This window comes from Talpa europaea (genome assembly GCF_964194135.1).
Source record: "Talpa europaea genome assembly, chromosome: 4".
In the NCBI taxonomy this organism is placed as follows: domain Eukaryota; kingdom Metazoa; phylum Chordata; class Mammalia; order Eulipotyphla; family Talpidae; genus Talpa; species Talpa europaea.
This window is the reverse complement of record NC_140070.1, coordinates 17,309,102-17,453,280: the sequence shown is the minus strand read 5'-3', so window position 1 is coordinate 17,453,280 and position 144,179 is coordinate 17,309,102. Positions and strand designations below refer to the sequence as shown.

The 144,179-nt window shown below is 38.9% G+C and overlaps 1 protein-coding gene across 3 annotated transcripts; it reads left to right on the top strand.

The window, feature by feature from the left end:
- Positions 1-55,680: 55,680 nt before the first annotated feature.
- On the top strand, positions 55,681-139,118 carry KLHL2 (kelch like family member 2; the record flags this gene model as incomplete). Of its 3 annotated transcripts, none has more annotated exons than XM_084231598.1 (15): positions 55,681-55,706; positions 67,041-67,166; positions 77,647-77,753; positions 82,484-82,605; positions 105,185-105,347; positions 117,451-117,560; positions 121,649-121,765; positions 122,901-123,050; positions 128,361-128,478; positions 131,143-131,340; positions 131,743-131,844; positions 133,457-133,585; positions 134,308-134,448; positions 137,829-137,972; positions 139,090-139,118. In XM_084231598.1, 15 exons carry the CDS (start codon positions 55,681-55,683, stop codon positions 139,116-139,118), a joined length of 1,782 nt encoding a protein of 593 aa, XP_084087724.1. The 3 variants fall into 3 exon arrangements, with proteins under 3 accessions (XP_084087724.1, XP_084087726.1, XP_084087725.1); XM_084231600.1 differs by lacking the exon at positions 55,681-55,706 and adding an exon at positions 75,221-75,286 and having other exon boundaries at positions 67,048-67,166; positions 77,613-77,753; XM_084231599.1 differs by lacking the exons at positions 55,681-55,706; positions 67,041-67,166; positions 82,484-82,605 and having other exon boundaries at positions 77,664-77,753.
- Positions 139,119-144,179: the final 5,061 nt, after the last annotated feature.

Below are 144,179 nucleotides of genomic sequence, written 5' to 3'. Positions count from 1 at the left end.
TGCCCTCCCGCCATCAGGATAGATGATGGATCCTTGTCCTGAATGCATGCCTGGGCTCACCTGGGCTGAGACTGTGCTTTTAAGGGTGGCGTCACAGGGACGCCAAGTAGAAGCCGAAAGAGAAGCCAAAAGAGAAGCTGAGAGAAAAGCAAGAGGAGCAGAAGCTGAGAGAAGGCCAGAGAGCCCAGAGTGAAGAACTGCTGGGGGCTGGGAGGCCTGCTGGGAGGCCCCCCAGCACCCCTGCCTGCCATATGCGTGGTGAACCCCAATAAAAGACCTGCAAAACCCCTGAGGGCTCCAGAACTCCTCCTTTACCCGGTCTGCATGGGATCCTCGAAAACCTGCTCAGTGGCCATTCCTGGGCCTCACAGTAATATAAAATTGTTTTATTGCAGAGTTTGAGTTCCAGTTCATTCTGCTAAATATTCAGTAGATGCAAATGGACTCTGCAAATTTTAGGGAGCTTCACTTCTTGTTTTAGGGGGAGATTAAATGATCTTCTCAGGCTAGCATAGCAGCATAATAAAGACATAGGAATTCTTCCATTTGGTTCAGACTTTATTCAGTCTGCCAAGAGAAAGTTAAGGAGGGCATGGAAGTTGTTTCCTCACAAGAAAATGTGAGTGGTTACTTGACTGTTTTCTTTCTCCTGCAGTATTTTCATGCTACATAGGGGTGCCTAAAGGACTTGGGGGCATCTGTTTTCTATTGGAGACAGCAATTTTGGTGACTTTCAAGTTTAATGACCCATTAACTAACAGTGATGAACTCAATCAAAAGCAAAGTTGATTGGAATATACATATTATAAATGTTCTCTTTTGTCTCAGCTGGTTTATGAACAATGTTTTCTACTTTCTGTTTCTGAGAGAGCAAGGAAAAGGAAATTATTTATAAACATGGAATTTATATTCATATTTTGGGTTAATTTCATATGCCTGTGGGAATTTTTGGTCTGGGAACAATTTGGCTAATTACTATTGCTCCAGTTCACTGGGGTGTTTTCTGATGGGATTGGAAGAACATGGGATTATTTGCCTTTGTAAAATAAATATTATTGAGCTCCAATTGTTTGCAAGCATGTTTCCAGACGCTACATAGAGAAATGTATTAGTTTGCTGCCGTGACAGAATCCCACATACTGAGAGACTTCAACTGTGAGAAATTTATTTTCTCAGTTTGGAAGCTAAAAATCTGAGATCAAGGTGTTGGCTGGGTTGAATTTTTCTGAGAGCTTTCTCTTTAGTTTAAAATGTCTTTCCCTGTCCTGTCCTCATAGGATCTTTCCTTTGTATTCATACATGTCTGTGTGCAAATTTCCTTTCTACAAGGTCTTACACCACTCATACAGAATTATGATCTTAATTGAATGTAATTACCTTTGAAGACCTTATCTTCAAATATGTTCTACCTTCTGAGGCATTGAGGGTTTGGACTCCAACATGCATTTGGAGGGAATATAATTCAATCTATAACAGAAAGAGATTACATGAGCCAGAAAATATGACCCACAAACCCACAGAATTTACAGCCTAGAGACAATGCAAGAAATTAACAGTTGATGATGATTCAGTGTGATAAATACCAAAACAGAAAGAAATATAGATGTGTGCGGGGACTATTCTAGTAGGAAGTGACATGTAAAGTCAGGTCTAAAGTATGAGTGGGGCCTGGCCAGACAAAGGGTAGAGGTTGGTGGGGGAGGTCTGGGAGTGAGGAGAATATTCTAAGCAAGGGGAGCAGCTTATAGAAGACTCAGAAGAAGGAAAAAAATAGGCTGTTTGGAAAACTAAAAGCATTGATGTGACTGAAGAATAATAAAAGCTGTACTTTTTTTTAATTCTTTTTTTTTTCATTTATTTTTTATTTATACATTAGCTGGGGTACAGGCCATATGTGCGGGAGGGTGAGAGAATTCACCAGGGACAGAGCAGGGAGCAGACAGGGAGGTCTGCCGCGCCATGTGGGAATCTCCCTGGCCGGAGATTGCAGAGACTGCAGAGACTGCAGAGAGCTTCACAGCACTGTGCTCAACCGGTTGCGCCACCGGGGAGGCCCTAAAGGCTATGCTGTTAATTGAATGTTTATTCTGTGCAAGCTTGGAGCGGTTATGTCAGTTGTTCAAGGTAACATAAATAAGTAAATTGTGAAATAGGCTGGCAAGCTCTAGAAACAGCATGATCGATTTCCATGGGTGGGTGAGTGAGATTGTGTGTAATTGGGGGAGCAGTAAAGGTCTAGGCACAAGGCAGGATCTTGATAAAGAACAATTATTACAAGTAGATTGTCCTGTCTGTCCCTTCAAATATACATGAAAACTCTTTTTTTCATTTATTTATTTCTTAACTTTAATATTTGGGGTTATATTTTTGCCATTCCATATGTACATATGTCCATGAAAACTTTCAATGACTGCATAGTTAGGCATCTTTAGAAAACCCCAAAGTCAATATCTGACTTTTAATTTTTAACAAGATTCTTTTGAGCTTTAGATTTACCAATACCCTTGTTTTCCATTCCATGTGCTCTAAGAACTAAATATATACTTTTTTTTTTTTAAAGCACACATCTTAACCTTAAATCTCCTCACTCCTAAAACCTGTTTAAAGAAACCAACTAGGGAAGAAAAGACTAGAACGGAAATATTGTTAATATATGTCGCTTCCAACCAGTCAGGCTCCTAACATCGGCAGTTACTCCAGGAAATTCGAGGTGAATATACTATTCCACAATCAACAGGTTTAAAAGAAAACTAAATTGCAAGGAATATCAGTTATCATCAACCATTTCAAAGGCCAAGAAACTTGGAAAATGACTCACAGTCAAGCCATCAGCCAATTCTGTTGGCTCTAGTTGTAATATATATAATTTTTTTAAATTGTAAACTCCCAGGTCCATGCCCAGACATGTAAGAATTCAAAAACTTTTAAGGACGAGAATAGATCAGAAGCGTCTTTCTTGTCTATAAAATATAAAATTCAGGACAGGTACTGCCGTCACTATCAAACAATTCATTCAATTATGTTACCAGTCCCAGAGTTGCTTTTCTTTCTTTTTTTCTGTCTTCATTATTTTGTTTTAAACTGAGCTCTAGGTGGCAGTGAAATAGATTCTAAAAATCTATTCCCACTAATTCTCTGTCACCTCCCTAATCTAAGACCATTATTACTTCTCACCAAGACTATTTCAATAGACTCTGTTTCTCTGTTTCAACCTTTACCCTCATGCCAATCTATTTCCTACACATCAACCAGAGTGATCTGTGAAAAATAAAAGTAAAATCGTGACATAAGAAGATATGGTATATATGCACAACAGAATTCTACTCAGCCATAAAAACTCTTTTCATTGGCAACAACATGGTTGGAATGAGAGGGGATTATACTCAGTGAAATCAGAAGGAGGAAGACAAATTGCAGGATGATTTCACTCAGATGTGAATATAGAAAACCAAAATAAAGAAAGTGTCAAAGCTAATCCAAAACAAAACCTAGAATTATGAGTATAGAATTGATGTTACAAAGAGGGAGGGGACACAATGGCCTAGAGTAAAGGATTATGGGTACTTTGGTGGTGGGGGTGGGGTGGTGACATACATCAGAAGGTGTGACGCTTCCCCTAAATCATATACAGTGTTGTCAGCCAAGGTCACTGCAGTACAAGAAAAAATAAAATCACAGCACTTCTCTACTCAACTTGCTTGCCTTTCACCCTGAATGGTCAAAAGCCCTGACCATGGTTTTTGGGTAACAAACAAAAGTTTGCACCAGAGTTCACTTTAGTCTGGGAGATTCTAGATCTATACCTACAGAATTTGTGTAGAATCATGGCAGCCCTGGAGCATTTGGGCAAAGCACTGAAGGTATCATACCTTATAATTGATGTCTTGAGACAAAATCCAGAACTTCCAAGTTTTAAGATTGAAAGGAGAATTTCTAGGGACAGGGGATAATTAATCACATCCACTTGCCTCCGTGAATGTTACTTTACATTTCTTTTACTTTACATTTATTCCACTGTTGCCACTAACAAGCTGGTGGGACTTTGTGATCTCATTTTGTAAATGGAAATATTAAGTGCACCTATCTCCAAGGGTTGTGATAAATCTTTGAGTTATAAGTCAGTTTATGAGTATAATATACTTAGAACAAACCCTGGTGCACAGTAAGTGGTTAGTAAATATTAGCTATTCTGAGAACAAATCTAGCTTCGTACCTAAGCGTCGTTATTGCGTGCATCTAATATCACAGGTCTTATTTGAGATAATAGCTAACCCCATTTACTTATCATGGTTCACAAGCAGTTGTTTGTGGGCAAAATTAAAGATTAGGTATGAACAAACTTCCGCCAAAACAGCTCGATGACAAGGTAATGTGATCCAAACTCTCTCTGCACACACTGAATCATGTCATTGTAACAGGGTGGTGCCCAGGAAAAAGGGAAGATTCCAGATTCCCTGCCCCATCCAAGGAAGGGTGGAGCTGAGCAGAGAGGAGGGGAAGCTGGAGAGGTGACTGGAGAAAGAAGGAAGAAAAATAGAGATCAAGAAGGAGACCTGGAGGAGGTACATGGAGCAGAGAGAAATGTGAAGAAGCTTCTTGGTCCTGAGCTGGTTGAAGCAGACGTGGGTGAGAGACCCACGGGGAGGTTGACAATGGCAGCTTATATCTTGATTTTGCTCCTTCTGTTCCAGATGTGATGGACCCCTTCTGTCCCGTTCTTATGGGTCCCAGGAGGTGCCTTAGACTTGTGGCAGGCTTTTGGGCCTCAGTGGCCCTGTTTTGGGCCAACCCTACTTAGTTGGGCATCTACCCAGGGAATGGGTAACTTTGGGTGCTTGATTTGGAAACTTTATTCTTCCCCTTTTCTTTGTATGCTAACTGTATTAACGTTCCTTTCCATTAAAGGTTTTACACACTAGAGTATATTTTGTCTTGATGTGGCGGATGGCAGAACCTATTTAGAATGGGCAGGTTTGGGAGTTCTGATGGGCCCTTCTCTCTGCTCTGTAACATCTAACATGACACTGTCCCTTCTGTGACTATTGCCCACCTTCTCAACACCATGCCTTCCACCATCAACTAGCCACCTTGCAAAGAACCTATATTTTTTCTTCTTTTTTTGTTATTGAGGTAACAGTGGATTATAATACTGCATGATTTAGGGGGATAGTTTCATACCTCCTCAGATGTACCTCACCATACCACCCCCACTACCAAAGCACCCCTATCCCTTTACCATAGGCTATTATGGTATCCCTATCCTCTCCACCATTGTTTCCAGCCCCACTCTCCCGCCCCTGCTGAGTAACCTCAGTGCTGCAGTCATAGTACTAGGGTTTATTTTAGTGTAGTTTTGTCAATTCCTTTGTTTTGTCTTTCTCCTTCTGATATATTTCAGTTAGCATTAATTTCCTCATGTTCCATCCACATTGTTGCCAACGGCAACATTTCATCTCTTCAATAGCCGAGTATTATTCCATCATGTATAAGGACCACTCCTCAAAATATTAAAAATTGATTTACCATATGATCCAGCAATTCCACGCCTTGGTACTTATCCAAAAGATTCAAAAACACTAATTTGTGGGGCTATATGAGTTCCTTTGTCAATTGTAATCTCCAAGTTATGGAAGCAAACTAAGTGGCCAATGACAGATGAATTTGTGGGGCTATATGAGTTCCTTTGTCAATTGCAATCTCCAAGTTATGGAAGCAAACTAAGTGGCCAATGACAGATGAGTAGGTTAAGAAGAACCTGTACTTATATGTCATATTTTCTCTCCTCTAGGTCCTGATAAGTAACAACCACACACAGGATAAGTTTAACTAAAGGAGTCAATGGCCGGTATTGTTTGCTTGTTTATCTTTTGTATTTGTTTTGCCAATACTGTTTCTTTATAAAACTCTGCAAAATTTGCTTATTAATAAGGGTTTCCAGAAGAGGCAATGCCTTAAGTAAAAGATTTTTCCAATAACAGAGAGGTTTGACATGGTGGTTTGGGAGGTGTTTTGTTTTGTTTATTCTATATTTTATTACATCATGCTCTAATTTAAAAATGTACTACTTGTTATGGCCAGGTATTTTTTGTTGCTCTTTTTATTACATTTTTTTTTTTTGAGATTTAAGAGACATACCTGCAAAACCCACCATTTAAAGTATATAATTTAGTTTTCTTTAAAATTGTTTATTAGGTAGTGCAACAATCACCACTGTCTAAAAATTTTTTGTCCTTCCAAATGGAGAAATATTCGTGAACAGGAAAATCTTTTCACTTTGTGTCTTAAGACAAACTACTTTACTTTATAAAACTGTGCTAGAAAAATAATGAATTGGAATGCCCTGCAAATTTAGAATTCTCTTGAGTAAGAGCAACACCCAAGGCAATCATACAATAATATATATCTTCCTACAATTGAATTGATTACATAGACTAACTGAATCGATCACATTCACAATTAAATTGATTACATTTACAAGAACACTATGATAATAAATGATTTACAAGTATTTTGCTTTGCTGAAGAAAAGGGAGTAGGTGGGATAAGAAAAGTAGGGGAAAAATACATACTTTCCACACAGTTTAAAATAATTAACATGTTCTTTATATTCAGGCAGGGTAGTAGAGAAAGGGCTGGGGTGGTTGTATTATTTGGAATTCTCTTGTATGCAAGCAGTGTGAAGTCAGCGCTAAGAAAAGATATGGAGAGAAAGAGGAGCAAGAGACAGAGGCAGATTTTTTTATAAAGGCAAGGACACGTGTCAGGGGCTGAAACTAAACCCTATAGTGTCTTATTGAATCAAGGGAATACATTGCATTATTTCTCATCTGTCACTTTCTCTCTACCCTCTCACTAACTTTCTCTGTTTCTCAAACCACATGGCAAAAAACCTAGCCATCAAAACAGCCTAAGTTTTTATTAGCTTATAGGTCCAGCCACTTGGGGAAAGAATTTTCCAGCTCCCAGGGACTGGGATGGATCCCATTTGGAACAGGTGTCCCTAGCAGAACGAATCTGTTGGAAATGATTTAGGTAGACTTCAGGGGTAAGGAGAGCAGGAAAGAGTTTCTAGAAGAGAAACTTGGACAAATTGACTTTCTCTACAGTCACCTTTGTGGTCTTAGCCATCTCATTAAGATTGTTTCTGTTTAAATTCTTACTGTTCCCTACCCTATCACACCACTAGCCATGAGAAAAAAATATATTTACCCTCTTGTTGAAAATTAATTCCAGTCAACACACCCAATGTCTAATATCCAATTTGAAGAAAGTAGAGGAGCCTAATCATGCATGGTAGACAATGTATTGTCTATTGAAACTATTCTTTCAATGAACTGCATTGAAGACTGATGAGGAAATAGCACTCAGGAGAAGATAACAAAAGCTCTATTACTCCCATGGTCTCAGATATCTACTTATTTTCCATCCCATCATTTAAATAATGAAGAGCCATTGAGGTTTGAAGTCAGAAGCTCCTATTTCCCAGCTATAAGCTTGAAAGGACACAGAACAAAGTTCTCATAAGATTTTGCAGAAAGCGTTCTTCCTGGGTTTCATTTTAATTCTTAAAATAGGTGTCTGTGATTATCATATTTTGCCTGAAGAGGGGTTTTTCAAATATTTATGAAAAGTAAAGGGCCAATAAAAATGTATGTGTGCAACCTCATTAATAATGAAATTAATGAAAACTAAAGCAAAACCATTGGTTAGGTCAATAATTTGGTAATAAATTCGAGGAAGTGATCATTATTTCTGATTGATGCAGATATGCTGAAAGGGGCACTGGCAGGCTCTGCTGAGGGGTGAAGATCGGCACAAACTGTCTAGAGTAAATTCGGCTGCTATATTAAGTGCTTTGATTTTCTTTAGGTTTTTCTTTAAAGGGAAATTATCCACAAACACACAGATATTATGTACAAGTGTGTTCATTATGATAATGTTTTGGTAACAAATGTCAAAGAGAAAGGCAAAAAAAAACAATATCAAGTAGGAGATGATTAAAGGACTAAGTAATGGCTTAGCAATGCAATATGATACCATGCAGCTATTTTTTTTAAATATTTATTATATATACATTTTGCATCCTTGTTATTTTTGTACTATGTATGTCTGCTCTCTCCTCTCAGGTGCAGTCCCCATAAAATTCCCACCACCAAGTCACCCCTGAACCATCACCATAGCCCCTTGCCATGTGTTTTAAATGATGCAAAACATCACCGTGGTATTTACATCAAGGGAAACTGAAAACACTCAAACGCTCAACGGTAAGCTCTTTGATAAAGCACAGTACACCCAAGAGATGAGGCATGGAGAAGGTTATGGTACCTTGTGAAGTGAAAAAAGACAGATTCATTCTATTCCTCCTGGGTGTATGTTATATAGAAAACAAAATTAAAGAATCACCCCGCTGTTTTAATAGTGGTTATTTCCTGCATATCAAATTACCTACTTTTTATAGTCATTTTTATATTTTTTGTATTTTCTAATTTTATGTATAGCTCATATATATCATTTGATAACAACTATGTATAAAACTGAATTGATATCCAGCTGCTCCCAGCAATTTGCTAGCCAAATTTACACATTCACCAAAATGACCCTTATCACAAAAAATTATTTCCTGATTATCAATAATAATAATAATTAATAATAACTGCAATTTCCTAGTTTGCAAGTTCTTATTTTTTTTTCTCCCTTAGCTACATTCAACAGCACTTTTATCTTTTTGCTTTACCCTGAGATCTGGGATACTATTATTTCTCTTTCCTTTAGCTGTTCTTTTTCTCCCCGTCACTAAAATTTCTCCCGTTCTTTAACTGTGGGGCGGCTCTTAAACTTAGCCTTTGGCTTTGCTCCCTTTTATAATTGTCCCCAGACAGGAGAATAGGCCCCAGGCCCCTTCAGCCTGATTCCACGCTACCCCACAAAGCAGGCGAATGAGCTGGCAGCGCCCAACTGCTGTCCACCGCTCCACCTGCTGGGAGTCAAGGGGCTGGACAGAGAGGCCCCGCCCCAGGCCAGGCAATGGGCTCTTGAGACCCGGTGGTGAAGCCTAAAAGAGGACTCCACAGACACCGGTGAAGGTAGCGAGAAGTCAGGGTTTATTGATTGGTGACGAGCATTAAAGAAGTGCTCAAGGGAGACCGCTCTGGGCGTGAGAGAGACTGGGGAGAATGACCGGGGGCTAGGGGTCTGTGTAGGTTTTAGGAATGGGGTTTGAGAACAAAATTGAACTTTATTGCCTGAGAAAGCAAGGAGAGCGGACTTGGCTGCAATCTATTCGCCGTTGCTAATTGTGAGCACCCTCAGCTGCAGCCTGGGGTCCTGAGCACCCACAAGGTGAGCATCTCACAGAGGCGCTGAGCCCGCAGCTCCAGCTTGAACTGGCCTCGCTTCAAGGTATGTGACTCCCATTTTCTTCTGGGTCTTTTAACTTTCCTTTTATACAGCAGCCAACTTGATAAACTCTGGGCAGAAATCTCAGAAATTGTGAAAAACAAACAAACAATGAACCAAGGACATTCATAGCAGCAGGTCCTGGCCTAGAGTCATTATGTTTTTAACCTCTTGTTTACCAGCTCAGGGGTACAGCAAAATTCCTGCCAATTTTTGGCCCTTGATTCCTTTCCTGAACCTGTCCTGAGATCCTCCCTTTCTCATAATCACCTTTAAAATGAAGTACTCCCGCACAGCCTGCCTTTCCCCAATGACCTCTTGATAGCCATGATGAACACTCTTAAGTCTAGCGTTGCCTCCATTCAATAAGAAGTTGGCAAACAAAGAGGATGCCTGCTGTGAAGCTAGTTTACCACATGTGTCCTCAGGGCTGTGTTTGCAGGCGGCACATCTTGCCGGGCAGATCAATGATCCCGATTCCTCCTTTCTGCTTTGCCTGTTGCTTTGCTTGCTGGAAACTTCGCTCTTAGTGGGGTCCCTCCTGCTTGGCTGGAGTTGCCTTTCAGCTACTACTTGGTGGACCTCGCTATCATATGTATGTCCACGGACAATTCCCTTCTCCTGATTGTTATGATCACCCAATTAAAGAAATGACTTTCAGATGTAAAGTTCTAGCACACATTTCTCACTTTCTCTAGATTTATGTTATCATTTTCTTCTAAGCATTTCACTTAAGCATCGACCCCTGAGGTTGTACCTCTCAGTAATTGGCTAGGTTGTCTTTCCTCACCTTGTCAATATTTCTGCTAATTACTGACACCCCTATCATTTGATATGCTTGATCTAGTATAAATATTGGCATGTATTTTCTGAGTCATTCTTGATTATTCACCCATAGTCCACATGTTTCCTCTTTTCAGGGTCTTGAGAGTCTTCCTGTCCTTGATAATTCTGATCTCACCATCTTTAGTGAACAGCATCAGCCTCTTTGTTTCTCATTTCTTCTTATGCTAAATTCTTCAAGTAATTTTCCTTAAACACAGTTTCCATCATGACATCTCCCTTTTCAACGTTCTGTGGTGGCATTTGGTGGCCTCATCAAAACAGATTCAATAACCCTCCAGCCAACACAAGACTGCTCATTCATTTCCTCCTTTACATACCTCCCCAAGCTTATTTTATGTTATTTTCTATTCCAGTTCTTCTGCTCTATTCAAAATTATCTACATTCCTTCTCTTGCACAAATATTGTTTAAGGAAAGAGCAAACACATGAAGCATCTCTGCCTGAGTGGTCAGCGTGAGAATATAGGAATCAGCATTCACAGATTTGCTTCCAACCATACAGGTCACTGATGTGACCTTATTGAAGTTACACCTGTTAGCTGTTCTATGTGTATAAAGTGAGATTAGTGGTACCAGCTTCTCACTTCTTGTGAGAACCCCCTTATATAATGTATGAGAAAAAAAAATTTTTAAATCAAGCTCTAGGCAACTGGCAAGAGTAAAGAGCTCAGTGGCCTGGACAGGTAAATATGCAGAGAATAATAGTCTACATTTGATATGATCTGATTTTTTTTTTTTTTGCCGATTATATTTTTTGTCTTTATCTAAGGAAAATGAACATTGTACAAAGGGTGAACCTATTAATTAGAAACCTGCACAACTTTCTTTCTTGCTAGCATAATCATTAAATTGATTTTTCCAATCCATCATGTAATTGTTCCAGCGATGGAATCCTGCTTTCCACTCTCGTTCTGCTTCATCAGTATTTCCTGTTATTTCTAGCACTTTGGGAAAAAACAGTGTCCAGAATCAGCATTGTTGAGCATGTAATTTTGTGTGTACTCCTGGTGATTCTGCATTCAAGGTTAAATATTTTTGCTCACTGCTCTTGAAGACGGGACATCTTGAGTTATTGCTCTGGGTCCCATCCAAATTTCAATAAGTCACTGTAGTGCCAGGAAGGCACAGAGCAGGGTCTCCATGATTCCAGCAGACCAGACAGGTAAAGGAGAGTCCTGGAGCCCTCAGTGGCTTTCTCAGGCTTTTATTGAGCTTTTACATGTAGTGCAGCAACCAGGCACATGGCAGGCAAGTGATATGATCTGAATTTAATTGGAGAAGCATGTATCAAAATATTTTTTATTTTTTTTATTTAATTTTTTTAAGATTTATTTATGCATAGAAGAACTGGGGTGTAGGCCAGAGATGCGAGGAGTGGGTGAGAGGGTTCACTAGAGACAGAGTGGGGAGCAGAACAGGCAGATCTACTGAAATACACTACTAAGGGGAACAGCAGGCAAGACAGGAGAGGTCTGCTGTGCCACGTGGGTCAGCTCCCTGGCTGGGGATTGAATGCAGGCCACAGCAGTGATAGCCTGAGATGTAACCCCGATGCCACCAGGGAGGCCCCTAATTTAAATTTTTTAATTAAAAAAAGTCAATAGAAACATCTGACTTGCAGATGTTGTTTGCCTGGTCCTTGCCTTTGACTTGAGAATTTGTTTTCTGCTCAACATCTTGATTCATCGTGACAAGTAAATCTTGTCTTCTTAAAAGTTGGCAAGCAAAACTCTTGTCTCTGAGGATATTTAAATCTTTCTTGGCTCATGATCGTTTCCTCTTGGGTGCTGAAATGAAATGATGCCTTCAGCCTTTCTGAAATAGAGCTGTAAAAGAGACGCGTGACACTCTCCTTTTGACAAAATGATCTTCTTAAATCACAGATGTAATGGGCTGTGGTCATAGTTAACAGCAATTCAAGATTCCTAAGATCTCCTGCTTTAGTTTTAGAATGTTTTGCAACCTCTATCTCCTTTTTTTTTCTTAGTGGTAATTTACTGAGGATATTTTCCTGATATATTTTTTCTGTCATTTTCCCAATACTTGCATTTTTTTTCCTGGTAGTTCTGACAGACCATCTGTCAAAATTTTGCTGGTTTTATAGCTGTTTCATGCTGTTATTTCTCTCTCTCTCTTTTTAAAAATGGCATAAAATAGTACACAAATAAATTCTCATTACTCATGGCTCAAACAATATAGAAACTTATAGAAGAACATGTTGGTCCTATTTACCCACTCGTATTCCTAATACCTTACAAGAAGTAACCACTGCTGTTATAAATAATGAATATCTGTGTTAGTCAGTGTTCTCCTGAGAAACAGAACTGATGAGATGTATCGAGATATAGATAAATAAGAGGAGGCCTTATTACAGGAATTGGCTCACCCAGTTCTGGAGATCAAGAAATCCCAGTCTGCCATAAATAAAGGATTGTAGAACCAGGAAAACTGGGGCCCAGTGCTGGGTCAAGAGTTCATGGTGTAAGTGTCCCAGTCTGAATCCAAATAAGATCAGTTCAAGCAGAGAGAACAAATTTATCTGCCTTCCCCCTTCTGGCTCTATTCAGTCCTTCATCGGTGAGAGTAATCTCCTTTACTCAATGTGTGATTAAAACATTAATCTCATCCAGAGACAGTCTCACAGACACACCCCAAAATGGGTTTTACCATTTGGAGTCCCTTGGCTCAGTCAACTTGATATGCAAAATTAACCATCACAGCATCCTTTGCTTTTCTTTCTATCTACACATATCATAGACATAGACTTCTTTTACACTATAGTTCTATGATGCACTTGTTTAAAAATTCAATAATCATGGAGAACTTTGCATGTCAGTATACATGTGTCTACCTCAGTCTTTTAGTGTTTGCACAGTTATCTGTATATGAGTATGTCATCATTGTTTTACCTGTTGTTGGATATTCTTCAACATAGAAAACTCTTCCAGTAAGTACCCTTGAACCAATATAGCTGTAGAATAAATCCCTAGAAGCAGAAGTGCTAAGTTAGGTGCATCTAGAACAACACAAGATAAGGGCAGGGATTTAAAATATTTATATATATTGTTCACTGCTGAATGCTCAATGTCTAAGTTAGGGTGTGGCATATATCAGTTACTCAAAAACTATTTGTTGAATTGAAATATTGTCTGCATTTTTGATAAAATGAGGCCCATTATATTGTATTAAGCAATTAAAAGATAAAAAAAGTTACCTTCTGAATTGATGAAAAATTTTGCTAAAATGCAACACATATTCCCAATTCCCAGTAGATGCAATCCTTTCTCCCATTGTAAATTAATGATAATAAAAGTAAAACAAAAGTCTTCATACACAGGGAATAAAAGAAGACTTCTTAGTTTAATAAAGAGAATATATCAGAAAGCCAGTTTAAGGGATATTCTAGCCAGCTGAAAAAGACAAAAAGGGGCCTCCCCTGGTGGCGCAGCTGGTTGAGCACAGCGCTATGAAGCTGTCCGCAGCCTCTACAGCCTGGGTTTGATCCCGGCCCATAGGTGAGGGTCCCAGATGGCGCAGCAGACCTCTCCTGTCTTGCCCGCTGCTCCCCTCAGCAGTGTATTTCGTCAGTCTGCCTGTTCTGTTCCCCACTCTGGCTCTGGTGGATCCTCTCACCCTCCTGCACATCTGGTCTGTACCCCAGTTCTTGTATGAATAAATCAGTAAATCTTAAAAAAAAAAGAAAAGAAAAAGACAAAAAGAATAATTAGGTAAAATTAATGGAAAAGAAGAGTTGAAACTCTTTGCCTATAATATGGTTACTTTTCTTGACAATCCAACATAATTAGAGACAATTAGATCATTTAGTAAGGTCAACATATACCAAATACAGAAATCAATATTTTCCTGTCCACCATTAGTAAACAATTGGAAATGTAAGGCAGAAAAGGATCCAAGACATCTCATCTTTGCTTTACTTGATCCCTGGCAACCACCTCCCATTGTCACAACCAAAATATCTAACTCAAAAAATATCTTCTGAAATTTTGTTTTCAAATATCCATTATTCCAGCTACCATCTCTTATCTTTTAGGTCAACTGCTTAAGTAACCCTCTAATCGATCAAGAATCTGGGTATGTTGCACTAAAACTTTCCATGGCCATAATTTGCTGATGTAAAAAATTTTTGGACTACAAGCCTCTGTAGGATGAAGCATCTGGCAATAGCATGTAATGTTATCAGGGGGAATAACTAAAATTATTTGAATGTGGAAATATATAATTCAACTGAGCTTTTGTCTTTATAAAAATGGTGCTTAACTATTAACAAAGTTGTAGTTCAAAATAAGCATTCTAAACAGGGACTCCTCCAGCCCATTTAATGTGATCTTCCAATAATTCTAGTTCTAATTAACTTTATTTTCAGATTATATTTTGCTAGGTTTGTATCATTGGCGGTTTGCAACACTCAAAAAATAGTTATGTATGTAAGGACTTTTTTTCATGATTTTTTTTTCCAGTTTCTTGTTTGGTAAAAAGATTCTTTAACACTTTGTATAAACACCTCTCAAACTGCTTCTCCAAGATTACAAAAAGTCAAAGCCAATTTTCTTTGAGATGGAGGGGCCCTTGAATCTGACATTCAAATCACCATGATAGAAATAGATATGGTTGTACCTCTCATTCTGGAAGGTGCCTCAACAAAGACATCTCATTTTAAGATTTCTGGATCTACAACTGCACTGAAATAACTTTACTGAAATGCCTCCCTATAAAATACAGCACCATCTCCCTAGCTTCAATAGATAAATGAGATCTGTGTGCAGGAGCACCTGTTTAAAATGTCTTCACTGGGAACTGCACTTGTGGCAGAAGAATGGCTATTCTTTATTCCCTTAAGGCAAGTCCACATTCCTCCAGTCTGCACCTGTCAAATGAGATGTAAAAGAAACAGTGAAGATCCTTCTGGAGGCCATCAGCAGCCCAGATCTCCTCACCAGACACCAAGCACATCAAGGAATATTAGCTGGGATGACAGGTCTTGAAGGTGGAGTCTGGGGGAGAGTGTAGTTCTGAGCAGGTAAATATCATGGAGCCTCCAGTTTCTTGTGTAGGAGTCCCGGCCCACTGCCCCCACCATTGCTTCTTGCTCCAGCATGTGCAAGGATAGGTAGGCACACTTGTTCACATGCCCCTGTACTGCCTTATACACCTAGTGGTGGTCCTTGTGTTCTATGGCTTGACCTGTCCAGCCATGTTGGACACCTTTAGGCAATGCTCCGCATGGAGCATTTGCACAGAGGTAACTGCCAAGTCATGGAATAGGTAGGTGGCCTTGCAGCCATAACCCAGAATTTGAGCCTGCAGATCAATGGCAAAGATCTCCCCTGGAACAACAGCCATTAAACAGCAATGGTGCCATGAGAGCAAACTGTTGGGTCAAGCCATCACTGCTGGTCCCAAAGGGCTGGGCTGTCCTATCACCACCGCCGGTGGGGGCTAGCCTGTGCTGAAGCAGGTATGTGCCTGGATGGACAGGGACCATGCATAGAACAGGCTCCAGGATGTGGAAACTGCAGCGCTGCTAGACAGATCGCCTGCTGGAAGGTGATGCTGAATGTGGGAAGCCACGTGACCCAGGGAGGCCCAACAAGAGTTCATCTTACTGCTAGTGAAGTAGGGGTTGTCATGCATTTGCACCTTGAGCGAGGGAGCGCCAGGCTACCCAGGTTGATGATGCTATACTTGACATTGTCCACTGTGCAGAGCCATACTGCGGCTGTCCCCTAGTATGACATTGAATCAATTGCTTACCAAAGCAAAGGGATTGGAGTTCTGAATTAGCGTCATTTGCCTCTGCATGCAGCATACTCACAGCTGGTGAGCTGAAGGGCACTAACTTGTAAAGTTGAGGAGACCCAGCTTGCTTTTTTGTAACAAGAAAGATGCCTTCAATCCCATCCTATTTTGCTTTTTCTACTTGTCCTCTTCCTCCAGCAGCTGCAACCCGTGCTCTCCATTTCCTTCTGATAGAAGCTCTCCTTTGGAAGGAGTTTGTAATTGTTCTGTCCAGGGAAAAAGGAGAGACTTTATTTTCAGGGTTGAAATAATACTGAGCAGATCAGGCACTGAAGGAGTAACCCCAGCTTCACCGGAGGAGGTCGAGGTGGCCTATGCATGCTGTGGCCAGCGCCCCGGGGACTTGGCTGAGCCCTGTGTTATCCTGTCCTTGGAACTGTATTGTGGCACCAAGGGCTCCTCTAGTGGCACCTTCTTCCAAGTGTCCTCCTCTGGCAGGTGTTTTTCTGCATTTCTGCTCCAGATTGGAGGCCCTTTCTGATTCCTCCTCTGGTCCAGGCTTGGCCCTGAGGACTTTTGAAATTGGAATTCAGTTCTAAGACAGCCTTAAAATAAATGAATTTGTGAACAGAACAATGATACATGCTTAAGGGAAAAAAAGAAAATCAGCTCAAAAGGAAAAACTTTGAGCAGTGTTATTACCAAACATTGATTCTCCTTACTAGGTTAGGTTGGATTTGTGATTATCTCCCTGAGGTACTATGGACTTATATTTTTAAGATAGTTGGAGTTTGTAGTGATGATGGGAAGGCAGAGGTCTCTAGAGTTTCCTTTATTGGAAACAATTCCAATAAACCTGGGCTGAGGTCCTAAAAAATGATCAGAATTTGCAACGCTAGGGGACAACATAATAATTGAGCACATGATTCAGTACAGCAATCTATATATACTATAGTATGTTAAAGTTAATGTAAAATAGAATAACTCCATTAATCAAAATGGAAAAATAAGCTCTCCTAATAGAACAGAAGTGACAGGATTTAATTTAACTCGAAAACATTAACATACATCCATTGTTTGTTCTTTTTAGGAGATTACTGCTATTACCACAGTAATTTGAGGGTTGTCTTTGCTGATGTCACCCTGCCAGCAGGATGTGAAATAATCTAGCGTACACTGCAGTGTTCAATCTGTTTTCTCCAATATTGTTCTCAGTTAAAAACACAGAGTTTTACAAAATATCTGATCCTGTGTGTTGAGGCAGGAAAAATCAAGATGAGCCTGGAAGTTTTTTTTCTAGAAGCGAAGTTACTTTCAGTGGCATCTAGGTTTTAAATCAGTAAGCCTTAATGACCACTTGAGGAGCAAGGAGGGAGGCAACAATTTCATCAGTTACTCTCTTTTTTTTCTTAAGATTTATTTTATTTATTTATGCGTACAAGAGCTGGGGTGTAGGTCAGAAGAGTAATGGGTGACAGGATTTACCAGAGACAGAGTGGGGAACAGAACAGGCAGATTGACTGAAATACACTGCTGAGGGGAGCAGCAGACCACTCCTGTCTTACCCGCAGCACCCCTCAGCAATGTAGTTCAGTTGATCCGCCTATTCTGCACCCCACTCTGTCTCTGGTGAATCCCCTCACCCCCCGCATCTCTGGCCTGTATCCCAGTTTTCGTATGCATAAATAATCTTTTAAAAAATCAAAGTAACACAAAGCAGACTACAAGGTCATTATAATAAAGTTATATTTCCAATACTGGCTACAAAAACTGCTAAGGATTGAGCTATCCAAATTATGAGTTTGCTTTAACCTTCAAGTTAGAACTACAAATGTAAACTTCTTTCCTCAAGGGGATAAAATGGTATAAAGAGACATAAAAATAAGAACTATATGTTAGAAAGAGACCAATGCTAAATGGATAGAACTGAACACACTAAGACACTATGTTTTTTTAAAAAACATTTATTGATAAACCAAAGATTGAGTAACTGACCCTAGAAGCATCAAACTCAAAGTGTTTTTATTCATAAAACTAAGACATTAGTAAACTGAGAAAAACATAGTGGAGGCTGGGAAAGGAAACCTAAGTAAAAACTAAGGGGGAAATGTTAAATATAATGTAAAATCTGGGCCTCCCTGGTGGCGCAAGGAGTTAAGATGCAACCTATGAAGAAATCCACAGCCTTTGTGGCACGAGTTCAATCCCCAGCTAGGGACCTATCCACATGATGCAGCAGACCTCTCCTATATCACCTGCTTCTCCCCTCAGCAGCATATTTCAGTGAGTCTGCCTGTTCTGCTCCACACTCTGTCTCTGGTGAATCCTCTCACCCCCTGCACCTCTGGCCTATACCCCAATTTTTGTATTCATAAATTAATAAATCTTTTAAAAAAATAATGCAAAACCCAAGACAGAGAATCAGAAACATCCAAAACTTTGTTTTCTAAGTCTGGTTATGATGAATTAACATTTTCCTGCTATTTAGGAGTCAAGTGAAAATGGTGGTCAGATACCATTGAAGTGATTCTCCAAATATGAAGACTCAGTTCAATTTGAATCAGTCTTTCGAACCATTGTTTTCCTGGCTTTTTTATAACTAGTATCACAGGGAAATTAACTACTGAAGAGAAGTATACTGAGCATTTTTTTCAAAGTAAACTGGCGAATAAAATGCAACCAATAGAATTTAGTAACCATATTGTATTACAGAAAATATAGTTTTCCTCCAAATTATTTTGACCTGAACAATGGTCCTAAGCCCTCCATTCTGCCTGTTTACATGGCTGAGGCAGATTATTGAAAGCTCAGGTGAAGGGCGAATTGCACTGCAATTAGTAGGCTCTGTTCTCACTCGAAGGAATGGAAGCCAAACATAATTGCGCCTATTCAGTGGCCTCTGGCTAGATTTCTTGCATAAAAAAATATTAACAGAAGGCAATTAGATTCATGACAGGCTGGGTAAAACTGGAGTGTGTTAATTCTGAAAGAGAACACACGTAATGCATTCCCATGATTGTGCTATTTCACAACATGTCTACTTTTAGAAGGTGCTACACATGCATGTCTTGCAGAAAAACTGGTTAATTTCCAAAACATACATAAATCATACATGACCATATAAACTCCAACAATCTGTTCATGAAATTGAAGCATCTTTTCATTCTTTACCATCTCCTAATTAGGAGATTCTTTTTTCCTTTTGTAGTATTCTTGGTGGCTGTCTTCTGAGTAAACACAACAGAGATTTTACCATTTTTACTTATTACATAAAGATTTACCTGGCTTTAAAAAAATTATTTATTTATGCATACAAGAGCTAGGGTGTAGGTCAGAGGTGCGGAGTAGGGTATGAAAGGATTTACCTACTGAAATACACTGCTGAGGGGAGCAGCGGGCAAGACAGGAGAGGTCTGCTGGGTCACCTCCCTGGTGGAGGGGATGTGCTGCAGTGGCTGGAGATAGATTGATAGTGCTGTCTTTAATCTCTGCGCCTGTGCCACCAGGTTGGCCCCTGCCTGGCTTTAATTGCCAGGAAAATATGGTTGTAGATCAGAGTCCCATGATCATGCATTTTTGAAGGACAGAATACCTAAACTCTAGATTGTTGTGTAACAGTCAAGAGATTCAGGACCTTGATGGCTCAGAGGAACAGAGATTAGATATCATTGTGGCTGGAGAACTGTTGGAAGTGGCAGGGATGAGGGAAAGGTTATTCAAAGTCTATGTGAAACAATGAAAAGCCTAGAGGGGCTACACCAGAAATAATGTGCAGTCCCCATCCAACGGCATCTCATGTTTATTAGGATCAAGTACAAAGGTTGGAAAAGTAGGAGGGAGTAAGCGTGCAGGGAAGCAGTTACTGGGGATGTGAGCTAGGGTGGAGTGACCAAGGCCTTTTGCCTGGGGCGCTCCATTGTTCCCACTAGTCAAAGCATATTATCTCTATTCTAACATCTGCCCACTGTTTTCAGCAGACACTGGTTTCCCAGTATGTTCCTCATACCTGGACTTTTGCCCTTGATGAGAGGCCCCTAGTGCATGAACTTACACCTAGCTGACAAGCAGGAACTCTGGGCACCAAGACAGTATGCCCCGAGAACAGAGAACTATCCCACAGAGATCTATGCTTTCCCACACATGCACTGATTCTTCTGTGTGTCCCAGCCAAGTTAGCTTTCTGCATATGCATTTCTAGACCCACCTACTCTCTTTAAACTTGTTTCTCTTGAAAGATAAGCCCGGTAAGGACATTTCTTCCTTTTCCTGTATGTCCCTAATGTGGGACTAAAAGCAAATGGAATGAAAGGAATCTATTTCCAACCTTTTGGTTCTTATGGAGAAAACAGAATATAGTTATGAGGACACACTTATATATCAAGTGTTATAAATCAGTGAAGTCTATCATTTTATTTAGTTGATGGGTGCTTTTATGATGAAAATTTTACATTTGGAATTAGCCAGCTGGGCTCAGTTTAAATTATGGTAGTTTTGTTGGCAACATCCAAAGTATCAGTCAGCAGTCAGATGAACAGAAGCCTCCTTCTCGCCATCAGATTGGAGGGGGTGTTGACCTTGGCCACATCAATGTCATAGAGCCTGTTTGCTCAGGTATTTGTTCACCTGGACATCCACAAAGAATACAAGTGTGTTGTTTTCTATCTTCTTCACGACTGACTCGAAGATAAAGGTGAACTTGATCATGGCATAGTGGTCAAGCTTATTTCTCTTTTGGGGAAGGGGGCTCTTTTGAGACTATTCCAATTACCTTGAAGCCTCAGTGCCTGGAGCTGTGGGAAGATGGGTAAAATGGGCTATAGGCACGGGTGTGTGTGTGTGTGAGAGAGAGAGAGACAGACAGACAGACAGAACTGTGGCAGCCTTAGCACTGATTTCTTAGCCTTCAAAACTTTTACTTTAGCTTCAATCTTGGGAATGGTAGTGTAACAGGGTGGTCCCCAGGAAAGGGGGAGGTTCCAGGTTCCCTGCCCCACCCAAGGGAGGGTGGAGCTGAGCAGGGAGAGAAGAAGCTGCAGAAGAGACTGAGGAAGGAAGCAGGATGGAGCCAGAAGGAGACCTGAAGGAGGCGCATGGAGCCTAGAGACACGTAAAGAAACTGTGCTTGTCTTTTGGTCGTGGACTGGGTGACACAGATGTGGGTGAGACCCGTGGGGAGGTGACAATGGCAGCTTTTATCTTGATGTTGATTTTGCTCTTTTCCTTCCGGGCTTGTCTGGTTGTTTGTGACCCTTTTCTGTGGGTCCCCGCTGGAAGATGCTTTAGACTTGTAGCAGGCTTTGGGGCCTTGTTCTGGGCCGATCCCATATGGATGGACTTTTACCCACGAGGGGACGGGTAACTTTGGGTGCTTCATTTAGAAACTAGACTCTTTGCCTTACCTGTATTGTTTCCTAGTTTTATTAAAGTTCCTTCCCATTAAAGTCTCATGTTTTGTGTTGATGCAGCGGATGGCAGAACCCATTTAGACTAGGCAGGTTTGCGGGGTTTGGGCTGCCCCTCTCCCTGTCCTATAACAGATTTGGCGCCCAACGTGAGTTAGGACAGAGCCATCCGTGGTTAGTCAGCCCCATGGGGAAATTGGGCTTCCCTATGGCACTGGCTACCATAAGCGCAAATGTGATTTTTGGTTTCTCCGGTGTGTTTGTTTCATATGTCGATTTGCTGTTGAAAAACTGGCTTGGGCTTTGTGAAGATTCTGTGTGTTTGTGTGTAATTTGTTTGTAGTAACTTGCTAAGAGATTTTAATTTGTGAAAATTTTTTTCTGTGCCAGTTTTACTCAAAAGATTAGGCAGTACATTGAACCATGTGGCCAAATCAAAAATGGCGTCTGAGGCCACTTGGCGTGCTTTTGTAAAATTCAGAGGTTCTTGTTGCTAGGACTTTGGAACTTTTTTTTTCTTTCTTTTTGTAATCTCTGCTGTCTCATTAGCATTTCTAAAGGCAATAATGGTTCTTCAGTGGTATGTTGCTTTGTCTTTGACTACTTCCTGCTCTCTGCCTAATGCATTTTGCCAGCCAATTGTGGAGCAGTGGTGTTTAAATTAGCAAATGTATGCCTGGGTGTTAAGTACAAAGTACCCTTAAGCAATAACTGGTAGTTGCTGGTAGCCTTAATGGATTCTTGGAGATAACTTAAATTTTTACAAAGTCTGGATCAAAAAAATTAACAAAATTTTGTCTGAGTCTAAAAAAATTTGCTGCTGTGAATTTTGTCTATACAATTTGTTTTGGGCATGTTTGCCATTTTGAATACTGGATTTGTTCAATTGCTGGTGTAAGACAAGATTCTAAGTTTCTGCTTAGAAACTAAGTTCCTCCTACTGAGAAAGGTCTGTTATGGAAAGCACTCTTTAGGGTGCATCATGTAACTGTACCAGGTTTTCATACCTGTGTTGTTGTTGTCCCTCCCTAGTGTGGGGGAGGTGTAATCTATGCTTAAATGTTTAATCTGCTCTTTCAGCTTCTGTCCCAGAGTGGCTAACAAAAGTAAAAAGATAACTCCTTTTAATTAAAAGTTAATTACTAATATTTTGATTTTGCTTTTTCAGGTTCTATTCCAGGAAACTCAAGGAATGCCTGCTTGGTGGCTAACAAAAGATGACTCCTTTTGCTTAAAAGTTAACTGTTACTTTCATTCTTTCAGTTGCTGTACAGAATACCCCAGGATTGACTTCTAATAAAAAGTCTTCAACACTGAAAACCCTAAGGTGATAAACAAGGTCGTGTAACCCTTGTAATTAATAAAACTTTTCCTTCCTATTTCCAAAGTCTTAGGTTTGTAGGATGACAACTGGAAATTTTTCTGCCAGCAACACTCCACATTTTTTTTGGACTTTGACATTTTTTTTTTCTGAGCCTATGGAGTAAAACTACAGTTACATAACATATTCTACGTGGCATAACTAAAAAAAAAAAAAACTCTCTTAGTCTATATGTTGTATGTCCTTGTGTCTAACTGTCTTGACCTCCAGTGATTAACAAATTGGTATACATGGTGCCCATGAACATTAAAAAAAGAGAGTCTCCACTTATAAAAAAAACAAAAAGTTATGGTTTGATTGTCAACATTGTGCTACTGAACTAAGCCGGTGCCTTCATAGAGATTAAATATTGTTGTTTCTGCTAATTTTTCTAATATTTATGACAAAACTTCCCAAAAATCTAAATTCAAGTACAAATTTGGTAGCCTGTCATTTGGCTGATGCAAGAAAATTTTGTGGAACCTCAGTAGAGCTCCTAAAACACTCCACAAAGTTTCTCCCTTTCCTCCTGGGAAAGGCATTAAATAAATTTGTTCTATTTGGCTCACCTAGTAGAGTAAAACTAAAAGGAAAACATTGTCACTTGGGAAAATGGTAAAACTTTGGCATGTACAAAATGTTAACAGTAGTATCTGGTATGTATGTAAATTGTCAATGGTGATTGTCACCCTGTAATATTGTATAATTCAATTGTTTCACACCTACAAAAATTATTTCCGGAAATATAGGAAAAAAAGGTCTCAACAGATTCCTATTGATGGAACTGTTGAGAGTAAAAAACTTTCCTACAAAGAACTAAATAGACCTGAAAATACACCTAACATTTACTAAGGTTTCTTTGACATAATACTGGAAATTTTTTTATGCATTCTGTCCTAAATCCACGAAGTTTTTGTTTTGTTTTGTTTTGTTTTAAGTAACCAGGATCTGCAGAAAGGTTGTAATTTTTTTTCCAGCAAAACTAACTTGTCACATTTTCTCTCCCCTTAATACCAACACAGCATACAAATAGTGGTAGTAATTTTTGCTACTTATCTTAGAGTCTGTTTTTGCATAACTTCCATAGGAATTTTGTCTGTTTTAACAAAAAATTGGACGTAAGTTTAATTGTGTGGCTTTGTGTAGAGTTCTTCCAAAAAGTTAAAAAAAAGCTAAACCAAAAAGAAAAAAACCTGTTTGCCTTGTTTGTAGGGTTCCAGAGACCTCCAAAGAAGGTAAGGAAGCTTGCCTCCATTGGCAGGACTGGACAACCCGGCCAACGAAAATGCCCTGGTACCCTCGAGAAAAAAAAAGTCCAGGTGGAGTCTGATGAGACCAACTTTATACCTAAAGCATACATCGACTGAATGCCACCGGTTCGCTCTGATCCTGTATGGAATATTTCAACAAAGCCAGCTAAAAAAATTACTGTTAGTTATTTCTACCCTGTAATTTTATGCAAAAATAGAAAAAATAGTTTAAAAGTAAATTTAGTTTACAAACTTTTGCTTTGCTGTTAAAAGTTTGGGATCAAGGTTGAGAAAATTTGTGGTTTTTTTTACATCAGTTAAACCATTTTAAAATTTTTTTTCCTGTGATTTTTACATATTTGCTGTCTTGTTTTAGCTAACGCTCCAACTTTTTTTCTTTTGGCTTGAATAATGAACTATTTTTAAATAATAAAACTGTCATACTGGACATTCATGGACAATGCTGCTGACTAATTGTTGCTTCTCTTACACACATTGTAACCCTAAAAAAAAAACTGTCTCCTAAGATTACACCATAAAATCTGTGCCACCATAAATATGGTGAAATAAAAATTAAAAGGGGGGATTGTAACAGGGTGGTCCCCAGGAAAGGGGGAGGTTCCAGGTTCCCTGCCCCACCCAAGGGAGGGTGGAGCTGAGCAGGGAGAGAAGAAGCTGCAGAAGAGACTGAGGAAGGAAGCAGGATGGAGCCAGAAGGAGACCTGAAGGAGGCGCATGGAGCCTAGAGACACGTAAAGAAACTGTGCTTGTCTTTTGGTCGTGGACTGGGTGACACAGATGTGGGTGAGACCCGTGGGGAGGTGACAATGGCAGCTTTTATCTTGATGTTGATTTTGCTCTTTTCCTTCCGGGCTTGTCTGGTTGTTTGTGACCCTTTTCTGTGGGTCCCCGCTGGAAGATGCTTTAGACTTGTAGCAGGCTTTGGGGCCTTGTTCTGGGCCGATCCCATATGGATGGACTTTTACCCACGAGGGGACGGGTAACTTTGGGTGCTTCATTTAGAAACTAGACTCTTTGCCTTACCTGTATTGTTTCCTAGTTTTATTAAAGTTCCTTCCCATTAAAGTCTCATGTTTTGTGTTGATGCAGCGGATGGCAGAACCCATTTAGACTAGGCAGGTTTGCGGGGTTTGGGCTGCCCCTCTCCCTGTCCTATAACAGTAGGAGCTTTCTTTTTTGCTTCTGGTGCCATCTTTGTGAAAAAATGATTTTAATATATGATACAAACTAAAAACATATACATTTGCCCACTACTAGTCTACTGCATAATGGTTTCCTTTTATAAAGCTGTTTTGTTGAACTTGTGTATATTGTCAACACACCAGTAAAGATCTTGAAACAAGAATTTACCTTGGATCCTTGTGGAGTAACATATGCTTCTGTGTAATTATCAAGACTGAAATAACTGTATCCTCAAAAAAAAAAAAAAAAGAGGTAGAGGTAGAGGATTCTCTGTATGTCTATGATGTTTCTCTTTCCAGGCTTTTTCTGTATCCAGACAACATAGTGAGAAACAAAATAAAGAAATTAAGAGGGAAGGATAATAAGGGGCTAATGAGATATTCTATATTTGGAAACATGATTTTTCCTCTTTTAAAATAGAGGGTTTTTTTAAAGATTTATTTTTTATTTATACAATAGCTGGGGTACAGGCCAGAGGTGCGGGGGGTGACAGGATTCACCAGAGACAGAGTGGGGAGCAGAACAGGCAGATAGACTGAAAGCACTGCTGAGGGGAGCAACAGGCGAGACAGGAGAGGTCTGCCACACCATGTGGGTATCTCCCTGGGCAGTCAGGAATCGAACCCATGCTGCAGAGGCTGCGGACAGCTTCATAGTGCTGTGCTCAACCTGCTGCACCACTGGGGGAGGCCCTAAAATAGAGTTTTGAAAGAGTGTTTTGTTTCCAAGAGAAACTAAGGTCACCTGGAATTTGAAGAGCTGCAATGTATAGATTATCCAGAATTACTTTATTTGCCAAATTGATGTGATTACCTTTTCTTCTGGACTAGTTTCATTCCAATTCTCTATTTTTTCCTTTTTTTGGTAAAAGTAGATTATCTTCTTCAGTCACTAAAGGACTCAGTTCATTATTCTGAACTATCAGAGACTTGGTTTATAGCAATAATATTTCAAAGGTTCTTATCACAATTTTTTATGAGTAGGGAATATTGGTCAAATATATGCTAAGAACACAAAAAGTTTCAATGGGCAAATCATGGTATTTTATGATGTAGAAACATTTTTACTTCCCAGATTCAGTGTAAGTAAAAGCATATTGAAAATGCCCCAATTTTAGCATTTATATCCTGTGACAATTAGCATATTTATGGTAGCTACCAGTCCATTTGCAAGATCTAGGTTTTACCAACAGTTTGTGTTGTCATGTAAACCCATTGGCTTTTGTCATCCTGTCCAAGGCAAACCAAGAACTAGCAGAAAACCAAATATGGCCAAGGGCTATTCCTTCCTGTCTTCAGTGCTGAGCTTGACACTAGTTAGACATTGGCAGAAATGGGACTAGGATGGGAGGAGCAGAGAACATTATATCCAAGACTGAGAAAGAACAGCCACACTTAGTAGCTAGGAACTGGCTTGGTGTCACCAAATGGACAATGAGTTGGTTACAGCTACATCACAGTGTCCCCATGTTGAGTATAATCAATATCTCAGACCACTGAAGGGGAGAAAAACGTTTCCCTTTTTCCTTTCTAGGCCCTTTGGCTACTGTAATAGTTAAATCTACGTAAGGCAGGTTAAGGGGAGAAAAACATTAAATTTTATGCTGATAGACAAGACCCAAGGGCAAGTTGGCAATTGAAGTTTACCTGCCATCCTGAACTAAGGAATCAGGAAGTGTTCTTCTTTTTTTTTTCTTTTTTCTTTTCTTTTATATATTTTTTACATCATCCTTCATTTTAATACGATGCATGCTTTATCGTCTCAGGTGTAGTCCCCGTGAAATTCCCACCATCCATTCACCCATGCACCATCACCATAGTCCCTTGTGTTCTTCCCACCTCAGTTTTGATCCAACTCCCTCCTTTCCCCTGCAGAATGTCTCTGTTTATAGTTGCCTGTTGATTTTTATTTTTACTTTATTATAATTACATTTTTTCCAGGAAGTGTTATTCTTAACACTGCTCTTCAAACCATTAAACTTTAATAAGTAAAAATTGATTTTTGGGTACTTTGTGAAACAGTCACTCATCCCTTTTAATAAGGCTCCAACTATCTTTGCACTTCTGAGCTTCTTTGAGTTCAGTGAGGTTAGGAAATTGTGCGGGAAGAGATGATGGAGCCAACTGTGTTGGTGAGTGGACACATCCAAACCACAGGCCTGATCTTCCAATCTTCTCCATATGGGGCTGCCCTTGTGGCCCACTTTTGGCTAATGAGATATGATATTTCAACTGTCACACAAATGCTTCCCTTATGAGAAAAACCTTGGCAAGAAAATGATAATAGGTCAGTACAAGTTCATCATCATTCCAGCAAAAAACTTAAATTTTTTGCCTATTAATAGTGACTAAACAGTGACATCTTCATCCTCAAAGATTTATTTTATACCATTCCCCCCCTCTGGGATACTTACCATAATACAAACTCCAGTTACCTTTTATTGATTGATTACTAGGAATCATATTCCTTTTCAGTTGTTTAAATAATAGTTTCCAGGCATATCAAACAAGGGCATGTATTGTCCTACATAAGCACTATTATTAGTTGTATAGCATTGTACTGTCTATAAAACAGCAAATCTTTTTTTAAAAAAAAAAAAGATTTATTTATTTATGCATACAAGAGCTGGGGCGTAGGCCAGATGGTGGGGGTTGTATGTGTGAGAGGATTCACCAGAGACAGAGTGGGGAGCAGAACAGGCAGATCCACTGAAATATACTGCTGAGGGTATCAGTGGGGGAAACAGGAGAGGTCTGCTGCACCATGTGGGTCAGCTCCCTGGCCCAGGGAAGGCCTTCTGCTGCACTTGTGCTGCAGTGGCTGCCCCACAGCTTCATACTACTAATATCTAACCCCTTGTGCCACCAGGGTGGGCCCCTAAAACAAACCTTTTTCATTTGTAATTTGTTTCTCAGAGCAGACAGGTAGGTCTGAAGCCAGTTCTAACAACAATGATATAATAAAACCCCTTAAAATAGTGTTTTAAAAATTAAATCCAAGTTCCTCAAAGACATATGACTGCATCTATAGTGATTGCAGGTGAGGGTGAGCACAGAGGTAGAATTTTTCCTGTGTGAGAATTGAAATCAGTACTACTGCACCCTACAGCACTATAATTTCCAAATTAGCCAGTGTTCATTAACATACCCTACTGAATTAGAAATTAAGTATTAAACACAGACTTGATTACATTTTCCAAAAAGACCTAGACCAGAGTCTGGTTGATTGATTACATGAAGCAACATGGCCCTTTAGACAACAATGAAAGGGTAACTGGGGTCTTGACTTTTTTTTTTTTTAAAGATTTATTTATTTATGCATACAAGAGCATTGGCCAGAGGTGTGGGGGGAGGGGGTGAGAGGACTGCCAGAGACAGAGACAGAGTGGGCAACAGAACAGGCAGACTGACTGAAATACACTGCTGAAGGGAGCAGCGGGTGAGTCAGGAGACATCTGCTGCTCCATGTGGGCTGCTCCCCGGCAGGACTAGGGATCAAACTCATGCTGCAGAGGCTGCGGACAGCTTCATAGGCTGTGTCTTAACTCCTTGCGCCACTAGGGAGGCCCAGTGGGGGTCTTGAGTTTTGACTCAGATGAGTTTTTGGAGATTTCAGTGAGGACCAGGAACCTCAGGATGGTTCTGGGGTCTGACAACAGAACCTTCTCTGTCCTTCCCAAGAAGGGGATGAAGCGTGGAGGAAATGATGATGGATTGGAGCATAATTCTCTGACATACATGTCATAGTTCTCCCTTCTCCTTCCTTTTCACCCTTCGTCGATCCTTCCTGATTTTATACCTGCCAAACCACTCCCACCAGATCTGCCATTACCTTTGTAGTAAGAAAAGAAAGATACAGAAAGTCAACTGGATTCGTGAAAATGCGTTTAAAGATTATATATTCCAAAGAGTAAACTTCTTTATTAGCAACATGTTCTAGGCCAGGAAAATTAAACTATTATCCTCTGTTGAGGATTTGGTTGCTGACTGGGAACCTCCTACCTTTCTCAGTGTGTTAGGGAAGAGATTGAGAATGTTCTTTCTGTTGTAGCAAAGCTTCAGCTTTTAGAAGAGATCTTAAAATTGCTAGGCTGGCCTTTGGGAAAAGAAGTAAATAATGGAGAAAATAATTGCTTCCCATCTGTGGCTTCAAAACTTTTCTTCCATATAATCCTTTTTCTTGAAAATAACTTTATTGAGATAATTAACATCTAGTGAAATTAAATCTTTCAAAGTGTACAATTCAGTGATATTTAGTATATTCAGGGTTGTATAGTCATCACCACTATCTAATTTCAGGATGTTTTCATCATTCTATAAAGCAACTGTCTACCAATTAGTATCACTCCCCAGTCCCTACCGCACCTAGTCCCTAACAACCACTAAGCTACTTTCAATCTTTACCTTTTCTGGACATTTCATATGTGGCTCCCCTGGAATCATATGCTATGTAACTTTTAGTGTCTGGCTTCATTCATGGACATAATATTTTAAAATTGTTCATCCATGTTGTAGCATGTATCATACTTCATTCACTTTTATTGCTGAATGGTATTCCAGTGTATGAACATAGCACATTTTGTTTATTTAGTCATCAACTAATAGATATTTGATTTCTTTCCAGTTGTGGGCTATTATGAATAAGGCTATGCATATTTTTGTGTAGTTATATATTTAAATTCTGTTAGGTATGTAACTGTGACCTCCTATTTTTAGTGTAATTATTGTTTAAGCAAGTTTATATGGACTGTTTCTATGGGGTGAATTCACATGTGATAGTAGTTCCATTTTATGTACTACATATAAATCTTTTGACTTTAAATTACTCCTTGAAGTAGTACTAATAAGTGGTGGGGCTGTTAAGATACAGGTTTACAATCAAATCATAAATGCAAAAATATTTTTGCCTATCTTGAACAGAATCCAGAAGTACATTAAAAAATGATACTCAGTGTCCAAGTTGGATTTATTCCAGAAATGTAAATGTGGTTTACAGATTAATATAGTTTACTATTAATAATATAGTTCATTATATATAGTTTATATATATAATATATAATAATATATATATATTATATAATAATATAGTTCATTAATATAGTTTACTATTAATAATATAGTTCATTATATTCATAAAGACAGGAATTGAATGATCATCTTGATTGATGACAAACATGCATTTAATAAAATTCAACATCTATTTCCAATGAAACACTTAGTAAGTAGAATTAGATAAATTTTTTTTAATTGAAGTAGCATTGCATTATAGCATTATACATTTCAGGTATTCATTGTTGAGACAGATGAATTTTTTTAACTAATTTAAATCAAGAGCAAAATAGAAGTGCCACTAACATATTATAAAGCCAAGTAATTAAATAAGAGCTGGAATGGAGGCAGTACAAATATCAATTTTGCAGGTGATTTTAAGGTCTGTACATAAAATTAATAATTGGCTTATTTAATAAAAAAATACTCTAAAATATATTTTATAGACAACACATCAATTTCAATAACAAAAATATAAATTACATATGAAAACCTTAACAAGAAACATCATGTGAATAAAAATGACCAAACTTTGTTGAGGTCTGTTTGACTCCAAATGCAATGCTTTAATCATTACATTGGATCTATTTTACATATTAATTTATGTGAAAAAGGTAGTATTTTAAATAAGTCATAAAGAAAAGGTTATTCAGTAAGTAAGTGTTTTGAGTTATAGTTCAGTCTGGAAAAAACAAATTGGATCACAATTTTAACTCCTACATGTAAATACCTTCTAGACGGATCACAAATGTCAGTGTAACAGAAGTGATGGAAGTTCTGGAAGAAAAAAATGGATAAATATTGTTCCCTTTCTAAATAATGTCACAAAATTTCAGGAACCAAAAAAAAAGAATAAAATTGATAACTTTGACTTTGTAAACATCCGTGTTTCAACCAAACAAAAACAAATGCATAATTCACACTATAAGGAAGGGAGAAAGACAGATGACATATTAAGAAATGTTTTGCAATACGACACTTGGTAAAAGGTTAAAAATGTAAAAATGTATACATGAGTGAAATTTTAAAAATTTTAAAATGTATATATGAAAAGAAAGGTGGCAAAAGAATATGAACAGGAAATTTACCAAAAGAAATTTATCAAATGTCAATAAGCATATGAAGTATTTAACCTTATTAGGAATCAAAGACTAATAGAATATTGATAAATACCATTTGTGTTCCTGTTGACAAATATTAAAAAGGTTAATAACATTTAGAATTGGAGAAGGTTTCAGGAAATGTATATTTTCAAGTCTAATTAGAAGGACTATATAAACCATCCACAGAATAGTTTGGCAATATGAATGATAAATGACCCAAGTTGCCCAAATACCAAAATTTGTCCAAAAGAAGCGAGAACAAATGTTCTCATTGTGGATACTCCTGGTGACTTTGTTTACAGCAGTAAATATTCACAGTCTAGATAATAAAGTAAATTATGGTATACTCAACCCATGGGATACACTGTGGTCTGTAAAATAAAAAAGTAGCTCCACATTAAAGGGTAGGAAGAGCTGTCTGGGGCAGACAAATGTCTGAAAGGGACGTGTACAGTAGAATTTCATTTATGCAAAATTGTATTTGTCTACAAAGGTGTAGACAGACAAGAGAAAAGTTCAGAGGATGTTCACCACACTGCCAAGATGTATTCTCTGGTGATAGGATTTTAGGTATATTTTGATTTTCTTTGTGCTGTTCTGTCATGTCAGAATCTCACCTATTCTAGCATGCATTGTATCTGGAAGCAGTAGACTAGATCCCATAGACTGATCCTAAATCCAGCTCCTTTTGACAATGTGTGCTAACATCTGGTGGAGATATGGGGGCAGTGATCATGTTAAGGACATTCCTCCCCCCTAAAATACTTTTTTTTTTTTTTTTTGGTGGGACCCTCGCCTGTGGCCGGGGATCGAACCAGCGCTGCAGAGGCTGCAGGCAGCCTTGCAACCCAGCGCTCAACAGCTGCGCCACCAGGGGAGGCCCCCCACTAAAATACTTTTAGTTCTAAAGAAAAATGTGAAAAATCTCATCAGCCAGAAGAGTTTAGTGGCTGGCATTTGGTACCCTTGAATCAAGGTGTTTCCTATGGAGTTCAATAGCTCCATATCCAACAAAGTGGCCTCAAAGAGTTCACGTAGTATCTCCAACCCACTTCAAAAATAGCCCAAAAACCAAGAAATCACCTTTAAACTAAAAATTGACATCCATTGTTTAGAAACTTACATCTTTTGAATTTGCACATCTTCCCAAGGTAAAATTTACAGAAATGGTATATCATAAGGCCAGAAAATCATCATTGATGCCCATGAAGGAAACTTACATTTGTAGTCAAAGATTGAAAAATAATATCAGGGCGAGGCCAGGTACCTTGTCCATCATAGCCAGAAACATATTTCCGGCAAAGAAACAGGATTGGAAATTGAACCATCAACTATATTTCAAGAGGGTATTCTGTTCCAAAGGGAATACAATAGATTTAGAAATAGATTTAATCTTCCTTTCTTTGACCTGAAGCTTTCTGAACACCAGTAACTATTAAGCAAGATCTGCTAACATTGGAAGTAATAGATGTATGCTTTATATTTCTTAGAAATTTTCACATACTCTTATTTAAAATTATCTTTGTTCATGTAATGATGCTAACAGTCTTCCTCTAAAGAAAAATTGTCTTAAGTTTGCTTAATACTATATATATTGAGTCAAATTTTGATACAAGATTTGGTCAGGCCAGTTTTTTAAGAGAGGGAGGGAGAGGGACAGAAAGAGGGAGTTTTATTCCACAGGGGGGCAGTAGGGTTAATGAGATAATATTTAATTGTGAATGTGCTTATTGCATATTGACAACTAAAAGGAATAATATATTCCCCCTAAGGAAAAGCATGTATCAACTTAAATATTTTCCATGTTTTTTCACTCCTAGACAAATTCTACTTCAGCATCTTTCCAAAGGAGGTAAAAAATAACCTGAGCTTTAGAAAACATAAAGTTCCCAATGTTGGACTTATCCATTAGTCAATCACTAACTTCTAAATCTCATGTTTTCTAGAAAGTATAGGCCACTTTAGCACAAAAACTGAAATTCAGTACCATTGTTTTGGAAAAGGGATTGAAAATAGACCACTCACTTTGACTGGCAAACAGTTTTTGAAATTCCCTGCTGTAGTATTGGGAGCACAAGGATTATCGCTGCCCCACAGCTAGTTTTTGTTAGTTTGCAAAAGCTAAAGTCATTTGATCTAAAGCCATTAGTGCAAAGTTCTAGTACCAATGGTACAATCTCCTAGAAACCTGAACATTTTCCCTGGAGACCTACTAAGTCCCTATTTATAATCCAAAGTCTTGGTTGAAAGCAATTTGGAACCTCTACAACTATGACAATAATCTTTAGAATTTCTTTTCAAGTTCCACAGGTTTGCTAACCAAACTTGATGGAGCAGTACAGTTCAACCCATGGTTCTCAAAGAGGATCATATGGGAGAGTAGAGAGTCAAACTTCTCTATTCCTCACTCAGGGGTGGATGAGATCTTTAGGTGTGTGTGAGTGGGAAATAATTCTCTAATATCATCTTATATTGGGGGGATATTGATTTTTGGAATAAAACCACAGAAGGTAAAGCTGGAAAAATAGGTACATAGGTTAAAAAAGATTGAGAAGCATTGAAAATTACTGCAAAGAAAGATGGGTTAAAATGAGCCTGGTCATTTAACTGGGAGCTTAAGAAAATATTCTTGGTAAAAGAGGTGACAGAGGGACAGAGAGGATCAGGCAGTACCCAGTGTTCCAGCTTCCTCCCCCATCCCATACTTGCCTAGTTCATGAACAAGCTGTGAATTTGGAAGGTTTCATCTGTGACTTGATTAGCTTGATTAAAGGCCGAGTGTAGTTGAAATCTTTGGCATTGCATCTCAGAACTGAAACAGATAAACATAATCCTTCTTGCCAAGTGGCAATTCTAAAAGTTTACAGTTTTAGACAGAAGCTAAGGGTAAAGTAGGGAAAACTTGGGAATAAGAAACAAGGGGAAGGGAGAATGGAGCCTTGGGAATAGAGAAAATTAAGAAAAGTTTACTTGACTTTTAATTTTATAAAGAAACACCGGATCACTAATAATAAATTGTAGTCAAGTTGAATGTATGATAGTAAGTAAAAAGTGCTATTCACATAATAGACAGGGATTTAACATTTTAAGTTAACAAGTTCATTGCTGCCAGAAGCTGGAATTACAAATACTAATCAAAAACATATAATATTTGGAGTCAAATAGCAGAGCCTCTACATAATTTTCATAGGCTGCACAATAATTTTGAAAAGTTGTTAGAAAAATAAGTTCCTTGGAAAACAAAAAGGGACATTTCACCTGTATGAAATGGAGCTGAAGCCTTATTTTTAAGATATAAGTGGAGTCACTTCTGGAAAGATATCTTTTTGTGTGTCTGAAGATCTTTCCTTTCATAAATTATGTGGTACATTTGGGTCACTATGCAATGATGTTTGTCTGGGCTAACTTGTCTGGGTCAACATATCCAAAATAATACTCCTAAAATGATTTGCTCAAAATCAGCAGTAGGTTGGTAAAATTGCTTACCATGGTAAAAATCTGTAATTCAGAATTGTTATCTTAAAGACTCAAGTGAATCAAAGGCTGTTTGAAAGTTCTTTTTGAGATGTGCAAGTTGGGATTTTAAAGTGCCCCTAAAATATGGGTTAATTCCCACAAAACTTCCAAGGAGAGCTTCTTTTTAACAAACCAATAAAAATCATTTTAAATTTGTCCATTATTCATATGCAAATAAGTGCTGCCACAGAATTTCAATAGTGTTTGAAAGAACTTTCTGAGAAAGACTAATAGTTCCCTCTGGAATTTTTTCATTAATAATTTACTTAGCAAACACTTTCTTCAGAAAAAGTAAGAAAAGTCATGATCTTGCCAGGCTAGAATGAGCCTGTCTTCTTAAATACTAGGTTTATTAAATGAGATATTTCTGGAATCCTCATCAGACTTTTACTACAGCAGATAAAAGTAATCTTGTCATGTGTATAACTTGTAAAAAATTACAGATGGTAGTTTCTTATGGTTTGATTTTTACCTGTTTCTAGAACATTCATTTTAACATTCCACAAGCCTTTAGGAAATCTTATGATTTTTAGGTGATTTCGCTAGCAAAAAGCAGATGAAAATTCATTAGTGAAATCACTTAAAAATCATAAGATTTCCTAAAAGCTTGTGGAATGTTAAAATGAATGTTCTAGAAACAGGTAAAAATCAAACCATAAGAAAAATACCAGGGCCTCCCTGATGGCGCAAGGGGTTAAGCACCGCTCTATGAAGCAATCCACAGCCTCTGCAGCATGAGTTCGATCCCTGGCCAGCCAGGGAGAAACCCACATAGTGAGGCAGACCTCTCCTGTCTTGCCCGCTGCTCCCCTCAGCAGTGTATTTCAGTCAATCTGCCTGTTCTGTTCCCCACTCTGTCTCTGGTGGATCCTCTCAACCCCGCCCCTCACATCTCTGGCCTGTACCCCAGCTCTTGTATGCATAAATAAATAAATCTAAAAAAAAAAAAAAGAAAAATACCAGATGGTTTCATTTATAGGAGGAATGTAGGGGATCCAAATAAGGGATCAAGGAGAAAAAAGTAATCATATTAAAGTAAAAATCAAAATCAACAGGCAACTATAAACCAGAGACATTCTGCAGGGGTGGGGAGAAGAGAGTTGGATCAAAACAGGGGTGGGGGCCTCCTCCCCGGTGGCGCAGCAGTTGGGCGCTGGGTTGCGAAGCTGCCCTCAGCCTCTGCGGCACTGGTTCGATCCCCGGCTGCTCCCCGCCACCGGAGGAGGGTCCCACATGGCGGGCAGACCCCTCCTGCCACCCGCTGCTCCCCTCAGCAGTGTACCTCGGTCCTTCTGCCTGCTCTGCTCCCCACTCTGGCTCTGGTGAATTCTCTCACCCTCCCGTGCTTCTGACTGTACCCAGTGCTTGTATAAATAAATCTTTAAAAAAACAAAACAAAACAAAAAAACAGGGGTGGGAAGAGCACAAGGGACTATGGCGACGGTGCATGGGTGAATTAATTGGTGGGAATTCCATGGGGGCCATACCTGAGATGATAAAGCATATATTGTATAAAAATGAAGAATATTGTAAAAAAGATATATAAAATAATTTTAAAAAACAACAGTCTTTGAAAGTGAAACTGAGAACAAATTAGAGCCTACATGTTGGAGGACAACACAGAAGAACCCAGGAAGGCCCAGACTAGAGCATCTACTCCAGAAAGCTATGAGCATGACAATTCATGTTCTAAGTCTGCAATGACAGGCAAATACACTTATATAAGCTGGGACTCTTTTATTATTAACTTAAAGAGGATAAAAGGGAGAAAACAGAGGAAGATAAAAAATGTCATTAAAGAGAAGGTGATAGCTGGATAGCGCTGAGACTTTAACCCCTGCACTGCCAGGGTGGGCCTACAGAGAAGATGAGTGGGAAATGTCAAGGTCAAGATTCTGGTGACTTGAGCCCAGGTTCAACTGGAGTCTTTGTTGCACGCTACTGTAAGAGATAAATTAGGGAAAAAACCTACCTGATCCTTAGATCCTCATTTTAGAAAAGAAAGTGTTGGATCCCAGGAAGTGGAACTCACAAACCGTGGCAGAAGCAGGTCGCTGTGTTTCCCTATTTGTCATCTTGTAACCCAGACTAAATGTCTCAATTGCCTTCAGACTCTAAAGCACAAAAGGAAAAAAAAGCTTTTCTTGAGACATTTCTGCAGACACAGCAGTGCCTTGGAGGCTTATCAACTGCCTTGAGCTGAGTTCCAAAACTGGTATGAGTTGGAGGACAATTGCAGAAGAGGGGGGCTGCCTAGAGGTGGGGGCCCACCATCAGAAATTCATAACTCAGTTATTTGAAGAAAAGCCTCTTTATACTTCATAGATGTTCTCCCTCATAACTAGCCAATGATCTTTACCCAGGTCCACGTATCGTTGCCCTTCGTCCACAACTATGCCAGTAAGATTTCACTTCTTTGTTTTTAAGCTTAATCCCTAAACCTATATAAAATCATCCACTTTCTTAATTTAAAAGATAAATTTGAGCTTCTCTCCTACCGCCTTGCCAGTCAATTTACAATTAAGTTTTCTTTTGTTTTCTCAAAACCTGATGTCTTAGTGTGTTTGTGTGTGCAATGGGCCAGCGAGCCCTGTACTGGTAACAGTGCTTGCCAGAGAAACCTACCCATCCTTCAAGGCTCAATTTAAAAGCTGCCCCCTCTGGTACAGCTTCCTTATTTTATTCTAACTGAAAGTGGGCTTTTTCCTTTTTTTTTTTTCATTAAACAATAAATTGGTTTTTATTTTTGAACATTTATCTGCCTCTTGCTTTTTTTTTAAATAATAAATTTTATTTTTATATTCCCCATACAATTGCAACCCCCCATTCTGACCCCAATCCCTCCCCTCCCACCCCCCACCCCCCCAAAAAGTGTCTCTGGTTCATAGTTTTCTGTTGATTTTGATTTTCACTTTCTTATAGTTATTCTTTTTCCTGGTCCCTTATTTAAGTTTTCTAGATTCCTGCTATGAGTGAGACCATCCGGTATTTTTCTTTCTCTTTCTGGCTTATTTCTCTGAGCATGATCCCTTCCAACGCCATCCATGTTGCTGCAAATTGCATGTGTTTATCTTTTTTGAATGCTGAGTAATATTCCATGGTGTCTATGGACCACATCTTCTTGATCCAGTCATCTATTTTTGGGCATTTGGGCTGTTTCCAAAGCTTAGCTATTGTAAATAGTGCTGCTATGAACATAGGGATGCAGGTGCCCTTTGGAATTGATGTTTCTGTGTCCTTTGGGTAAATACCTAGGAGTGGAATTGCTGGATCATATGGAAGCTCTATGTTTAGTAGGTCCAGAAATCTCCACACAGCTCTCCATAGTGAAAGTGGGCTTTTTCACCTCTGATTTCTACAGATTCCCTCTGTAGAAATGAAAACATCAACAGTTTCGGGTGTTTTGTTTTTCCTCACTTACTAGCCTTTCTCTGTCCTGGATTGCTTCTCAGCAAAGCCAACCTGAGCTTGAAGAGAGAGGGTCAACCTGCATGACACCCTTTCTTAGGAGCAGACTGGGGAGGGAAAACAACAGGAAAGAAAGAAAATACACCCTGGCCTCATGAGTCCTTCTTCCTTCTTTTCATTAAATGACCTTCATAAATTCTACTTGTTTCATTTCTCCCTGTTCCTATGAGTCCAGGCACTCGATTATTGAAGGTTCCCCCTGAGAGCATTCTATTAGCTTCATGCTATGATTCAAAAGGAAAAAATAAAGAAATTCTGGGGATCTGTGGTCTACCAGAATGACTCCAATTTTTCCTTCTATTGTCAGTGATTCAGAAAGTAACAGATGGAACGAAGACCTGTTGGTGTGACTGAGAGGTATCCCAGAAACAGATCCATTAGACAGACCTAGAGTACTGAATTCATCATCCACAAGTAAAAAAAAGAATGGATTGATAACTTTTTCTCTTCTTCTTATGATGTTAAAAAACAACTCATTATGAAACGACATTGAAAGGGAAAAGATGGTTTATACCTAAAGAGGGAATTAAGAGCTTGAAGAAATGTTTTCTCCGTTAGCTAGCTCCTGTGAATTTAGAAACCCCAGGAGTGAGTCACTGAAAATGTGCCAATAGATAACATATTGTCATTCTGCCTTTTCTTCTCTCAGGAAATCAGATGTGAGAGACTTGGAGCACAGTACCCACCCCCCTAACCCTGCTTCCCTAATCAGAGGTTTCTGTGAACTGAGGTCGACTTTAGTCGAAAAAATATTGTGTGCAATATTTTGAGGGGTGGGGGCACATTCACATAAATTTTATTATGGTGTGATCCTATAAATGATCTATTTTATTTTATTTATTGGCTATTGTTTGTCTCTGACTATGCTCTATTTACATATTAAACTTTGTTATAGGGATAAGAAAACAATATATATATGTGTGTGTGTGTGTATATATATATATATATATATATATATATATATATATGATTTGATACTATCTGGTTTTAGGCATACACTGAGGGTCTTGGACAGTCTCCCCTGAGGATAAGAGAGGACTACTGTAAAAAATAAAGTCCACTACCCATCCACTATTTGGAGAAACTTTAATAGAAAGAGTGATAGATCAAAACAAAATAAACAAACAGATCCAGTTCCAAGAAATAGGAGAGTGTGTTTGGGTTGCTTCAAAGTCTTGGAAAGCAAAGCAGTTAAATTATCAAGTCCTTGAGGCCAACAGCTGTGTTTTACATACCCATGAAGCCCCCTGTCTCTCAGCTGCACAACATAGGTGCACACGGATGTTTGCTGCATTACAAATTCTGAGACATTCCTGCTATAAAGCAAGCACGTGCCTGTGTTCTCGCTCATATTAAGTATTTCTAAGTCTTTTCCCATCTTGTCTGTTCTTTGCACTTCACTTAGTTGGTGACAGGAAAGCAGATGTACTCCATCTTTTGTACTATTTGTTCTAATCCTGGTCTCACAGACCTTTTTCCCTTTTTTTCTTGAGTGAAAAGTGATGACTTTTCTGTTGGACCATGTTGGTCTCTATTGCCTCTAAAGAGGACAGATGAAAACGCCACCAAGGAACCTGTTTTTATGCCTACAGACTACTATTGGTTGAAATTTGGTTCTAGAGTTTTGCAATTTTATTCCCAGGTATATGAAGCATGGGGCACTGGTGGGGGGGGTGTCCCCTCTGTATGGAGGTCCTGGCTCCATTTCTCTGTGGTCGTTTCTATGTTTCACACTAACCAAGTTAGACAGCTGTCTAGAGAGCCTCTTACTTTGAAAAACATAAATTGTCATGATCATAAAAGCAATATCTTTATTGTCAAAAGTGATGATTGAAGTAAAAAAAAAAAAAAGATTCTAACCTTTTTGCTCTCCCTTCATCAATCCATTCACCTGAGGTCACAACTGACAGGTCTTGGCCTTGAGAGATGCAGACTGATTCTGGTGTCAATGTTTGAAAAAAGAAAAATCTTTCATTCAAAGTAATTCTGTCTACCAGCCTTCCAATCATCCATCTGACAGCTCTGATCAAAACTCAGGGCAGGTACTACAAAGGAATTTTTTTCATCAGTATGCCCAGCACACCCCATATGTGGTAGCAACTGCCAAATGTGCACCTTGTATTATTCTTCATACATCCTGGATTCCTGGGGAGAGAATGTATGATGTGGGCGTGTTTCGTGTGCTTGATATCTATAAATACACTCAGAGGCTGCTCGACGCTGCTCACTGTTATTTCAGTACAGTCACTATTCCCGGATTTTACAAACACCCGCACCCTCAAAAAAGGAGTTAGGGTTTTACTTGTGCAATCGTGGCTGTGATTCCAGATAAATTCTTACCCAAGTAGATACCATTGTTAGGGGTACCTCACCCCAAGATACAAAATTAGCTTCTAGTTTGTCTGCAGCAGGGAGGACAACACTGTCTTCTCCAGCTTTGACTCTGAGACCTGAATTCTGCTGCTGCCTCCACCTGCTCTCCACGCTTTCCTACAGGGTTCCTTTCCTCTCAGCCTCTGAGTCAGATTCCTTTTGCTTTTTCTTTTTTTGTTAAAAGCTTTTCTCTCCTTTTCCCAGGAATCCCAGCCAGAAAGTCCCCCCCTGTCCCTGCCATGGCTGTCTACACTAGCCTGGAGGATGGAACCTTGACAGTGTTCCAGAACCACCTCTCTACTCCTGCTCACCCTTCTGGTTTCACTCTGTGTCTTTTCTGTATGTAGAGCTTAGTGGTTAAGAGCACAATTTCTGGAAACAGACTGGGTCCAAATCTTGGCCTCGCCTCATAATAGGTCTGGGTTACTTAACACCTTGTGGATTTCAAGTCCCTGCCTAAATGATGAGGATATTAGCAGTATCTATCCCACGGGATTTTTAGAAAAGTGTAGTAGATTGCTGACATCATGGTGAATCAGGAAAGGCTTTCTCCTTATTTTTCCTCCCACACTGATTCAGGCTGGGGGGCTGGGCAGGGTGGTTTGCTTTGGCCACCTGTGAAAGGAGACACTTGATAAAAGAGTGTATGCTGAGTATTTGCATTCTCTCACTTGCTGCTGTTGGAAATCCAGTCACCACCTGGAGATGCCTGACTGGCCTGCTGGAGGGTGAGAGACACCTTGCCCTGTTGACATCTGCATAAGGCCATTTGGGACTAGTCAAGCTTGTTCACTTGCTAAGTGTTGCAAACACGAGTGATTCCAGCTGCTACTACATAGAGCAGAGATAAACTTTCTCAGCAAACTGCCAACCTACAGAACCTTGAGCAAATAAGTGGTGACTGAGTCTTTAAATTTTGTGTTAGTGACATAGTAATAGTCAACTGATACAAAGACAAATGAGTTATTTTTCTTTTTTTAATGAATGTATGTGGTCCATGGAAAGCAGTTATAAAAGTGTCTGGTGCATGGTATGTGTGTCATACCAATTTATTATTATTATTTATTAATAGTTCAAGCCATAATGGTCATCCCAGAAGCTTCTGAAAATGCCGAGCCTTCTTATACTTCTGTACCTTTGCACATGACTATAATTTTCATGTCTGACTTACTGACTGGTTACTTGTCCCTCAAGCAAAGTGATATTAAAAATATTTAATGGCTGATATGGCATAGACACCAGCCATTCAAATGTGCGCCAAGTGAATGTCAAATCTAACTTCAAGTTTCAGTTCAAGAATCACCATCACTTGTTGCCTGGATTACTAGAATACTTCATCCTATTTCCCTGTGTTTGCTCTGATATCCCCCACTCTATAGTTTTTTAAACTTTTTTTAAAATGTAAATTATCCTTTTGAAAACATGTCAGCTCACTCTCAAAGCTGCAATGGTTCTAAAGTTCACTCAGAATAAGATTTAAGTTCCTTACAATGGTCCACAAATGTCACCTGGTCCGAGCCCTCTACCTCTACCCTTGCTTTTCCAATCTCTGCCACTACTTTCCCCTTTTTCACCTTCCTCCAGCCACATTCACTTCCTCAAAAATTCTTACCTTAGAGTCTTCATTGTAGCAGTTGCAGTTCTATTCCCGAAGGAATAGATTTCCCTACCTTTCTTCCTCCAAGTCATTTCAAACCTCACTTTCTCAATGAAACCTAAGCCGATGCTTCTACTTCATACTGGAACCTGCTGCTTACTACGCTACATTGTTACGCTACATTGCTGTCCTTTCTCTCACCTGCTCCTTGGGTATCAGTCAGGGATCCACCACAGAAAGAGAACCAGAAGGAGATATATATTTTGCAAGGAAGTGACGTGTGGCCCTGTGGGGGCTGGCTGGGGAAGTCCAAAATCCACAGGGTAGGCTGTCAGGATGGGCAGGCTAGAACTTGCCTGCATGAATTAAAGCTGCAGTCTATACATAGGATTTCTTCGTTTTTTTTTTTGAGAGGAACCTCAGATCTACTCTTAAGGGCTTTCAACTGACTGCGTCAGACTACTCAGCTTTTCTAGGATAATCGTCACAGCAATATGCAGCTTAGTGTTCAACTGGGTAAGTACTATGGCCTAGCAGCTGGCACATAAAATTGACCATCATACCTTCCAACATACTATTATATATATAATATATATTACATATACAATATTTATAATATATATATTCAATTTATTATGTCTATTGTCTGCCTCTCCCACCAAAAGATAAATTCCATGAGGGCTGGAGGTCTTTGTTTTGTTTGCTAATGTATTCCATAGTAAACATTCAGTCCAATGGTATTTGTTCAATTATATCACTTCTTGAGTTAAATAGCATCACATCCTCAGGAAGTCGCCTCTAACTACCTGCTGTTCCCACAACAGACACCCATACCTCCTGCTAGGTGCTGCTTTTCTCAACTACCTCTTTTGTTTGCTAAATCTACCCACTGCAACCATAGTGCTCTAACTTCCTTACAGCAGATTGAGTTGAGCACCAGAAATAACTATCTTATTATTTCATTTACCTATTTGTTTATTTAATTTATCTATTATTACATTTAACTTTTCTATTTGGTCTTCTATTTTATATCAATTCCTTTAGCTTTCTTCTACTTCTTTTCCCCTCACCCTATTTTGTTCTGCCAGAAAAATAAAAGAAAAGATTGTTACAATTAAGTGTGCACATATAAGGAATCCTTATTCAACAGGCAGTGTTGTTTGACATCTTGATTTGCAGAAACAATCTTTCTATTTAGCCGCACGCATATGTCATTTTACCAACATTTATTAGGCACCATATATGTCAGATGTCCTATGAAGTAGAGACCACAGAGATAAAAGTTCAGGTCTCTGCCTTCAGGTAATTCAGCATCTATTGCAGAATTATAAAGTGAGGACCAGGGGACTGAATCTAGTCTTTATGCATTATTAGTGCAACACACGCTTGTTGGTCTGTTTGGTATTTGATATTTAAATTGTCTAGTTGTCAGGTCTCCCTGGTAGGGCAAGGGGTTAAGCACAGCTCTGTGAAGCATGCACAACCACTGCAGCACGAGTTCGATCCCCGGCTGGCCAGGGAGGTACACACATGGCACAGCAGACCTCTCCTGTCTTGCCCGCTGCTCCCCTCGGCAGTGTATTTCAGTCAGTCTGCCTGTTCTGTTCCCCACTCTGTCTCTGGTGACTCCTCTCACCCCCTCCCTGCCCACACCTCTGGCCTTACCCCAGTTCTTATATGCATAAACAAATAAATCTTTTTAAAAAATGAAAAAAAATTTTCTAGTTGTCAACATTGGAAAATTAGAAGATCACACATAATTAGAATGTTGAGCTTCCCTTGAAATGTCAGAAGATCTAGCAACATAGTCTGAATTTCTTCATGGCAGAAGCAGCTCAAATCAGGGTAGCAGTTCTCTCTCTTTCCTTTCTCTGGTCACTGTTCACCACCTCTAGGCCGCCATCTCCTTAGCTGCTATGTATGGCTTTCCCAAAAGCAAGGTCAGATGACAGTTGCTATCATTTTACACCTGACCTGATTTAACCCTTTTGGTTACCTTCCTGACATCCTGTAGGCATTTGGTTTTTGGATCCCTAGTCAAGGGGGTTATATTTGATTATACCCTATTAAAATACTTTTTAACTCTACAAAATAATTCCGCTTCTATGATAAAATTTAATGTTCATAATAAACTAAGATGTACATAGGCAGTGTAGTAGCAGTTCCCTTCTTCACAAGACGTAATGACAAACTGGAGTGGTTAATTTACTGGTTTGAGGTGTAGAGGTAGTTCTAAGGTCCAAACTTCCTGATGAGTCATCCTAAGTATAGAGAGTATTGCAGAAGGATCTCACCCCTTCCCCAACTTTCCCCAGTGTAAGATTTCATAGTGAAATAGTCAAAGATTGGGGAGGGAAGAAAAATTAACATAAAATTCAATTTGGAATTTTGACTATTACTTAAGATGAGTTGTGGCTTTTAGGATAATAATTGGCTGAAGGACTTTTTATTATCTAACAGTGCTAGCCTATTCTGCATAGCATATTAGGACAGGGCACCAAATGAATACCTGTTTAAAAGTACAATGGAAGGGGCCTCCCTGGTGGTGCATGGAGTTAAGTCTCAGCACTATGAAGCTATCTGCAGCCACTGCAGCATGAGTTCGATCCCCAGGCAGGGAGCTAACCCACATGGCGCAGCAGACCTTTCCTGTCTAGCCTGCTGCTCCCTTCAGCAGTGTTATTTCAGTCAGTCTGCCTGTTCTTCTCCCCACTCTGTCTCTGGTGAATCTTCTCACCCCTCACACCTCTGGCCTACACTTCAGCTCTTGTAAGCATAAATAAGTAAATCTTTAAAATATATATATTTAAAAAAAGTACAATGGAAGACAAAGATTGCATTTTGTTACATAATCAAAATGTGTCATATTTGTTCAACTTAACAGTTACACACTGAGATATACACACATTCCCCACCTTTTTTCCTCCCTTTTACATACCTAGGATCATACTGTATATGGTATTTTGTAGCTTCTCTTCTCTTTCAACCACAAGTCATCTTTTCATGACATTAGTAATCTTATAATGTATCAATTTTAATGGTCCCATAATCATCTACTCTATGCTGGTATTATAATAATATTTTAACAGTCACCTATTGGGCAATTTATGTTTCCAATTTATTGTTATATAAATATACTTCATTAGGTTTTCCTGGTAGCAGACTTCCTTTGTTCATCTATTATGACTTCTTTAAGATAAATTCCAGAAATGGAATTGCTGTGTCATAGGGCACATCTATTTTTGAAAAAACTTTTGATATATGCGCAATATCTACTTAAACAGTACCCTCCCTCCTAAAGTCTTCCAATTCTGAACTCAGTCTTTCTACTTCAGCCAGATTAATTTCAAGAAAGTAATGCTTGCATTTATATTCTCTTGTTAAAAAACTTCATTTTTCTAGCTTATTAGATCAATTTCAAACCACTTCTCACTCAAGCTTTTGGTGTCTCTTGGGAAACACCATGACTTCACCTGCCTAACTTTCCCTACTATTTTTCAACTTCTGTTAGGGTAGATGTAAAATTTCTGCTAAGTGCACCTTCCTTTTCTTCTCTAGGAATTTAAATCCCTTATATCCTCCCCCAAGCCCATATCAAATGTATACCTCTTCCAGAAAGTGTTTCTGGGATAATCCCAACCCCAATTTATCTTTTCACTTATGAATTATATTCCCTATATAATTTTAGGCATGTGTATCTCATTTCCTCGGGGTAGGCAAGCTGTTCCAAGGCAGGATTTTTAAAAAATATGTCTCCATAGCAAACACAGTGCCAGCTACTGAATCTTGAAAGGGCTGGAAAATTGTGGGGAAAGTGTGGAGATATTCCCTGAATGCCATGAGGATGGTTGTACTCCCATATGGAAGCAGGTGAATGGACTGGATGAGTTTTCAAAGTGACTGCAGCCATACTTTTCTAATAACATGATTATATGATTAGTTCTGCACAATAAAACATGATTAGTTACTGATGAAATATAAATAATTTTCAGCTGGTCCTTTGGAAGTTACCTCCACTTACTTGCCAAAATTATTTTGGTATGTAATTCAACATAAGAGAAAAATCTCTGAAAAGATAATTTAGTCACTGCAATTACCAAAATAGTTAGTGGTGGCCCATAATATGAATTTTGAAAACCACATTAGTGGGATTCTATTGTATAAAGATATTTTTATTAATAGCTTATGGTATAAAATAGAATCAAAGAATTTTAAAATTATCTTAGATATGAAACATTAAAAAAGACTTTAGTTCATTTAAAAATACAGAAATTATTTTTATTCCACCCCCCCCAAAGTGTGGTAATTCACTGTTCCAAAAATACTACACATTCAAATAAACTGTAATTATGAACATATATAGCTTCCCACAGTTAGAACTTTAAAAATGGATTATGCTAAATAAAATGCATGTTGCTGCAATATTTAAACATGCTTTAAAGTAAATCATTATAAGTAGGCATGTAATTACTATGGCTTTCGGAAGGTTTAACTAGGAACTAAAACACAAAAGAATAAAATTTCATCAATTCTGACTTACATATAGTGAACAGATATCCACCATCATTTAGTTCTTGAAATCTTCATTGGACCCCAAGTTTTAAAGAGAAAGCCTTCTTTTTAGACAAGGAAATTAGAAAGGAAAAAAAAAGTTTATGGAGAGAAAGATTGGAGCAATAGATATGAAAAAACACAAATAGACACCCCAGAAAAGCTAAGGATTTCTGATAATGTAAATCCAATTTTTTAAAGAACTAAATTTTTCTGGAATCTTGTTCCCTAAGCATTAGAGTAAAAATACATTTTTCCAGAAGAAAAATTATCTGCTGTATGATGATGCAGTGGAGTGCATGGCAAGGTACCTAATGCTTCAGCCATATCTTCTGATGTTCAAAATCTTCCTGGAAATGGGTATCAGTTAAAATCCTGGCTGTATTGGCAACTGGCAGCTGAATTCTTCCTACCTGGCTTCCCACAGCTACAGCAAATTGGCAGTCAGGCTTTCTTAGCAGTTGCTAATGGGCTGATAGTAACATACAGCATGATTCCATTTATGTAAAACAAATACAACCCAATGTATTTCTATAATGCAATAACGCACCAGAGATGTATGTAATAGCATGGAAAAATGTTCTAAAAGACACACATAAAAAGGTTAATATGTCTTTATGTCTGGGGAGGGACTTGAGGAGAGGTCAGTGGGAACTTTCATTTTGTGGTTGGAATTTTTAGTGTAAGAATGCAATCATGTATTATTTGCCTAACTAGAAAAATTCACAATTGCGGAAGCAACACCAAATATCAACCTATGCAGTGTGAAATGTGGAGACTTGGAGGAAGGTTTACATCTTGTAACAAAGTGGCTCTCCACAGAAAGTTGCACTACCAGTTTCTTCCGGGGCTAATATCTTTATGAGTGATTCTATCTTTGTACCAAGTGTCCTTGCTTGGCTTATCTACAACTTCCTGCTGGACATTTTATTAGGATTTCCAGCTCTTACCGCAAACTCTACAGGCCCCAAACCCCACATATCATCATCTATTCCATGTGACTTTCTTTTTATCAATTCTGTCAACCAATATTCTCAGGTTCAAAACCTTGGGATATTTGGCTAATACATCTTCCTTCACCCATAGAATTCAGTTATCTTCTCATGTTTATTCCATTGTTACCTTTGGCATTTTCATTTATAGCTACTCTACTTCAAGTTTTATCACCTCAATATGAATTCTTGTAAGTTTTCCAACTAATCTTCCTGCATCCATCCAGTCTCTCCCATCTGTCATTAGTTTTGCACACCAATGCAGATTAAAAGTTTTACAATAGAGTTCATTTATTCTACTGACACCACACACACACACACACACACACACACACACACACACACACACTCCTCCAGTAATTGTCCTCTTCATAGAAAACCTAAAATCCACTCTTCTGGAATCTGATCTTCACATTAACTTCTTGGCTTTGTCTAAAGGCTCCTTTTATTCTCCACTGAATTCTCTTCTACATACCTTCTTTTCCCACTGTGTGCCTTTCTTAAGTATTCAAGTGAGAACTCTGTTGCCTGGAAATTTTGGTTAATTAATTTTATTTAGTACATTGGATTTGCTGATTATGTCAGAAGTTAATTACAAGTTTTTAAGGCAGAATGCCTGACTTAAGCTTCATATTATTCCTACCTCTTTGTCCTGCCTGCCACAGTGGGTTAAAGAAGCCATTTAATAAAGGTTGGCTGATTGACTGAAATCAAAGGAGGTTTCCCTTTGCCTTGCTTATTTATGAGGAGCATTGATTATATGCTTCCCAAAGTAAAACAGAAAAACAGAAAACATTAATACGTCAAGGTAGCCTATATCTGTTAAAATCCACAAAGCATAAATTTGCGTGAGAATGTATATTCCTGGGGAAAGTGCTTTGGTTGGTGTATACAATGATTTCTGCCAGTTTGTTCATTCATATTTGTTGCAAGCATACCATGTGCCTGTACTTTTTTAAGCCCAGAGGATATGGCAGTAACCAAATGAAAATCCACAGAATTTATGAAGCTTAAATCCCAAGAGAGAAGACAGAATAAGTGAAATAAAAAGGTAAAACACAGAATTTGTCAAAATCTGACAAGAACTTTGAAAAAAAATAAGAAAAGGAGTTTAGGGAGTTCTGGGGGTTCAAGGAGTGGTTGCAATTTTAAAATAGGGTGTTCAGTATTTTCTTTAGTTGACATAGAGAAAAGCTGATATATTATCTAAGTGTAATGCAATTAAGAGAGGCTTGAATCAGTTTGTCTCAGAAAACATGACTGGGAATATTTTCTCCTGATTTAATTTTAGTTGACTTTTAACAAAGACTTCAAAATGGCAGCTTAAGTTCATTTTTAGTTCAATGAAGAATAGCTCTCATGCATATGCAGACTGGATTCAATTCTATTTCTTGGGTTGGAGTATTACCAAGATCTTAACAAGGAAAATGAAGAAATATGGATGCCTCAGGAATTGACTAACCACTTATATCCTGCATGAAACCTGCTTTTCTGTTTCCAAAAGCTGACTAGCATCAGATTGAGAACTAGAAAAGATTTTTTGGCAAAAGATTCTTAGTTGCAAAAATAATTCCAAGATTTGGGCTTAGCTCAAATTTTAGGATTTATGTGGAAATTCAAGGCTTTTTTTTTCACATTACCATGTGAATAATTGGAGCAAATAATACAAATTCCCAGAGGTTTAGTTTCAAAAGGTTTAGAGTTTAAGACTTTTTTTTTTTTAATCTACCCTCTCAGTATTTTCCTTTATTAAAGTTAAATGTTCCTTCCACAGTCTTACACTGTAATACTTCTATTAATGAAGAAGACACATTTCAACATCACACTTGGTTGTCAAAAATATTGTGATTAAAATAATACAGAAGGCATTGTAGTGCATTCTAGGGGGAAGGAGAATAGAAGATAGGGCATAATGATAATAATTAGCTAAATAATACCAAGGTGAAGTTACCCATGTCTACAGACCATTTATAAAAAAATATTCTACTTATCATTTGGTGTACCAGTACTAGATCATTTGTAAGTTTTTAGGGATGAAGAGAGGACACTAGAGATCAGCAAATGTCAAGGGTGATAGAGATATTGATGCCAAAACGAGAAAAGTAAACCAAATGGGAAAAATGAGGATGAACAAAAACTTATTTCACAATCTTGCTTAGGTGCCATGCTATCAACAATGAGAGGTGATGGACACATAGAAGCTGTGGGTAGAATTGTACATGAACGTGTGTGTGCATAATTTTAGATGAACAGCAACAAGCTGATGATGCTTCATATAATTTATCAAGAATTTTTATTTGCTTCTCTCCACTCCCCTCCCCCCAGCCTTGTTGACTGTGTGGAAAGATGTTCAGTCCTAGATAATTCTATAATGAGGCATTACATCACCAGACTACATAAATAGACACCTTATAACTATATACATGTAAAAATAGATTAAATTTCCTTTTCTTAAAAAAGCACAGAGAAACTGCTTACCTGATATACATTAGTGTGAAACCTAAATTTGGATACTTCCTGTACCAGTTCCAACAGATTTCCAATTAAACCTTGCATCAAACAATTTGCTTTCATTTCTCTAGGAACCTCAGGTACAGGATACTGACAGGTGTTCTGCGCTGGAAGTAAGGTTGGCATCTTAAAGATTAGGAAAACAAAAGAGCCAGTATTCATTGACTAAATTGGACTAGGACATGAAAGATGCCTCAGACTGAAGATTTTCTATTGGTCTGGAGCAGAAGACTCATATCACCCCATTAAATACCAGAAACCATGTAATAAATACCTTCATATATTGACAAATCCAATTGCTAAATAGAAAGATCTCACAAGGATATTTCAAAATACTTCATTAAAAATGATGTATACTAAGCTACACTTAGTACACTAAGCTGCTTCCAAATCATGAAAAAAGCAAAAGGAAAAACCCTAATTTAACATTTGAAGAACAAGTCAAGTAATGCATTTTAGATAGATAATTTAGGATAGAAAAATAGACTTTTTTGATCACCTCCATCCTCATTACTACCCAAGTTTTGAACCAGTGATGCTTTTCATACTTGCTATCTTAACACCAGAAGGAATTACAACAGGCTTTTACAGTTTTATATTCTTTGGTGAAATTAAGTCTTTTCTTTATAGGAACAATTCTCAACCCCCATATTCTCACCCTGTGGTGTGTTTGTGCTGCCAATGTCATGGCATTAGTCTAATGCAACATCTGATTTCAACTCCATCTAAGTAATTTTTGCTACCAGCTGTGAGCCTGGACTTGTTCCTCTGCAAGTTCCATCTTTTTTTAAAATTTTTTTCTTTATCTATACAAGAACGGGGTACAGGCCTGATGCACCGGAGGGTGAGAGAATTCACCAGAGACAGAGCAGGGAACAGAACAGGCAGACTGACGAAATACACTGCTGAGGGGAGCAGCTGGTGCAACAGAAAAAGTCTGCTGCGCCATGTGGGACCCTTACCGGCCGGCCAGAATCGAACCGGCGCTGCAGAGACTGCGGACAGCTTCACAGTACGGTGTTCAACTGCCTGTGCCACCAGGGGAGGCCCAATTTCCATCTTCTTACAAGTCATACAATCTGGCCACTTTTATTAATTAGCTTTAGACTTCAGTTACTAACATGACTAAAGAAATGCTCTATTTCAACAGCAGAGCAAATGGATGGTCTTTTGCAAGATCTCATCCTTCTGTGGGGTGGTAAGCTCATCTAAAGAATAATCCAAAGGTGGGCCCTCCCTGGTGGCACAAGGGTTGGGACACAACCTGTGGGGTGATTCGCAGCCACTGCAGCACGAGTTCAATTCCCGGCCCACCAGGGAGAAACCCACCTGGTACAGCAGACCTCTCCTGGCTCGCCCGCTGCGCTGCTCCCCTCAGCAGTGTGTTTAGGACAATCTGCCTGTTCTGTTCCCCACACTGTCTCTGGTGGATCCTCTCACCCCCCCATACCTCTGGCCTGTGCCCCATCTCTTACATGCATGAATAAATGAATCTTTAAAAAAAAAAAAAGAATAATCCAAAGGTGGCTGAGAGAGCAGAGGTCAAACATGTCCAGGCAATTCTTTCGCCAAGGGTAGTGAAGATAAGAACTCTTAGGTGACCTTGGGGAACTGCTCATAATCATCCTTTGTGTCCTTCACATGAGATGTTGAAACTGACAATGGAAGACACATCCCACCCAACATGATGATGTTCATCTTATTGAGCATTTTCTTGTGAATGCTAAGACAGGGTTAAGCAATAAGACTGCATCTGGCAGAGGACCAGTTTTGTGAAGTTACTTGGCCCGCATAAAGATGAAAATGGAAACTTTGGCTTCATAAATTGCTACTGATCTTAAGCAGGTATGCTAATGTCTAAAAGCCAAGAAATCCATCAGTCTCTTTTCAGAAAACAACAAAGGCTCAGTGTGGATTAATTAACATTTTTGAATTGCTTCAAGATTCTGAGATGAGATGTCTGATTAAATCTGGGCCTAATTTAGATTTCAGGGTCTGAGCAGCGGGTTCTGCTCTTCCTCTTCTCTGCAGGGTATGGGGTCTGGGGCAGGGACTTGGATGAGGAACACGGTAGTCTTCAAACCTGCCTGGTGTGAACACGTTAGAGACTGTGGGCTATTTAATATTTAACTCTTAGCAGGAGTGAGCTGGATGTGAAAGTGTATGCTTCCCAATTCAATTTTAAAGTCTATAAACTTAGGGATGTGTGTGAAAATGAAAAGGTTTGAATAGATATTTAGCCTGCTAAGTAACCCGGATCCTTTAAGAAGCAGAGAATTGTGACAGATTAAATCATACCAAGGGGGAAGATGTGACAGGGGCTTAGTTGTGTGTCTACCAATCAGATCGGCACATTCTCAGTTTTCACATTTACTTGTACATATAACACTATTTGGAGAGGGACGATATCAAAGCCATAGAAGAGGGTTTTTGTTGTTTTTTTTTTTTCTCTTTCCCTGGAAAAGCTGAAATGGTTGACTAACAGCCCTGTACACTCAGGAAGTCATGCCAAAGCTTTGATCAAACCTAAATTAGTGTGTTCTCTGGTGTCTAGCACTTAATCTCAATTCCTAGCTGAGTAAGGTATAACTGATGGTCACAAAAATGTTAGAAATACTAACAGTAATGAATACTTATGAAGTGCTTCCTTTCCACATTTATGGCCATATGCCTTACACTGATTCTTTCATTTAATTCTTAGAAGGACCATATACAACATCAAGCTTCATGATGGATCCGAACAAAACCATCAGTAACACTAAAGAAAGAACTTATATGTATGCCTTCCTCACCAGCATATGGAAAGGTTAGTTCATGCTAAGGCCTTTCCTGGAATGGTCTTTCCTGAAACACTTCATCAGGCCACCAAGTCATTTCTCCTGGTCTGCTTCCCACCTCACTGGCTGCTCCTTCTCCTTGCTAAATCTTCATCTTGCTGCATTATTGGAGAGCCCCAGGGCTCATGTCTTGGTTCCCTTCTTTCTAGCTACATTATCTAGGTGATGGCAACCAGTTCCAGGATTTAAATACTATGTCTATGCTGACAACCTACAAATTCATGTCTTCCCTAGATACACATATCCAACGGTCTATACTTATCTTCACAAGGATTTTTTTAACAAGACACCTCAAACTTACTGTGAGTAATCAGAGTTCACCAACACTCCCCTCCACCCACCCACCCTGTTTCTTCTCCAGCTCCCCAATCTCAGTAAAAGGCAGCGCCATCCTCCCAAGGGCTCACACCCAAAGTCTTGGGATCATCTTTGACTCTGCTCTTATTTTTTAAAATTAATTAATTTATTTATTTATACAACTGTTGGGTACAGTCAGAAGCGCGGGAGGCTGAGGGAATTCACCAGAGCTAGAGCCGGGAGCAGAGCAGGCACAAGGACCGAAGTACACTGCTGAGGGGAGCAGCGGGCAGCAGGAGAGGTCTGCGCTCCATGTGGGACCCTCCTCCAGTGGCCGGGGAGCAGCGGGGGAATGGAACCCGAGCTGCAGAGGCTGCGGGCAGCTTCGCAGCCCAGTGCTCAACTGCTGCGCCACTGGGGAGGCCCTCTTTCTCTTATGTTTAACATATCAGCAAGTCCTGTGCGTTTTATCTTCTACATTGAATCAGAATCTGACCACTTCTCTCCATCCCTCTACTTCACTCCAAGTTGTCCTCATTTTTTTATCCCAATCAGGCTAATTACCTTGCTTGTTCTATCTCCCTATGCATATTGCTCATACAACAAGAGCCATCTTTCAAAAAAAAAAAAAAAACAAGCTTTTCATTATGAACCTTTTAAAACAAACACACAAAATTCACCTAAGTGATGACCACCCATGCACCCATCCCCCAGGCGCAAAAATGAACATTTTGCCCATCTTCTTTCTATTCCCTACCCTCCCTTTTTTGGTGGAGAATTTTAAAACAAATTCCAGCAAAGACATCTGTTTAATTATTAGATGGAGCTGCGCCTGACTTTGCAATTGCTTCTCTTCTCAGTGAAAGCCAAATCCTTCAGGACGACCTACACGACCTATGTCATCAGTCACGACTCCCGCCCTGCTCACACCCCCTCCTCCCCCGGCCTCCTGTTCTCATCTGCTTTGCTGACAACCGAGCTTCTCAAACTTGAGTATCACTATCATCCTGGGGTTTGTGACAGTGCAGCTTGCCAGGTCTCCACCCCAGAGTTAAACGGGTCTGAAGCGGGCCTCAAGTATTTTCATTTCTATCAGATTCCCTGGTGCTACTGCTGTCCACCGGCCTCGGGGTCCTCCTACCCGGGTCCTCTGCAAGGGGGGCGGCTCCAGCACTCGGGGGCTCTCCCTGCACAGCTCCTGCCTCTGCCCTGAGCACTCCCTGCATTACTCAAGATGCATTTTATTCCATCTCTAAGTATCCTTCCAGAAGCCTCCCCTGACTACTCGTAAAATAGCATCCGGTCTCCTGCCCCGGATTTTTCTGGGGCGGGCACCACCTGCTTGTTCCTCTGAGCCCGTCCAGGTGGGCAGCTCCGCGGGCACAGAGACCTGCTTGGCCGGCCGTGGGGTGCCGGCTGCGCTGGCCCGACGAACGGAACCTGGGCTGAGGAGGCCCGGCCCTGGCCGGGGACGCTGCACGGGCGAACGCACACCTGGGCCTCAGTTTCCCCGCTGGGAGAGGCAGGGGTGGGCTGGGCCGACCTTCCCCCCCTCCCCGCGCGCAGGCTGGAATAAAAGGGGGTAACGTGACAGCCCCGCGAGGCAGAGCGGAGAACAAGCCGGGAGCGCCGTCAGGCTGGGCTTTGGGGCGCACCCACCTCGGCCCCCCGCCATGTGCTAGCGCCCCCGCCCGGGTGGCCCCCACAGACGCAGCGGCGGGCGGCCGCCGGCCCCCCTCGCCGCCCGGCCCCCGCCCGGCCCCCGCCCCGCCCCGCGGGCCCTCCCGGGGCAGCTCCGCGGCGGCGGCGGCGGCGGGAGGAAGGGGCGGCGCGGAGGGAGGGTCCGGGCCGCCGCGGGGGGCCGCCCCGCCGCCCCGTCACGGCGCCGGCGCCGGCCGCGAACCCGGAAGTGCCGAGCCCGCGCGCCCGCCCGTCCCGCGCCGCCGCCCGCACCGGGGCGAGGCGGGAGCCGGCAGCATCCGAGCGCGCCCGGCGACGGGCCATGGCCGCGGGGGCCGCCGCCGCAGGTGGTGGCGCGCGGTGAGGCGAGCGCGGCGCCCCCTCCGGGGCGGATGGAACGCGGCTCGGCGGGCGGGCGGTGCCGGCGTCCGCGGCTGGAATGGTGCTGGCGGCGGCGGGCGGTGCCTGCGTGCTGAAGCCCGAGCGGAGCCGCCATGGAGACGCCGCCGCTGCCGGCCGCGTGAGTGGCCGCGCCGGGGCCGAGGCGCTGCGGGGAGCGGGGAGCGGGGCCGGGGCGGCGGGCGGCGGGAGCCGCGAGCCCGAGCCGCGGGGCGTGACGGGGCGCGGAGCCCGCAGTCCCGAGGCGGACGCGGCGGCAACTCGGGGCGCCCGGGGAGGGGGGCCCGGCTGGGGCGCCCCCAGCCCGGGCCGGGGGGCGCCTCGGGGTGCGGGTGCTGCGCCGGGGAACCTGCCCGCCCCGAGGCTGGCGCCCGGGGGACGGGGCTGCCGGCGCCCGGCTGGACGCCCCTCGCTGAGGGATGGGGAGACGGTGTCCTGGAGCCCGGGGGGGGACGGAGCCCGGAAAGTGCCAGGCGCCCGGGGTCGGAGCGGTGGAGCCGAGCTCGCCCGCTGGCTTCTCCGGATTTCTAGCAAAATTAATACCCGAGGAGCCCTTCGATCACTCTGAACGAGCCGCGGCTGCTCAGGGCATGTGACCTCTTTTACCTGGCACTGCAGAAAATTGTGGCCAGAAATCAGAGCATCTTCTGTCTCCCTGGTACCCCGGCCAACGAGTAGTGTGTGTAGTGCGACCTGCCGGGCACAGGTGGCTTTCTCCTTGGTACCCACATACAGTCGGGATCACCTGCAGCCAAACGACTTTCCAGAAATGATGACAGCTCCACAGAAAGGTGGACGCTATTGCATTATTCAGCACAAGATTTTATTTATTTATTTTTTGGGGAGCGTTTTAGTAAAAGACGATACAGCCCTTGGAGTTTTGAAAATTTCCATTTTGATTTGCTCTTCTCAGTTTAAGAAGGCACGAGAGCCTCTGGAATCTGACTTTTCAGATCGCAGACCCACCTCGTTCGAGCTGAGGAATGGTGAACCCTTCATGGGAGCTTCTGCATGGATGGAGCCTTTCTTTTTCGGTTAGATTTGCTCAGCTTCACTCCAGGCATTTGTCCGGCCCCCTGTGCTCCAGCCCAGTGGGGTTCTTTGGCAGAAAATTCCAGCCAGATTATGGATATTTCACTCGGGCTGAATAATTTTTTTGATATTGAGCCCAGTTAGGGGAGCTGATAAGATTCTGGAGCTACAATTTCTGAACGTGCTTGACAGAATTTTTAGCTTGAGTAGAATAGGTCGTGGGGATCAGAGTAGAGGTTCCTGTTGCATGGACCCTCCTGTGCTCATCCATGCCAGAGCTCAGTGGCTGCTTGCTCGCTGTGGCTTCGAGGGCTTTGTGATCTGGTTATGTTCTTCAGCAGGTTGCGGAAGACGCCCGAACCCCTAGGAAACATGATGGTGGATCGTTAGCATCAGCTGCGTGAGCACAGCAGCACATGAGTTCTGTCCAGACTCAGAGGCGCTTACGGCAAGAAATGCTGCCTGTGTCTAGACAGCACATACTTTAAAATTGCCCATGCAGGCACATAGTAAATCTGCTCCCTTTATGTCAGTTCGCTGGGGTCCCTTTTTACTTTTGGAGCAGAGGAAACTAAAAGGAGAGAACCGGGTAATCTTTGAATGCAGGTGGAAAAAGGGTGTGGAACAGCAGGCTCTGGAGGGAGGGAGTCGAGAGGTGGAAAATGATTTAAATAGAAATAAAGATGAGACTGATTTGTACTTGCAGATATTGATAAATGGAATCTAGGAAGATCAGCTAATAATTTTGGTGTCCAGCACAGTTCTTCGGAATTGAGACTCCGTCAGTAGTGTTTTGTTGTTGTTGTTGTTTTTTTTTTTTTTTTTTTTAATAGCAATGAGAGGCTGATATGTGAAGGAAAGCAGCAGGGAAAAAAGAATTGTTAAAACTCTGCAGTCATGGGTGGTTGAAGTTGGTGAGACTTTCTCCTTGTTTCGGTTTATTTACTAATAAAAGCAAATAGGTTTCATTTTCATTTGGTCTACCTAGGATTCACTCTAATTCCAGAGCTTGTTAGAGTTCTTTCTGTAGATCAGAAATAGTTTTCCTTCATTCCCTTCATTCCCTCCTATCCCATAATCTTGTTTGTTTCCTTCCACACTGAATCATGGATGCTGGACTTGAGAAATGCGGGTGGATGAGGAAAGAGCTTCACCGGCCCATCTGTGCTAGACCTGGGCTAGGATGGAGGCCAGTGGAAGTTATGGGGCTGGCTGAGCTTTTCATTAAGTTAGAATTTTTAGCTTGAGCTTTAAGGGAAAGAAAGATGTTTGACTTGGACTTCCAGAGCCTTGTGTGATCCCTGGATCACTCATTGAATGATCATTCAGTGAGTCCCTCAAAGCAGGGATTCAGATCCTCTTTGCGCAAATGTCTGTTTATTAATGCATTCATTCTGCAAATACTTGAATACCCGTCTTTGCCTGGCACTGTGTGTGGTGCTTTCGCTCATGCTTCTCTTTAAACAACCAGTTTGACATTGTTCTTAAGTTCCACCTTGCTCCCTGCTGGTCTGGTAGCACATTGTCTTGGAGGATGGCGTTATCTCTGCCCACACTCTCTAGTTCCTTTAGATGGGCTCCTGGAAATTAGGTTTTACTTGCATGCTCTTTCCCTTCCTTGCTGCCAAGTGCTCTTTGGTCTGTTTGATTCTCATATTGCTTGTCATTGGACTTTGTATATCTGCTTATTGTTTCTTATGCATCTTTGAGTATACATGACATTTAGATTCCGACTCTGATATTAAGACCATGTGACATTTGCCACTGATCGAACTTGGATAGTGTGCAACTAAAAATTAGATATAGACTAGTAAAGGAATTTTAGGGAGTAAACGCAGTTGTGCAGAAGGAAATGAAATGTAAACTGATTAGTTCAATCTCAACAATGTTTCACACATTCTAACTTTTTTTAATAGTTATTTTTGTGAAGGATTTTTATAATCATTAAGTTGAAGGAAGTCCAGGATGTATAGGATGGAGCACATCTCTTCCCCTCAAAGAACATATTTACCTTGACCTGTGTAGTGGCTTTTTTTTTTTTTTTTTACTGGTTTCTCTTTCACAAGTTGCCTTTCTCGCTACAGATTTCACATTCTTGGTTTTCTGTCGCAAACTAAGCATACATACCTGCGATATAATCAGCTTTTTTCAGTTGATGACTCCACCTCATTGGAGACTCTTGCCATTAGAGTTTTCAAGCACAGAAGATAAACATCTTGTTGACTGTGTTCTAAGAGATTTAGACAGCAGAAGACTGGTTGGACTAGAGGAGAGGTTTTTAAATTTTTGGATTCCACTGACCTGTAAAATTAAAAAGAAATTGAAGTCGAATGTAGAATTGCTAAGTTGTTTGTTTTGCCTAGGGAAAAAAAAATGGATAAAATAATAATTATACTAATTATCACTATCTTCTTGTAAAAGGGGGGGTATTTTAGTGCTCTTCCCCAAATACAAAGAAGAACATAATCTCAGACTAAAGGATAGGCCTTAAATTGAATGAATTTAGTTTTCTGAAATCTTACATTTTTCTCATTTTGTCACAGACCAGTTAATAGTTCGTTGATGCCTAACGTTGGCTTTCCTCAGGATTAGATCACCTCTGATGTTCTCTCTAATTCTAAGATTTAGTTACTGTGAATTTGGAAACTTGCCTGGCGTTACCCCAATATTTATTTGTCTTTTATAGCCCATAAGAATGTGTTCTGGATTTTGTTTAGTCTTAAATGTGAAGTGGCATCTCTCAGGTCGTAGGGGAATTTCCTCAGGGATAGACAAAGATGTTTAAAAGATTAGTAGCAATAATAGCTCACAAGGTAGTATTTAAGAGGACATATGTATCAATTTGGATGAAGGAAATGTTGGATATAAGGGAAAAAAATTGAGGTGTGTTAGGGAATTTGAGCAGTAGAGTCTGGAAATAGGTAACATTTATGTAGTAGTTTTTGAATTTTCTGATGCTTAGAAATCATTTTTGCTCCTCCACTAAGCAGCCTCTGACCTCTCCTTTCCAATTTACATATTCTAATAGATATGGCAGGCATTCAATAAAAAGTGTGCTCTATGAAGGGGATTGTAAATTTATACCTCTGTGCCTCTGTTTTGGAATTGTACCAGGAGTGTTTGTGAAAACAACTGAACTTCCTTAAGAGCAGACTTTGGAAGGTTCTTTTCAAGGTGATAAAGAGAATGAAAGTCGACTTTCAGATACTTTTTTTTTTAAATAGAATTCTATTAAATTCCAAATATTTTTACCATATATTACAAGGAAGTTTTTTTCCTTCATATTTACTCAGTGCCTACTGTGACCAAGCTTGGGCCTCTCTCAAAACAAAAAAGTCCTTTTCTTCATGGTTGAAACTGATAACAAACCAATATATAATTATTGTAGTGAATGGGTCAGTAAATGATTTTTTACATTTCAGACTATTTTTGACCCGTTCTCTTATTGATCCTGCCTTAAAAGTAAATCCTTTTTATCACACTATCTTGTCTTGTCCTCTAGTTTTTACGTTGCTAAATGTGTTTACTTTATGTCTTTCAATCTTGTCAGCATCCTCATATTGTAGGTCTCATTTGTTTTTCAAGGTTACATTACTTTCCCAAGCTTATCAAGTAGAGGAGAAACTGGCACTCTGCTCTCAGTTGACCATTTTTTCTGTATTACATGGCTTGGCTTCTATTATTGTCCATTGGCAATAGCTGCTCCTCACAGATGCAGAATTCTTTTCAATCAACAATTAATCACTGCTTTATGGCTCCATCTGTATCTTAAGTGTGGACTCTTGATGTGCTAAAGTCTTGAAGTTTGAGCTTCTTACAGAGTATCTATTCTTACATCATACCTCAGATTCACCAGGCCTAAAACTGAGCTCATAATCTTTTTCTCAAACAAACATTGTTTGTATAAACATCCCCACTTATGTTGGACTAGAATAATTGTTCTTCTGGTCCCTGATATCCAAAGCCTTCAAATGGTCTTTGGTTTCTCTCTCTTCATCCTCTATCTCTTATCAGCCCCCAGAGACAGTAGAATCTTGGTTTCAGGTGTCCATTTTACTGCTGCTCTTCTGATGAACAGATTTTGTCAGTTGATACCTGAATTTTTCCTTCTGCCTTTTCTCCTAGTTGAACTCCTTGTATTCTTTCCTCACCTTTCAACTTATGTCCCCTATTCTGAACCCCCAGCATCTTGGAGTTGTAAAATGATGTCTCAGACAGGTAGTCACAGCCATCCATCATTTTAGCCATATCTTATGTGTTCAAAATCGTTGTATGCAGTAATCTCCCTGGTTAAACTGCCTTCACACAAGCCAAGAACCTCCAGCCTTTTCCAGTTAAAACAACTTGGAATTTCTCCAAGACTAGTTTGTAGCCCATCTCCTTCACAAAGACTTCCCAGTTAACTCCAACACAACTAGTTCCAACTAGTTCCTCTTTACATTCCTATAGTATTTCTCATCTGGAGCCTGTGATCTTGCACCTGTGTGCTGACTTGTGTTCTCCGGGTGGTTTCAGATGTGCCTCCTCAGGTAGGTGGTAACTGGAGAAGGCTCTGTGTTGTCTCTTTGTATCACTCGCCCTTCTTAGTCAAGGGCATGTGGTGGGCATTTGGCAGTTCACCTTCTTGACTAGCAACAGTGGTTGTCTGGAGTATCCATGGTAACTTCTGATTGAATGTTGCAATTAAAAATGGGGAAGGCCCATAAAATCCATAAATATGTAACTCCATGTTCAGTTTAACTTGGAACTTCAACATTTTTCGTCTTAACTCTATGTTTATATTCATATAGTATCGACTGCTTATACAGCTCCTGAGGGCGGGTAGATGAGGTATTATTATTTTTGATTTTCATATCACCTTTCATATTTGACCCATTTGTGGAATAACAAAACCTTATTTCATAAGTACACAGACTGAAGCTAAGTGACTAATCCAAGGTCACTTGTATTTGGCATAGCTGGAACTATCACTCTGGTCTCCCAGCTGACTCTGGTCCTCACCTAATGCATTTTCATTCAATGTTAGAACATGTGGCCACTTGACTGAATTGCTGAGTCGAGTGGCTGCCCTCTCAAGCCAGCCAAGTAATGGCAATACTAGGAAGAGCAGAAAAAGAGAGGTCAGACATGGAAGTGATAAAAGACATGGGAATGTTAGAAATGCATCTTTATCCTCCTCCCTGTTTTAATCCCTCATAAATATCCCACTCGGAGAGTATTTGTTGACTGTTTATAACATTCTTTAAAATCAGATTGATCTTGCATAAGACGTGTTTTTACCCTGGTCCCTTTCCTAGCGATAGTCACTGTCAGGGACAAAAAGTGCCTGATTGTGTTCTGTTTGTCATGTAGGTGGGAGGGAAAGGCGGAGGGTGAGCTGAGTGAACCGAAGCAGTGCTTTTTACAGCTCTATTGTTCTACTATCAGAGAGCAGTTATACTCCAACTTCCATCATCCTCTCCACCCCAGACAGCACAGCCTCCTCGTGCCCGCGTGCTTAACCTTAGCCACGCAATCAGGTCCTGCGGGGAGAAAAGGGGTGATTTGTAATCTCTCCCTCCTTCGGCCCTCCAGTAGATTCAGTGCTTTGCTTTTTCACAGCTAATCCTTTCATCCAATTGGGCATTTCAGGCTTTTCTAGATGTTTCCTTTCCAGCTCTAGGAAACCAGCAATATATCTTTGAACAACATAGGTACTAAACTACGCTGATGGATTCGTGGTGTTATTATCATGCTGTCTGTAAAGCGTTCTGTGTAGATTCAGTATAAGAGAGGCTTTTATCTCACTCAGTACTTCATATTCATTTCTCCAGGTCTCCACACTGAAAGCTTAATCTACCGTCTTAAGTGTCAGTGGGGTTTGTTAATTTTTTTAAGCTGTATTTACTTAGTAATTTGACCATATGTTTATAGATTACAATCTACTGGCAATGTACCTAATGAAAGTTTACCTTGTAAACACTTGAAAATTTGCAGACCCTGTCTCTTTGCCTTTAGTTAATTACAAAAACTGAAACCACAGTTGCCACAGACATGTTCCCAATGAAGAACATCCTCTCTACTTTTTACAGTCTTTAAGTCATATGGAGTGGTCATTTGGGCGAGATGAAGGATGAGAGAGAACTTTGTTGGGAAACTTAGAGTGAATAACAAGTATTACTTACAGTATACTCCTGAACTTACATATGGGAACAATGTTAGCAAGATAACAGGCTTCTAAATGCAAGTTTACCTAGGAAGACAAAAGAGAAAATAAAAGAGATATTTTAAAGTAATGGAGAAACTTCAAAGCAGTACACCATGGATGGTGACTTTAAAAACAACAGCTGCTGACGCGAACTTGGCAGAAATTTGTGAGTAATGGTGGGTGACTCACTGCAGGCAGGGGAGTCTTGCAGTTTTTGAGGTGAACAGGCACAGGGGAGAACAGAGATGTGGCCACCCAGGGCCTAAGTGTTTGTGTCCTGAATGTGAAAATGTCTTGTCCCCTGTTAAATTTTGCAGCTGCATCATTCACATGAATTATTGCATTGTTTGCACCAGAAAACCCTAAAATCATAAATAAACCAGCTTTTTGAAGTGTTAGTTCTCAATCTGAGTTGATTGTCCTGAGGTAGGAGGTAAGTGGGTGGTGGGCATATTACATCACTTTTTTTTTTTTTAAATTATACACAGCTGCCTTTCACCCCTACTACTGAAGATACTGTCATTCTGATGTACCTAGTCCTGTAAAAAGAGCTTGCATGAATCTACACGTGAAGAGGTCTGCTTATATATAAGTTGAAAAAATTGCTTGGATCATTCTCATTCTCTGTACCTCCATTGGAAGTCACTGTTCCCAATAAAGTACATCTAAAGAAACTCTTCTTCATTTCCAAGATTTCATTAAAATTTTCACAGTAGGTTTAAACCTTTGCTTGATAATGAAGTCTTGACTGTTTGAGGGACACTGCCCTTGTTCGAGTATTTTCTTCCCTAAGAATTCAGTTGTTTTCAGTAATGTATTCTTAGGCAGAGTTTGAAAGTCACCTCCTCTGAGAACTCAGTCTTGCCCACAGTTGGGGATTTACATTAGTCAGTCATTGAAGGAAGGCAGGCTTTTGGATTATCTGAAATAAAGCATAGCAGTGTACTGGGGTCTAAGCTCTTGGAGACAGCAGCTGCTTTAGAGTACTATTTTTATAGCCATCGGCTATTGGCTAGTTTTAAGACTGTTAGGAAGTGTAGAGAGTTGGGGAGACATTTAAAAGGAAAGAACCTGGAAAAAGTATCTCCTTCAGATCTTTTAAAGAAGACAGTTTCAGAATGAGAAGCTTTTCTGGAAAAGGCTAGCTCTTTGATTCAGAAGTGAAGCAGGGAGATCTAACTTTGTCCTTACTGGTGTAACCTACAGGGCCAACCTATACCTCCCCTTTAGTTGCTTCCTAGTAAATGTTCGTTTTCCACATCTGTAGTCCTAGACATGATGTATCGTTTCCTGTTTCTCAGTTCAGCTTCTGGATGACCAGGTCACACAAAACCACATAGGGAAGGGAAGATTATGGGAAGGACTTTAGTGTGGAAATCTACTTGTGTGTTAGGGTACTGTGTTTGCAAGTGTCTCTCAATGCAGAGAACACTTTAAAAATGCAATGTTATTTCTTACTTAATCCTTTACCTCCACATGAGAATGTCTCATAAAATGTTTCTCCAGGCCCCTCTATCAGGTCTGGATTTTCTTTTACTTTTTGCCTTCTAGACTTACTAACCAGTTCTTTTTCTTAGGCCACGCTCCATACCTTCCCATTCTCCTAGCTGTGGACTTACCCACTGGAGGCAGTGTCTTGCATTAATTCATTTGGAACTCTTCTTTAAAATATCTCAAATGGTGGGGAAGCAGGACTGATATCCACTTATGGTAGGCAAGCCCTTGAAGAGTCAGGTACCTCAATTCATGTTGATTCTGGGGGACTGGAGAAATAAGCAGGGGAACTTCTAGGGTTAATGGGGGAGGTTACCTTAATGTCCAAGGATCTGAGTTTCATGGATTAAAGTACCATCTTTGTAAGCAGTGATTCCCAAATTTCTATTTCCAGTTACATTTTTCTCTCCAATTCTAGACCAATATTCATTTGCTGATTTGACATCTTCACTTGGGTGTCTGATATCTTAAAATCAACATGGGTGTAAACTGATCTTCCTACGAAACCAGTTCTAGATACAGACTTCCCCATCTTAAACAGAAACTTAAACCTTCCAGTTGTTTAGCAAAAAACTTGGAGTTATCCTGACTTTCTTTGACATGCCTCAGGCATTCTGTCAAATTTTGTTGGCACTACCTTTACAATATATCGAGAACCCTGCTACTTCACATTGCACTGCTTCTACCTCTGCTACTACTACTCTGCTCTGTCACTGCACTACTCTCCTAAATAGCTTCCCCCTTTCATCTTTGACCCATATAGACTGTTCACAACTGGCAGCTACAGTGATCCTTTGAAAACATGAGTTGATTGTGTCTCTCTTCTACAGTGTCTCCCCATTTGCAGGGCAAAAGCCAAAGTCCTTCCAGTGGCTTCCTAGACCCGACGTGATCTGTACTCCCCTCGCCCCCAACCCAGCCCTGGACTCACAGTTCCTGGAACACACAAGACGTGTACATACTTGCCTTTGCCATCACTGTTCTTCCATTGGGCCCTCATCTTGCTTCCTAGTCCTCGTTCAGTTCTCAATATTTAGTTCAGCCTGCCCTGATCACACAGTTAGATCACTCTATCACCATCACTCCATATTCCTGTCTCTCTCTCTCCTGCCCTGCCCTTTTTCTTTTTTCCATAGTTTGTATTATCTCCTAATGTACCACCTCCTCAGCTGATTTGTTGTGTTTATTGCCCCTCCCCCACACTACCCTTCCCATTAGACTCCAAGCTCTGTGAGGACAGCGGTGGGTCTTTGTTTTCTTCATTGATGTATTTATTACAAGTGCCTAGAGTAGTGCTTGGTACATAAGTGGCTTGCAAACAAGTATTTGCTTAATGAATTAAGGATAACATTTGAAAAATGAGTTATCCCAGCAGAAATGGATCAGGAAAGGAAAAGGTGTGAAGAGAAACATAGCAATAGATAATATTCCTTGTGTGACCTATCTACAAGTATAATTCTTTAAAATTTATTAATTTTTTATGTATAATTTACATGCCATAAATTCACCCATTATAGTTGTACAATTCAGTGATTTTTAAAGTAAATTTCTAGAGTTATGCAACTATTTCATCAATAAGTTTGCCTGTGTCCATTATCAGTTAATTCCTACCCTCACCTCTTCCATGGTACTTTGACTTTATTTTTGACTCTCAGATCTCAAAAATTCACCCAGCAATACTAATATAACCTCGTGCTCTTTAAAAAATTGTAAAATATCCATTACTTATTGTAGGAAGTGGTATTGAACACCAGTGAAAAGGAGCTGGAGAGTCAGACTGACTGCACTCTTACATATGCCTGCCATTTACCATGTTACCCAAATTATTTTTTTGCCTCACTCTTTCATCTGTTAAATGAAGATAATAATAGTAATTAGCTCGCAGAGTTGTTATGAGGATGAAACAAATAATGAAAGAAAAATGCTTAGCACAGTGGCTGCCATAAAATAAATACTCAGTAAATTTAGCTGCCATTAGTTCTCTCTCTCATATGGGATAAATAACTTTGCAAACAGAAAGCAAAATTTGTATCAGGTTCTAAGGCTCTGACGTTTGTGTAAAATCTGATCCTCTTCCTGTCTTGGTTTGTAAATAATGTACAACTACAGAAGATTGTGAAAGCAAGTTCATTTCCAAGACAGAAGATCATTTCTCAGCATTTTTATTTGAAGGTATCTGTTAGGGCACTTACACTGAATTTTCTCTCTTTTTAAAAAATATTTATTCATTTATGCATACAAGAACTGGGGTATAAGCCAGAGGTACAGGGCCTGAAAGGATGCACCAGAGAGAGTAGGGAGCAGAGCAGGCAGATCTACTGAAATACACTGCTGAGCGGAGCAGCAGGTGAGACAGAAGAGGTCTGCTGCACTATGTGGGTCAGCTCCCTGGCCTGCCGGGGATCGAACTCGTGCTGCAGTGGCTAGTGATAGCTTGATAGTGCTGTCTTTCACCCCTGTGCTACTAGGGAGGCCCTACTGAATTTTCTATGCTCATCTTTGACGGAACTTTAACATAAGGGAGCTAAATGACCCGCTCTTCTGGTTAAAATCATAGTCACTATCAGAAAGTATTCTGAATTGTGTCTTCATCGTACATTGAGATCATGTAAGCCTTCCTCCAAATGAATGGGGATTGGGGGGCATCATTGTATCTCTGCAGTCTGATAAACCTAAACTAAATTTTCTGTAATAAGGACTTTTTCTGTTTTGTTTTGTTTTTTTTCCTTCTTTTACGTACAGATGCACAAAGCAGGGTCATCAGAAATCTCTCGATTCAAAAGATGATAATACTGAAAAACACTGCCCAGTGACAGTGAATCCTTGGCATATGAAGAAAGCTTTTAAAGTCATGAATGAATTAAGAAGGTATGATTATATTAATATTTATCTTAATATTTATGTAACCATCAGTCTCTTCCCTTTTTCAGTTATTAATACTGGCTATATCCCATTCCCTCCCTCCTCCCCCAACATTACTTCTTTGTTTGATATTAAAACCTTTTTCTGCAAGGTTTTAAAAAGAAAGATGAGCATACTTATCAGAAGTATGAATGGTATAGGGTCATTCTCCAATGTGGGGGCCACTCACCAACTGTGACTAGTCCATGTTGAGGTTATAAGTGGAAGCTACATAATGGATTTTTTTTTTTAAGAGATTTATTTACTTATATAAGCACTGGGTACAGTCAGAAGCACAGGAGGGTGAGAGAATTCACCACAGCCAGAGTGGGGAACAGCACAGGCGGACCGATGAAATACACTTCTAAGGGGAGCAGGGGGCAAGACAGGAGAGGTCTGTTGCGCCATGTGGGACCCTTGCACTGGCGGCCGGGGATCGAACTGGCACTGCAGAGGCTGCGGGCAGCTTCCCAGCCCAGCGCTCAACCACTGCGCCACCAGGGGAGGCCCCTACATAATGGATTTCTAAGACTTACTATCAAAAAAGTTTTGATACATTTTCAGTTTTATTAATAATACATTAATTTTATTTTTATCAACACCTTTAAGGTTTTATGAATACATTTTAAATTTTATTATATGTTAATACATTTAAAATATTGATTATCTTTTGAGTTGATAATATATTGATCATTTTGGGTTGAATAGACTATGTTATTGATTAGTTTTGATATTTCATTCTGCTTGTTAGAAAATTGATTTTTTTTTTTTTTTGCATTTCTATTGGACAGTGCTAGTCTAGGGTTTCAAACTTCTTAACTCAGAGAATATGGAAAGAAAACTTAGAGAAAAATGTAACTCTTTTTGGTGGTGGTTGTGATAGTTTTGAGGAGAGAGTTGCCATTGCTAAGGTAGTTCTCAAGTATGTGAGAGTCACTACAATGAAAAGAGTTATTGAAAAATGAACAGCTTTTTAAAAAAAAAATTAAAAGATTAATGTATGCATTGACAGTCTTGGTTTTGTTTTTTTTCTATTTTGTTGAAGACATGAATTTTCCCCCCATAATTCACTTTGTGAAAGTACTCTACATGTATTTGAAATTTTGGACTAATGAGGAGGGAATGACTTAAACTTTTCCATAACTTCTCTGTGCTCTGTCTTCCTCAAAAGCCTACCCTTTAGAGCCATCATTTGTGTCTTTATTTAAACTGAAGAGTCAATATATACTCACCAGCTGGGTGCTGGACTTACACTGGGAGCAAAACCACATGTGGGACCGAAGAAGGTTGGTTGCAGGAAGCCAGCATTAATCAAAGTGTCACAGATGATAATTCACTGTAAATCTTAATGGCAGTCAGTGCTGCAAAGGGGGGAGCCACCCGGTGCTATGAGGGTGGATAACGGTGGTCAGGTGGGCTTCCTGAGAAGAGAGAAATAATTGTGCTGAGATCTGAAAGGGAAAATAGAGACCAGGTGAAGTCAGACAGGGAATGGTAGTGAGGTCTTGTGCCCCAGCAGCTGGCCTCCTTGGAGGACCTGAGGGTTTGCTGACAGCGAGCAGATGGCCTTTGGGTCAGGATAAGAGGCTGAGTGGGGAGTGAGGGTGAGTTCAGGGCGCCTTAGGCCTTAACTTTGTTCTTTATCTGTAGTATTCTGGGAGGAAGTTATTGGCAAGTTTTAAGCAGAGTTGTGACATGATCAGATTTATATTTTGAAAAGAAACACTATGTAAGGTTTGGCGTATAGATTGCCAGGGATGAGAGAACATTAAACTGCGTGTTGGATATTTGATTTACTTCCTAGTCCTGCTCTGACAACATTTTCAGTAAGTGGGTGTTCATTTATTCTTGGGAAGAGTGTATAGCTGGGATAATCCAGTGGGTCTGGTGGAAACAGCCGGCGCTGTTTCAGTTTTTAATCCCCTTGCAACAGTAGTTATTAGAATGTAAAATGCTGTGGTTACTAAGTGGAACAGACAGGAAAGGGAAGAAAGAGTCTGGTTATTTTAGGTCTGAGATCTTTAATGGCTTTTCTTTGTCTTTGAAAGTCTAGACAGACTGACTTTCAGTAAGCCTGTTCACGTGTTCTTCCCCCACTCCTGTGGGGTCCCTAACCTTGGCCTTCCCCTGGGGCCTAGGAGGCATGACTGACACAGGCATGACTTCCTAGACTGCAGGGAGGGGGAACGCCTGGAGCCCCTTCCCCTCAGGAGCATGGCCCAGATTTGGGGACTGACTGGCCTTGGGCCAGTTATTTTGCTTCTTTATACCTTAGCCCTAAAATAGAGGGAGTGGATGGGCAGGAGTTTGAGATGTCTGCTGCTCTGACACTGTGAGCCTCTGAGACCTTGTTCTCCTCAACTGCTCATCTCATGTGGTACCTGTAAGGGCAGGAATGGCCACTGAGCAGGTTTTCTGATCCCATGCAGACTGGATAAAGGAGGAGTCAGAGTCCTCAGTGGTTTTTTGCAGGTCTTTTATTGGGGTTCAGCGGGTACGTGGCAGGCAGGGATGCTGGGGGGCTGGGAGGCTGGCAGTCCTCCCAGCCCCCAGCAAATCTTCACTATATCTGGGCTCTCTGGCGTTCTCTGCTTCTGCTTTGGGCTGCTTCTCTTTCGGCTTCTACTGGCATCCCCGTGACACCGCCCTTAAAAGCACAGTCTTAGCACAGGTGTACCCACTTCAGGTGCCCGCCGTCAGGCATGCACTCAGGACCACAGGGTTCCCTCATCTACCCTACAGTACCCTTGGCTTGTCCTCGGATTATGTAGCTGTAGCCTTCATTAATGTATGTGTCTTATGTGGGGCATGAACTATATAGCATTGAACTGGTACCTTCTTCGTTGCATTGCACAGTTTCCAGGAGTTAGCATGTCACTAGGCTGGTCCTTGGTGCCGATTTTCAGAACAAAGAATGACCTTTAAATGACTGGAGAGTGTTGGCCCCAGGTCTATAAGCAGGTTTGTTTTAGTGAAGCCACTAGCCAATAGTGTTTTTAAAAATGAACTCTATTTGGAGTTCATCAGAATCTTTTTTTGTTTGTTTGTTTTATGTGGTTTTATTTTTAATATGATTCTGTTTTCTTTTATCCTTATGGCCAATTTGAGTTAAAAAAAAAAAAAATCTGAAGTCGGCTTCTTGTCCAGCTGAAAGTCATTTAGTATTTCCTGTCCTTGCATCAGCTTCCTGCTGCCAGGAAAGGGCAGTTGAGAGTGTTTTCCTAACTTCTGGGAAGGGAGAACTTCCTTGTTCTCACCACCCTCCTCTTGGACTCACCCCTCTAAATGGTACACTAGAGTATTTTTATGAACTTTTTAGCTGATAAAGGTAAAATCGTAGGAATAGAAGTCTCTTTTCTTCTACTTGTAGTTAGCATAAGGTGTGATGGGGTTAGGGTGGGACAACAAGAGTTTATTAAGGTTTAAGTTACAGAATTTGAATTGTTTATGGAAGAGGAACATGACACTTTCTTTTAAAACATTTTTTTGTTGTAGTTTTTAGCTAAGAGGCCCAGATAGAGCTGTTTCCCAGCCCAATATTAAACTTGAACAGCTTAAAATTATTTGTCACTTCTAAACAATGTACTGAACAAGCATGTGTAAACACCTGGTTCTCCTTAGAAATCAGCTACATGTCCAAAGGCTCCATGGGAGCCAAAAACAATTTCAGACTTGGCCATGCTTTTGGAGTATCTAAGAGCTACAGGAAATGTACGGAGAAAGGATGAGATGGAAGATTATATATAAAATGAGGGAACTGGAAAGGATTCTCACAGAAATCCTTGCCAGCAGAGGTGGTTTCAGCTGAGTCTTTAGTGCAGTAGGATTCATATAAAGCTCGGGAGAAGAAAGACAGCTCCTAGTCTGGGCAGTTACAGGAGCTAGAGAGGGGATAGAAGCCATTGGGTAAACTAAACCATAAGTTTATGCTGGTGAGTCTGTGACATGAAGTTAGGAAGTGAGAGAAAGATGGAGCTGTAGCAGGTTTCAATAGTATGATGAATTTGGATTAATCCTGTGGGCAGTGGGAATCAGTGAAGGTTTTTGAAAAAGGAGATAGTATAGTAAGATTAATGATGTTGGAAGAGCAACCTGACAGGGTTGTAAAAGGTCTGGTTCTGCAATACTCTGCTAGTGGGAAATTCAGCTCTTTAAATTTCCCAAGCATGGGTTGACAATGGGAGGAGTTTTTCAAAACATTAACATTTTTAGAATCTAGCCAGTAGATCTTTGCATAGTGCTTACTTTGTGCTGTATTGGGTCAGTGGAGAAGACAAGCAGATGTAATCCCAGACACAGATTTTAAGAACATTTTAAGAACAATTAAGAAATTGTGAACTTCAGGCCTCCCCGGTAGCGCAGTGGGTTGAGCGCAGCGCTGTGAAGCTGTCCGCGGCCTCTGCAGTCGGGTTTGATTCCTGGCTGGCTGGGGAGAAACCCACATGGCGCGGCAGACCTCTCCTGCCTTGCCCACTGCTCCCCTCAGCAGTGTTTTCGGTCTGTCTGCCTGTTCTGCTCCCTGATCTGTTTCTGGTGAATTCTCTTACCCTCCCGCATATCTGGCCTGTGCCCCAGTTCTTGTATAAATAAATCTAAAAATAAAATAAAATAAAAAGTGGAGTTAAAAATAAATAAATAAATAAAAAATAAATAAATAAATTGTGAACTTCTTGAGACAACCAAAAAATTCAAATTAAAGTGGGGCATGAAGCTATTAATTGTTTAGAAGGAAGATAATTTTGATGCTTAAGTTATATTTTGGAGTTGAAAATTTTTATTAAGGATAAATTATATGAAGCAATTCAAATATTCACCCGTACATCAGACAGAAGCCATAAATATTTAATTGTTCAGTTACAATAGCAGCTCTCTCTTCAATGAGTGCTTGCTGTATTTCCCTCCCGCCCCCCGGACTTTTAGACAGCAACTCAGATCTCTATTAGGTTTAAATTATGTTGTGCATCTATGAAAATTTTGGGTTACTGCTCTTTGATTATTTTTACATTGTTGCTTAGATGGCAAGTGAATTAAACAATAAACTTAGTGATCTGCCTTTCTCTTCATAGTTTTCTGTCACTGTTTTTAAAAGCAATTTTAGTAAATAACACAGGGTGTGAATTTTTTAAATCATTCCAACGTATACGTGTGTGTGTGTGTGTATTTTTTTTTTCCTATTGTAAAATATTGTCAGGTTCTTTTCATGTTGTACTGGAGTAAGATGATATAACCTTCCTGAAGGATGGAGCAGTTGGGAAGTACCCCAAATCAAGCAGACTTTTATTTAAGAAAGTTGAGAGGCCTTTTGAAGCGTACAGTCTCCTTTTTAACTGGTAATCTTCTACACTTAAGCACATGTGATTGGTTTCTCTTTAAGTGGTGTTTATTGAGCATGGATAGAATTATTAAACATCCCAAAGAATGGAAAGGATGGATAGTAGTAAATAAATTTACTAGCCTAGTCTCTGTTTCTCTTTCTCCATGTTGCTGATCTCCCATTGCATGTGAAATTCTGTGCTGCTTCAGACTTCGCCTTCTGAGTAGCCTCTTAAATCAGAAATGAGGAAATCTTACTTTGGCCTTTCTCCTTAAAATTATTATATCTAAGAATATCCACCTCGTTTATCTCACCAAGGTAAAAAGCTGACAACTTTCATGAGGAAGTTTCCTTTGAACATATTTACAGTTTTCACCTTGTTTGTATTTTGTACCATATACAAATAGTCAAGCTTTTCATCCACCCGTTCAGAAACTTGCCTCTGAAGTAGTTTTCCCTCTGAAGTCCTTTAACTTCCTCATTCTCTAATTTGCCCTCTTCCTACCATTTTTACTCTGTCCCTAATACCTTCTTTCATTTTATTTTTAACTATTGTTTTCATCTTCTCTGCTGTGTTTTCTTACAAGTCCCTCAGATCTGGAATTGTTCCCTTCCCTTCCTGCAGACAGTCAGTAACATGCCTTCCCCGGTGTCTTCTTATGGTGGTTTTGTCATTTTTCTCTCTCATTCTGCTGTCTCAATTCTATATGAAAGGAATGATAACATCTCTATTCTGGGACCCTTTATTGACTCGTGGATATTCCTATAACTTTCCAAGTTGACTGTCACTGCTTCCTGCTTAAAGTCTTGGTAGGTGCAAATCTGTTGAGGGGGCTGTGCTATTTTTCAGGACTCTTAACTGTGGTGGTGAATCTTATTAAGCCCAACATCTAGGTTTCCCCTGTACTGAACAGAAATTCAATTCAAGCCACTGTGATTTAGGAAGACAAGGAAGACAGCAGTGACACTTGTCATGGAGGTCTAGTCAGCAGCACTGTCAGTTATAGGAGGCTTGGTTGAATATGACTAATTTAGTTCAGCAATCAGGAAGCCTTTTCACCTTTAGAACAGCTCAGCCCCTACCCTACCTCCCTCCCTTGGGGGACCTAACACACAATGACGCAGGCCTGATGAACACCCCTGGCTCACCACAGCTTCCTGGCCAGTTTTTAATTTTCTCAGCTTCTGAACTTTTAATTTTCTCAGCTTCCTTGCACTTCTTTGTCTTGACCTAATGCTGTTTCCTGGATGACTGCATGCATTCCTGGGCTGTAGTGGACTCTGGGTCACAGCTCATCCTACCAGCCTGGCATCTTTTTTGTTATTTTGATTCTGCTCCATGCAGCAGGAAGCACCCACAGATTTCCCTGGCACTTGAGGATGAAAGGCAGACTGGTAATCGCCATACTACCCCTACTTCCAATAGAAAGTAAATTCTTGTTTTGTGGCACTACTAGTTATTTTGGTACCTTAGAGCCTGATGGCATGCTTGACTTGAAGAAGACTAGACACAATAGAGATAGTCATTTCTGGATTAGGAACTCATTCATATTCCATCAGAAGACCGAAGGGTGTCTTGGTGTATGCAGGCATGCTTCATTCTTATCCATAGCAGTCCTGTTAAGGACCAGTTTGCATGATATTTCACTTAGGAGATGGTGGACTGTTCTTTTTCCTGTACCATTTGAGTTCTTCGTAAGGGATGTAACTACTGTTCTTCTCCACGTTTGAGCTTAGAAGTGACTTTAAAAAGTTCCCTGTAAGGTTTGTATTTCCAGATACCCTGTGCTTGCCCATCTTAATAGGCATGAGTTTATTTTGTAATTACCTGTTAACTTCTTCGTATACTGTAAACCTCCTGCTGTCATGGACATTGTATTGTTTATGATGTTACACTGGCATAGTGCTTGGTGGCCAGGAGGCACTCTGGATATTTGATGAATGAATGAATAAATGCAAATTTTGATAAATAGCAACTGTATTTATTCCACTATTCTGAAAATGTTTTCATTCCACAATTCACTCTTCCATTAGATTTCAAATAAGAGGAACATAAACTCAAAACTCACCGTGCAAGACTGTGCATATGGACTGCAAAAACAAGTTTCTCTTATTTTTATTGCCAGGCTTTTCATTTCAGCCCTCTTTTCCTCACCAAAGTCACTTAGCCTCTTATGAGTGTGAATATTTGAAAAGAGGTAAGGACTAGACTCAATATACACACACTGCCTGAAAGATAAGAAGGTTGGTCAAATATCTCATCTCTTGAGTGCTGTTTTAAAATATGCTATTCCTGGAGACAGATTAAGAAATTGAACACTAAAACCAAGTATGTCCTTGATTTCTTATTAGTTAACATCAGCTAATCAGCCAACAAGGCCAATTTAATTGTGTTAGTGACAGCCAGCAGGTGTTATGTTAGATGGTTTGCATCAGTAGTAATTGCAATTGAAGCTGAATGTAATTAATTATGTGATTTTTGAGGTGTTCAAGTGTAATTCCACTTAAGTTCCATCTTGAAACTAGAGCACTGAGGATTACTGACAAACGGGAAATAGGCACTAGATGTACTTGACACATGTCTGAGTTGTGTCCAGTTTCCCCGGTCACCTGAGCCCTGGATGGCCTTGTTCTTGAGATACTGCATATGAATCTGCTGATTCCCCCTTCACCCCCTTCTTGCTTTCTCTGGGATCTTGTTCTGCAGTTTCCCATTGCGCTCTGCTGCTTCAGGTCTCTGCACAACAGCACATACTGTTGGCTCTGGAGTTCTGTCCTCCTTCTCCATCCAGCTAACTCTCACTTGGTTTCAGAAGTCAGCTGAAGGGCAGTGGCTACAGGAAGCCTTTTCTGACCCCAGTCTGCCTCTGGTGCTCCATATTCCCATGGCATCCTTACTCCAGTGCTCCCACATGTTCCTGTAATCCTTGCATTTCCTGTCCTCTCTCCTAGTCTCCTTCAGAGCGCAGATGATCTTGCAGTGGTTTGTTAAACTAGTTAATCAATTTTATTTGATTTTTCTAAATGTTCTTATACAAGTTAGTGCTAAAACACCACTAAAACTAGGCCTTTATAATGATTATAAACCTTAAAAATAGTTTATAACATATAGTATGTTGAAAATTAAATTGGTGTTATTTATAAGTATTTATAAGTTTCTATCCGCTGCTTTAGTCAAGCTCTGACAAATGTTAAAGCCACAGGTGGCTTTGTGTAGTGACTCGAGGCAGACCATGGATTTGGATCCTGGCATTGTCACTAGTGGGACTTTAACCTGATTATTCATCTTTAACGTTGGCTTCCCCAGCTATACATTTTGGGTTAAAAAATCATGGTCACACATGTAGGTCAAGCTTTTGCATAGTACCATCCTGATAACTGACTTTCCCATTCTGGTTATTTGTAAACCTGGAATTTGGAGAATTCTAGAGTGGTTTTATATCCTTAGAATAGATGGTAGACTTTGTCAGTTTTTGTCACTGATCTGGAGGAATCACAAGTTAGTGACATTGTGTCATCTTTTCTGGCTCTACGGGCCTGGTGTCTCATAGGGCGTCGTGAGCTGTCCCGTGGGCACCACCCATGAGCTGTGCTTCTCACTAAAGGGCGTAGCAGTGAGACCCTGGAGTGTAGTCATCACTGGGGCCGCTTTACTCCTTCTTGGAGTTCATCTAGGCAAGAGGGAAAATAAATGCCAGTGGACTCTGCAAAAGTTTTGATGTGACCACCAGAAACAAGTTTGTATGCAGTGTGGAAAAGTGGAAAACTTCAAGGACTTGTTTAAGCTCGTGTGAAAATGTTGCTTGTAAGCTATTAGAAAATTCAAGGTGGTAGGCAGCCATCCTTCTAGGAAAAGGAGCAGTGGAGGACAGGGCCAAGGGAGGCCCAGGTTCGCTACACTGATAAATTCAGAGCTGGGATAGATGAGATGGGGAAAGAGCTTTTGTTGTCCCACACCTGCTTCAGTTATTATTCAGTCGATAACTACACGCCTACTGGTGAGATTGGTTTTCAAGTTCAAGCCTCTTGCTTATTTGGGAATTAGTGTCAGCACCTATTTTTTTTACTAAAAAGGTATTCCGTGACATCCCAAGTCTCATCTAGCAGCTTTTACAAAAAATAAAAAGTGCTTATCACATGTTTTTGAATGAATTAAACTGGACAATTTAGAATTGGAGATACAATTATGTTTACAAAACAGTGGATTGTTTTTAAATTTTATACGTGGTAGTATTTTCTGACGTCAAGGAATGAGTTCACTGCCTTTTAAAGTGTTCTCATTAATTTAAGCTTCACATGTTTAAATAACCTTTTAAACAAGTAGCGTCACTGAATATAATTTCACTTTTGCCTGATGACCCAGGGTTATTGTAAATGTACATATATTCTGGTCCTTTTACCCAATTTAGTAGTTTTCATGTTTTTTATTTTGTCTTTATCCTAACGTGAGACAGCCACCTGCCACTCCTTTTTTTTTTTGGTTTGGATTTTTTTTCCCTTACATCATTGTAGTCCCCACAATTCTCCCACCACCGTATCACCTGTGCACCACCACCATATCCCCTTGTGTTCATCCCTGCCCTTCTTGGCCCCCACTCCCTCCTCCTTTGCTGTCTGCCTCGGTTCTTTGGTCAGCTGCTAGTTTTGATTTTTTTCTTGACCTTTTGCTTGGTTTCCTTATATTTTATACGCAAGTGAGCCCATCTGGTATTACCTTTTTCCTTCTGACTAATTTCGGCTGGCATAATTCCTTCCAGCTCCATCCATGTTGCCGCAAGTGGCATGAGCCACTTGCTTTTGATGCTTTCTTAATTCACCTGATCTCTTGCACATCTTGTTGATGATTTCCCACCGGTAATTTCCTGTAGGTTGAAGAATCAGTAATCAAGTTTGGAAAGACTTCTCTTTTAAACACTGGGACCCTCTGAAGTGAGGATTCAAGGCATGTTATTGTCACTATTTTTTATGCACTTTGTCACAGTTATTTTCTATGTAGTTCATGTTTGGGAATCCTGATGGCACTTGTTAGTCTCCACTGCAGAAAAATGGGCTTTTACTGTGATATTTTTGAATTGAATGTTCAATACATTTATTATTAGTATTATTAAATTTTTTTTTCTGTCCTATGAACAGTCAAAATTTGCTGTGCGATGTCACAATTGTGGCAGAAGACATGGAAATCTCTGCTCATAGAGTGGTACTGGCCGCCTGTAGTCCTTATTTTCACGCCATGTTTACAGGTATGAACTATTTTAGTTACGAGCATTTTCAGAATATATACAGATGTAAGCTTTTCTTTTCATGTTTTCTTTGTTACTAACATTTTACTTTTCTGAAAATATTATAATTGAATAAAACACTCCTGCTTTGTTCCAAATCCCACATCATTTTTGTTTTTCATTGTTATGTGGTATATATGTGTATGTTATTAATACACATACAATTCTGTCCTCTGTTTTCTTCTTTTACATTGGTATTTACAGACCCTGGCCTGCTTTGCCTTCCTGTCATTAACAGCTACTGCTCTTGGCACTTTATTACTTTGGCAAAAGTAAAGTCCTTTAAGTATTTTACATTTTTTCAAGTGATTTTCATTTGATTTATTCAGTGTTTACAGTCAACACAGAGATGTTTACTTAATGTCATTTGGTTTGTAAATAGAAAATAGGGTGGTTTATTCATAAGCTTAGATTTTACTCTGGCATAATTTTAGTACTTAAGGGGAAAAAAGTGGTATATGCCTGCCACATTTGAAGTTCTTAACCTCATTCTTAGAATTTAAATACAGAAATGAAATTAACTCTGCTGCAGTGAGTTAATAATCTTAGACTATTAGTAGAACATACAGAAATAGTTGCAAATACAGGCGTAGTTATTACCAAAAAGTACAACTAACAAAGCTATTCAGATTTCAGAAACTATTAAACATTAAGCATACAAAAACAGTGTAAGCATTAAAATATTTTTATTCCCACGTATTGTTTTTGAGGGTCATCCATGTCATAGTATGTGTCATTAGTGTATCTTTTTATTACTTAATAAACGCCACTGTATGGATCAAGCATATTTGATTGTCTGCCAGTTGATGGACAATTGGGTTATCTCCAGTTTGGGCTATTAAGAATAATACTGCTGTGAATATTTGTGTACAATTCCTTATGTGGACATTCATTTTCATACCTCCTGGGGTTAGACATCTAGAAGTAGAATTGCTGGGTTACATGGTTAAGTTTATATGGAACTTTTTAAGGCCTAAGTGACTGCATAATTTTACATTCCTACCAGCGATGTATATGGGTTTCCTTTTATCTATATCCTTGTCAGCTCTTGTTACTCTGTTGTTTGATGTTGTCTTTCTCATGGGTGTGAAGTGTAATCTCATAATTTTAATTTCAACTTCCAAAAAACTAAAGCTGTTGAACATCTTTTTCATGCTTCTTACTTAGATGAAACTTTTATGGTTCTTCAGCAATAGATGCTATTTACCTTTCTGGAAATCTTTGTACTGTTTTCTACTTTTGAATCTACTGAGTAGTCAACAGTTTGCTAGATTATGTAAAGATGATTTGGGAAATTCTAAGTGGTATAGAATACACATTTTTCACTTAAGGTTGGGCCAATACATGAGTCCATTGTTTTTTAATCTGTTTTCTTGGACTGGAATCTGTTAAACATTATTAAAAAATACATCTTAGGGTCAACAATTAGACCTTTGCATGCTTCCAACCCATCATACCTTGTGTATATTGATACTGTCCTGCCCAGTGCATAGTCAGCCGTGTTGGCAGTGGCTGGGGTGGTACCTTACTCTTCCTAGGTTTCCTCTGACTCACCTTTTAAGAAATGAGGAATGTGCTGATGCTCTTTCTTGGCATTGTCTTCAGCTTCCCATCAACTGTAGGTGATGTTTTCATTCAAGTTATATCACCTAAAAAATTCTGTTACTCATAGTTACAAGTATTTACTTAGAGAAGGGAGGTGAAAAGTAATTCTGTGATGTAGTCACAGATTTTTACTTTATGAAGTCTGGGCCTGTTTAGAAAAAGGCTGTGTTGTCTGATTGCTGCTTGAGAAGTAGTATTTCAAAATTTCTTTTGAAATAGTACTTTAAAAAGCTGTTTAAAAGCTGGTATTTTAAAAGCTGTTTCTCTAACAAAATATATTTGAGGCTTATCTTTGGCACCGTATGCTAAAATATCTGAAATCTAGTGGGAAATATTTTTGCTTTTTTTGTGTTTTTTGATTTCTTTTGTCATACTGGACATGATTCACTAAGGTAAATTAGAATAGATGATCATTTGAATGATTTAAGGAGTGAAATTTTTCCAAAGTTGTCTGTGATTTTGTGTGTGTAAAAATATGCTTCCATTTATCAAGGAATGTTTATTGAGTATCTTCTGTGTGCTGGACCATAGAGATTACAGGACAGACAAGTGATTCTGTTGGGCAGAGGAGGAGAGGTTAGAGAGTAACCGTATAAGGGAAGAGGTCATTTCTGGTATCAACAACTGTTGTGAAGAAAATGAAACAGGATGTTGCATGGAAGGGGCATAATGGCATTGTGGTATGCAAAAGAGAAAGAGGACATTTCTGTTCTCAGGGAGCGCAGGCATCAGGTGGAAGGAACTAGGTAGAATGTTGATTATGACAGAGTGGATTTGCAGGAGGTACCCAGGTATATGCAGGGTGAGACATGGGCACCAACAGGAAAAGCAACCAGGACAGGTTCTAGCTGCCTCTTGAAGACTGTATGGGGATTAGCGCAAGGAACGAGGGTGTGGGGAGACAAAGAGGACAGAGTCAACAAAGGCATCAAGGTAGGAAATTGGGAGGGTTGTGTATCTACAAAAAGTTCCTTATTGATATATTTTAAGGCTGGGAATGAGAAGGAGAGAGAAGGCTGGGAAGGGAAGCAGGGGTGGAGCCTGGAAGGTCAGGTCTGTGTAGTCAGTTGACAGGCAGGGGAAGAATGGAGAGGTCGCTGTAATGGTGCTGGTAAGAGGTGGTGGGAGCCCTGGTGGCACAAGAGGTGGAGAGGAAGTGAGTGGATGACGTGAGCTCTGTCAGGCTTTAACTCAGCAGGTTTTGGTGAATGATGAAATTGGGGGGTGGTGGTAAAGAAAGGGAAGAGGCTAGGATGACTCTCAGAGTAAGTTTTTAGTGATTTCTCTGTGGATATCCTAGTGTAGCTTCAGAGTTTTACATGATCAAAGCATAGACACAAAATACTCTGGAGAGAGACTGTGAGAAGGTAAATTTGATACAAGCTATATTCTGTGTACACCCACACAGTTTAAAGATTTCCTCCATAAACATAACAGGGCAGAGCCTCCCTGGTGGTGCAGGCGGTTGAGCGTTGAGCGCCACACTGTGAAGCTGTCCGCAGCCTCTGCAGTGCCGGTTTGATCCCCGCTGGCCCTGGAGATATCCACATGGCAAAGCAGACCTCTCCTGTCTCGCCCACTGCTCCCCTCAGCAGTGTATTTCAGTCAGTCTGCCTGTTCTGTTCCCCGGTCTGTCTCTGGTGAGTCCTCTCACCTTGCCCCCCCACCCCCGCACTTCTGGCCTGTACCCAGGTTCTTGTATAAATAAATAATTCTTTAAAAAAAAACATAATAGGGCAAGAAGTTACAAACTAGAACTAGGTATAAATAGCTTTTGCAACTCTCCTCAATGTGTATTTTGACTCCTAGTAGTTAACTGCAATTTTTAAACTATTGATGCATTCTCTGACAAGCTATTTGTTTTTATGACTGTTTTTGTAAATTGTCTTGCAAAGTACAGACTAAAACAATTCTAAAGTATGTGATCAAGTAGATGATTGTGATTGAATTTGTTGAAATAGATGTAGTTTTTCTGGGGCAGAGAAATAATATTAAAAATTACACTAGGAATCTATGAATTAGCAAAGTGCATCTTACAGTAATACCTTAGAATTATAATATTAAAAACTGTGGCAGAGGACTAACTATTTTTCAGCCGTGTGTGTGTGTGTTAAAGTCGGGCATGTTTTTGCTTAGGCCAAGTCATGAGTAAATCTTGAGGATACCTTGATAACTAGGTACATGACTTCATGCTGCTAATGTGGCCCCTGGTGCTACCGGGCTTGGATGTGTCAGGGAACCTTTCGATGAATTTGATGTGTGGCTTTTTTCTAAAGTCCAAATGCAAATCACCAGTATCTTAACTTTTGTCCCAAAAGAGCTTCCAGATGATACAAAGTCTATCTACAAGATCCAGAGAGAGTAGGATAGAGGAAGATACTTTATATGCAGTCAAGAATTACTTTCCCATATTCCCCTGCCACTCTTTTTTTTCAAGGGGGAAGATATGCTGTAGCAGCAGACACATATCTCCTGTCTTCCTGCCTTATTAACATCTGCCTTCCCTGTAATACCTATGGAATCCTTCTACCCCTGCCTCCCCACTGCCCCAGAAGTTGCAGGGTAGTTTTTGAGATATTTTAGCTCTTAGCATAACAACTTCCTTTGAGATCTGGTCAGAGATCCCCTCCAGTTCTCTCCTCCCAGGGTTTGTATTTACAAAAGAATTTTGTGTAGTTATGGATTCCCATGGGCATTTCTGCTAGTTTACAGTCACGGATAGTCCTCTATATCTGAAAAAGAAATGAACTTTCAGGAAATCTTGTGGCCATTGTGTAGTTTTTCTAACTGGGAATGCCAGATTAAGGTGAAGATAATGGACAGTGGCTCATTTTTTATGCTTTTCCTTTTATCTCTGATTTCCTTTTATCTCTAAAACGTAATGAATGCTGGAACCAGACCTTTTGCTAAGGGTGTTTCCCATAGTCAACAGTATTTTTAGAATGCCCTCTTAGGTTTTCATTGAAGTTTTATTTTCCCACCAGTTGGCTTCTTATATGTCCCTGTAACTCAGGTAATTTTATGTTGTCCACACATGTGTGCTCATTTCTACTTTTTACTCTCCTAAACCCTTCTTTGTCTTTTAGGTGAGATGAGTGAGAGCCGGGCAAAGAGAGTTAGAATAAAAGAGGTAGATGGCTGGACCCTGAGGATGCTCATTGATTATGTTTACACAGCAGAAATTCAGGTTACAGAAGAAAATGTACAGGTAAGAGTGAACACCTCACAGTTCTTTATACATGTCAATTTTTTAAATCAAAAGAACATACCCACGCAGTGTACATTTTGTACCAAAGTAATACAATTTGTTGTTAAAACTGTATTTCTAAGAGCCATTTAGAATGATTACCTCTTCTAAGTAATGCTTTTGATTTTAGTAGCTTTTGTATTTTTGTTGTTGTTGAAAGGAAAGAGTCAAAAAAGTTTAATCATATCGTGTATCTTGTTTTCTTTTGTATTCTTGAAGTTTTAAGATACAAATCCTTTAGTTCTCTGAGTGATGTCTGTTCTTTCATGAAAGCACTGTCATATTCATTTATAACTGCTGATTGATGCTGCCCACAGCTTTTCTTTATTCCTTTGAAGGTTAAAGTTTCCAAAGGATGTTTTTGACTGCCAGCAGAGTTGACTTCTTTTACTATTTCAGCATCCTCTATAAGTGATTCTAGAGTTCAGCTAAAATTTGACACTACATTTCTCTTACTTTCTACAAAAAACCAGATGTTTTATATGTAGTGTAAATGTTTAAATAATACAAATACATGTGGAGTAAAAAGTAAAAGTCCCTCTTTGAAACTGACCTTCCCTTTATGCCCACCCTAACCCATACATCATCAGTCAATTTTCCTCTACCACAGAGGGTAGCCTCTATTGTCTTTTTGGTGTGAATCCTTTCAGACCATTTTCTGTGCATTTACATGCACACACGCGTGCACACACACAGTTTTCTTGACATAAATATGTTTGCTTTATATGTTGTTCTGAAGGTTGATTTTTTTTTTCTATTGTAAATGATGTTTTTGGTTTTGCTGAGTGATATTTGCTTATTAAGGAACAGAGATACACATTTTTAAAATGGAAAAATGTGTCTCTGTTCATGTATGCAGATTGCTTTATTTTAACTGAACAAAGTGTCTGGGAGAACTTTATACATCAGTACAAATGGTCCAGTTCATTTTTTCATGTGATATCTCACATTAATATATGTGATTTTACACCTTTGCAAAAGTTCTGCAGTGAATGAACATTTTTATATAAAAGTTCATAGAATTAGTTCCTCAAAGTGTAACTGGTGGATCAATGATACATATGTTTTTCTTTTTGATAGACATGCCAAATTGTCATTTAAAAGTTTATGTTTATTTATGCTCCTTCCAACAAGTAAACTGTGTTGAACAGAAAAAGAACTAGAATTGGCTTCTTAAATAATCTCTAACTTCTACTTGCATGTGGGTTTAATCTTTTGTCCCTTATAATTATAATAGTTGAAATATGCCACAGAATATTTTAATTTAGACTGAAATCTTTGCACTTAAAGTTGTTAAGACATGGTATTGATTGTTAACTCTGAAATAATCTTAAGGATTATTACTGACCTCACTAGCCTTTATTTGGAAGTTCCATTCATGAAGGAAGGTATTTGAAAACCCTTGGTTGATATTGGGTTTGTGTATAAAGATGTGAATCAGATGCTAGATGAACATTTTTTAATATGAAGGAGATGGGTACATGTCATGAGATGTACCAACCTGTCATCTCATTCTTTTCTTTGCTAAGCAGTCATGCTATTTGCTGGATACTGCGGCATTATTTTCAACAAAATTTTACCTTGGGATTCTTTTACATTTTTCATTGGCGTACATGAGCCTCTTTGTGTGCTATAACTGATCTTCAGCAAATGAATTACTGATTGGTTTTTTGATTCTCATAATGGGTCACATGGGGGAAATTGCAAAAGACGATTTAGGCCTAATAGAGTAGATGTGAATTCAGCCCTGAATGCTGTTTGTAGTAGTCTTGGAGTGGAGACATTGGCCTGTGAGGAGCTGGCAGAATGCCTCTCAGATTTTTTATAATAATAATCACGTTCCAGTCCTGTAATATTAGTCATCACAGCCTTTCAGAAAACCTCTTGTCGAGTTCATTTGCTGTTTCTGTCTATTGCTCAGTCCTCATAGGAAGGGAAAGAGTTGTTTTTGGCAGACTTATTAATGCTTACCATTTTACATATATTCTTGTTATATTGGAATAGGATTTCTCCTTACATAAGGGTGTCTTGGTATGTAAAAATCTTATTTTATATTCCATTGAAAAATACTCTTGGAAGAGGCAGTTTTGAAATAAAATTGACTTTAAAATAAGCTTCCTTTTTCATAACAAATATTTTTCAATGAAATACAAAATAAGGGTTTGCCTATCAAGATTCATCAAACTTCTTTCTCTGTTTTGTATATTTTTGTCAGTCTATACTTTTTTAAATCTTAAGAAAATGAGTGGTATAGTGGAAGTATCTGGTATTCTTGTTAATGTTGAATTAAAATTTTAAATGTTTCCAGCTAGAAGGCCTGCTCTGAGTATATTTGCCTTGAAGGTGCTGACAGTGGGGACAGAACTTTCTGTAATTAAGATGATTATTATTATAGGTATATTTTCTCATTAGACCTAGAATCAAATCTCTTGTCAGGTGACATCCCTTTTATAACTGTTTTAGTAATAAAGGACAGTTATTAATCTTTTGTCCCTTTGTAACATCTAACTGTACAATTATGCCTGTTGGAAAACTAAATATGGTCAGCTCATCAGAGAGCTATGCTGCTCTCTTGCATATATCACCCAAAATGATGCATCACCTATAATTTTTCAGTTTTATTAAGTGCTGCAAGAACTGAGACAGTTGAGAAGAAATCTCAGTTCAAAGTTATCTTCAAATTATGCAATTTCTCTTTCATTCCTCCCACATCTAATTTGATAAAAAAAAATTTTTGCACAAAGTCACACATTCATCAGATCATTCTAAAGCAGTTAACTTCATAGAAACAGCTCTCTTTTTACTCTCGCATTTCATTGGATTACATTTATTTACTTAAATTATGTAATTTCAATAACAAGCACAGATGTCATGAACAGATTTAAATCTAACATGTATGAATTGGTAAATTGCAGCTCAGCAGAAGGGACAGAAGTGTGCAAGTACAGTTGAACCCTGAAAAACATGAGCCAGGTGCACTTAAATATGATTTTTTTCCAACAAATAGATAACACTGAGCACTCAAAAATACTGTAAATGTATTTTCCTTATGATTTTCTTAATATATTTTTCTCTAGCTTACTTTATAAGAATATGTACACAATATGTTTAACATAAAAAGTGTGTGTTAAATCTGAAGAAGAAATCAAAAAAACCATCCCTTTTATTATCGAAACAAAAAAAATCAAATACTTGGGATTAAATCTAACAAAAGAGGTAAAGGACCTATATAAAGAAAAACTATAAAACACTGTTAAAAGAAATAGAAGAAGACACAAAGAAATGGAAAGACATCCCCTGCTCATGGATTGGAAGAATAAACATTATTAAAATGGCCATCCTACTAAAAGCAATATACAGATTCAGTGCTATTCCAATAAAAATTTCAATGTCATTCTTCAAAGAAATAGAACAATTATTGATGAAATTCATATGGAATCACCAAAAACCCCAAATAGCCAAAGCTCTCCTGAAAAAAAAAAAGAAGGGAATGGGGGCACCACACTCCCAGACTTCAAACTATACTAAAAAGCCATAATCATCAAAACTGCATGGTATTGGAACAAGAACAGACACACAGACCAATGGAATCAAATAGAAAATCCAGAAATAAACCCACAGATTTATGGTCAACTAATCTTTGACAAAGGAGCAAAGAATATGCATTGGAGCAAAGAAAGTTTGTTCAATAAATGGTGCTGGGAAAACTGGGTTGCTACAAGCAAAAGAATGAAGCTTGACTTCTACCTAACACCATGCACAAAAACCAACTCAAAATGGATAAAGAACTAGACATAAGACCTGAAACCATAAAATACATAGAAGGAAATATAAGCGAAACACTACATGCTATGCACATCAAAGACATCTTTACAGACACATCACCCAAAGCAGTGATAGTGAAGACAAAGATAAACAGCTGGGACTACATCAAATTAAAGAGCTTCTGCACAGCAAAAGAGACAATAACAAAAACAGAGACACCCCACCGACTGGGAGAACATTTTTGTACACAACACTAACGATAAAGGACTCATCACAAAAATCTACAAAGAGCTGATGAGACTCAACAAAAACAAAGAAAATAATCCAGTCAAAAAATGGGCAGAAGAGCTAAAAAGAAACTTCTCTGAAGAGGAAATGCAAATGGCTAACAGGCATATGAAAAAATGTTCAACATCACTTGTAATCAGGGAAATGCAAATCAAAACTACAATGAGATACCCTCTTACACCAGTGAGAATGGCACATATTAAAAAAACTAGCAACAACAAATGTTGGCGAGGATTTGGAGAGAAAGGAACTCTCCTGCACTGTTGGTGGGAGTGCAAACTGGTCCAACCACTATGGAGAGCTGTGTGGAGATTTCTTGACCTACTAAACATAGAGCTTCCATATGATCCAGCAATTCTGCTCCTCGATATTTACCCAGAGGACACAGAAACATCAATTCCAAAGAGCACCTGCACCCCTATGTTTATAGCAGCACTGTTTACAATAGCTAAGCTTTGGAAACAACCCAAATGCCCAAAAATAGATGACTGGATCAAGAAGATGTAGTACATATACACCATGGACTATTACTCAGCTTTCAAAAAAGATAAACACATGTAATTTGCAACAACATGGATGGCGCTGTAAGGGATCATGCTCAGCGAAATAAGCCAGAAAGAAAAAGAAAAATACCGGATGGTCTCACTCATAGCAGGAATCTAGAAAACTTAAATAAGGGACCAGGAAAAAGAATAACTATAAGAAAGAAAATATCAAAATCAACAAACAACTATGAACCAGGACACTCTATGGGGGTTGGAGGGCAGGGAAAGGAGGGCTTGGGGTCAAAATAAGGGGGTGGTAATTGTAAGGGGAATATAAAAATAAAATTTAAATAAATAAATAAAAACTCAAAAAAAAAAAAGAGTGTTCATGCAATTTGCAGCAACATGGATGGCACTGGAAGGGATCATGCTCAGTGAAATAAGCCAGAAAGAAAAAGAAAAATACCAGATGAGACCATCTAGCAGGAATCTAGAAAACTTAAATAAGGGACCAGGAAAAAGAATAACTATAAGAAAGTAAAAATCAAAATCAACAAACAACTATGAACCAGAGACACTCTATTGGGGTGCGGGGCGGGGAGAGGAGGGATGGGGTCAAAATAAGGGGGTTGCAATTGTATGTTGAATATAAAAATAAAATTAAAAAAAAAGAATGTTTAAAAAAAAAAGTGTGTGTTAATCAACTTTATGGTATCAGCAAGGTTTCTAGTCAACAACAGGCTGTTGGCTATTAGGCCATGAGAAGAGTTAGTTTATCATGTGAGCAGGTGAAAGGAGATTGGTAAATGGTAGTTTTGCTCTGTATATTTCTGCACTGTATAGATTAATATTGAAATGGGATTCCCGTTAGATGGATATTTGTTTAAAAAATGGATATTGAAGATATTCTATCAGTTAAACAGACATCAGTGGAGTACATGCTAAGTACATGGTTCTGTGCTAAGTCTGATGCTATGAAAAGGAACAAGGAACAAAGCATGATTAATGAAATGTAGACTTAGACTGGAATTGAATCTTGGCTTTGCTATTGAAATACCATATGATGTTGTCTAAGTTCCTGAACTTCTCTGAGTCTCAGAGTGAAAATTTTCTTTTTTATACAAGAGCTTGTGGACCATCGGTCATTAGATAACAGGTTTAAGTAAAAATGAGATATGCTGGGACCTCACTTAAGGTCCTATTGGGATTGAGCCTTGAGCCAGGAAATAGAAGTGCCCATCTGGGTGAACAGGCACTCAACGGTTTTTAAACTGAGGTTAGCATACCATCAAAGATGAGTGATAAATTCATGTCTGTATGAGGTGCTGCTCAGTGCATGACAAAAGGCATCTCATGGTGGTGGTGCTTGCTGTTAGGCTTGTAGCACTGTCTTTGATCCAGGAAGAGCTGTGCTGAGTGAACAGTGTTTCAAATCTACAACTGCTTTGTTCTAGCTTGTCTGGAAAGAATTTTGGTAAGCTTTTTGCATTTATAATGACCACAGCCCAAGTAAATTTGAGATTGTGGAGTCTGTATTCCCTTGAGGGAACTGGATAGAAAACTTATAGCATCTGGGGCCCTGCTTAATCCTTTGTTCTTGTAGAGCTCACACTGTGGCTTGGTAAGCATGTAGATGTTTGGGGGAGCACACAGAATTTAGGGCAACACAAACCATAGGCACTAATTAGGTTCCTAATGACATGCAGTTAGACCAGATTAGATCTGGTAAGAATTAATAATCATTCTGGTTTTTTGTATGTGGCTTGTTCTTTCCTGCTTCTAAGCTATTAGGCTGCCCATTTTCCACTGCCAATATTGATCCTGATGAATTCTAATTTTCAATAATAGTTCCTTAAAGATTTATTAAGCATCTATTATATGCCAGATAGTGTTTCAGCCATTGTGATATATTTTTGAGCATGACAGACTAGCCCCCTGTCCTGAAAGCCTCTACAGCCTGTTACCTTGACAGAGTAATAAGTGTTTCAGGTGACTGTGTATGTGTATATTACCCCCTGTGCATCATTTCTAGGATCTAGGTACTTAAGTGGTAGAATTAGTAATCAAAGGATTGCCTGGTGAGCGTGGAATCACAGAGAAGGAGGGTTTACTTCAAATGGATAGAGGGCCCAAATAATCCATCATTCTACTATAAAACTTAAATAACTAGTGACCAGAATAGTGATTGCCATGAAATTCAATTTCTACCCTCTATAACTCCAGAAAAGCTGACAAATTATTGTGCTTCAGAGAACTCATTTTGGAACTTTTAATAATCTGGTAGTTGTCATTTTCTGCTACCAAGCATTTGAGGATGTGGCAGCCACAGTGACTCATTGAGGCCTGAATTCTCACCTGGAATGGGGGGTGCAGGGTACATGTTTTAGATTCTTACCTATCTCCGTATGGAGAGGGAATAATAGGGACCATTTTATACTTATGTTAAAAATCATTTCTTTTGCAAAATCTATAATTATTATACTCTTGATTATGTCTAAAATTAAGTTACAGTTATATTCCAGATCTACTCATTAGTTATCTTAAGTGAGTGACTATTGTCCATTATCAGCCACACATTCAGAAGTTGCCCACGCACCAAAGGAAGTCACTAGAAGGCTCATCTTCCAGGTGAGCAAAAACATCTATTGAGCAGTTTTGTAAATGTTTTTGTGGCATTTTAGGGATAACATCATTTAAATTAAGTGTATAGTGCTGCATATTTAATTTACTGTTGAACAACTCAGAAAATAATAAGGAGCCCTTAGACTGGCTCTCTGCTAGAAACTTCATGGACCAGTAGACTCTGGCTAATTATTGTGTTAGAATTTAGAACTCAAATCTTGAATTTACTGTTGACTTCAAGAATGGCCTTATAATGGGGCATCCCTTGTGGTGCACTGAGTTAAGATACAACCTATCAAGCTGTCCACATCCTCTGCAGCACAAGTTCAATCCCCCCGCCGGGCAGGGAGCAACCCACATGGTGCAGCAGACCTCTCCTGACTCGCCCACTGCTCCCCTCAGCAGTGTATTTCAGTCAATCTGCCTGTTCTGCTCCCTGCTCTGTCTCTGGTGAATCCTCTCACCCCTGGCCTGTATCCAAGTTCTTGTATGCATAAATAAATAAATCTTTAAAAAAAAAAAAAAAGAATGGCCTTAAGACACTAACTTGCTGTCTGTTTTTTTTTTTTTTTTAGCTGCTAAATAAGGCTAGTGCTTGACATCTCATAGAAATATTGTAAAATATACCAAAGTGCTCTGTGAATGTTGAGCAGAAATAAGAAATGGAGCAGCAATAAAAAGACTTGAGGTAGGGCCTCCCCTGGTGGCGTAACAGTTGAGCGCTGGGCTGCGAAGCGGCCCGCAACCTCTGCAGCGCCGGTTCGATCCCCGGCCTCCAGGGAGGATCCCACATGGCGTGACAGACCTCTCCTGCTGTGCCCGCTGCTCCCCTCAGCAGTGTATTTCGTCATTCTGCCTGTTCTGTTCCTCACTCTGGCTCTGGTGAATTCTCTCACCCTCCCACGCTTCTGACCATACCCAGTGCTTGTATAAATACATAAATAAATCAATCTTTAAAAAAAAAAAAAAGACTTGAGGTGATGAGGAAGAAAAGAACTTACTGAAATTTGGGAATACTGGGTAAAAAAATGGCTCATAGAACCTTTTTCTCGTTTTTTATATATTTTGAATCAGGATCTGTAATTGTGAACCTCCCCTCCCAGACCCCCCCAAAAAGATTCTTAATTTGCTCTAGATTTCTTTCCATCCAAAAAGTCTTTTGTGTTTGGGCCAGTTTAGAGAGAGCACTGTGATGTGACCGTAGGTTTATATCTTTGATTTATATAACAGTCTTTTCCATTGGTTTGACACACATGGTAGCTGGAGGAAAAGTGATATTTCTCCCAGCAGAGTCTGTCGAAGATTTACTGGTGGTTTCTTTTCCTGTTCTTTTCCTCTTATGAGACAGACAGTTAAGTCCTTTGTGAGTAAAAGGATTTGGCAGATATGGTTTAGAACGCACTGACTGAGTCTTAAAGCAAAAACAAAACATTAAAATACCTAATGAAACCTTGAGGATCACTGGTTGTTTATGGTATAGTAATGGGAAATCCCATCATTAATGTGAATTTACCTAATGTTCTAAGATCCAGAACGCTGTTAAGCTCCAGTATTTTACCATGTTACCAGAATAGTGATTATTTTAGTTTTTTATTATTATTCAGAGACACCAAAAATGGTGAATTTCTTTTGTATTAATAACTTCTGTAACATTTTAAATTGTTTACAATGGAGTTTTGATGTTAATTGTGTTATATTTTTAAGTCTGAACTTGATAATCTTGATAATTTTAATCAAAATACTTGACCAAGCAGAATATCCATTCTCCATTCATGACAGTTAAATTATCTTTTATTCTGTATAAATTAAGAGTACGGAACAGATGAAAGCTTATTATTTAAAATTTAATCTGGAAAAAGCTATTTATTCAAGGTCAGCTAGTTTGAAAAAGTCTAGAAGCTTTATTATTAGAATATCTTGTAAAACTAGATGGATATCAAACTTTCAGAGTTTTTTGAACTTCTTATTTGAAGACAGGTAGGTACTTCAGAAACATTAATAATTAATTACTTGTTGTGGCTTCATGGTATTAAAATATATAATCTTTGAAGATACCCACACAGTTGAGTCACTTTGTGTTTTATGTTTTAAGTAGCTTCAGGTATGGTACATAAAAGGCATTTATCTTGATGAATGAAAAAAATGACTATCCTGATTATGACCTAGCATCTTATAATAGAAGCATTGTAATATGAGCAGGGATGAGAAAAGTTAGTAATAAATTAAAGTCTTCATTAGGTGAGTTTTTTTCTTGATCATTGATCTTTCCTCAGGTGGTTTGTTGAACCTGTAAGAGGACAGCACTTTTCTCACATTCATAATCCCTCCGAACCAGTTTAGAGTATGGAGTTGTTATCTGTGGTTGTGGCATACTGAAATCAACCAAGGTTTTACAGACCCTAGCATAATTGATGTACCATTTGAAAATAGGGTTATTACCTTTGGACCTTTATATCTTAGTCCCATTGTCAGGTTAGTAAAATTAATGTGCTTTTGATCATCCGCTTTAGGTGTATTTTCCCCAGGAGATATCTGTCTGTCTGTCTGTCTATCTGTCTGTCTATCTATCTATCTATGAAAATCTAATTTTTTGGTGAAAATGCAGTATAGCTATATCACTAACATTCAGCAGTTGCTCTCTGAATTAACTTTATGAATACTAGCATAATTTTTTTTTTGTTTACTGTTTTATTTTGTATTGTCAGAATTATTTTCCATTAAAATTTTTTTTCGCAAGTTATAAATGCCTTCTACTGACCCCTGGTTAACCTCTTTGTGTAGATTTAAAGCACTAATTTTTTTCCCTTAGTGGACTATAATTTACATACCATCGATCTTAACTGTCCAGTTTGCTAAGTTTTAACAAATGCTGCATATACCTGGTAATTCACATCCAGATCAAGATACTGAGCAATAATAACTTCAAGTCTCTTCCCAATAAATCTCTCACCCATGACTGCCTCAGAGCAACAACTGAGATGATTTCTACTACAGCAGATTAGTTTCTCTTGTCATTGAACTTCATATACATAGAATTACACAGGATGAATTCTTTTTTTTTTTTAAGATTTATTTATTCATGCATACAAGAAACGGGGCACAGGCCAGATGCGCGGGAGGGTGAGAGGATTCACCAGAGACAGAGCAGAGAACAGAACAGGCAGACTGACTGAAATACACTGCTGAGGGGAGCAACGGACAAGGCAGGAGAGGTCCCCCACGCCATGTGGGATTCTCACCGCCTGGCTGGGATCGAACCCACACTGCAGAGGCTGTGGACAGCTTCACAGCGCTGTGCTCAACCGCCTGTGCCACCAGGGGAGGCCCCAGAATATATTCTTTTGAGGCTGACTTCTTTGACACAGCATAACATTCGTGAGATTCATCTATCTTGTGTATTATTTCTCTGGCTTGTTCCGAAGTACTGCAGAGTATTCCATTGTACTTATTTACTGCAGTTTAGCCTGTTAATGGGCATGCGTTTTTGGCTATGATGATGAAGATTTGAAGCACTTTGATAAGAAACATTGAAAGCGGATATTGTAATTAAGATCTAGCTGGGGTCAGGGAGAGGGTACTGGTAAGATAGATGAAGTTATTGCCTACAAAGGAGAATCTTTTTTTTTGCTTAACGTGTGCTTTCCTGTCATGTGTTTTCTTACCTTTTATTCTCCAGTAATAATTTGATTTTATAATTGCTTTTTCATGTCAAGTCTAGGCTTTGAGAAACAAAAGTTGGAGACGGGGTATGAATATTGATTACAGACTCAGTTGGAAAGAGAAAGTATAAAATAAATTCTGGTGAAAAATACCATGCAACTGAAAAAGAGCTCTTTGTCCAGGGAGTCAGAGTATGACGTTGTGTAGGAGAGCGTTTTCATTTAACGTTATATTTAAGAAAACAAAAAGGCCTTTAAAAATTACAGATAGTTTCTTTAACCTTGAAAAAAAACCCCAGTGTCATAAACTTGGTAATCTATGCAGGCCTCTGAATAATACTAGCCGATTTAAAAAGAAGTTGAAAAGCAGCAGACAGAGAGGAAAAGACATGAGGGAGAGGGAGAAAGAACAAGAAAGAAAAGGAGGTAAGAAAGTAATGTGGTCCTGAGGAGGCTGTTGGGATTGCTTCCATGATGCTGGGGACGACAGCAGCAAAAAGGAGACAACCAAGAGAAATGACTTTGATCCTGGTACCTGGCAGTTAACATCTAATGCTGCAAAGTAGTACATGCAGCACTTTCGAAAAACCGCGTGTCATTAGTCCCTTGTAGTAATAGACTTACGTATTTGGGTTCCTTAATCTGTTCTTGGAGTTAACAGGTAATCTTGACCCCTTAAACTTGCTTACTTTTATTTTAAAATTTTTACTTATTTTTGAAGTCTACTCAACACTTGTCCCTCTTTTCTTCTTTGGATGGTGGGTTGATACCTCAGTCTCACTAACCTGGCCTACCTACTTTGAATTCTGTTTTTGGAAGATGGATATGGAGTCAGTGCTGTTCTTTAGTACTGTCTCAGACTGTTCTTTAGTTACTCATGAAATTCTGAGGTTGTAGAAAGAAGAATCCTGGAAAATCCCATGTAAATACAGAAGGGATTTTGATCTGGAAGAGTGAAATGCATGTTCAGGTAGTAGAGATTAGCAGTCATGTTTTTGATTTGTAGTGATTTTAGAGGGGAGGAGAATAAAAGTGGGTTATTCTGCTCATTGACAGTAGAAGTAGAATAAAAATATTTGTGGAGAAGAGCAAGTTTCCTGCCTTATGCATTTGGTCACTTTGCTAAATATGGACCTTGTGGAATTTTTACAGCCTGGTGTACAGAGGGTGTTTTTACGAATAAGAGAACTGCAGCTCAGAGGGGCTGAGTGATTCTCTACAGTCACACAGCTTTTAGAATGTATCCAGTATTCAGGCCCATAGCTCACTGACTCTAGAGCTTGTGGACTGTTTGCCATTCTCCATTCTGTTAATAGGAACTTTGTTCTGCCCCTGAGGCTTTATAGGAACATAGTGACAGATAGGGGATTGATGTCTACAGCTCCTTCATCCTTCAGTCCTTGTGGATTTTAGACTTTGAGATCTGAAAGTGCTAGAATGAAAAAAAACTACTAAATGTAAATACTGCCCATAAGGAGCTAGGTTCCAGGACACTGGTATATGACCCACTGTGTTCATTGCTCATGTTCTTAGTACCTAGACTAATGATTGACATTTATTAGATGCTAGATAAGTATTTGTAAATACCAAGGGAATGCCCACTAAAATAGGCAGGCCCTGTGTGGTGAATGGAAGCCATGCCAGGCAGGAGTTCCGGGCAGAAATGGGACAGGAAGAGAGGAACTTGGGGAAAAGCACTCCATTTCTTCTGGGCAAGCCCTGAAGGGGGATTTCAGCTGCTGGGAGAATTGGTTGATACAGTGTGGAGTAGGAATGGCCAGGTTATTGATACCCAGCTGACCAAAGGCCCTGTTAGAGGTAACAAGAGGCTGAGAGACTGAAACTGGGTCTGGGAAGAAAGCATTGCAATGTCCAAGATCACATTATACTGGCAGAAAGTCTCAGTTGAGCTCACTGGTTAGGGGCTAGCTGTCTTTCTGATTAGCCATAAGATTGCCTGCAAGTCGAGTGCTGTCAGCTGTAGAAGGCCAGGGAGCCAAGCCACCACTTAAAGACCACTGGACCACTTTCTTTACTTGTGTGCACTGTAAATTGTGTAGCAATGCTTGGTGGTTTTTTTGTTTCTGTCAACGTTGTTTTAACTAACCAGATACCTTGAAATCAAGAAATTTCATGTCCATTAAGTTTGTCCTAATATGATTGTAGTTTAAAGTGTGTGTCTTGTTTTATGAGTAAATGCAAATATTTTAGAAATGTTTTTTAAAAAATTTATTTTAATTATTTTTTTCATTATTTTTTCATTGTCACTGATTATATTGCCCATGTGGGTTTCACATAATTTACTTAATTGTTGCCATATTATTAAATCCTTAGATGTTTCTGTTTTTTCATACTCATATAAATAGTGCTAAAGTGAAATTTATGATGTAGCCTATTCCATTTTTGAACTATATTCTCAAGGTAGAAATACATTCTCAATGCCAGAAATACACTTCCAGCATCAAAGACTTTAAATTTTTATATTTTGGTCACTCTTGATGAATGTTGTCTATTTGCTTTTTAAGACAGTTGACAAGCCACAGACCAAGCCTCACTATATCTTGACCTGAATGTATATTGCTTTTAAAAAAAAAATATATCAATAATCATAAAATGTGCTGTTATTATTTTAATTTATATTTATTTTATAATTTATGAGGTAGTTACGCATTTCCTATTTTTGCATGTGTTTCTTTTCCAAATTGCCTCTGATTTTATCTTTTACTTTGGGGATATTTAATCAAAAAAGAAAGCAATCTTCTGCTTACTGTGAATGATCTGACATGGAACATCCTTGAGGGAGAGAGGAAATCCTGACCTTCTGTTGTCATGAGGTTGAACATTCAATTCTGACCAAGGAAAAAAGCCTTGAGTTAGAGCTAAAGTGTCACTGTGGTCAAACTGGCACCTTGTTGAGTGGTTGACTAATTTTGTCAACCACTGTACCAGGTATGTTCTGTCTCCATTATACATTTGAGTTTAATAAATTGGAGATTTTAGAGAAAGCTTACGTTAAAAATAATGGAAGAAGCAGCTTCCATTGCCCCCCAGTCTCTTCTGTTCATACTATTGATACCTTTGCTTTTCCTCCATCTATTACTGTACCACTGGAAATTCCACCGATTGCGGATGTGGTCTGCTTAGGATTCAACCTCCTGGAAAGGTTTTGTTCTGAGAAGTCTTGAATTATTAGCCATCCATGTGATTTAATAAGATGGCTTTCCTGGGGTACACAGAGCTGAGGACTGACTGCTAGGCTAAAGGTTAGGGCTTTGAGATGTAGAAATGTGAATGAGGTAGCAGAATGCATAGACAAACATCCTCTATTTCAAAACTCTGCACTGTTCCAGCTCTTCATTCCACAAAAAGGAAGGAAACTTTCTTCTGCCTTTCCTGTACCTGGGATCCCCGAGGTCACGGCAGTCAAGTGGTGATAGTATGTTCATTGATAACTGTCACTTAGAACCATTGTTAACTTTTCTGAGTAAATGTACAGTGAGTGTCAAACAGCTTGTTGAAGAAATTATGGAACAAAATCTATTCCTCAGTTGGGAACTTAATGCAGATTGTAGAAGATATATGCTGATGAAAGTTATAGATTATGTTTCATAATGAGACTTTTGTCCTACAACATATCACTTCTTTAAGTTGGGCGTAATTTCTTCCCTGTGTTCATACATTCCCTTTGGACACCTGCAACCTTGTTCTCATGTCATTCCTGACATGTAGATTTTTTAATGCTTCTGACGTATAAAAAGTAGGTGACATATATAAAGTAGGTGGAAAATTAATAAAAATCTGGGTTTTTAGCAGGGTACTTACTGTAAAGTTAATGTTGTCTGATCTGAGTGAGAGTTTCATATTTTCATACACATCTAGAAATCTTATAGAAAGATCAGATCCCTTGGTAATCTCTTCTGATAAACACAGTGCTAATGACTAGGGATTTATTTTTTATTTTTATTTATTTTTATTTTTATATTCCCCATACAATTGCTACCCCCTTATTTTGACCCGCCACCCCTCCCCCCAGTGTGTCTCTGGTTCATAGTTGTTTATGACTAGGGATTTAAAAGACGTATTCCATAAATTATTTCTCTCTATGGAATAAATGCCCTAGCTGAAAATAAACTACAGATCCTAATAGCCAGGCAGAAGGAGTATACTTGTCTGAGCAAAACATCTTATGTGTAATTTGGCTTGTCAAAAAATGTGAAACAGGATGAAAGCATCTTTAAAATGTGCAGCTGGTGCAAGACTGCCACACGGTGCTAGTTATTTGGCTTGGTGTCTTCCCTGTCTTCTGTTCTACTTGTCTTCACTAGTCAGCAGTTGGTGTCCCCCACTTCTTTGTTCATTGCAGAAAATGTCTCCACTGTATAAAATGTTTAGACTTATAACATGTCTCCATATGTTGGAAATCAACCTTTCCAGAAGAAAATACTTCCTTTCTGTTTAACAAAATGATAGCATTTGAAGTTTATTTAATTAGCTGACCATGTGCTTCTCCAAACTCTTAAAGATATTGTTATTCACATGTAGAACACGAAGAGTAACATATAGAGATGCCTTAGTGTTTTACAAAATACTAACTTGATGATCAAAGGCTTTTGAGGCTCATGGTACTCAGAGGGTGGCCACATAGAAGCAGTCTCTGGAGAATGATGGGCAATAGTAAATAAATAGTGCCTGTTACCCATTGCTACATTGACTGGAATTCCAGGGATCCTGAAAGGCATTTCTTTACATGCTTGTCCTTGACTCTCTTTTAAATAATACATGACCATTTCAAGGATCCATGTTCATTATGGAAAATTTAGAAAATACAATAAAAATTTAGAAAATAAATAAAAAGAAATAAATAGATTCTTTCTACCACTAACCAGAGATGATAACAATTGTGGTGTATTTCTTTAATATCGTCTCTATGTTTAAATGTATGTGTATTCACAAAAAAAGGAGACTGTACCATATGTTCTGTTTCGAAATCAGATTTTTGTACTAAATATATTTGGAAGATTTTTCCATATTTGTAAATATTTGTCTACTGTATCTCCTTTAATACTTAAAAGCTATTTGATTTTATTGATAATATAGACTTTATTTTCCCATCTATCTCTTCTAATCGGACATTTAAGTCCTTTTCAAGTTTTGATATTATAGACAGCATTCGAAGTATATGCACATTCATAGGGCTTTTGTGCAGTTAGTTTATTTAGAAAGTGATCCAAGGGATCAACAGTGAGTGGATGAGGGATTTGAATTGTAAAGGCAGGAAAACCAATTCAAAATGTACTAGGTAAGAAAATAAAATAAAAACAGAGATGTGCTCTGGATCTGGTCACAGCTCAATGTACTTGTTTATTCTCAACAAGACCTGTTGAGAAACCTTATGAAATGTGTTGCAGAATGATCTACTTGAGGATGACAAAGGGAAAGAAAGCATTTATTCAGCATCTCCTTTGGATCATTCTCTATTGCTTATGGGGGGCCCACAGCATTATTTCTTCTGTGCTTCTGAATTGTTCAGGTGTGAGTTCCCAGTGCATTCCCAGGGTAGGAAGTCAGAGTTACTTAGTGGGTGAGGTGAGGCAGCCTTAAATTACATCTTTACAAAGATGATCAAAGTCTGCTGAGACCGAGTTGCTGCATTGGTAACTTGAGCAGGAAATGAGACTAAGAGGATTTGTAGACAAACACAAGTGCCCCATTCTAGAACATTCTAGTTATGTTCTAGAAATAGACTTTGTATTTCTGGATCAAAAGATATCCAAAGTTATATCTCTTTTTAAATACTAATACCCAAGAGAGTTACGAATTAATTTACATTCAGGTTGCTTCTTTTATTAGGCAACTAGATATTCTTTTAGTATGTGAGGAGAAAACAGAAGGTAAATCAGGTATGATCCTGCTGTTCTAGAACTTTGGATACCTTGCAGGGAAAGAGACATTAAACATGGGAACAAATACATGCAATCAATTCTAACAGTGATAATGTGTTATGAAGCAAATGAAATGGAGCAAACAATAGTAACCTGAAAGGGACCAAGATCCTGGTAAGAACCCAAGGTCTGAGTTGAGAAGCTCAGGGTTGATAAAATAGCAGATCTAAAGGAGAAACAAATGAGGAGCTGCAGAAAGGGAAGATGAGGGCTCTGAGGGTTCTCATTCCAATTCCAGCAACTGGGGATTTCCCTCACACTAGCAAGCAGTTCTTTGACACCAACTGGATATCTTACCGTACATTCAGTTCATTTCTGACACTGCCCATCAGGTCACACAGATTAAGGGCTCAGTCCCATAAGACTTGCCCCTCCGACACGAAGTGGTCACATTCACTCACAAGCCCAGATTGTCACCTGCAGTTCTGATTGACTTGATCTATCAAAGATTACTACATTCCTCTCCTTGCTTTCATTAATTTGCTATACTGACTCATAGAACTGAGAGAAACTTACTGTTACCACCTTATTGGAAAAAGGTGTTACTCAGGAATAACCACATGGACAAGGGCAAAGTATGGGGATGGGACATGGAGTTTTTATGACCTCTCTGAAGTCTTCATTTTTCCCAATCTCCATGAACCCAAATCCTATCCTTTGGGTTTTGGGGAGGTTTCATTACAAAGGCATGGTTGATAACTCATTGGTTGTTAGTAATTGAACAGTCCCCTAATCATGTTCTGACAACCAGCCCGATTTGTAGGTGCTTTCCAAAAATTACTCATTAACATAACTCATCACCTTTGCACTCTTCACTTAAGAAATTCCAAGGGCTAAGGAGCTCCTTGCCAGAATATATATTTCTCTTTATAAGTCACAGTACTATAGGACCCCCCTAGACAGAGTCCCTGCTTTTTTCATTTTTTTCATAAGATTTCACATACCCAAGGGACAGACATTTCAGTTTTTATAATGTGGCCCTTGGTATATACACTGTATATGAATTATTTTTAGATTCTTAGAATAAATACATCACTGTGTGCAGGGTACATAGCAAATATAATTACCTTTTATTTGATGTTTTGGAATATATTTCAGTATTTTGAGTGCCTTAGGGTTGTTTTTTTCATTCCCAGGGTTAATATTGGGGCGCATATGAAATTGATGGAAATGGAAATTTTTTCATTAGGTCATAATGTATGTGGTTGGAAGTTTATTATATCAATATAATTCCACTTCATATGAGAAGCAGCCCTATCAGCTGCTCCTTGACTTTAGAGAGCGCAGAAAAATTAATTTTAATGACATAAATTTATTCTGCAGACCTTTTAATTACAATGCCCAAGATATCTTTGTAACCTAAATAGCAAATGAAGATTTTGCCTTTTTTACATGGCTAGATGCTTCCCACATTTCTTACTAATAGCAGTTGTTACCTACTTTGTAAAAAATAAGCCACACAATTATGATATCCTCAGATGAAAGCATATTTTTCCTTTTGAATAATATGTAGAAACCACAGGAGTCAGAGTGATGTCAAATATTGAAAGATTGGAATACTTAACCTGGTCTCCCAAACTTCAGTTCCAAAGTTCAGTAATTTGTGTGCCACCTTCATTAATTTGTTATGTTATGTACTACTGATACTGTTTTCTACTAAATGGTTTTCTCTACATTGACTCATGTTATTGAAGCAAATAGAAGGTAACTTTAAAAACATTCATTACTATTACCATGTTTTCCTGTGCATCATCTGAAAGCATTATGCTTTAGTTAATACTGCTCAATAGCAGACTCTACCTGTTCCATTCCAGGTGTGTGATCTTGGACAAGTCACCCAACTTCTCAAAGCCTCTGTATTCACTTGTGAATAATGGAGTGATATGATCTCAGTGACTCCCGAGTGCTTAGCACATAATTACTTGCTTGGCATCATAATTACTCAGGAAGTGGAACCCACTCCTGGCCGTGTTGCTGAAGTGGTTGCTGACTTTATTCTTCTTCTTTGAAAAGAACAATATTGGAGGTTTAGAAATTAGAAAAGCAGCTTCCATTCTCTTCCAAGAAATGGGCTCAAGGCAGTAGATAGAACGATGGGCCAAAGATTTGGTAAATCTGATTATATCCCTAGCTTTTTATGGACCAGCTCTGAAACCTGATCAAATGTTTTGTCCTCTCCAGGTCTGGTTTCATCATGAGACCAATTAGGTTTGACTTCATCCTGAAACTCTCCTCTCAGGCTGCTGGGTTCCTTGTGAGATGTTGGCGCTCTGAAAATTGAAGCATTTAAAATTATTTTTTTTTAAACTGGCTATCTGACTAGTAGACTAAGTAATCTAGGAAGTTGGTGTGGCCCTGCTACTTTACTGTTCTCATCATGAGTGATTTGATGGTCACCAGGGGCAAGGGGCATGTTAGTAAGCCTGGCTCACTTAGTAATTGTTTTTGAAGCTATGTGTAGTTAATACATAATTATGAGCTATTGAAGTTTAGTCCTAGTAAAATCACATTACAAAGCCAAGCTGCTCCTTTTTAAGAGTTTACTGACAAAAGGAGAATAGGAGTAAGTTTGTTTTATACATTTGACTCATTTAAGGTATGTTGAATATGTGTTTGTCAGGTATGGAACCACTCCCATTATTGCTATCTGAAAAATTACATGTTTATTTCTAGTCAATTTGCCCACAGTTGCAATAGTTTTTATATCCCTGACCTATGTGACTTGCTATATCCTTTCCAGATGTGAAGTTATTCAGTTCTATGAATTTCATTCCCTGATATGATAAATCTAGACTTCATAGTGATGAAGTTGAAATCAGTGAAGTAAAATAAAAATTTTAAAAGCCAGCTGTATAGCTTTTTTTAAAAAAGGTGGTTGTGTATATAAGTGTGCGTGTGTTTGTGTATCTTGGCATGATATGAACTGGTCACTGATTTTTTTTTCTTTTTTCGTTTAAGGATGTATCTTAGAAATTGCTCTGTTTGTCTATTTTTCTCATTTTTTTTTAATGACTGCAAAATATACATTTGAGTGGATGATTATAGTTATTTAACCTGTCTCCTTATGAACATTCAGGCCTTTTTCTGACTTCTGTTATTACCCACAGTAATGCTCAACTAAGTATCTTGTACACATGAGATTTTGTGCATGTTAGTATATCTGTAATTTGAATTACTGGGTCAGAGGATGTGTAATTTTGATTGAACTAGACCAGTTGCTCTTCAAGCAGGCAGAATCAGTATGTGCCCCCACCAGCAATGCATGAGCAAGCCTGTCTCTCCTCAACCACACTTTTCCTCCAAGCCTCCCCATCTTTCTGTATAAGTAATTTAAATATGACTTTATGACACTATGTTGTCTCTAGGAAAAAGCTGATTAAATGGGTGATTATTACTATTTGTGCACATTTCACGGAGGTTGAATCTTACTCTGAAGACCACTTTCTTAACCATATGTATTTGCTGAATTAAATGGCTGCACTGTTAAGCATCTTGGAATGTATTTTACATTACTTTAGAGCACAATTATACCAATGTAGAAAAACCTCCCATTTGCAAATTATCAATAAACTAGAGCCTTCCATGGAGATGCATTCTCATAAAGAAACCCCATACACATTATGCAAAATATTTGGCTATTACTGCATCGTTTGTACTTTACTTTTCTTAAGTTCAGAAGGAAAAGGAATTAACTCTAGACATTTTAATTTTTTTCAGAGAAAACTCATATTAGTGGTGGAGTTGGATTAAAACAGAGTCCTTAATTCGTTACCATTTGGTCATGTTCATATATCTACACAAGGAACCTTTATTGCTGAGACTTGATGCTTCTGTGATTCCTTCAAGAAAATACAGTAGTTGACAGGCCTCCCTGGTGTTGCAGGGGTTAAAGACACAGACTATCAAGCTATCGCCAGCCACTCCAGCATGAGTTCCATCCCCAGCCTGCCAGGGAGCACCCCACATGGTGCAGCAGACCTCTCCTGTCTCGCCCTGCTCTCCTCAGCAGTGTTTCAGTAGATCTGCTTGTTCTGCTCTCTACTCTCACTGTTGAATCCTCTCATCCCCGCCCACCACACCTCTAGCCTACACCCCACTTCTTGTATACATAAATAAATAAATCTTTTTTTTTTAAAAAAAAAAAATACAGTAGTTTGTGTTGCAGAAAGACGTGAATATACTCCTTCCCTTCCACATTTAGGATTTCTTACTCCTTAGGTTAGGAAAGTTGTAAAAGATATTCAAAACCACTGTTTCTCTTTTCTCCTTGGGCTACAGCTTGGCATATGTAAAAGCCAATTCCTGAAGGAACTTAGGTTTTTTTTTTTAAGTCACTGTGATCTCTAAAATTGACTAATAGCTGAGATTTTTTTTTTTCTTCTTCTGACTTTTATAAAAGAACAGCAGATGTTCAGGAACTTCTTTTAAATGAAGTTTTCCTCTGTAATTTGACTTTCAAATATGGTCCTTAACATAGCACCATGCTAATTCACTTACATGGAAAAATGTGTCCATTTTTGACCTATTTGAGAAGCATTCGTCATGTTGGATATAGTATTTATAGTAGAGATACTATAGAATAACCTATAGAATAGAATAACCTATAATTAATATAAGATTTCTTGGAGTTATTCAAATAAAAATACAAATTAAAAAGTTGTTAAGCTCAATTACTTCTTGTGTTTTCCTTTTAGTGCATATATTAGATTTTAGAAAAACCATCTACATATATTAGAGACTCTTGAATTTAAAATTGTTCTGCCCCCTAAGGAAAACTGCGTGTTGTGTTATTCAGATAGTAAATAACAAAATGAGGTTTTGTTTTGGTGTCTATTCCTCTGGGCTCACCTTATTCCCACAAATCAATGACACTCATGAAATATTCCAACTATGGGGGGCAGGAAAGGGGAGACATGGGGAAGAACAATAAAACCATTTTTTTTTGCAGTTTTTTTAAAAAGATTTATTTATTTATACAAGAACCAGGGTACAGGCCAGATGCACGGGAGGGTGAGAGAATTCACCAGACACAGTGGGGAGCAGAACAGACAAATTTACTAAAATATACTGCTAAGGGGAGCAGCGGGTGAGACAGGAGAGGTCTACTATGCCATATGTAGGTTAGCTTCCTGACCAGGGATTGAACTCAGGGCATAGCAATGATAGCACTGTGACTTAACCCCTAGGCCAACAGCGAGGGCCCCCCCAATTTTTTTTTTAAGAATCAATTTTTTTTTTCTTAAGATTTATTTATACAAGAACTAGGGTACAGGTCAGAGGCGCAGGAGGATGAGAGGATTCACCAGAGACAGAGCGGAGAGCAGGACAGGCAGAGGGACTGAAAGCACTGCTGAGGGGAGCAGTGGGCGTGGCAAGAGAGGTCTGCTGTGCCATGTGGGTATCTCCCTGGCCTGCCAGGAATCGAACCTGTGCTGCAGAGGCTGTGAACAGCTTCAAAGCACTGCACTCAACCCGCCGTGCCACCAGGGAGGGCCAAGAAAAAAATTTTTTATGCTCATGAAAAGAACCATTAATCTAAAGTCATCTGGTGTCTCTTAGATTCTTGTGATCAAGAAGAGACCTTTGACAAATTCCACATAATTTGGGGTAGTATGAGGAGGCATCCCCATTTTTGCAAAAACTTAAATCAGTTTCCTCTGGATGGTTTGGGTCTAGATGCAGATTGTAAACTTTGGCTGGACCTCTTCATCCCTTTGTAGAAGTGATAGTGACGGTGTTTTGCCAGCCATTGCCTAACCATGCTACTTATGTGTTACAGGTACTTCTTCCAGCAGCTGGTCTGTTACAGTTACAAGATGTGAAGAAGACTTGCTGTGAATTTTTGGAAACTCAGCTTCACCCTGTCAACTGCTTAGGAATTCGGGCTTTCGCTGATGTGCATGCGTGCACAGACCTCCTGACCAAGGCCAACACCTATGCAGGCAAGTGGCACAGACCTTGGCAGAGCTTGGGACAGGGAAACCTGCAGCTCTTGATTTCTAATATGATTCTCTAGTGGTTTCTGGAAATTCCTGTCATGTTTCTGGAACTAGACTTTATAAAAATACATTTAAAATAGAATGGTAGCATTATATAGTTGAAGCATGTTCATAAATTTTTTAGTTAAAAATAATTATAAATCGGTGTTGGTCTAAATAAAGAAATAGCTAGTTTAATTAAGTGTTGAATCCCTATGTATTTTTCTTCAAAGTTTCAAATTTATAGGTCTATGAGAGAATGTTGGCAAATGAAATTGTCATTTTGTCTTTTTCTCTCCCTTGCATACAAGAAACAATCTTGTGGCTTTCAAAATTTCAAACTAAGGAAACATAGATGGCTTTGGGTAAAGTAAAAACGTAGATCCTGTGTAGAGACTTGCTTTTCTATGTAGACACTGGTTTTCAGTGTCTCCTGCTGTCATCTCTCCCTGTGGGGCGGTCCTGTTGCTCTTGTCAGGAGGCCATCCCTGTAGTTGCTGTCCAGGACCCACCCCCAGATCCTCTGTCCTTCCAGCCATGCAGGAGAGATTCTTGTTAAAACTTTGGATGTAGTGAAAGTTCATAAAAGTAAAAACCTACAATTTATTTTTGCCCTGCATTTATAAGTATTTTTAAAAATACATGTTAAAAGTGGTTATCAGGAAGTTTCTAAATTTTTTAAACCATCTTTCTAAAAGATAAACCTGGTGGAAGTTATAATCTACTATCCTTGCCCTGCATCTGTGAGACCCTACAGCAACTGTAGAGTCTCCTGAAACTGTTGCACTGTAGACCCTGCCATGACAATGCATTGCATTTTAATAAGCTCTAGAACCCTTCTTCCAGATTTCAAATGTACAAGCCCCTCTTATAAATTCTGCTCCATGTGCTTACACTGGGTGAGTAAGGGATATTTTAGCACATAGACCTGATAAGGGCTCTGTGTGTGTGTGCACCTACGCAGAGCACTGGAGAGAAGTATTCCTAGAATCCTTATTGTATTTATCAAAGAAATAGGGTGCGAAGTGGCTAGTTGGAGAAAAAAAACAAAACAAAAACGAATACTTCAGTAAAACATGAGAGGTCCAGTAAATTTGAGCTCTGTAGATTTTTGGGGGATGGCTTGATCGCCTAACTACCCTTTATAAAATTGTTTCAGTGGGAAAATGCAATCTCAGTTCCAGAAAGCTGATTTATGGGTAAACTTTTAGAACACAACCCTTCTGTGATTTGGGGAATGCCTATGAGATGTAGTGATATTCATATAATCCTTTTGAGTGGGATGAGGCATTTTAAGAAAAGCCAAAGACACATTTGGATTCATTGATGTGTTTCACTGCAGCCAATTTTGTTCTTCAGCTAAATAGAAAGTATTCTTTATAAATCCATAAACTCCATTAACTGCCAGACATAGTGAGCCTGTTAAACACGATTTATGTTAGGAAAGGCAAAGAGGATTTTAACAGTTTTTGATAGTTTTTTTCTGCGTGAAGCAATCACTATTTAATGTTATGTCTTTCTTGGGCTGCCAGGTGTCTCCATAGTGCTTGATAAATGTTGAGAGAGAGAGAGGGAGGGAGAGGGAATGGGCAGAGGTGTGAGGCGGAATTAATGCAAAAGATCCGTAGTTCATATACATAGTTCATATGATGTACTAGAAATGTTAGTTGTGCTTATATCCACACCTAACTCATTTGCTGTGTTTTTAGGAGATAGATTTTATTTTTTCTTCCTCTTATTTAAAAATCTTCAATTTACTGTAGTATACTATGAACAGTTTTCCACCAGAATCATAATATCTCTGTTTCATAGCTTATAGAGGCCTTCTTTGTGCTAAGGATTTTTCATGGGGAAGTTGTTCATTTTCAGCAAAACTATAAAGAAAAATTGGTTCTTTATTTTTTTAATGCACTTTAAGTCAAAGTCTAGTCTTTAATGGCTATACTACTGTATTGCTTCTGAATCTTATCTTTAAGTAACATAACACTTTCTATTATGAAAAATTGTAGCACACGCAATAGTACTCATCATCCAACTTAAGAGTTGTCAACTCTGAACAATCTTGTTTCACTATACCCTTTACTCCCTCCTCCTGTGTTGTTATTTTTTATAGGTGAACTTGTTAATGAAGTCTAATATACATATGGAAAAGCTCATGAATCATTCACCTACAACTTAGTGAATTTTTGCATCCTCTTGTATCGTTTTGAAGCTATGCTGTCATATTATTTCATTGATATATTTCATCCTTACAATTTTAAACAAAATTATATTGACCAACCTAATGTGATGAAATTACTGCCATAATTTTTGGTGTATTAATAATCAGTTGCGGGCCTCCCTGTTGGTACAGGGGGTTGAGCACAGAGCTGTGAAGCTATCCGTAGCCTCTGCAGCATGGGTTTGATCCCCAGCCAGGAAACTACCCACATGGTGCAGCAGACCTCTGCTGTCTCACCCACTGCTCCCCTCAGCAGTGTATTTCAGTCAGTCTGCCTGTTCTGTTCCCTGCTTTGTCTCTGGTGAATCCTCTCACCCCACCCCCCATACCTGTGGCCTGTACCCCAGTTCTTGTGTGTATGAATAAGTAAATCTTTAAAAAATAATAATAATCAGTTGCAATGAGCTTTCTAAAATAAGTGATCTAGTATAATACAAAAAAATAGTTTTTCTTCATAGTGCAGGTATCTGACCGTTGTTGATCCCTTATGCAGATAGGAGGTAGAGAGCTGAGACGTGCATGCAAGAGTATCTCTTTAGCTCTCTTTTTCTGCATTAAACAAATACTTTTTAATGCCTCTCTTCTTTCTTTTTACAATTCAAGCACTTTGTATGTCCAGAAAATCTATCCAAATCCCTAAGTTACTTTAAGTTTCAAATTTATATAGCCTGTTGAAAAGATCCAGACAGAAGAGTGGCATTGGCAATCAAGTTATTATCTTACTTTTCCTTTTCCTTATCATAGTCAGTGTCCTAAATACGGCCTATGACAGTCCTCACTGGAGAAAAAAGAAAAAATAAGTAATGATAAAAGAGTTCATGCACACCTGGAATTAGATGTGAGTCAATTCAATTGTAGGTGGTAAGCAAAAAAATACATTACACACAGCTTTTAAGCTAAGCAGAGAGTCATTGAAGAGCGCAACCAAGGTTGACGAAAGTCCAGGAAACTTGCCTCAACCTTCAGGTTGTTGCATCTCAGGGATGAGGTTGTCCTTAAATGGCTTTTGTTGGAAGGGGTTCATGACCTGAGCTGTGTGGCAGGCTGTGAAGGTCTGACACTGCTGAGGCCACGAGAAGTCAGGAGGCCTGCCTGCCTACCTTTCTCCCTCCCTCCCTCCCTCCATACATGCATATATATGTGAACACCCCATGAATACATTTATTTGTACATATATGTGTACATGCACCTTCACATACTCCCCTACCTACATACACACATGCATGGAAAGAAGGAGGAGAAAGAGGAGCTGAGAGAGAGAGGATGGGAAAGAAAGCTGATGTAACCTCAGGGTACTTTCTGATCAGGTGTGGCTGCTTTTAAGAGACCAGAGCATTCCTTGTTCTTCGAAAACTCACCAGAGATTCTGGATAGAAGATCTACTTCATCCTTTCTCTTGCAGATTGGAAATGTGCTTTTTAGTATGTATTATGCCTAAGCTGTGTAGGTGTGGTGAAAGAATTGAGGTGATCCCTGGAAATCTCTTCATGAACTCTCATCAATACATTTAGAGAAGGTAAAAATGTGAGAGACCAATCTGGAAGGGTCTGCAGTGAGGACATCACACTGCTCACCCCGATGCCTTCTTGTGGCCTCAGCAGTGTTGACCTTCATAGCCTGCCACCCAGCTCAGGTCATGAACCCCTTCCAACAAGTGCCATTTGAGGACAACCTCATCCCTAGGGTGCAACAACCTGAGGGGTGAGATAAGTGGTGTGGACTTTCGTCAACCTTGGTTGTGCTCTTCAGTGATTTTCTGCTTAGCTTAAAAGCTGTGTGTAATTTTTTTTTTTTTTTTTTTTTTTGCTTACCACCTAAAAATGAATTTACTCACATCTCATTCCAAGTGTGCAGACTTGCTTGGACAGTGCTATTTTGTGGGCTCTGACTTATCATGTGCTTTGAAGTGTTCATATTTTAGCCATTTCCTAAATCTTTAAGACCTTTGATTTTACTCTGTGCCAGTGGAGATAAAACAGTTTAGATACATTTTAATAGACAAGGAGAAGGCTCTTTTAGAAATCATATTTTCATTTTAAGTGAAAATATGAATTTTATTTAACTTGTTGGTAAGGGTAGCTAATGGTTGAATGTCAGCATTTTAAATAAATTTAAGGGAAACAGCTTCAGATATTCCACCATTTCTACATCTTACCACTCCTCACACTAAAAAGTTTAGAAACTACTTAATATCATTTCTAATTGCCCTTTGGGGAAGTTTGCAGTATTATTTTTCAAGTCAGTACTCTAGCTGAAATTCTGGGGTTAGCATTCCTCAGTACCAGGACTACCTGCAAAGAAGACTGTTTCTCATCTCTGATGTGCCTAACAGGCTTTCAGTCTATTTCCCATTTTCTTCTTGCTCTTAACTACCTGTTTCTGCATCCAGGCACCCCACACTGCCCTAGTTTAGCCTTTCCACTATACTTGCAAAATGGTGACTTTTGTGCCCAGCTATTTTCATGTGTGTCTCCTTTCCTTTTATCTTAAATAAAACTTTGCTTTTCCCCAAGCCTCCATGTTGGGGACAAACTTCCTTAAGGGGTCAGTCTCCCCCAAATCACAGGAGAGGTAGGTCAAAAGGCACACCTTCCACTTGGGTCACCGCTTCCATTTTGGGTTCTGCACTGGCTAGTTGGCAGGTGGTCGGTGGCATTTTCTTTATAGCTCATTTTCTCTCTAGGCCTCAGGCATACGTCTCTCTTGGATACCTAGATTGTCTTTTCCCTCTCTTCTTTGTTCTTCCTGCCATCAGCAACTTCAAAAGCTGTACTGTTGGCTCCCTTGAAACTCCCTCTTCATAGATCTTTGTGACAACCATCTTTCCCTCAGAAATCTGCCCTGAGTACAACTTCAGGGCATGTTGAACCTTCAGGGCATGTTGAACCTCTTAGTCTTGACCTTTGTGCTAACCAAACTCATAGCTTCTCATGCTCTTACCTTTCTTTATATCTGTTGCTATCTGGTTCCATCTTTTTTTTTTTTAAAGATTTATTCATTTACACAAGAACTAGGGTACAGGCCAGATGTGTGGGAGGGTGAGAGGATTCACCAGAGTGGGGCACAGAACAGGCAGACTGACGAAATACACTGTTGAGGGTAGCAGCGGGTGAGACAGGAAAGGTCTGCCGCGCCATGTGGGACCCTCGCCGGCCGGCCGGGATCAAACCAGCACTGCAGAGGCTGTGGACAGCTTCACAGCGTGTGCTCGACAGCCTGCGCCACCAGGGGAGGCCCTGGTTCCAGCTTTTCCAAGCATCTCTGGGATGCTTAGCTTAAACCCAGTGGTCATTCCTATCAGAACTCCCCTCTCTGTATGCCTGTCATTGCCCCAATTGCTGTGGGTGATATTAGGCTCATTATGGTTTAACTCCTGCTTGCAAGGTATTTATTGGCCTATAATAGTCAGCTCACAACCATATTCAGTTGTCTAACATGCCTCATTCTCTGTAAAAGAAGAATAACATTTTCTTCTGCAATCAGTTTACTTTAATCATCTGCCCACCCTTCTAAAATTAAAGCGAGGAATTGCTGCTTGGGGTAACCATCTTTCAAACAAGCCCATGATTTTGAAAACTACCCTTTTGAATGAAATTTGTGTTGAGAGAGTGGTTTTAATAATGGTATCCTGAGCCTTCACTGTGTGCTATGCATACTAAAGAATAGATGCTGATTATTTGAGGGTGTGTTGCAGTGTTAATTTATTGATACAGAAGGTTCTTCCTTTGGAGAACTGTGAAAGCATTTCATGTGCAGCACATCTTGAGTGAATTCATGCAGACTTAAATGATACCTCTTAAAAGAATCATTTTTATATTCTTATTCAGTAGGGTCCTCATTTATGTCTTAGTAAGCTCTCTATAGTGTCTTGGCTCTGCTCTGTTGACAGTTTTTGTAGCTGAGATCAGGTAGCTGTTCTCAGGTTTCACTAAAATTGTCTGTGTTTATCAAAGTGCTAGAGATATATATGTGATTCTCCCCTCAACTCCCTGCTTCCCCCAGACTAATAGGATTCAAAATCAGAGATTCACGGAGTGTTACCACTTGTAGGGAACCTTATCAGTCATCTCTTCTAACACTTTCATTTTGTTAATTAGAAAAATTCAGACCAGAGATATTTCTGTTTTCCCAAAAGCACTTTCTCTCTTGGGGATCAGCTACTTACTTGTGGGCCTAAAATATTACTCTTATCCATGATCTACTGCAGTACATAGAATAAAGAGGTATTATGGGAAACACTTATGGCATTTAATTTTTAACAAAGAGGTGGCTTGTGACTTTATGGCTCTCTATTCACATTGATTCCAAGACTAAACAAAGCCTCAATCACAGGTGATTCCTCAATTTTTTCTTTATTGTGGTAAAAATATAACATGAAATTTACCTTTGTTTAAAAATCAGATATAAAGGGTAATTTGTACCTTATCACAGTATACAAAGCAGAGCAATCAAAACTTCGGATTTAAATCCAATGTTGTTGATTTCATTTGGAATAAGGGACTGGACCTGATGAGCCCTATAATCTGTAGTGTGACAAATCCAGGAGTTAGCTTTCATTTCTTCATAAACTTATTTGTAGGAGAAACAAGCAGGAATGCACATGTTTATTACATGTATATTTAATCTTTAGTGCATAGTCATAGCATAGCCTATACTACTGGGAATGATATCTTACTGCAGGTATGGGATTTGTTCAGAGAGAAGAAACTGATTATTGAACACTAGTTTAACCAGGTTAGTTTTACTCATTGGCACTGGGATGGCCAAAGGCAACAGGCTTTGTGAAACAGTTTTTCTTAGGTTTTATGGAGAGAAGGGATAGGTTAGGGAAAGGAAAAGAAAGCTATTTAATGAAAATAGAGTTTCAGATTTGCAAGACGGGAAAGTTCTAGAGATCTCTTTCAGGGCCATCTGAGTACACTTAACACTACTGAACTATAGAAATAAAAATGTTTATTTTATTTCTTTATTAGGAGGTAAATTTCATGTTATATTTTTACCACAATAAAATAAAAAGTGAGAAATCATCTGTGACTGAAGCTTCATTTAGTCTTGAAATCAGTGTGACTAGAGAGCCATTAAGTCACAAAAGGAGGTTGAGCAACTAACTGTCAGAGGAAGGCACTGACACTGTGGGTTTGTAGATAGATGGCTCTTCATCTTGATTTTTAGAAGGAGAACCAGTATAGTGCAATACCGATTTAGAGGTTCTCAGACAGGCAAGATGATTTCCAATGGCCAAAGACAGACTAGGTCAGAGGAAGACTGTGATCTGTTTTGAAGAGATAATCATCAGACATAGCCAGAGAATCTTTAAGTATCAAGTAAAGGAGTGAAGCAAAGCCCTTAATGAAAAATGCACAGTGGTGAAAAAGACAGACTACAGAGCTTAAAAGAGGTCATGGTAAGTAGCCTAAGGAGGTGAACAATGTAAGGGTTTTAGAGGACTGCTTGTATGTGTTGCTGGTTTCCTGTGTGCGGTGGATCTGTTCAAGAGACGTGCTGCTTAGATCACATGGAGAGTAACAGCTGGAAATTCAAGTGTTGAGGTTGGGGAGAGAGGGTGGGTCTGGGTACAACTATAGAGGGTAATTGTTGAAGATACCTGAAAGGCTTGAATGTGGATGTCATGGTTAAGGGAGAACATGCAGAAAACATGAAAGGCGTTCAGGGCAGGCAGAACCTTAGGTGATTACTAACTAGTTTTATAGAACTGAAGGAGAGAGACTGGTCAGAAAGGTAGAATTCAAACTAGGAGAGAGTACCTCTAGGGATTGAGGGATCTAATCCTAAGAAAAAGACTTCCAAAGAAAAATTTCAGGGTAAAGCTGGGCCATAGGCTATGTTATAACAGATAAAGATAGGAGCGTGCATCACAATGACGAAGCTTCAGTATTAAGATCTGGCCTAAAGAAGTGTGGTGTGAAAGCCAGGAAGTTAGGGTGGTGGTTCAAGATGGGGCGAGTAAACTACTGGTCTTTTGTTTTTTGTTTTTTTTTTTGTTTTTTTTTTGGGATAGTAGGTGTTTGTTCACTGAAGTGACGTTAATAAAATATATTGACTGTTTATAGCAAGAGTTTTCTTTTTCATTGGGGAAGGAAACTAGTTGGGTATAGTTTGGAGTATACTTTTTCTTTGTTTTTATATTTTTAATTGCTACTGCTTTCTTGTGGTTAAAAATGTGTTTTTGATCATGGTGGCATAAGATGTTGCTCATTTTGATCCCCTCCCCTGCAACAACATAAACTTGACATCCATGCACAAAAATAGTACCTTTGTGGGAGCTGGCACCACATGTAAGTTACAGTCTGACCCAGAATGAGCCTTGCTTATGCTTGCATTAGGTAATAAGCAAGCAGAGAACTCAGTGCTAGCTATGGATCCTGAAGTGACCTTGGAACCATTTTCATCCTATTGACTGCAGCCAAGAGGAACATCTGGAAAGCAGTGACATAGCTAATCAATCGTGGACAAGAGAGCCTTTGTGGAAGTCCAGGTTTCCAAACCAGAATATCCAGCGTTCCATTGGAAGGGAGGAAAAGGTGTTTAAATGCCTCAGAATGGATAGGAACAGTTTGACTTTACTTGTATTGCCCCCACACTCTCCCAAGAGAACTTCCTCAGCCCATGACTTTTCCCCCAAGAAAGAGTATGTGAGCACTCACTACTGACTCCCAGAGAGGCTCTTTTCTCTCATTCAGAGTACTTAATTTGGAGTTCCATGACTGGAGGAGGTGGGGAGAGGAAGAATCTGGGAAACTGGTACATACAACTCTTTGAGGACATTAAAGGGACACAGATTCTACTAATTGCATGGTGGGCTCCATCAAAATGACTGCCTGTGAATTTCTGGGAAAACCCCACTCATGAATCTCCTCAAATGGCCCATGAACAACCCCAATCCCTGCAGCTAGCACCCTGTGCATGCTCCTAAAGGAGAATTTTTTCCAAAAACGGAGCACTTTTTGAAGAAGTACTTTTTCCAAGAAAAAGCTTTGGAAAATTCAGAAAACAAACCCTAATCTGTGGACCTGGGAGATGCCACAAACTTAAACTATAGTAAAACCAAAAAAGGTTGTAAACTCTCAGCTTGGTTCGTTGCAGAGCAGAGGGAAGACATACATGCTTTGGGATTGTGTCATAAAAAGAATCAAGAAGCCTTGGACTGGTATATTCTAAGAAGGTGTAAGAAAGCTTCAGAACTTCTATGTGAGCTGAGAGGAAGGTATTTTTCTCCTGAAACAGTAAAGGCTTGAGAAGGTGTCTACTTTAATACACAACTCTAAGAAAATATAAAAACCAAAGGTTTAAGATGAAACCACTGATCAAACCCAAAGATATAGAAATCTGTGATTTACCTGGTAATCCAAAATAGCTGTGTTTCAGGTGTGCTCACAGCAGGGAGTCTGAAGAAATGGTTCCTCTGTGTAGGACACACCCAACAGGAATCTGGGATCATTCACAAGGGTCACAAAAGTTGTGGCCTTTCCATGAACAGATACCCTATAGATAAAAGGGTGGGAAGCAAGCAGATAAGTAGTATTGCAGTATATCAGCCATTGTTTTGAATGTGTTGCAGACATCAGTTCTTTTCATCTTTGCAATAACTATGTGGCATTGGTAGTATTGTCTTCATTTGAAAGGTGAGAAAACTAAAGCACAGAAAGGTAAAGGAATTTGTCCAAGGTTTCGTAGTCAATTAGAAAGTACAGGATTTGGGACTGGAGGTCAGGTAGACTTCATTTTTTTTCATATAGTGTACCTCTTCAGATAAACCATGATCATTTTTGCAAATTAATTTTCTCATATGGCAGTACCATCTTTACCACACTTTTTAAGTTCACTGAGATAAACCAAACTCACTCTTTTTAAAAACAAATCTGTTTTAAGGAAAGTCAACAAGCTATAACAAAGCACAGAAAGACAATTCATTGAAATTGGGAAAACAATACATAAGTGTATAAGTTTAACAAAGAGGCACAGAAATAAATAAAAAGAACCAAACAGATTCTGGGGGGAAGATTCAATGAATGAAATGAAAAATGCAGTAGAGAACAACAGCAAATTTGATCCAGCAGAAGAATCAGTGAGATTGAAGATACAAACTTTGAAACTATCTAGTTAGAGAACAAGGAAATAGAATGAAAAAAGTAAGGAGAGACTGCATGATCTATATGATACATGAAAAGGACCAGTTGGTGTATCACTGGAGTTCAGGAGGAAAACAGAGTGAAGAAAGCAGAAAACATTTTTTTTGTTTGTTTTTTTTTTTTTAAGCAGAAAACTTTTTTTTATAGAAATGACAGCTGAGAACTACCCAAATCTGGGGGAAGATTTTGGATATCCAAGTTCACAAAGCTTATAATCATCAACAAAAGCAACTTAAAGATGTCCTCTCTTAAAGACATAGTAAAAGTCAAAAACAGGATAATCCTAAAAACAGCAAGAGGAAAAATCACTAATTTGTAAGTGTATTTGTATAAGGCTGTCATTGTATTTCTCAGCAGAAACCTAACACACAAGAAGAGAGTAACATTATATATTCAAAATGCTGAAAGAAATATAATTGCTAACCAAGAGTACTTTACCTAGCAAAGCTGACATTCAGAAATAGAGCTAAAAACTTGCCCAGATAAACAAAAACTGAGGTAGTTAATCACCACTAGACCTGCCTTACAATACATGCTGAAAGGAGTTCTTCACCCTGAAACGAAAGAATACAAATTAGTAACATGAAAATTACACAACATTCTGAGTGGTAAAACTGTAATATGGTGGCATGTTAAGTCTGAAATTAAAGCACAAGAGTATTAAAAAAAAAGTGTGAATATAGAATAGCATTTACTCACATCTGAGTTCTGTAATCAGAAGGTTTACAAATTTAAATACTGTTAGTCTTTTTACCATATAAGGAATAGATGTTTAACTTGAAAATATCCCATGTAAAATAGATGTGAGTCACCTGAGTACATCGTAAAGCAGTCTTCCTACCTGTATTCTGCTTTGCTGTGGTTTAAACAAGTCACTGAGTACAGGTTACTTCCCCTAGTGAGGTTGTTTGGATTTGTGTTGGTATTTCTTGCCAGCAGAAGTACAGCTGGTTTTCTCATTCTTAGGTTAGATTAAGAAAAATCTCTTCTTGCCCAACCACTATGGAGAGCTGTGTGGAGATTTCTTGACCTACTAAAGATAGAGCTTCCATATGATCCAGCAATTCCACTCCTAGGTATTTACCCACATGACACAGAAACATTAATTCCAAAGAGTACCTGCATCCCTATGTTTATAGCAGCACTATTTACAATAGCTAAGCTATGGAAACAACCCAAATGCCCAGAAATAGATGACTGGATCAAGAAGATGTGGTCCATATACACAGTGGAATATTACTCAGCAATCAAAAAAGATAAACACATGCAGTTTGCAGCAACATGGATGGAGCTGGAAGGGATCATGCTCAGTGAAATAAGTCAGAAAGAAAAAGAAAAATACCAGATGGTCTCACTCATAGCAGGAATTTAGAAAACCTAAATAAGGGGCCAGGAAAAAGACTAATTAGTACAAAGTAAAAATCAAAATCAGCAAGCAACTATAAATCAGAGACACACTACAGCTGGGGTGAGGGAAGGGGAGAGGAAGAACTAGGGTCAAAGTAAGGGGGGGGGTGCAGTTGTATGGGGAATATAACCAAAATGAAAATGCATACATTGTGCAAAAATGAAAAGTGATGTAAGAATTATATAAAATAAAATATTAATATAAAAAAGAAAGAAAAATATCTTCTTAAGCAGTTTGAAACAGTGATAACAGACTGTTATTAAGGGATTTTTGTTTACTTTCCAACAGAGCAACATTTTTCAGATGTTGTACTTAGTGAAGAATTTCTCAATCTTGGCATTGAACAAGTGTGCAGCTTAATCTCAAGTGATAAACTTACTATTTCCTCAGAAGAAAAGGTAAGTATATTTCTGTTTTTCCAGTATACAGTGGTATAATATTTTTCCTTTTTATATTTCACTTTATTTTGTAAATTTGTGACCCTGTACATGTAGTGACAGCCAGTGATCTTTAACTGAAATCAAGACACTCGACTACTTGACTTGATTGTAGAAATTACTGTTTCTTCACTGCTGAGGAGGTTCCCTAAATTGTTAGCATTTATGTACTTGATCTCTATATCCAGAACTTGTACCCATTAACCAGTCTGATCCAGGTGCCTTTGGGGAACTGAGTTTCTCCTGCAACTACAGGCCTAGAAAAATTGTGATCTAAATGGCAATACTTTTCAAACCAAAATAATTTCACTGTTGTGTGAGAGGGAAGAAGCTATCAAGGGTGTCACAGTTTACCTAGCTCCAGACTGAACACCCTTGATTATACTCTTCCTTTAGAGTGGTCCCCTATTGCTTTCTTACTCTCTCCCAGAGCACTGTGCCGCTGCTTGATCAGGTATGACCCCAGTCTCCACATTTTGGCTTGCCCTTATTGGACCTGCACCTTTTAAATAGTTGATGAGAGAAGCTTCTCTAGTGAGTTTTTTCTTGTGGTAGGTTGCATAGCGTATGGGAAGTAGGACACAAAAGTTTGTGAAAGCGTGTTTGGAGGAAGTTGAACTTGAGTGTTTCCTGTATGTGTTTTGGATTTAAAGTTGTGTCAACTTTAGTTCTATTTCTCTATTGCAGAAAGCATATTCTTTCTGCCTGGGGGTAAAATGACACATTTACTCTAACATTTGCCATAGGAAAAACACCATGTAAAAAGTGGTTGTGAGGTTTGTAATCTTGGCACTCTTAGAAATCTAGAGGAGAGGAAGATGTTACTACTTGTATTTAATAGACACATACCAAGTGCCTGCCAGGTACCAGACCTTGCCCTGGGGTCCCAGATATGAGAGGATTAGCAAAATAGAATTCTTTACTCACAGACTGGAGGGACAACCTCTGGGGTAAATAAATGATTACAGGATGCTGTATAGGGTTCTGTAGCAGCATTTAGTCATTCTTGAGATGAGGATGGAATAGGAGTTCAGCTTGGCTCCAGGCGGTCTGATCCAAATTTTTAAAAAACAAGTATGAGTTTGCCAGGGAAATAGGGATGGTGGGAATGGGAGAGGCATTCCAAGTAGGAGGACCAGAATATACAAATGTAAAGTAGTATGACAGAATAATTCATTAAGTTGATTCAGTGTGATTAGAGTTTGAATTATGCCTGTAGTGTGATGGGACATAAGATAGAAGTATGACATAAAATAGCCATATTTGAGAAAATTGACTTTATCTTAGTGGTGACGAGTTTTTAAAGGCTTTTAAGCAATAGGAGAATGCCATGGTAATACCTGCATTATACAAGTGTTAGGAAGCGTCTTCTGGTTTCTATCACTACATTTTATAATGCTTTTTATAATAACCATTTTATAATGCTTCCATTTTATAATGCCATTTCTGGGGACAGAATCCATGCAGGTTGTATAGGGACAGCTTGTCTGTTGTAGTGTTTTGGTTCCAGCTGGGGTTGCTTGGTTGGCTGGAGATAACTCGCATGGTTCTGTTGGGACCATGTACCTTGGGCTCAGTCTGTTCTGCAGTTGGTACCTTTTTTGCCAAAATGACTCCTTCACTCACTTCTCTGCTTCCTGGGCGGGGAGTTGTTTACTATCTCTTTCCTTCCTTCTGCTTCCTCCCTTCCTCTTCCCCTCCTTTCTTCTCTTTTTGCAGCTACTTTGTTTCTCATAGCATGGTGTTTCTAAGTAATCAGGTTCTTACATGACATTGGACTTCCTCCAATGGAGGATTCCAAGAGACTGGAGTGGAAACTTAAAGGATTCTTATGACCCAGCTTCAGTAGTCACACAGCATCCCTTCTACCACATTGTGTTGGGTACACAGGGCCAGCTCTCATTCCATGTGCAAAGTTACCACAGGAGGGGTAGATACCTTGAAATGTGGTTTGTTAGGGGATCAGCTTTGGAGACCAGCTCTTACAGTGATGGTTTGCAGAATGGACCAAAAGTGAGGGTCAGAGAGGAGGATAATGAAGTCCATACCGGTGACAATAGGATCTGACAGGACAGTAGAAGCAGGGGAGAAGAAAAGATGGGGCCAGGAAATATAGTAAGTCCTCACTTCATGTCATCATATATTCTTGGAACTCTGACTTTAAATGAAGCTATATAGAAGGAAAGCGGGTCTTTTAATAGTGTACTTTTTCATTCAGTGCAGCCTGGGATTATTATTTCTCATCAACATAAAAAAACAACATGATTTGAAGACCCACTATAGTTAGTAGATGGAATTGACAGGATCCTGTTTACCTGTAGTACCTGGCATATATAGGTACATGGTACAGTGGTAAATACTGACCAAGTGATTCAAAGAGGCATGTTAATGAAACCTAGATTATTTTTTTCTTTCTCTACCAGTATCACAATAACCTGCTTTTGCTCCCAGTAATCATTGATCTATCACTGAACATTTTATATAACCCCTGCAAGATTATTGAGCTATATAGTCATCAGTCTGGAAGGAAATTATGTACTCAAGTACTGACTTTCCTATTATTTAGTTTTTGTTTGTTTGTTTAAAATATTACAGTTTAATGTATTCTATTGGGACAAAAGAGAGTTTATCTGTTTTGCAGATCCTCAATTTGGAAGTGTATGATCCAACATTTATTTGTAAACTTGAAGGAAAAGCCAAAAATGTGTTTTTTATAAGGGAATACGGTTTTTATTTCAGAATATCACTTTGCTGGGCCTCCCCAGTGGCGCAGCGTTGAGCACTGGGTTGCGAAGCTGCCCACAGCCTCTGCAGCACTGGTTCAATCCCCAGCCGCCGGGCGAGGGCCCCACATGGCATGTAGACCTCTCCTGCTGCCTGCTGCTCCCCTCAGCAGTGTACTTTGTCACTCTGCCTATTCTATTCTCTGCTCTGGCTCTGGTGAATTCTCTCACCCTCCCACACCTCTGACTGTACCCAGTGCTTATATAAATAAATAAATAAATAAATAAATAAATCTTAAAAAATATATATATATGTATATATATAAAGAAAAAAAGAATATCACTTTGCTTTATTATTTTGGCTACTTTATTCTGAATCAAAGGGACTTGAGGTTTAAATCTAGATAACCAGAACCTAATTTGATTTGGAAGTGTTATCAATAGTGAGTTAGATCACTTGGTAAACAGCAAATACCAAATGCATTCTAAATGTGTAAACATTCTAAAAGTACTTATTGCTTCCTAAATTAAATACAGAATTACCATTTGATCAAGCAGCTCCATTTCAGGGTATACATCCAAAGAGAATAAATACAGGCTACCAGAGAGACATTTGCACTACCATGTTCATTGCAGCATTATTTACATTTGCCTAAGTGGCCATCACAGATGAATGGATAAAGAGATATTGCATGTGTGTATGTATGTATGACATGTGGCTGGGCTATTATTTAGCCATGAGAAAGGCGGTTCTGCCTTGTATGACAACATGGATAAAACTTGTGGCATTATGCTCGGTGAAATAAATCAGGTAAAGAAAGACCAATACTGTATGATGCCACTTATGTGTGGGAAGTGGGGAGATGTTGATCAAAGGCTACGTGATCATAGGTAACAATACCGATTACATAGTTGAAAGTTGCTAGGAGTGTAGATCTTAAATGTTCTCATTTTTATTTTAAAGGTAGTTATATGACATGATGGAGGTGTTAGCTAAAGCTGCGGTGGTGATCATTTTGCAGTGTATAAATGTATCAAATCAGAATGTTGTACACCTTAACCTTACACAGTGTTATCTGTCAATCTGTTTTATCTCAGTAAAACTGAGGGAGAAAGTGCTTACTGAATACCAAATAGACAAAGAATGAAATGGTATGAATGGCCTTTACAGTACATCGCAAGTCAGATTTTTGAAAATATTTGAGCCATGTATTAAACTTGGCTGCCTTAGAAGAATTGTATATAAAATGTAGTTTCATATGTTTTATTCAAATGGCCTGGAATATGAATCATTACTTGTTTTTCTTTCCCCCATATTTTCTGCAGGTGTTTGAAGCAGTAATAGCTTGGGTGAACCATGACAAGGATGTAAGGCAAGAATTTATGGCTCGGCTGATGGAACATGTACGGTTACCTTTGCTTCCTCGAGAATACTTAGTTCAGGTAAAAGCATATGCCAAACACATGAATGCCGGTTGCATCCTGGCATGCAGATTGCCTCGCACAGTGATAAGAGCTCCAGAATTCAGATCAGTGGGGCCAAGGACAGTCCTTGGCAGCTGCTGCTTAGACTACTCCCCTTTCTTAGAAATTTGAACCCCACCGTTTCTAATTGGGGTAGCAAGTACTTGAGTTTATCAAGGCCATTTTAAGTACATGTAAATAAATACATCTGTGCTCTGTGTCACTGCTCTCTCCCTCTTTGATTTCCTTTGGGTTGTCTCTCCTTACTGCTCTGCAGAAATGGAATTTCAACATTCACCCCAAATAGTGTTTAATTCCATTTCATAATTTCACAGTGGCATGCATTTGCTTTCTATCTTTCTAGGCTGAGGGAAACCAGGTGATTTGAAATATATAGGAATAAAGTGGTTCTCTTGTGGTCCCTGAACTGTTTTAAATTTATTCTTTTATTATTAATATCCTAATTGAAAACAAGAAAGGAAACATTTCTTTATTAAGAGATTAGATCTGAGCATGTTAGGATTTCCTGAAACTTCACTATTTATTGTAATCTGTGTCATCATCATTATGCTGCTCTTAAGAAAATGAACAGAAAAAACCTGCCCTGCATTTGAGGGCTGAGGCATAATAACTAGGGCAAGATTTATTTGTGATATAGGTACTTTGCTTTAAAGTATGAAGACTCTAGCATTCCTCTTCTGGATTTTCACTTGCCTTCCTGTGTTTGATAAAGGTATCTTCAATTTGTTAGTATTGCCTCCCTTGCCTGAAGCACACATCTGAATTTTTTTGTTTTTGTTCCTGTATGATTTGATATTTAAAGATAAGAAATAGATATAAATAATATTACTTGAAGATTATTTTATAGCTGACAATTGAAGTATAGAATTTTCACTGCTCTTCTCTTTGTTATACTTACATATAGATTTCTCTTATAACCAAGCATTTTTTTGGCTTTATTTTTCTTCGTGATATTTATAAACTTCGCGCTGTGATGTTTCAGCTAAACTGGAGAGGCTGGCTATTGTATTTTTCTTTTTCTCTACTTATGTTTCTTTGTTAATTTTGTCATGAGATAGTCCTCTTAATGGGATGTGTCTAATTTCTTTCACAGAGAGTAGAGGAGGAAGCATTGGTCAAGAACAGCAGTGCTTGCAAAGATTACCTCATTGAAGCTATGAAGTATCATTTGTTGCCAACAGAGCAGCGCATATTGATGAAGAGTGTCCGAACTCGACTGAGGACCCCCATGAACCTGCCCAAAGTAGGATCTATTGTTCATACTTGTTATTACCTTATCTAAAAGGCCCATAATGAGGCTGCTAATATTTTTACTCATCTGAATTTCCATGCTGTATTGTTTTAGTTTCCCTTCAATAGAAGTGTGTCTAAGAATTCATTGTAGTGCATATAATTCAACTTCTCTACTGATTTTGTCTGTGGAGGGTGGGAATTGTTTGGTTCATTTAATCTTTATAAAATATGTCATGACACTCTTCTGGAACAGCAGGGAACTGATTTTTGTACCTTCTGAGACTTATTAGCATGAATTGTAGTAGAAAGGAAAATCAGTCTATGTTGAAAGATTTCTCTGTAAGCTATGTGTTTACTTAGTAACTGAAAGCCAAGCAGTTTCACAGAATTACATATTATTAGAATGAAGGACGATAGATAGCTCATTCAGGCCATCTCCTTTTATTCCCTGTTGTGGACTACTTGATGGTTCACCCACACATCATAGGTAGCTGTTTCAGTGTAGGATTCCTGTATGTCTTCCCAGATCTCCAGTGCCCACATATTCCAGTGTGAATGTTCACATTCTACCTTTATCTTTTTGGTTGAGGCCATTCTTGTGTTGCTGATTTAATTTTCCTTATAAAATAACCCCTCATTTCTGTCTCTCTGTTTGCAGTTCCTTCTGATCTATTTGCCTCTTTATCGCTCTGGACGACCAACACTTTAAGCACCACTTGTGTATGGTCTGATCAGAATGGTCCATAATATAATGCTTTTATGTATTTATTTTTAGCTCTTGTGTATGTTTGGGGCAATGATGAATTAAGAAATAAGAATTAATCTGTTGTCAATTTTTTTCTTTATATCACCTTTACTTATTATTCTATCCTTTCCATTGAATTATGTCTCTTAAATTCTTTCACTTTAATGCTTTTATTTAGTGTTTTTTTTTAAGTTTTATTTTTGAAGTCTACATTTTTAATTGCTTCAAATCTATACTGGTATTACATTTCTGTTTTCCCCAGTGTTAACAACCCAGTTCTCAATTTAGAACCAGTTGCAGATTTTTCCAGTGTCCAATTTACTCCTTTTCCTAGATCATTAGTAAATATTTTAATTTAGATGGAGAGAAGTGTTCTTGCTGGTGACACCTTATTAGAAATACTCAACTGACATAGTCATTTTGTAGAAAGTTTAAGTTCATATGAATGTTTATTTTCTAAGCCAAAAATAAGTTATTTGGCATGTAACATCCAATGAGATTAAGGATCAAATGGATTCAAATTTGGCATGAATTTTCTTTCAACATCCTTCTGCGTGTTACTCATCATTTTGTCGGTCCCTAGAACCTGAATGCTTTTCTCAAAATATTCTAAATTTTTACTGAGAATGATTATCACTTTAAAAGGTATTTACAAGGCAATCACTTCCTGCCCTGTTTTGAACATTGGTATTTGCCGTTTTTAAATTTTCTGATCTCTCCTCAGTTCTCCAAGATTTTTCAAAAATAATTGTAAGTGACTCAGTAAGTACATTAGCTAGTTCCCTTAACACTTTAGTATGCATGCCATCTGGGTCTGCTGATTTTATAAATGTTTACATTTTCCAAATACCCTTTTACCTGCTTTTATAAGTAGCCATCTTTATAAGTCTTCATTACTTCATATTTGTCTATTATTATTTGGTGTCAGTTTTTGTTCTTCAAAAAAAGATTTTTGAAAAGTATCCAGAGTCTTAGCCCATTTAAATTACCATTCTTCATGCTGGTCTTTTCAACTTCCTTCTGTGGTTTATTTTTAATCTTTAATACTTGCAAGAGATTTCATTTTTGTGAAAGAATGTCACATTTGTAAAAGATCTTATCTTGTATATTCCCTTTTCTGGCAGCTTTAGCTTTGCCATCTTCAGCTATGGTGTAGAGACCTTTACAGTGAAAACGAATTCAATTCTAACTTCTGGAATAAACATGTCACTTTTGAAAACCTTCCAAAGAGTTCTTGGTAAACTCTTATCACATATTTCATTTTCCTTCAAGTAGACCTGTGATCATTTGTTCAGATGATGTAGTTTCTGGCTCCTCTGGTTGTGCTCTTTCCAACTATATTATACGTTTGGATTCCTAGTGCTTTAGCTTTTACTTTATGGTGGCTGTCCTGATTCATGAAGCTTCTCTTTTTTTTTTTTTTTTACGAGAAAAAAAAAGAATAACTTGTATGCCTCCTTTATACCTGGGAGAGACCCAGTAAAACTGAGTAACTCACTGAAGTGGTTTAATTCATGACCTTCAACAACTCCAGCTAAAGACTAAGTCTTGGGGAGGGGGAAAGAGAAGGTCACTTACGGGAGGGAGACCAGGAGGCACAGTAAACGTGGGCATGACAGCAGATTTGTTTTCTTCTCCTTTGGTCAGAGCCCACTATAGTAATGACTTTTAACTCTTACCCTTGAAGCTTCTCCTTTTCTGTCAGGGTGACTGTGGAGGAGAGCAGCTGAAGTTGTGGGGAGCAGTGAGCAACCCTTTACATGTTGTATGATTCCTTCTCATTTTGTTTATCTATATGTTTTTTGGAAAAGATCATTTTGTTGGATGTTTTCTCCATGGCACTGTCATTTTAGAGTGGTTGTATTTGAGATTAATTTTTTTATTTGAGATTAATTTTAAGTAGCTAGGTAAGAGTGAAGCAAAGATTAATTGCTCTGGCTTCTATATTTCATAGTAATGATTCAGTTTGCCATAGTAAAGATGTATCAAATCAGACAAAAATTGGTAATAGTGCTGAGAAAAGTATTGTAAAGCTTTGATGATCATTCTGTCATGATGGTGACTTAGTGCTTTTTAAATCAGGCACTGATTCTGTCAACTCATACTATTTTGCATGAATGATTTCTTTTTATATCTGAAACATTAGTTTTGCATCTGCCATAAACAGTATTGGGGTTGTGTAAGGAACTCTTGGATTTGGATATAATTAAAATTTTTCTAATGTACTTAATTGTTAGCTTTTTTCCCGTGGAATCTGTATTTTTATAAATGCTGTCATATTATTCATATTACTTGAGTAGTCTTTTTCTATATTTTACCCAGAATATCTATTAAGAGTTGCAATTGGGAAATTAGAAACCAGATTTTTTAGGTGACAACTTATAACTACTATTAATAGGTGAAGAAAGTGAAAGAATAGAGTTTAATTGGCTTACATTTTAGGATTGGTCACTTGAATTTTAACTCTCTATTTCTTGCCTTCCTTAAATATTTTGCATATAACTTTCCCATACTAGAAGTCTCCCCAGTTTTCTATCCCATTTCATTTATATGATTAATATGGTATTTATCAAATGAGATCCACTGTCTTTTACAAATAACTGGGTATCTGAGTTACGATCACCTTTTTGCATGTGGTAGCACAGTGGTTTGTTTGGACAGTCTCTCGACCTCAAGCAAATATCCCTGCCCTCTTAATCTTCCCATAATATATTCTTCCTGCTCGCCATTATTTCTGATTCCCAGAGTCCCAAATCCTTACTCCATTTTACTTCTTTTGGGTGAGTAAAGAAAAAATATTATTACTATTCTTTGCACATTTTCTTTTCCATCTTCATTTTGATGTGTGAAAATGAATTATTTTATGGAAATCATGAGATTTAACATTTGAGAACCACAAAATATAATAAATCCATGTTGTTTCTCAAGGATTTTTTAAATACTCCCTTCTGAATTGCTTTTAAATTGATCTTCCCCAGATCTATCAACCCAGCCTCTTTGAAGTGTTCTTTGACTGCCAGGCCAGTTTAGATGTTTGAACACATAGTTCTTTAAATCCCTTGATACGAAGTTGATCTTACTGTCTATGATTTTACCACCATGCCCCACTTCATTTTTTTTCCCCCTTTGGTGATAGGAGGGGGAGGGTATTGTAGATTTTCTGTTATTTCTTTATTTATTTGCATTCCACACTAGGTGAGTGGTAGATCTGGAAAAAAATCATAGAATTGATCTATATTCAGTCTTCTTACTGAAGCCTTTAATTTTCCTTCTATGCTCCAGTTAATAAATTACTAATATAGGCTTCTTTTTGGAAATAGAAGATTTACTCTAACTCAGGAATCATGTTTTCTGTGTTATCCATCTTCTTTCTGTAGTTTTAAGTGTAGGTAGGTTATTGCTCAGTCCAGCTTACAAACCTCCCCTTTTTGTATGTATGTATATTCCATGTTCTGTTTGTTCTTTTTGTTTCTTTTGAATGTTAGCTTTTCCTGTCATCTCATTTTTCACCCAAGGTCCCGGCCATTCTTTACAACATTCCATACATGACTTGTTAGCTTTTGTGTTCTTCTGATTTGATGGCTGTGTTTTCAGTGTTGGCAGAGTGCAAAAAAACAAACAAATTGATTGACAAATTCCATCTCTCTCAAGGTTCCATCCTCCCCTCCAGGAAGCTTTCCCAAAATTATGACAACCTTCCATTTTCTGATCAGTAGCAATTAATGTCAATACTAACCATATAGCTTTTCAGTCATTTATAAATGTGTATTGTTCTTGATTTACTTCATGGGTCTTGTCTCCTTAGTGAGATCTATAAGCTCTTGGGGGGTAGAAACCATGTCTTACATTTCTTATGTATGGCCCCTAGTGTAATTCTGTATAAATGCAGCTGGTAGGCGCTTAGATTGAATTGAATTGAAGAAATTCATACACCTCATTTATTCTCAGCACTGGATTATTGTGCATTTGTTCATTATGATTCTGGTACCTCCATTATTTGTCCTCAGTGGTTTTATTTGTGTGGCATCAAGAGAGGTCTCTTTACTTGAGATCTGTGAATCTGTACTCTCTTGTGAACTCCAATATGATCACTACCCCTTCTGCAATAGGTTTTTTTTCCCCCTTTCATCTTTCTTTTAATCCCTTACTGTCCACTTCACTTCACCTACCCATGAGCATAAGTTTCATTTCTGCTCTCCTAGATTGTGGAGATCTAATCCCTGGCTATGACAAAGCCAGATCTAGTTATAACAAACCCTGTGACATATTGCAGCCTTGCCAGTGCTGACTGCCTGCTGTTTTTTGGCTTAAATACTGCTTTTGCTTGAAGGATCAGAAACTTCCTTTAGTTTCTGAAATCCTTATTTTTGACTAAATGTGCTAGACAATAGAATTGTAGTTCTAACATGTGCCCCCTTTGTTGGCGTTTATTAAATGTTGATTAGGTGGTTGTTTTCCCTCTCACCCTACCATCTTCATCCTAACACTCTCCACATCAATGTCTTTGTAAGACATTTAAAATCCCTGAGTGTAGAATAGTTGTTTGTTCAAGTGCTTATCTTTCTACCCTTCCAGTTGATGGTGGTGGTTGGGGGCCAGGCACCCAAGGCTATCCGAAGTGTGGAGTGCTACGACTTTAAGGAAGAGCGCTGGCACCAGGTTGCAGAACTGCCTTCCAGGAGATGTAGAGCAGGTAAGCAAGACACACATGGCCATGACCCTACTGCTGCATCTTTGGGAACTTTTCTCTCAGGTTTTATTTTATTCATTAGAAGAATCTTTATTAGAAAATCTTGCTTAAGGTAGGTAGCTATGTGGTTAAGCAGTGATTTAGGAGCCTCATATAACTCACCAGGCATTGATGGGGGAGCTGCTCTGTCTTTATCTTAAATTGTCTTTCTGTTTCTCTAGTCTAAGGTGGAGGGTCTAGCAAATTTGATGGGTATTTTCTTAGTTACCTCTGCTTAGGGTGGGAAGTTCAGTTCTAGGAGATCCCTGACTTAGCTGTCAGCCACATTTGCCCTCTTCAGTTTTACAAGCTTTTGTTGAAGTAGACCTTAGTTAACCAGAATTGCAATCAGAAATGGCAGTTGTAAACTCTGAGGATTCTTCCTGGGTCTCAAACTTGCATCCATAATTCTTACCTCCTATAGCAAAAACAGTTCCCAAGTGTAATGGACTTCGATCTCCATCATGGAGACCTTGTCTTTACAAGCTGTCTAGTATTTGGGGGGAAGAGTGGGTACCCAGATGTCATGTAATTTTTACTGGTTTTTAGTTGAACTTTAAAATTGATTTTGATGGTATGTTGAGACAAGACTACACCGAATTCCTTATGCATACATCGTTGTGTACATATACTAATGTTTTCAGTGGGATGAAACTCTAGAACTGGAATTACTGATTCAACAGGGACCCTAAGAGAATACACTCATTATGATGTCCACTGACAGTAAAATACAAAGGTACCAGTTTCCTTCCATCCCTGATATTGCCTTGTAATTAAATGTTTTGAGTATTGCCAGTCTAATGTTATCTCATCTTTATTTGTACTTCATTTTTATGAGAAAAGCTAATTATCTTTCCAATCTGTTAGTTTGTAAGTTTTGCCATTTTTTTATTGTTTTGTTGGTTTGACAGATATATTTATATGTTAAGGAAAGTAGCTCTTTAAATCTCATTATGGTGTGGATGTTTATTTTATTCTTTTATCTTTTGACCTTACATTATTTGGCTATGTAAAAATTATAGCTTTTTATGTAGTCCTATACATCAGAGTTTTGGCTTTGGGCTTAAGGTTTTGCATCTTATGTAGAAAAGTCTTACTCCAAAATTACTTGTTTTGTTTTTTAAAAACTTTTATAGTTTTAGATAATTTTATACTTACAGAAGAGTTGCAAAGATAATATAAAGAATTCTAGTATTCTCTTACCATAATATTAACAGCTTGCATTACTGTAATACAAGTAACAAAACTAAGAAATTAGCATTGGCACAATACTATGAACTAACTCTAGACTTCTTTCCTGTTTCAGCACTTTTTCCATGAATTTGCACATTCTCTTCCATGCCGCTCGTTGAATTTGTCTGTCATATTTTCTAAATCTCTTCTGATCAAGATGACAGTTCCTTAGACTTTCCTTGTTTTCCACGCCCTAGATTCATTTGAAGGATACCTCTGAATTTGGATTTGTCTGATGATTTCTCATTATTACACTAAAGTTATGATTCTTTCTGGTGCCTCTTCCAAGTGTCTCTCCATGTCTTTACTCCACCTGTCTCCTCCATGCCCCCCAGGTCCCTGGAAAACATCCAAAGCAAGCACAACCTGGTCCGTGTCTCCTCTGTGTGTCTCAGGATTCCCCTTGTAGCTCAGTTCTGCTGCTCATTAGGTGGGCAGGGAATATGGAAGTCTCTTTTTTATGGAGATGCCCTGTTACAGGACTGTATTGACTCCATAAAGTAAATCTTAATTCTTTAAAGCTGTTTGGTTGTATCCGACTCTATGCACATCCTCTAACAAACCATTCTTGTTAATAAAACCATGTTGCTTATTGTCTCCTAGGGGAGATTGTGAAATGATAAAGCTGGACTGACATTAATTGCTCTGGAGCTACACCTCTGTGGTCCTGATGTATATATGAGAGAGACCCAATAAAATTGAATAACTCGGCACATTTTTTTTCTTAAAGGGCCAGAGATTTTATGTGTTCTGTGACCCCTGTGGCAGTGACACCAGTGCTGCTATGATGTGAAGGAGCCATCAATAGGATATCAGTGAACTAGGGGGGTTGTGTTCCAATAGCGCTTCATTTATGGGTGCTGAAATTTGAGTTGTCTCCAATAGTGTACATGTCACAGATAGTCTTGTTCTTCCTATTGTTTTTCAGCCATATAAAATTATAAAAACTATTCTGAACCCATGGGTTCTACAAAAGTAGTCAGCCTACAGGCAGTGATTTACTAGCTCAATAGCATCATTACCTGAGCGTGTCTGACAAAAATAATAGCTTTTCATTTAAAGTCATCCAGTAGAAAATTTAAAATTGAAAGCCTTGGGACATGCATGCAGGTCGAAGTTGAAAAATATTGACTTACTGTTGAAACCTGTAAATGAATACTTGAAAAGCCCAGAGTCAAAATAGTACCTCAGTCCATGCCACTGTGTTGTCCTCTCGGAAAGAATGTCAACTTAACCCTTTTATATTCTTGCTGATGAATAGCATTTCTCAGGATCTCTTCAGTCAGGATTCTCCTAAGAGTGACTTATGTTCTGACAATAGCTGTAGACTGACTGGAAAGCAGTGGGGGTAGTTTAGTTGTATGCTTATCCTCAAATACTGTATTTCTTTTGCAGGCATGGTCTACATGGCTGGGCTCGTTTTTGCTGTTGGTGGCTTTAATGGCTCCCTAAGAGTGCGCACTGTAGATTCCTACGACCCCGTGAAAGATCAGTGGACTAGCGTTGCCAACATGCGAGACCGTAGAAGCACCTTGGGGGCGGCTGTGTTAAATGGATTGTTATATGCTGTGGGAGGATTTGATGGGAGCACAGGTAATTTCCTTTTCATTTCTCTGCACTGCTGTTAGAACAGCTTAAGGAACAAATTGTGGCAAAATTAGGAGACATTTGAGTGTTTTAAGAGGTACTTTAAAGATCAGGTTAAAAATGCCATCAAGAATCCCTTTAAATGATGGAAGAGTGCTAAATATATGAATTGTCTTTCTTGTGTGTCATTAGTAGTCATCTTACCAAGTTTAAAAAGTTAATAAATGCCGGTAGTTTGGATCGGAGCTATCCGGTGAAGAAACCAGTCCTGGTTATCATTTTTTTCCTTTTTAATTTTAATCCGGTTTTAACATACATGAAATAGCCTTGCCTAAAAATATACAGAGAACAACAATTACATTAAATGTTTTTAGAGGCAGAAATGAAGAGCATTGTACTACATTGCAGGTTTATCGTCTGTGGAAGCATATAACATCAAGTCCAATGAGTGGTTTCATGTGGCTCCCATGAACACGAGGAGGAGCAGCGTTGGGGTCGGGGTCGTGGGAGGTAGGTGGCATCCACTCTTCCAGTTCGGTTTTTCTGATACAGATGCTTCTTGACGGGTGGGAGTGGTTTTTCCAGTAATGTAAGCCCCAGTTTTCTAAATCAGCAAGAAGTTATCATTTAAAAAGGGAAAATAGTAGTGACTATAAAATATTAACTATCTTCTTTTTAAAATTAGCTTGTCTGTGTAAGCTAACTTGTAGAAGGGTCTCGTCCTCCTTTTCTTCTCCATTTCTGTGCGTGTGTGTGTGTGTGTGTGTGTGTGTGTGTGTGTATGTCATCACCTATATAAAACTATTAACTAGTCTTCATAGGATTATTTGGGGGAAGAGTCAGATGATATTCATATTCAATTTGGTATCTGGAGAAAGGCTGTTTAACAGCTAAAGAATAGGTTGCTGCATTTGTTTACTTATATCCTACATTCTACCCCACAGAGTTTAAGAAAAGAGTCTAAGTATATTTTTTGGTGTGATTTTTAAATATTTGCTTGGGCAAATCGATGGGTTCTCATTCTCTCTCCACTGTGGGTACAATTCTCTGTGCATTTTTTATTTTTTTATTTTATTTATTTGTTTGTTTGTTTATACATACATACATACATACATACATACATACATACATACATACATACATACAAGCACTGGGTACAGTCAGAAGCGCGGGAGGGTGAGAGAATTCACCAGAGCCAGAGCGGGGAGCAGAGCAGGCAGAAGGACCGAAGTACACTGCTGAGGGGAGCAGCGGGCGGCAGGAGAGGTCTGCGCGCCATGCGGGACCCTCCTCCGCTGGCCCGGGAGCAGCTAGGGATCGAACCGGCGCTGCAGAGGCTGCGGGCAGCTTCACAACCCAGCGCTCAACCACTGCGCCACTGGGGAGGCCCCTGTGCATTTTTTAACAGTTTTATTGAAGTGTAATTTACTTACCACACAACTCACCCATTTAAAGTATATAATTCAGCATGCTCTCATTACCATAATTCCATTTTAGATTATTTTTTATTATCCCAAAAGTATCCTGATTCCCCTTTGCTGTCACCTTTCTTCTCCCTCACCCTCATCACCTCCCAATCTAGTTAACATTTCTAGGTAAAATTTCCTCTTCTAGAGGTTTCCTGTTCATGAAATTATACCATGTGTGGGTGGCCCTTTGTGACTGACTGACTTAGCATGAGGTATAGTTTCAAGACTGATCCATGCTATAAGATTAGCTAGCACCTCATTTCCTCTTATTGCCAAATAATATTCTATTGTCTACTGCTGTTAACTCTTAATTTACTTTTTTTTCAGTTTAATAGATAAGTTTGATATTTACTTTTGTTTTTCAGAACTTTGTTCACTTTCCAAACAGTGTTATCCAAAGATATAGTGAATGTATTTCCCACTCTATCAGCCGGAATGTTGATGAAAATCTAAAATTAATATCAGGCATACCCTACAGGTCTTACTATGATTTCATCGCTCCACCTGTCACCATTAGGCAAGGTCTTCAAAGTTCAGAAAAGTCAGTAGCACTTTAAAGGGAAACTCGGCTGCCATGAAGGAAAATATATTCTTGTCTGCCTGGAAAAAATAGCTTTGTGTGAATTTGACTTTCTCTATAATTCCACGTTCAGGATTGCTCTATGCTGTAGGGGGTTACGATGGTGCTTCCCGCCAGTGTCTTAGCACAGTGGAGTGCTATAATGCCACGACCAACGAGTGGAGCTACATCGCAGAGATGAGCACCCGGAGGAGTGGAGCAGGTGAATATGAACCTCATGTAGCAGCTGAGGCAGGAAATAATGAAACAAGTGAAATGATTCATTGGCCTCTCTTTGTATGATCAGAAAATAGATTATATACTGATTTTAAAGACGCTATTAAATGTCTTTTGAATTACACAGGTAGTGGTAAGGAACTGCAGTTAAATATCACTTCATAAAATGTAATTGCTGAATGCTACGTTAAAGGCGTCTTCTCTGTTTCATGTATTATTCATGTCCTTTGGCATTTCTTTTAGTTTTTTGTTGTTTGTACTTCTGGGGAACATGCTTACCAAATCTCTATATATTTTTTTTTATACTGGTTTGCTTTTATCATCAAAGTTGTGTTTTTTTTTTTCTCATAAGGGTTATGTTCTAGGACATTCCTCTCTATATCACGTACATATTGTTTCTATTCTCCTTGACATGCCTCTTTTTTTAGAATAATAGTTCTTGTCATTTCTACTCATTTCCATTTCTTAGATAATATGCTTTAATATTGATTTATTTGCCATGAATAATAATTCTAAAAGTTTTAGATACAGATTTTTTGAATAAACCCTAATATGTTAATTCTGTGGGGACTACACCTGAGGGGAAGGGGTGGGAAGCAAACATTGTTTAAAAATGAACAATGATGCAAAAAATATATAAAGAAAATTATTAAAAAGTAATATAAACTCTTGTCCCTTTTGCATTAACAGTGTGGTTGTGTTTTATAGGTGTTGGTGTGTTAAACAACTTACTGTATGCCGTAGGGGGTCATGATGGCCCTTTAGTACGAAAAAGTGTTGAAGTGTATGATCCCACCACCAATTCATGGAGACAGGCTGCCGATATGAACATGTGCAGAAGAAATGCAGGTATCTGGCTAGCTTAAAATTGTGAAATTTGTATTGAATTTAAATGTTTGCTACTGTTGCTGTGTGTTTCCATTGCTGTTTTTCAGATCAGGATTCCCTAATAGATGAGCTCTTTAAGGCAGAAACCTATGTAATAATCCTGAATAGTGAATTCCCAGTGGAGTATGTGGAATATAGCAGGTTATTGCTACTAAGTTATCATTTCTACCAGTGATGACTACTTGGCGATGTAGACTCAATTAGTATACAAGCCTGCTATGTTAGCTGCTGAATTCATTCATTTTTTTTTTTAAAAGATGTATTTATTTATGCACATAAGAACTGAGGTATAAGCCAAAAGTGCAGGGCTGAGAGGATTCACCAGAGACAGAGTGGGGAGCAGAACAGGCAGATCTACTGAAATACACTGCTGAGGGGAGCAGCGGGCGAGACAGGAGAGGTTTGCTGAGCCATGTGGGTCAGCTCCCTGGATGGGGATCAAACTCATGTCACAGTGGCTGGTGACAGCTTGATAGTGCTTTGTGTTTAACTCCTGTGCCACCAGAGAGGCCCGAATTCATTCATTCTTATCAGAAACATTTTTTAGTGCCTATCATGTATCATGCGCTGGAGATCAAGTTCTCAGGGAGTTTAGTCTACTTGAGTAAATATTTATACCAGATTAAAAGGTTTATCTGGAGCGAAAGGCTACAGGGGCTAATCCTAAATTAGCACAGTTCAGGATTTCTAGAAAAGTTTAGAAAAAAAAAAAGCAACAAATAATAATTTTAAGAAAGAGGATATCATCAGGATTAGGGAACTAAATACTTAAAGCTCGATAGAAGGAAAATAGAAATGAAAACTAGATTCAGGATAGTTAGTCTTTGGGGAAATGCAGGTCTTCTTTAAAATGCCATTGTCTTCATGCCAAAGTAATTTCCTCATAATTATCAAATTCACTATACATCATTCATTGGATGATGTCGCAGGATGCATCCCTACCTCACTTGCACATACAAATACTCTTCGTAAGTTCTCTTTAGTTTAAATGTGATCACTGAGGGAGACTTCATGGGTCTGCAACACAAGGGCTATCAACAGCAGAGCAGAATTTACAGTTAATTGTACTTTATCTTGCACCTTATCCAGTCAGTTTTATTTGTTGAGATAGTAAAACCTCTGTAGTCCAGAACCATTGTGAGATTGAGTTCTGAGATCTAAGCAGAAATACATGACTTGAGTACAAATTACATCAGAAAAAGTACTCTAAAATATGCTTGTGCCTTCCCATATTGGGAATTATTTTGCGATTTGAACTTTTCGCTGTTAAAATTTTCTATAAGATTGGAAGAATCTTGTTTTTTCTCTGTTTTACTGTTTTTAAGTGAAAATTAGCTCATTTCTTCTAGTCAGAAAGTAAAGGATATAATTTGCACTTATAGAGCTGTCCTGTCCTGCTCTTGTTCAGCTTAGGACTACTTTAAAATGGTATCAGTTTGCTTCCTGTCAAGTGACTAGAATAGTCATACAATTGAATTTGAATAGAAAAGATCCACTCCATTTATACAATAGATACTATTACTAGTGCACTTTTAAGTGCTCTTTAGAGATCTGGGGTCATTAGTTTGTTAAATTAATTATCTGTAAACATCTGTTAATTATGTTAGCTGAACTATCTACAAGAGACCAGTGTGTGGACAGCATCCTTCCGGATTTTTTTTGACACCCTCTAATATCAGTTTATAGTAACTCTGAGCTGGTACCAGTTCATAATAGCTCTGAATTTTGTTTAATATTATTAAATATGCTTTAAGAAATAAATTTAAATAGAGTGTTTAAAAGGGGTCTGCCATTTAACTCAGAACAGCAATTTTCTTTTTAAAACTATATTGTCAGACTTAAAGGAAATTATTCCTCTTATTTCTTTTTTTTTAAAAAAAGATTTATTTATTTATGCATACAAGAGCTGGAGTACAGGCCAGAGATGTGGGGGGTGAAAGGATTCACCAGAGACAGAGTGGGGAACAGAACAGGCAGATCCACTGAAATACACTGCTGAGGGGAGCAGCGGACGAGTGAGGAGAGGTCTGCTGTGCCTTGTGAGTAGCTCCCTGGCTGGCCAGGGATTGAACTTGTGCTTCAGTGGCTGCAAATAGCTTCATAGGTTGTGTCTTAACCCCTTGTGCCACCACAGAGGCCCCTATTCCTCTTATTTCTTTGAGGCTTGCAAATAATCAAGCAAGCATCAGACAGATTAATAGGAGATATAGTGAAAAAAAAAAGTTTAATAATAACATGTATATCTCCTGTATGCACGGTGGAGACACAGAATGACTGAGTAACTCTCCCTATGATTTAGATGCAGCCTTAAATAGGCAAGGGAGCTAGAGGGAGGAAAAGGGGACGTCAGTTGGGGAGTTTAGCTGGGAAGGCACAGGAAACAAAGGTATGCAGATTTAAGTTCTCCCTTCTTTAAGAACAGATGAGATTAAATATTGCAAGTATAGTAAAGAAGACCCCTTTCTGAGAGAAGCTGACAGATAAATGTCTTTTTCAAAAGTGACCTCCATTCTCCCTTCAGAGTATGTCCTATAAAATTGGCCTTTTGCCAAAGATATATTTTGGGGTGGCAGATTTTTGCTCTCCTATAATAAGGAAGTTGTTACTTGCCTATGCAAAAGTATACAAGAGGGATCCTTGTTTCTTGCAGCATCATTGAGCTAACTGAAAATAATTTAATGTGTATCAGTAAACGACAAATAAAATTGTGATATTATCATACTTGAGATACAATACAGTCCTTAAAAGTTCTGTAGACTTATGGAATGTCCAAGATATATTGTTTGGTGGGAGTGGATCAGTAATAGCATATGAAGCATAAGCTACTTTGGGGTCTGAATATATATGTGTAGAAAAGTCAGCAAGAATAGACATCAGAATGTAAATGGTCTTTATTCTAAGGATAAGTAAGGAAATAAGTATTTCTGGGCCACTTCATCTAACACGTAAGGGATATAATTATCCATTGTTTTTTTAATAATTGTTTTTTTCGGGCCTCCCCGGTGGCGCAGCGGTTGAGCGCTGGGTTGCGAGGCTGCCCGCAGCCTCTGCAGTGCCGGTTCGATCCCCGGCTGCTCCCTGGCCACCAGAGGAGGGTCCCACATGGCGCGCAGACCTCTCCTGCCGCCCGCTGCTCCCCTCAGCAGTGTGCTTCGGTCCTTCTGCCTGCTCTGCTCCCCGCTCTGGCTCTGGTGAATTCTCTCACCCTCCCGCGCTTCTGACTGTACCCAGTGCATGTATAAACAAAAACAAACGAACAAACAAATAAATAAATAAAAACATGCCTCTATTTAAAAAAATAATAATAATAATTGTTTTTTTCTCTGTGTAATTTTTTTCAGGAGTTTGTGCAGTCAATGGTCTGTTATATGTAGTTGGAGGGGATGATGGTTCCTGTAACTTGGCATCAGTAGAATATTATAACCCAACAACTGATAAATGGACAGTTGTGTCATCTTGTATGAGCACGGGGAGAAGTTATGCAGGTAATAAATTCTTACAGTTTTTTGTTATAAGACAAAAAGATTGCATAGTTAGGGTTTTTAATAGTTTCCTATAATAAGAAATCCTCTTCTCAAAGTGTATTTTACTTCTTAATCTTAAAATAATACCAGATGTGTATAGTCTGAAATAAAGCATGTATATTCTTTTGTCACTGTACAGTCATTTGTATTCAAAATTCCAAATCTTTCCAGTGCAGAATCAGATATAAAATTTAATATCTCTAAAATCTGTATGGAGTGGAATTTACTATGTTACAAAGCTTTAATTACTCAGAGACCCCCAAAATATGACCCTCCCCTCTCCCCTAGCAGGACTCCATGTAACTAATACTAACTCTAGGTGAAGCTATGGAGGAATTTTTCTTAAGTATAGCACTGGTTGAATTATGTAATGTCATTTTGGTTCATTCTCTTAGAGAAATCACAAAATCCTTTAATAAAATAATGAGTCTTTAAAATTGTTGCATATTAATTATGATGATAGAAATTTATATTGCTTTAAATAATAGATGTTTCATTAGCATTCTAATAGCCAATAGTGGAGAAAAGTTTATACCAAGTAACCATCACTGTTTTTGTATCATCCAAAACAACATCTAATATACAATAGGATCCTAGAGCAACATGACTCAAAATTAAGTGAATTTTTAACAACTTCATTGACATATATACTGAATTAGAGTAAGTAATGTGTACTTAAGGTGTACAATTTTACTAATTTTACTTTACATATATACCCATAAAACTAGCGTCACAATCAAAATAATGAAAATATTCATCACTATCCAAAATTTCTTGTATCCTTTTTGGATATTAAGTCAATTTTGATATTTCCTGAGTAAAGTTATTTTCCCTTAATTATAACTACAACAGAAAATACTAGTTGTGGATTAAATAGTTTGATGTAGTTTAGTTCCTAACTGAAATTTTAACCATAGGATTAAAATGATAGTAAAACTAAGGAAAGATTTTCAAATGAGAGTAGTACTGAAGTTTAGATTTGGAATCATGACTTGTTCAATCCCCCTTGCTATAATAATAGAGGATCCCCTATTTTCTCAGTGCTGTCTGTGACTTATTTCTTTATTTCTTTGCTTAGGGGTCACAGTTATTGATAAACCTTTATGAGCCTGCAGGACATTTCCGGCGTATTTATAAATGAGAAACAGGCTTCAACAAGTATTTCTGAAGCGATAAGAATCAAGCACTTCTCCACTTGTAGCTGCACTTTAAGTCTCAGCAGAAGATAAGATCATCTGCCTTTATAGGCCTCAGATACTGAAGATTATTTTTGGTAGAAGCACCGTGTAGGCTTTTTCTGCAATGAGCAGCAGCTGACTGAATTTTAATGAGAAACCTGACTGCAGCACTTACTCTGCAGTCTTTAGACAACAGTTGCTTTCATAAAAACTAGTTCTTATCAACCTGGAATGACTATGAATTATTTCATTGAGGGGAGGATAAAGTAATGTGTGTTCTTGTAAAATTAAATCTTACCTTTATTCTTTCTCTTGAAAATCTGTATACATGGAAACAGAAAATCTCTGAACAGGTATTAAAATCTATGTAAATATACAAACTAGTTGAGGGATAAAACTGTTTGCTTTTATAAAATATCTTTGATTACATGAGTATAATAAATTGTGTGCATATAAATGTGTCTATATGCTTTCCTTTAAATATGTTTGAAAAGATGTTTGAAACTTGATTATACTATTTATAATTGGCACAGTACTTTGAATTATGCCAGTACTACATTGTAAAACAGAGTTGTATTTTTTGATATTTAACAATGCTTAACACTTTAAAATGCCACTTCTGAGGAATGAATATGGTGTGACACACTTGAATAGGTGTGATGCCAAACTTTTTTAAATAAAATATAAATTATGCTTATTTATTATTTTCTTTAGTTTAATCTTGGTCATGTTTTGGTGTGTATTTTTAATTTTGTTCTTAAAGTAACACTTTGGCATGAACATTACTGCAGGTTTTTGAATATAATGATTGTATGGAATTCAACTGAATTTGCATGGTCTTAAGAATTTTTTCTGTGTGTATAAATTTAGCTGCTATTAACAGAAGAGAGAATTTTCTGTGAGTAGCCAAGTGTGTTGATCAGATACAATTTTTCTGAGATCTTCGATTAATCTCACTTTAAAAATGACCAAAACATGTCTTTCTTGAATTATCTTTGAATAAAAGTTTGTATATTATTTGTTTCACATTGTCCTTGATTTTTATCTATTTCATTTGACATTAAGTTTGCATGTTTAAGTCTTTTTTGTAAAACTTGCATTTTCTGATTTCATGAAATAGTATTTTTCATTTGTTGTGAAATAAAAGATAAGGCAGGTCTGTTAAATCAGTAACTGAAGTCATTGAAAATAGCTTTTAAAAAACGATTTAAAAAACAAGTGATGCCTCAATCCTGAAGGTAAAAAGTCTCCCAAGGTTGGTGAAATCAATAATTTTATGTTTGTCTGTCTCTAGTATGGGCAGAACCCAAGATAAAGATAAAACAAGTAGCACTGACGCAAAAAGAGAATCGAAGGAAAAATGTCTACTCTGTAACAACAGAGAAATAAATTGTGACTTTGGTACCAAGCAAAAGGAATTGAGGACTGGGAGTAAGGGGGAGCACCAAGATGGTAGACTCAGCAGGAAGATATGGTGATAGGCTATGGCGCCTATTTCTTTTCTTTTCTTTTTTTTTAATATTTTATTTTATATAACTCTTACATCATTTTTCATTTTTGCACAATGTATGCATTTTCATTTTAGTTATGTTCCCCATACAATTGCCCCCCCCCCATTTTGACCCTAGTCCTTCCTCTCCCTGCCCCCCCCACGCCCACCCCGGGTAGTATATCTGTGGTTTATAGTTGCTTGTTGATTTTGATTTTTACTTTGTATTAATTAGTCTTTTTCCTGGTCCCTTATTTAGGTTTTCTAAATTCCTGCTATGAGTGAGACCATCCAGTATTTTTCTTTTTCTTTCTGACTTATTTCGCTGAGCATGATCCCTTCCAGCTCCATCCATGTTGCTGCAAATTACATGAGTTTATCTTTTTTGATTGCTGAGTAACATTCCATTGTGTATATGTACCACATCTTCTTGATCCAGTCATCTATTTTTGGGCATTTGGGTTGTTTCCATAGCTTAGCTATTGTAAATAGTGCTGCTATAAACATAGGGGTGCAGGTTATGGCGGGTATTTCTTAAGAAAGGAATTTACATGGTTAGCATGTTCAGAAGATTAACCGGAGCAGTCAGTAATCAAGAGGAAAGAGTTAGACCTATGATAAAATATTCGAATTTAAGCATAGAAACCAATTTAACATTTTGTCGAACTTTTCATTGTAGTGGCAATATTAAAAATTTAATCAAATAGTAAAAGCCCAGGCTCACGTTATGAACACATGGATTCTGCATTAGGTTGGCACCAGGAACCTCCATCATCAACAATCATACCAGGGGCTAAAGTACTGGGAACATGTTAGCTATTTCTAACGTCTGGTCCCCCACCACTTCCAAACTCTCATGAAACTTCCCACGAATTTATCTGTTAAAGATTTATCTAAATATGTATTGCACTTTCCTTAAAATAATTTCAGTCTATGAGGATAACAAGGTCTTAAACACTTAGCATGTCAAATACCTGTCTTCACTTTCAAACTGCTGGCTCTATCACAGTAGATTGCCAAGGTTAGACAGTGATGGGGTTCATTATGATTTCAAATGCTTGGGATATACTCGCATTCCTAACACCAGCTTTTGTCTTTCCAGTTTGAAACATCTTGGGGTTTGTTTTGTTTTGTTTTTTTTTAGACATATAGAAGCATTCCTGGCTTGTTCTTTAGCTGCACACACACACACACAAATCAGAAGTTAAGGCAGAGAGGCTTTAGAAATCCTGCTGAGAAAACAGCTCCAGATTTGAGCTGCATTCAAAGCTGCCTAGATCCATGTACGTGCTTTGTGCAGCAATTCTGCTGCCTGCTCTGCTGGGGTCTACACCTTAGCTGGGAGCAAGGATGGGGAAGATTATGGTGGATGGCGTGTATACAGTAGAAAACTTCTAGTTCCCTTTGAAATTTGGCAATTCCTGATATCCTTTAAGGCATGAGGTGTTTAAAATCTTAGCTGCTGCTGAGTTATGAAACTTACTGTGCAGATACAGGGGTAGCATAATAATACACAGTAATGCACTAAACCTGCGATTTTAGTTTTGGTCCTCAACAGATGGCTCTTACTGGTTCGATGGGTAGGCAGGGGAGATGGCTAATTATTCCACGCCTTGGTTTTGACAGTAGGTGACTTGGGACCATAGACTCACCCTATGAATTAAGATTCAGGGTTCTAAGCCAGGTTTCCTGATTCTAAGGAAAAAAGTTTTATGGTGTGTGGGAAATCCAAGGCATAGGAGTCAAGGCTCTGAGTTTGCTTTCCTTCTGTTAATTATTAGCTGTGACTTGAAACACTTAACAGGTGACCCTATTTTGTCTTCTCTGAAATCACCACTGTAGTGTCAATGACACCAGGTTATCATGAGCTTTGAACGAAATGATGTATGTTAATGTGCTTGGAATACAGAAGCCCCTCAATAAATTGCTGCTACTGTTGCTGTTCTGAGTCTCCCATTTCTTCACTGTAAGAAAATAAGTAGAGCTGCCATATATGTTTCCTTTCAGCTTCAGGTCACCAAGATCTGAAACAATAATCTGACCCTCCACACATATGTGCTCTGATTTGGAAAAGACTGTGGTATGACTCTACATCAGAAACAGCATTTTTTGAGCATTTAGTATTCCAGGTACCGTGCAAAGGGATTTACATACCTGATCTCAATTGTCATAAACTCTTTGAGATGTAGGTATTACTATAAAGCCCGTTTTACAGAGAGACTAGCCAAAACACTGACGTGTAGCTTATCTGAGAGCACAGTGCCATTTAAGTGACAAAGCCTGGTTAATTCAGTCTGACCCTGGAGTGCTTATTCCTCACACTTCCTGACAACGGCCAGCTTGTTAGGGTAGAGTGAAAAGTTGGGTGGCAGAGCAGTCACACCTGTAGCCTCAGTGTCAGGTGGATGTTCATGTTGGACTGGCCAAGCAAGAGAGTCCTAAGTTGGAGTGAGGGGCTGGGCTTGTGTACCCCTGCATCAACCAGCCACTAAACTCAGGCTGCCCCCTGGAAGGGGAATCCTCCCTGGAAGTGTTACAGGGCAGCCCCTATATAAAACGAGTTGCCTGGCTGTGGGTCCCCACCCGCGTGCTTAAAAGGGACTTATTAATAATCCGCTGCAGGCACACCCAAAAGGTTAATAAAAGGTTTATTTACAAGGGAAGGGAAATGAGGAAATGTACAACTCAGGGAGAAAATAAGGAAATAAAGTCTTAAATGCGTCCTACCCATTCTGCCGACCTGGAAACCCAATGGCACTGAGAGCTGGCCACGGGCCAAGAGCCATGAAGCCAAAAAGCCCCCCAAGACCCACGTGTCTGGTTTTATACCAAACCTGGCTGCTTAACTCCACCTTCAGGTCCCAGCCACCTTCCCTTTGGTGGTGATGGGATTTGTCTTTCCCAATGTCCTGATGGCTTTGGTCTGGAGTGGGGGGTGGAGTCCACAAAGCCTGTATGGAATTAGCTTAGGACATCCTTTTCCCCCTACCAGAAGGGGAATCCTCCCAGGAAGTGCTCCTGGAAGTCTTGGCCGTCTCCATATCTCTGCCAACACTGGGCAGCTGAAGCAGCTTCAGTCCTGCAAAGGTGGCCCAAGGGCACCCACTCCTCACCACCTTCCACAAGGAAGGCCCTAAAGACTTGGCTGTGCCTCTGACCACCCAAGTGACAGCTCCCTTTCTTTTCATTTGATGTGGCCTCTCTGTCATGACACTTTACAAAGAACGTGGAGTATATTAGAGGTCTCCCTGGACCTAACAGGAGCAGACAACCACATCGTTTTCAGTAGCTTGTGTACAGCAAGTGCGGCCAGCTAGCTCAACAAGGGTCCTCGTGTCGATTTAAAAAAGGCACTCAGGGGATAGTTTAAATCTTAATTCCGTATCTTACACCGTCTGCACAGTGTTATCACACCCCAGGACACAGTAGTTGAGGGTCGAGAAACGTCTGAGGTTAGAGTTACAGTGTGTAGGTCGCCTGGCCCTGTCCCCCACCCCGCTC